Source organism: Sparus aurata, chromosome 23 (assembly GCF_900880675.1).
Source record: "Sparus aurata chromosome 23, fSpaAur1.1, whole genome shotgun sequence".
Classification (NCBI taxonomy): Eukaryota; Metazoa; Chordata; class Actinopteri; order Spariformes; family Sparidae; genus Sparus; species Sparus aurata.
In genome coordinates this window covers 954,427-1,098,262 of record NC_044209.1, presented here as the reverse complement: position 1 = coordinate 1,098,262, position 143,836 = coordinate 954,427, and the positions used below count along the sequence as shown (strand labels likewise).

Below are 143,836 nucleotides of genomic sequence, written 5' to 3'. Positions count from 1 at the left end.
AATGTGTTTTTTAGCCGGCAGTCTGAACCAGGCTTAAGACTATGTTCTGAAGTTTAGCCAGTGGACATAGTGGACCACGGGTCAGGTGTCTTTCAGGTAATTTAACAGTTTTTTGTAGTTATACCACACCTGCTATGACAAACAACAGTGAGTTGAGTTCAACCACGAATGCCTGGGTTTGAACCAAGAACCCTAACTACTAGACCACATGGGAGCTCAGTGCCCAGACACAGAATGAAGCATTTCCAGGTAAACGGTAAATCTGCGCAGGTGACATCTGAGACCCAGTGTGGAGCAGCCTGTGTGGCCCTTCATGAATCCTTCAACAGACCTCCCTGTGATGAGAACACCAGACAGTGACGTTTGTTTGTTTGTCAAAATTATTTAGATATTTCAGCCTTATTCTCCTCCAGATTGTATGGAAGTTAAATCAAGTCATTAATCAAGAGCATAGATTTTCAGTTTGAGAGCATGATTTCATTTAGCCAATAGCAAGCTACCCAGGCAGCGGGATATGTTATATAGTATAAATACTGAGGGGCTAGTGTGTTTGAAACGATAGTACAGCGGATAAGAATATTCGTTTATGATGCTTTTTGCATCATGGGACGCTGGTTCGCATCCCGGCCCGGCGTACAGAGTTGGGTGTAAATGTACCGTATATTACCAAATAATAGCAACGTGTCAATTAAACGCAGATGCAGGTGTATATTTTGATAAATAACCGCTGGTTCCAAATAAATGCTGGGTCTAATTCATTTATTCTTTTTTAATCAAGGAAGAAGACGTGACCACTGACACTGCACGTTTTTCTTCTTCGCCTTTTTCACGCGTTGTGCTGCTTTCTGTCAGTCAGTATCACACTAATGATCGCCATGGCTCCGGTGCAGCAACAAAATAAAAAGTATGACTTGAAATTCAAACTTTCTGTCGTAAAATATGCAGAGGAAAACTCGGGAAAACCGTGAGTGACAGACAGCAGAGATGAGGAGTTTGCAGCGAGTGCTAGTTGGATGAATTGTTTCCTCCGCCGCAACTTGCAGGAGGATGCCAGAGAATTCACCGAGAAGCTGGCTAAGTTTGTGACATTTTCATTCCGGATTTTGAGAGGAAGGAATTAAACGCCTGTCCCAAATAAATGCCTGATCTGTTAAGTGATTGAAACAAATAAATGCCGCGGCTATTATTTGGTATTTTACGGTATGATAGCTCGCTCGGCCGGGGAGAGAGACATGGATCACAGTGCTCAGCTGCAGACACAGCAGACAGGTGACGAGACGCGACTCATCATGACTGACAGGCATCAAGGCCACTCAGCGTTACCTTACTGACCCGCCCCCAGATATTTAATTCACAAAAACAGGGCCTGTGGCAATTCTGGACAGCTGTTTTTTTTTTTCTTCTTTTTTTCTTCTTCTTCCTTCATGGGCCCCCTGACAAACGCTTAACAAGAGATGGTGTGTAAACATACGTGATTAAAAAGGTGTAATGAAAAATACGCTATGATGATAGAGTATTTTTCATTCATTACACGAGCGAGGGTGCCGGCCGGGCCGGGATGCGAACCAGCGTCCCATGATGCAAAAAATCGTATGAACAGGAGTTCTTAACCGCTGTACTATCGTTACAATAATGCTCATTTCCCCCTATTCATACTATATAACATATCCCGCTGCCTTGGTAGCTTGCTAATATGGCGAAAGTAGAGCCGCTATTGTTCTACTTTATGTTGATGTATGTAGCTATTGTAATGAAAAGCACGGGCGCTCGTGTATTGATTAACTGATATTTCATTCCAAAAGTCGTCATAAAATAAAGGGAACCACCACATTTAACAGCCTGGAGGCCCGAAGTAGATAACCCGGTAGAAACAGTGCCCGTCCATATGCGACGCTCCTTGAAGTACAGCGAACGCATCCGCAAAGTAGTGGGTATAATCTGATTGGTCAACAGTAGCCGGCCTTCTATTGGTTGACAGTGTTGATACACAAGAAAAATCCGTGAGCAGAGGAGAGATGCGAGAGCAGAACTTGACCTGTGAGCAGGTGTTCTGAGCGCGTGCACTTAGATCTGAGCGCGCAGAGAGCACATTTGAATGCGAGCGACATTTTTGTTTGCAAGAAGGAGAAATGTGAACACAGGCATGTGATTTTTTACTTTAAGCAGACATTTTGAAAGAAAGCAGAAGAAATTTAAATGCAAGCACAAAATGTGAGCATGAGGAGAAAAAATCTGAGCATGCGAAGGAGCTGTGTCACTGAAAAGGAATGAAATCATGCTCTCAAACTGAAAATCTATGCTCTTGATTAATGACTTGATTTAACTTCCATAGATTGCACATAAAAATGATGTGCAGATGGCCTCATGATCAGGTAAACACAAGGAGTGATGCTCACTTCATCTGAGATTCAAATGGTGGAGAGCGAAATGGATCGTGGTTGACAGTGATTTGTCTGGATGTTTACTGATAAGAACACACTCTGTACAAAGTCTCCTCGGCACTCTGCATGCAGACTCTGCCGACTCTGCATGCGCAGCGATCCACCAATCACATAAGTTCTTATTCAGTGTGCCGAAGCAGACCATGCCCCTGCACATGGAGTGAGTCGCTGGTAACAACACTGAAAAATGAGCAACGAACAAGAGAAAATCGCGAGAACAAAGACTTGGTGCCAAAAAGAAAAGCAACGTCAGTTACCTGGAATTATTTCGGCTACAAGAAGGATGCTATTGACCAAACACGTGTTCTGTGTCGACAGTGTGTTGCATCTGTTGCCACAACGAGGTAACACCATTAATTTGTTTGACTATTTACGTTGGTACCACACAGCAGAGTCCTGCAGAGGTCTTATTTTGAAAACCCGCCCGTACACGCCATACTTAAAACTGCATCCGACCCGTTTTCCTACAGTAGCACAAATTGCATTTCGCACCCGAGCCCACCCGCTATGAATTGTTACTGACACCCGACCCGCATTCGAAGGAAAATTAGACAGGCGTAATTTTTATAAATGAAAGTAAGCCAGCTGGGGAATGGTAGTTCTGGGAGGGCGCACGCATGCATGAATGTTCCTGTATTTTTTCATATCGCAATAAATATATATCGCATGTCAGTTTTTTCCAATATCGTGCAGCCCTAATGCAGAACACTCACATTACCTAATGAAAAGGCTGAGGCCCTCTTCAGACCTGATATTGATATCTGTTCTGAGTGATCTGATTACAGGTGGACAGCTCCATCAGTTCACATGTTCGCAACATGCAAACCGAAGATGACAACACGACCTGGTGTCATGTTTTGTTTAGTACCTACAGTGAAAAAAAGCCTTGTTTGTGGTCTTGAAAAAGCCAGCCTTGTTCCAGATGTTTGTCCACGGTACCTGTTTGCTTCTGTATTGCGTTTGATTCGGTTGCATTGCGGCTGGTCTCAGAATCTCCCTGCAATAGCTGTGAAAGACAGGTCAACTACAATAAATGCTCCAGATACAGTGAGAACAATGGGACAGAGTATAATTAAGACGCTATTCAAAGTTTTGTAGACAAATAAAAATAGCCCGTCACAAAACATCACTGAAGTCATTGTCTCCTGTGTTCCATGTTAACATTACTGGTTTACACAATACAGGACTTTCTTGTGTTTTATTCATTGGGCCACATTTTATGATGTTGATGTAGGAATGTATATCTTTGGAAGTGTGAAAGTGATCTGTAGCCAAGATCTGGACCACCCACCAAGTTCAGATCTTGTAGGAACAAGATCTTTTTTCCAAAGGGAAAGAAGCTTTGATCAGTATTTGCTCTAAACACAATCTGTGCCCCACAATGTGGAAGATCCAATTAACTATATCTGGAAAGTCAAACTTGTTTAGCTTCATTAGCCACCGAGCAGCTTTTAAAAGACCCATTTATAAGAAAAGTTGATTTGAGTCTCGTCCATCACTGCCGCTTTGGGATTGTAGGACGGGCTGGTCGCCATGAATGAATGTGGCTCTGCCTCTAATGTTGTATCCAGATTTACTGACAGCAATCATGTGCTAGGTCAGCAGTCAGTTAGCCTAGCTTATCAGAAACACTGAAAATCAGCTTTTTCCCCTCTTTTCAAAGTCTTTGTTTTAGGTCTAGTTGTCAGGCCTGGACTAAAATGAGGACTCAGATGCAGGGCAGAATCAAAATTCAACAGACTTTTATTCCGAAATAGTTGGGCGTTCAAGACAGAGAGACAAACGAATAGGCTATAAAAACCTAATCTGACTACACTGACGGCAAGAGACAACAAAATAAACAAGGAAATCAAAATCACTCCGGGAGGAGGACAACGAGAAATCAAAAAGCTCCACGAGGGAGGAAAAAAACTGATAAATTAAAATCGCTCCACACAGGGAGGAAAACTAAGACTAAGTAAAAAATCTGATCTAAGAAACTAGAAAAACAAGAACACTCCAAAAGGGAGGACAACAGAGGATAACTATCTACTCTGTTCTGTACAAGAAAACAAAGTCGCTCCAAAATGGAGGGAAAACAAAAAGGCTATTTCTGAAAACGAGAACAAAAAGGCACTATCAAAATTTACAGACAAAAAAAAAATCACTCTTCTCGAGGCACAAGGAAAACAGAACAAAAATCAACATGAACTTTGAATACTTATCAGGACAAGACTGTGACGAAGGGCTGGGGTGCATGCAGGAACGAGACACACTGGCACAAGACAAACGAAGACACAGACTATTTAACACATGAGGGAGAGGGGAACAGGTGGAAACAATCAGGAATAAGGGATGACGTCAGACCGGGGACACAAGAGAAAGGGCAAGTGACCTGAAACGATAGGGAGGTTAGATTTTCAAAATAAAACAGGAAGTTCACAAGACAAAAAACCAAGACAAGACAAGACCTCACCGCTGTGTGACACTAGTTAACCAGCTGTTGTGAGTTGCTTCGTCGGCCCACACATGCCAATGGTACACAACCTGAAAGCTGAAATTGTTTTTTTTTCTTTAAAAACGTGCGTGCAAATTACTTAAATGTGCGCAAATGACTAGCATCGGGTTTTATATGTTTGTCACATCCTTAACCGTTACAATACATGACATGATTGTGTCCATGTTTGTTTGCCTGCAGTCTTCTTCTTCCTTGCCTTTGTTGGTGCATGAGTAGCAATGCACTTTGTGTGTTACTGCCACCAGCTGTTCATCTGTATAGTACAATGTTTTTTACAGCATGGAGGTTATCATGCCAACACTACTGGCGATCAACAACTACATTTTCTCATCATCTCATATTTATTTCCTTTTTTCGTTTCTAAAGAAGGTCCATTTGATATCTTCCATCCTAAAGATTCCAGTCACAGAAACACTCCAGGCTGCACTTGTCTCTGTCCCACTGACATGGTAACACCAGCACCATGTCATAGTCGTTTGTAAACATCTGCCCCGGTTGATTTTCTTTAACCTTTTAAATCAATTCAAAATCAAACATATTTTTTTAGAGGATAACTTTGAAAATTGGTTAAATCCTGGGGCACTGAACCTGGGGCAACAGAGCCTTCTCAATAGCTGCCCCCTCCCTCTGAAACTAGAACTATACTTTCAAAACACTCACCAAAACTCACCTTTTTAAAATTGCTTTTAATGTATAACTTGTCTCTTTCTTTATATTTTTAGTGTGTTGTTTTTATATTTCTGTCTTTGTGTACCTAAAAAGTGCTATATAAAATAAATGTATTATTATTATTACTATTTTTATTATTATTATTATTATTATTATTATTATTACTATCCTTGAAATCAGCAACAGGATACAAGGTGCCAGAATCCCGAGTATGACCTCATGCTGGGGTGTCACATGTCCCTGCTCAGTTTCCAATCAGCCCTGCTGTTGTTCAATAATAAAGTAGACCAACCTTGCTGCCCAGTTGTCACATCAGTGATCCCCCACAGACTGAGGCACAGGCTGTTGTCAATTTTAGATTTAGATTGCTTGAATCAGTAACTACATTTATTACCCCTGCAACTGTTTTTGCCATTTAATGCATTATCTTAGATACAAATATAGTTCTGGGCTTTCCTCCTCAAAGGTGTCGGCATGTAGTTTGATGATAAAAGAATTCTGCGGAGGCAAGGCTGGGTTGAATGATAGAGCAATCTTTATTAAAACAGAACCTAGAGCCTTGAGTCCGGATCAGAAGCAGCCGCTTTCTGATATTATCAAATCTGTGGACAAAGCAATGCCAAAATGATTTGCCCTCTGCTCTATCAGAACTCCTATCAGCCTTTGATAAAAGGAGATCTACCAAGTGCCACCTCCTGTTCTTCCTGTGAGGGCCTTTTATAGAGTCCCTTCTCAAGGACACCCACTTCTTCTGATTGGTTCCCTTGCCATTGATAATTATCCAATGGACTAAAAAAGGAGTTTGACCTGTGTTAGGCATCTCTCACTATCTGGCATGCAGGTCAAACTTAGCTAAGCACTTTATCATCTGTTACCTTTGGCCCCTCACAGTTGGAAGCCAACTCCTGGACCTTCATTCACACAATGAAAATCAATTGGTCATGATTGAATTCAAACTAAGTAGATCAGTCATGATCGAATCTAACCTAAGTAGGTCAGAATGTGTTGTCCTCCAGATACCTCACAAACATTGCTTTATTGGAATATTGTACAGTCTTACAGGAGATCATCATGTGAGGATTTATGCCTCATGTCCACAGTCTGTGTTATGTTCTGGTTGCTATATTTGTATTCGTATTTTTATTTTTCAAATGACACAATCAGATAATAATGATGTGATCAGCACCGCAGCACAGCAGCCTGCGAATTGCCAGCTGGTTAACATCGTAAGTTCTTATTTAGTCTGACAACAGGAACCAAAAAATGTGGAAAAGAGACAAACAAAAGTGTGAATTCTATACATGTAGTCTTGGGAAAATTACCTGAGTAAGTGTACTTTATCACTTACTCATTTCCTTCCGAACCTTCTTACTAATTGTTTAGTACATCATGTTGTTTACCTGCTGCTGGTCTCTGGCTGTCCTGCGATCCAGAGCACTCTGACGCCGCCTGGCCTCCCAATGCATAGCTGACATCCTGATGTACAGCAGCTAGAAGAGGCATTAACAAATCAATATTAACTGTGAAAATCTGATCTGAGGTTCTTATTGTATGGTGTTGAGTAACAAAGACATCTCTGGCTTGCTCACACATTAGATCACATAAAAGATAATAAGGGAGGAGTAATAAAACCTCCAATGTCCTCCTATGTTTTGGCCACCAACACCTGTAAACAATATCCGTTTGACAAAGGCAATACAATCTGCTTGCTGCATCCTGAGAAGTTATTTTGTTTCTTTTAAAGGATATGTACAGCTCATCTGGTTGTAATCCAAAGTTCCTTTGTAAAGACGTTTAGGAGAATGTTGCAATGCTGTTTTGCTGTGACGCTCCAGAAATGTTTTGTGGAATATGAAACCTCCATAGGTATGGGGGTGAGTAGATGATGAGTACATTTTCATTAATGGGTACATTTTTCCTTTAATCTGGACAAAAACCAACGTGTACTTCTGGAAAGAGCCAGGCAAGCTGTTTTCCCTCTGTTTCTAGTCTTTATGCCCAGTTAAGTGGCTGCTGACTTTGGACTTGCATTTAATGGACAGATATAAGTGTGGTATTAATCTTCTCAGTATGAGAGTTAGGTGAGAAGAGCATTATGTTGCCCAACTATAGCGTTTAAGTGTTGGCAGAGACAGTGCAGAGGCTTGTGTAAAACATGTTTGATGAAACACTTGACGTTTAGTTTATTTGCCCCACAAGCCAGGGATTCAAGTCAGCATATGAGGCATGCACTGTTGTGTGTGTTGTATTGAAATTGAGTGGAAACTACTCACATCTGGCTCAACCTGAAACTGTAATGGTTTGGTTAAGGAGCAGGTAGAGCACACCAGTGACCACACCTCACTGAAACTTTGAGCCAGGGCAGTGAAACACTCAGCCTGATGTTACATTACACTTTGATATTCAGAACTCAAACGTTGGCAGATACCTTAGTAAAGAGCAGCACATGGTATCAACATTATTATGAGGTGTTTTGTTCTGGCACCATGAGCATGTTTAGACAAACACCTGCTTCCTCCCTGTGAAACTGTATTACATGTATTTGAGCTGACAGTAGAGTCACCTGATACACTTAAAATCCAACCACTGCCCTCAGCTCCTCTGATTACTGATCTCTTATCTTTGTTACATGCTCTCCGTGCACTGCTCTCAGCTGGCACAAACTGGATACCTATCACGGACAATCGCAACTTGGATACATTTTATTTTAATATTATAATTATTAAATGTTATCATTGTGTTATGCATATAAATATGCCAAGCCTAGATGGGATTACATTGAATATAGGACAGATACACAGTGCAATATAAATATACATGTTCTGCAGATACTACACAAAGTAAAAGAAAAAATATAATGAATACAACTTCACCTAATTGTGTCAGATTTTCATACCTTTGTGTCTCTGTGTAAATGTTTACAAAATGTGTCATATTACAGTGGTGGAATTACAGGCAATTAGGCCAAGCCAGAGACCGCTGTTCAGAACTGCATTCAGCATTTGGAAGTGTGAAGCCACTGGATATTTTTAAGGAGATATATTTCAGCCGTGTTTGTTGCAACAAAAAAAAGATATTTTACACCAAAACATGATCTTTTCCTAACCCTAACCAAGTGTTTATTGTGCCTAAAGCTAACAAGAGCACAAGTGAAGCATTTATCATAACAAAACAGAAAATTTAACTATAAAGAAATGTATTTAGGTAAGACATATTACCATAGGACACATCTATTGTTTTGCAAAATGCATGACTATTTTGGTCATGGTTTTTTATACACGTCATACACATGTCGTAATACAACTGGAAGCTGAAAACCATTGCTGTAATATATTTATGGACATATTTGTCTGTATTTTACAGCAGACCATTCAGCTGAGTACAGTGAGTGACGTCTAAGAAATAATAAGCACACAAATAAGAGTGTTTCCTCACCTCACACGGTCCTTGTAGAGAAAGCAGCTCTGGCAGCTTCAGTGGAGAACTGGTGGAGGCTGAAGTGTCAGTCTCTCTTTACTGCTCTCCTACCTCTGACCTTGTTAAGTGGAGTTTCCAGGCAACATAATGCTCTCCTGGACAGCTTTTGTAAAGGTATGGGTGGATAATTCATTGTTCACCACCTCCTGTGGCTCACCAGCAATGCTCCTCTGCACAATTCTTTTTAGATCACTTCTTAAAACCCACTTTTTATACTTGTTTTTATGTCAAGTCATCCTTTTTTAATGGAATTTCCATCTTTCATTCCATGTACTTCTTAGACTTTTTGTCTGTTTATACTTCCTCCACGTGCTGTCTCTTTTCTCACTGTCCTCTGCTGGTTTTATTTGTTGTCCTAAATTCCTTTCACTGCTCATCATCTTATCTGTTATTAATTCTTCTGATGTGATGTCATCCTCTAATTGTCCTTTCTCATTTTTATCCTTTAAATTATTTCAGTTTTTGCATTTTGTTTTAGAATTATTTATTTATTTTGATTAATTTGTATTTTCTCCTCTCTTCCTTTTCATGATTGTGTCCATTTAATCACTTTTATTCCTTTTGCTTGTAATGACTCATATTGACTCTTTTAAGTTACCCTAGACTAGACTTCCTTGTGTTTGGCCTGACTGTTCAGGCTTTATTCTTGTAATACTGTTATATATTCCTGCTTTTGCTTGATTGTCAAAGCACTTGTAAAATCATCATCATCATCATCATCATCTTTTTTTGTTGATGAAGGTTGTCAGTAATCCAGGTCATGTTAATTGACCTGGATTACTGACAAGTGCTGTATCATAGTTAACTTGACTTGTTTCAGTTTCCAGCAGACGTTTTAACTCTCATCCATGAGGCTTTTTCAGTTCTAACTTACTGCAGGGGAGTTGGAGGCGTTTAAACTCTGTGTGGGAATGTCCTTACAGAGTTGTTAAGGACACGTGTGAGCTTGAATTATATTTGTGTAAACAGTGTGTATTCATCTCAAGATTGTAAATAGTCACTTGTGTTGTGTTTTCGAAAATAACACTCACTAAATCAATCACTTTTACATTGGCTGCCACTTTTTTTTTTTTTTAAAAAAGGATCTTCATTTTGTCAGTTTTAACATTAACATTGACATTAACAACAAGGGGCATACATTCACATAAAGAGACTGTATCCACAATGCAGATTGATGTAGACAAAAAGGCCACAGATGTTAGGAATATGCCAACATGGTAATGGCTGTATTTTCATACACAAAGCAGAGGAGGCAGCATGAGTACACATTAGACTGTGGTGACATCACACAGCATTGTCTCAGATCAGAGCATTTTATAAACTGATTGGCCTCCTTACAGACCCATCATCAACACTACCCTACTGTACTTTTTCACGTTTGAAAAAGGGAATGATGTTCTACAAACCACTTTAGCAAGACACCGCTCAGCTGTCGGCTACATCTCCTCTGACACTGCAGAGTGCTGTGTGCATGCATTTCCGCTATTGTGAACCAGCTTTCATATCATCTCATTCAGCAACTTTTGGAAGAGACCAAAACTGTTGTGAAAGAGGTGTGTAACTTTTTGCGTTATGATCTATTACCAGGCCTCGGGAGTAATTAAATATCTGGAACTATGTGTGGAATACACAAAAATTGTTAAAGAAAAAAAAGGTATTGTGTTAAAGTTAGAATAATACAAAAAAAAGGGATCATTAACAGGATTGCAAATTTTCAACTGGGCTGTCATTCATTGACTGTGAGACTCATCCAGGCATTACTGTTGGTGCTGCTGTGTGTGACAGTGTGAGCAATATGGCTTCCACTAGCAGCCTTGCTAACATGCAAAGCAAAAAACAACTTTAAGACTTAGAATTTTCCCTGGAAACCCTGAACCCTGCGCTTTTTGCGCTACGACATAGCAAAGGGGAACGCCTGGGTGTAATAAGAAGCTGGCAAGATTCAATACTTTCTGAAAAGAAGTTATCTTTTACCAGTTTAATAATCAAGATTGTACTTGGATCACAATTTGATGTAACTGACTGACTTGCTGCAGTGTCACTCTGCCTGCTGTGCCAAGATTATGAATCACAGTAAATACGTACATATTGAAAGAGCAGTGTTACCAAGTAAAAATTTAAACAGCATAAAGAGGGATTTACATTATAATTTTTTTTAAACAATTTTTCAGATGCATTTTTAGCTAGAAACAAACAGGCCAACTGACAGAAGAGGAGGCTGACCTCTTATGCTGCATTTGATGTAGCTGTTCAAGGACTTCCTATCTGAAAGTTTATTGTTTAAGAAGGCAGTATTTTTTGTTCCATCTGCTTTACTTCATATAACACTGATAATGAGTGTGTGAGAGAAGATTACAACTTGAACACAGGAAGACTGATGTCTTCAGTCTGGATGACCACACTGCTGTTCCCAAAGGTCAACAACTAGTCATTCATGCAGCAATTTGTTTTTGAGGGATTTTATGTTCTTTTTTTATTGTTTTCAGTCTGGATTGTTTCCTGCTCTATGGTTTTAATTGATCATAAAGTACATCTAAAACAACTTCGATTACATGCTCGGATGTAACTGAACTCAGCATCATAGGTGGAATGTAGCTGAGTACATTTACCTAAGTACTTTATACAATTTGAGGTACTTTGCACTTTGTACAATACTTGAGAACTTGAGTCTACTAGCTATCCACAAATATATATGAATATATATATATATATATATATACATACACACACACATATATATATATACACACATATACATATTATTATATATACATATACATACATATATATATACATATATATATATACACACACATATATACATATATACATACACATACATATATATATATATATATATATATATATATATATATATATATATATTTTTTTTTTTTTTTTTTTTTTTTTTTTTTTTTAAACCTCTAATGTATGAGCTTACAGTGATGGAATGTAACTAAGTGCATTTTTTCATTCTACTGAGGTAGATAGATAGATAGATAGATAGATATACAGATAGATAGATAGATAGATAGATAGATAGATAGATAGATAGATAGATAGATAGAATTACTTTAATGATCCCAGACTGGGAAATTATTTTTTTACAGCAGTAGTGGGTCCGCAAATAAAACACTTCGTACATAACATAAATAGAATCCAATATATACATAGTGTACACAGTGTACAGTGTGCTATAAACAATAAACAATAACAATATATACAACAAAACAAAATATGCAAAATATACTATAACAATAATAATATATACAACTAGGCCTGGGCAATAAACCGAAAATTTACCAATACCGAAATTTACAACGATAACCGACGTCATTTTGGCCATGTCGGTATATTCGGTGTCATAGGCATAACATCCACTAGGGACAGGGGACATGTTAGGTCCACTTGATTAATCTACCCCAGCGTATACCGATGTGCTTATTTTACATTACTTTGATGGCAAACTCCGCCCGCTGATGCGACACCAGCTATGCCAGGTTAGTAATCAAGTGAACCCACTCTCGCTGTGAGTGGCGGACAGTTTGTGTAATGATGCTGCGTTCAAAGGCTGCAACAGGCCGCTGTCTTCGGCTGGGCCGGTCCACTGATCAAACATTTGTGTTTTGTTTTTTATTCACTCAAAATAATGACTGTATTTACAGTTAGAAAGCGCGCATCTCTCTCCTCCCTCCATTGTTGTTTGCATTTGTGTCTCTGCGTGGTCTGACACGTGAGTGTCCTCATGCTGGAAAACGTGACTTCTCGCGTACGTGACGTCACTCCCCGAGACGCAAGAAGAAAGCAAAAATATATATTTTTTACTAAGGAAAATGACAAAACTAGTAACGCGTTACCGGCATCACTGATTGTGTAGCTTAAGTGCCACATGGAGCATGAAGATGTAAAGAAAAAAATAAAAACTGTAGAATTAACTTTGAGCAAGTTTGGAGGAAAGTCGGAGGTGTGACTGTGGACCCATTTTAAACAAGTCGTGGGCCGTGATAATAACATTTGTCGGCTTTGTCGAGTGCATTAAGTGCGGCACTTGTTGCATTATTCATTAAGATTTCTGTAGTTCAAACAACTCGCAATTGTAGTCGAGAACGTCAGTTATAACAGCCCACGTATTAAACAGTTGTCGTTTTAAATCGGTCTCGGCCTCATAATTACATTCAGTGTGTCGGGCCGGGCTCGGACACAACATGCACGGGCTCGGGTCGGGCTTGATTCTAAGCTCTACTCGGGTCCAGCCGCGACTTTACTGAGGTTCACCCAGTGTGAGCAGCAGGAGGACAGTTAGCTCACCTCCCAGAACATGGCACTGAATCGCTGGAAACTGATTTAGGGACTGTCATCAAATTACTTAGCATAAATATATTAATACAAAATAATTGCAGTTCTTTCAATATCTTCCATGTCATGGGGCCCAGTGACTCCAGCAGCAGATTGTATTAGTAAACTGGACGAATGAGACACAGCTATGTTTATTGTACTTTAGTGCTTCCTCTATTTTATATGAATATTAATATGTAGAAATCTTGATTTTTTTTTCTCAATAGCTTACTTCTGAAACAGATTCTGTGTCTCTCAAAGATATATAATGATAAAGAAAATAATGGTAAAAAAAAGTTCTCTAATGCTCAAGAGGTTAACATATTATTAAGCAGCAATGTCAACTTCTCTACTATTTTGTCTCATGTCTTAGATTCTGATTCTGAAGTCCTCAAAATGTTTATTTATTTACATCCAACCTCTTCCACCACCTGCAGTACAACCACGTGATTCAATTCGAAGAAATAAAAAAAAGGGAGAAGCGAGAAGCTTAGAATTTGTTTATAAGGGACTGTATATTTTATACTTTTAAACTTGTTCAGTTGATGTCATTTCAAGTAATCTGTGCTTTTCAATTGTTCAATCGTGTGCTTATCAGTTGTTCTTAACTACTAAATAAATAATATAAATCTTAACTACAATGTAGTTTTACAGTTCTTTTAAAGTGGCATTTTTGTAAATACACAGGATTTTTTTTCCTTTTATTTAGGTTGGGGGGGGGGGGGTTACTTATCGTTCATTTATCGTTATCGAGGTGAGTTGCTCAATATATCGTGATATTGATTTGAGGCCATATCGCCCAGCCCTATATACAACAAAACAGTAGAGAGACCAGAGTTCTCTGTCAGGCAGAGGTGAGAGAGTTATTATATAAAGTGATGGATTGTGGCAGGAAAGATTTCCTGTATCTGTTGCTACGACAGCGAAGCTGAAGCAGCCTTCCGGAGAAGGTGCTCCGCTGTCTGACCAGTGTGAGTTGGAGAGGGTGGAGAGGATTATCCATGATGGATAACAGTTTTTCCAGTGTCCTCCTCTCCACCACAGCCTCCAGAGTGTCCTGTTTGCAGCCAATCACAGAGCCAGCCTTCCTGATCAGTTTGTTGAGTCTGTTGGTGTCGCTGGCTCCGATGCTGCTTCCCCAACAAACTACAGCAAAGAAAAGTACACTGGCCACCACAGACTGATAAAAGATCTCCAACATCTTGCTGCACACGTTGAAGGATCTCAGCTTCCTCAGGAAGTAAAGTCTGCTCATCCCCTTCTTGTAAACAGCTTCAGTGTTAGATCTCCAGTCCAGTCTGTGGTTGATGGTAACACCCAGGTACTTATAATCCTCCACCGCCTCCACATCCCTTCCCAGAATGCACAGAGGTTGGAAAGCCATCTTCCTCTTCTTCCTGAAATCTATCACCATCTCTCTGGTCTTGCTGATGTTCAGCCGCAGGTGATTCTGTCCAGTCCACTCCACAAAGTTGTCTACCAGTGCCCTGTACTCCTCCTCCTGTCCCTCACTTATACACCCAACAACAGCCGAGTCGTCAGAAAACTTTTGCAGGTGACACGACCCGGTGTTGTACTGAAAGTCAGTGGTGTATAAGGTGAACAGGAAAGGAGACAGTACAGTCCCCTGTGGAGCTCCTGTATCACTAACCACCGCATCAGACAGAACACTGCCCATACGGACAAACTGTGGCCTGCCTGTCAGGTAGTCAGTAATCCAGGAGATCATTGTGTCGTCTACAGCCATCACCCGCAGCTTCTCCCCCAGTAGCAGTGGCTGAATGGTGTTAAAAGCACTAGAGAAATCAAAGAATGTGATTCTCACAGTGCCTCCTCCACCATCCAGGTGCGAATGGGCTCGTTGCAGCAGGTAGATGACAGCGTCATCAACTCCCAAGTGGGGCTGGTAAGCAAATTGCAGAGGGTCTAGCAGGGCTCTCACCTGCGGTCTCAGGTTGGCCAAAAACCAGTCTCTCCAGCACCTTCATGACGACTTCTTTGGAACAGGAACCAGGCAGGAAGTCTTCCAAAGCACCGGTATTCTTTCCTGACCCAGGCTCAGGTTGTAGAGGTGTTGTAGGACAGGAGACAGCTGGCTGGCATATGTCTTCAGGATCCTGGGGCTGATACCGTCAGGGCCTGCAGCCTTCTGCTGGTGGAGTCTCTCCAGCTGTCTCCTAACCTGGCCTGCAGTCACAGTCATGCGGGGGAGGCTGCCGGTGTCTTCAGTGGAGGACGAGGAGGTGGAGGAGGAGGTGAAGGTGGAGGAGGAGGAGGTAGAGGAGGAGGAGGTGGAGGAGGAAGAGGTGGAGGAGGAGGAGGAGGAGAAGAAGGAGAGGTGCTGCACAGGAGAGCTCGCATTTGGGGCAGTGAGGGTGTGTGGGGGTCTGGAGGTGTCATGGAGACGACAGAAGGCTGTGAGCTGAACCTATTGAAGAATCTGTTCAGCTCGTTTGCCCTCTCCAGGCTGCCCGATGACTGTCTGCCGCTCACCTTACACCCAGTGATATGCTTCATACCAGTCCACACATCCCTCACATTATTCTGCTGGAGTTTGGCCTCCAGCTTCCTCCTGTAGGCGTATTTACAGGCCCTCAGCATATCCCTGAGTTCATGCTGCACTCTCCAGACCTGAACGCCCTCTTCTTCTTGTTAAGAAGGGCTTTCAGGTCATTGGTGATCCACAGCTTATTATTAGGGAAGCAGCGTACAGTCCGGGTTGGCATGGTGGTGTGTTCACAGAACCTGATGTATTCTGTGATGCAGTCGGTCATGATGTCAAGATCCTCTCCATGTGGCTCAACAAGTGCATCCCAGTCTGTCGACTCAAAGCAGTCCTGTAGTGCGTCAGCAGCCTCCTGAGTCCACCTCCTCACGCTCCTAGTGTGGACAGGCTGCCGCTGAACAAGAGGCATATACTTAGGGGTCAGCAGAACCAGGTTGTGGTCAGATCTTCCAATAGGGGGGAGGGCTGTGGGACTGTATGCATCCTTAGCATTTGCATACAACAGATCCAGTGTGTTACAGTCTCTGGTGGGGCAGTCAACATACTGGTGAAATGTTAGAAGGGTTTTGTCCAGTGAGACGTGATTAAAATCCCCAGTGATGACAATAAATGCGTTAGGATGCTGCGTCTGTATCTGGGCAACAGCGGAGTGGATGACGTCACAGGCCACCGCTGCATCAGCTGAAGAAGGAACGTACACACCGATAATGATGGCGGACGTGAACTCCCGGGGCAAATAATAAGGCCTCATCCTCACAGTCAACAGTTCAATGTCCGGGGTACAGAGACGTTTCTTCACGTGAACATGTCCGGGATTACACCACCTCTCACTCACGTACAGTGCAATCCCTCCTCCTTTCTTGTTTCCGCTGCTTATCACGTCCCTGTCCGCCCGAACAGTGCTGAAGCCGGGAATCGCCACGCTGTGGTCCGGGATGTGCGAGTGAAGCCATGTCTCCATGAACAACCCAGTCTCACGGGAAGTCGTGATACTGTCACGTTAATTAATCTATTGTTTCGTGCGTGCCAGCACGATTTCCTCATTTTTTTCGTGCTACTCAGGACGAGTTTCGAACTATAATGCATTTCAATTGGAAGTTAATTTCGTGCGTACAAGCACGACAGCCAAATGCCACGGCGCACTGAAGGGGTTTCATTTTATTTAATTTCTGAACCTTTCCCCCCGTTTTTTTAATGTTATGTCAAGTCTGTACATTTAATAATCCAGTGATATTCGGCATCATATCGTCTCATATTTAGGATCTGATGCTTTTACTCTTCTTTTTGTTGCAGGATTCAGCCATTTTATGATTAGAAAACTATTTTATGGTTATTTGTAATATCTGCTTCCTGCTTTTTTCCCTTTACAATATAGCTAGAATGTCCGCATTTATTTTTCATATCTATCGAGGTAACTTTTTTTTTAATCGTCTCTAACTCGGTCTTTTTTTCCCGTTTTTTTTAATGTTATGTCAAGCCTGTACATTTAAGAATCCAGTGATATTCAGCATCATATCGTCCCATATTCATGATCTGATGCGTTTATTCCTCTTATTTGCTGCAGGATTCAGCCATTGTATGATTAGAAAAGTATTTTGGTTATTTTATTTTGTAGGACAAAGCAGGAAACATATATCTTTTTCCCGCTGTCGGAAGCAGATTCTGCCCTTCTCCCGCTAACCCTTCTCCAGGTAAGATGTGTGTCTGCTGGGTGTTCACATTAACAATGATTTCTTTATTAAACGCAAGACTATGAAAACGATCTTCTAACTTGTGAGGGAAAAAATAGCCATATCTTTTAAGTTTGTCCAGCTAGCTTACCGGTGAGTCAACTATGTTTAAGCTAATAGTTACTGTATTCGAGCGTGGAGCATCACCAAAGAGTACGTTATTATGTGATATGCAATAACATGAGAAATAATGTCTCATTAGGCACCCTTAAAACCTGTGTTTTGATTTTTTTTTTAAAACGTGACCTTTTTGTATTCATTCAGAAGATGGGGAAATCATGGTTCAACCAGTTGCATATACTTTTTAAACCTTTCTGCAAATAAACACAGCTAGACTGATAGCTAGCCTACAGTACTAAATATTTGTCTCTGTTCTCCTTGTAGTTTCTGTCACCCCATCCCCAAACACCGACCCAGCATCTCCACATATAGACCCAAAGGCACTTTTAAGAGCCAATCTATCTATCTATCTATCTATCTATCTATCTGTCTGTCTGTCTCTCTGTTTCTCTATCTATCTCTCAGCTATCTGTGTATCTGTTTGTTAGTCTGCCTGTTTGTCTGTATTGGTTTGTTTCTTTATTTGTTTGTCTGTATCTGTCTGTATTGCAATGGACAACAGATATACCGTTGACCCCAAGAATCCCAAATACAAAGAGGGGAGGCGCATGGCTGTTGAACTGAAGCATAATCAGATTCTCGCTGAAGCCAGGGTTAGTGTTTACATCATACTTTACTTGACCATACATGTGGGTGACAAATTATATCCCTTACTGAATGTGTGTAGAAATATGAGTGCAGATCAAGGCAAGGCAAGCCCAGGGGGAGGCATGGTGGGCGACGCAGAGCCTCAGCTACAGGTTGTTTGTGTAAATTGTTGATGTATCAAAAAATAGATAACAATTTTTCCAGTGGCATTGCGGTTAATTACATAACCAAGTATTTCATGTGAATATAGTTTGTCTGATTATATCAATTGTTAATTAGTATGTAGGTAGAAAAAACATGATTGCAGTCCTAATCCTACCCTAATCCATTCTTATTCTTCTATGTGCTTATTTACAGGTGCACAGCCTCCAACTGAGTGCTCCCTGTCATCCAGTGTGGGAGATCTGCCTACTTTACCCTCAGCAAGTCCTCTGGCAAAAAAATACAGGATGAATGGTAAAACATCTTCACCCATGAATGAATGAATTGAAACAACTTAAACTGAAACATTCAATAGATAAAGAACTAATATGCAGTCCATGTAGAAAAGATAGACGGTTATTGAATGGTTGTATCAAATCATTACTCAATATTGTTAAGAAAAAAGTAGGACAGGCTATTTGGCCGTGCAATGACCTCAAGAGCTAGAGCACCGGTTCCCTGCAGAAAAGCTGAGCGCTGGAGAGAGTCAAACATACACCGCCAGTGCCCATAGAGCAAAGCGTTGGTACCTTGGTTGCCTCTGCAATGGTCATCGGTGTATTCTTATACTAAACTATTCATGAGGGCTTTTTAAATAGGGTCAGTGGTTTCTTGTGTGGAAAATTGACCAAGCATCCAAATGGGAAAATTATTTAGATATTTTAAATCATTTGCCGTTCCCTTTTAGTGCAGAGATTCCGAGGAGTGGTTCTGTGGCGACTGTGATGTCTACTATAAGCAGCCACTCCACAACAGGGAATCCATTTATATGATGTTTTTTTTAAAGCTATTTCATCCGAATACCAAGATCATGAAACAGGGGGATGGATATTGCACACATGAGCAAGGTATGTTTCAATCTAAGCATAATCTTTTCCATATGTATTTCTAGCTTGTTACAAATAATGTAATGCAGTGGTTTCTTGTTTTTTTAGCGTGCATTTTGCCAGCTGTGAAGGCACCATGCTGTTCTTGTGAGGGCACAAACATCATGATATCACCAGGGAAACCAGTGATTTTAATTAACATCAATGGTAAGAACAATTCACTTCACTACACAGATCATGTGTATTAAGTATGTGGTTGGTATGTATTCATGAAGTTGTTTATTTGCATTATGTTCCAAGGGCGTTATGACTTGCATCAGCCACTTTATTTGTGTGGAACATGCCAGAGGCAGTGGACTTCTGAATTAAAGGACCTCATTAGGAGCGGATATTGGCCGGCCTCTCTTAATGTGTCTACTTTGTATACATTGGACCTTTTGAGCTCCTTCCAGGAACTGAAGGTCATTTCTCCTGGTTTTGCCAGACAGGCCTTCGCAAAGTTGCTGGAGCACTGCAGAAAGTGTAGAGGAAGAGTACGTTTATTTGTTCTCAACCATATTAAAAAACTGTATTTACATAAGCAGACAACATCACAAAAATGTATAATTCTCTGTGTCTTCTAGTCTGGACATATCAATGGAGATGCACTGCAGCGCAGTTTCTTAGAGTTTTCATACTCATCATTTGAGGAAAACCAACCTTGCTGTAGTGCTGAATTCACCTGCCCAGCCTGCACACCTGAAATGTTGGCTCATTCTGCAGATGGAAACAGGAAGTTGTATCGCTTTGGCCAAAGTGGAGGGTGCTCTTATTTCTATTGCTTTTATTGATTAATTTATATTCCTGTGTGATTAATGCATCTGTCTATTTGTCTTTCTTCTTCAGCAGTGATGAGCCAGCCTTTTTTGAGGGGCTCTTTGTGGCAAAAGACAGTGAAGTGTCCACATTTACTGAGGCCATCCAAAAAGCAGTGAAAAATGCAAGTTTTATTTATAATGTGACAAAATAGCTTTATTGCTGAAATATTACTGAAATTGAATTTAGATAAACAATGACCTATATAGCAGACCTAATTGCATTTATTTTATTTATGTTTGTTTTGTATGTCAGAGACATGGAAAAGGAAAATGTGGGGACTCCCAGTGGACAGCAGCAAGGGAGAGTTCAAGGAGGGCTTCCAAATTGGATGAAGAGGGGATGGAGGTTGCTGTATGTCGCCATGGCTTCCTTTTGAAAGCTCTTAATATGTACAGGGGGGAGATATTTGCTTACCCCCTCTACCTTCAAAAAGAGATGATGCCGGCCAAGCCTCAATTTTTTGCCATGGATGTGGCTTGCAAATATTGGCCCTACTTGGAAAAAGCTGCCAGTGTCCTTCCTGCCCTCCAGGAGCTGACAAAAATGAAGCCGTTCCTCAGTGTTATGCATGCAAGAGCTCATGCAACGAAGTGTGAGGTAGTTTTAACATTTTTGTGTCATATGTGCATTTGTAACGTTTACAAGCACAGTAATAACATACAAGTTTATGAACAACTATGGTATGTAGCTTTTGGATTAACATTATATCCCTCTTTACTTACTTATAGATCAAATGGAGTGGTAGGAACCAGGAAGGAGCAGGGACAACTGCTGGTGAGGAGGTGGAGCAAGTTAACAGCTACCTATCTCGTTGTGCCCTGACTACAAAATATATGTCGAAAGCAGGTGATTAATCTGTTTACCATATTCTTGTACCCTTTTTTAGATTGCATTTCATAAACTAGTTATTTGTTTTCAACAGCACGTGTGGACATGCTTACACTGAATGCATTGGGGTAGAACCACAAAAAGAGGGCCTCTCTACACCAAGCACTGTCCACTAGATATGTAAAGGTAAGTCTGTATTTGTGGTTTTGTTGTGTCATGTATTGACACATGTGTTGTTCACTTGGCTTGTTAATCCTTAAGGGTTTTAACCTGATTATTGTATAACACTATTTATCAGACACGTCAAAGACTCCTGGACGAGACTGCAAGGCTAGCTGAGCTAAAAACAGAGCTACATTGCTCAGATGATGAAATGACATCACAGTGGATCTCTGAGGTGATTGAATGGGCAGCTGGAGGTAAGCAAGACCAGATAACAGAAATCAGTTCAGAGAGTGCACATCGCATGTTTTACACCCAAGTTGTATTAAAATGGATTTTATGTATAGAACAAAAATAGTCCTGTGTTCTGTTATATTGAATTTACTGTAACTTTTATTTATATAGAGACACCAAATGCACCTCATACCACTGAGGGCACCACACAGAGTGAACTTCAGCAGTCCAGTGTGGGGCTCTACCTTAGTGTCAGGCAACGGAAACAAAGCCTCTACCGTCAGAATGGTAAAACAATAAAACAAGTTCATAAAATCAATCTACTGTATTTAATAATGTTAACATGCCAACAAATGCATGTACTTGCAATTCATAAATTCTAACTGTCCATTACTTAAACTGCCAATTAGATTATGATAATCTAGATAGTGTTCTTGCTCTTAATGTCTGTTTAGACAGCAGCAAGTTTCGCCACCGCCTTCGAAGAAAACTGGGAGAAGACAAAAAACTGCTTCTTCAGGAGATGCAGAGGTACAATGGACTAGTACCAGACTCTGCAGCAGTTGATGTGGCTGCTGTGGAGAACACATTTACTGGAGAGAGCACTGTGTCCCCTCAGTGGCCATGGGAGGTTCATGGCAGTGGTAAATCAGTTTTGTAAAGCTTCATAAGAATTAATTTTGAGTTCTTGTACTTAGAGTATACTGAACTAAATCATGCTAATAACATATTAAGCGCTTTAACATCCATTAGGTTTGTGGCTGTATTTTAATTTTACTGTTGTGTTCAGAAAACATCACAATCAAGAAGAGATTGTACGACCAAGTGATGTTAACAATGCGACTGGAAGAGGAAAAGAGCATTTTGCTTTTGGAGATGGTGCAACATTGCACATGGTTGCAGAAGCAGACAGAGGAGCTGAAGAACAAGGTGGCTGAGAATGGTAAGATGAAACAAAAATGTATTCATTGAAGGAATTGCTTTCAAGATTAAAAGAAGTAAGCCGAAGTCAGTGTCAGTCACAGAAGACAGACATCTTACTGTGGAATGCGTCTATAATGTGTCTTGTGTCCTTTGAAATGTAGACCAGGGCAACGAAGGACTTTGCTCTATCTTCAAAAAACAACTGTCCGAGCTGTTGGAGCAGTTGCAAGTGGTCCTCCAACAGTACAAGACTGCTTTAGGTCCTGAGGCCTCTGTCCATCTGCACATTGAGGAGGAGGAAGATCAAAGTGCCCTCAGCAGTCCAGACAGCAGTGAAGATGAAGAGGATATCACAATTTAGGTAATTTACTCAAGTATGTACTGTATACTAGTGTTTGTTTTGCAAACCTATACCTGTAAATGATTTATACAGCTTCATTCTAGACTTTACCTTCTGTTACTGTGTTATTTTTTTTCACAGATTGATGCTGCATGACGGACTAGACTCCGCACTGCCAGACCCATCAATCACATATCCATGGACACATAAAAACACGATAGAAAGCACACAATAAGAATTACAAAAAACACAATAAGATCATAAAAGTTGTAGTGATAGTTTAAACTCCAATGCAGAACACCAACTGACAGAGGCATGAAGGAGTTCTTGTGTTGGGTGGTAGCTGGAACTGAGGCACTCAGAGTAGGAGAGTGATTTAAAAAGCCTTTTTTGCAGCATGGCCATACAATTTAAAAACAAGCCAACATGTTGCAGCCACAGGCCTTCATCAGGGCTGATATAAAATGGCCACCCTTATGTAACCTCCTATATATAGGGAAAGGTCACATGTCTTGGCGGGCCTTATAGTAGAAACACAGATTGTGGTGTTACCAGTAAAATACAATTACATCCACATTAAAACGGACATGAAAGAAGAACAAATTAAAAAAAATACAAGCAAACAACAAAAGAGAACAATTCAAGCACTTTAAATCATCAGGTTAGTTAATAAGGGTTTCTCATTCAGGAAGCTGAAGGAAGACACATATTGGCCAAGCTGAATCCCGCCTAGATCAAAGGAAAGGGGAGAAGTCGAGTTCACCATTTAGGGCTGGGTATTGTGCTAGCTTTCAGAGTATATATCCAAAAGGATTTTCTCTGTAAGAGCCTCTCCTTGCTGAACTAGCTATATGCTCTATGCCCGAGATCTTCAAGGTTTTACAGCTGCTGTGATTGGTCTCGTGATGTAAAGCCATAGGATATTGGGGGTTGCCTGTCCTAATGGCCTGTTTATGTTCAGCTAATCGTACCTTCAATTTACGTTTCGTTCTCCCAATATAAAATCAGCCACACAGGCATTCCAGTCTGTACGCAACAAACGTAGTGTTGCAATTTATAAATGATTTAATATCATATCTGTAACCTGAAGTAACGTCTGTGAAGTGGTTGGCATTGATCATATAATCACAATGATTGCAATTGCCACATTTGTGATTCCCTGTTCTCATATTGAGCCATGTTTTTTGGGGAGCTGAAGTAAGATGACTCATCACCAGTTTATCATTAAGTTACCAGTTTATTAATTCTACTATAAGGCCTGCCCAGACATGTGACCTTTCCCTATATGTAGGAGGTTACATATGGACAGCCATTTTATATCAGCCCTGATGAAGGCCTGTGGCTGTAACGCGTTGACTTGTTTTAATTTGTATGGCCATGCTGCAATAAAGACTTTTTAAATCACTCTCCTACTTGGAGTGCCTCAGTTCCCGCTATTACCTAGTATTTGGATCCTTACACTGAAGAGGACCAGAAGTAGAGACAAAGAGACTAACTTACAAACAACTGATACCCATGCAGCACTCAAGGCATGTTTTTGATTGAGTTCTTGTATTGGTTTAATCTGGACCTCTGAGCTCAGTATCTCCTGCCTGATGGTAACAGCTCAGACTGTGAGTGTAGAATATGGGATGAGTCCTCCTGGATTCTCTTCACCTGTTCCAACACACACCTTTCAGAGACTGCAGATTGTAATGATCTTCAAGGCCAATCATTTTCATGGCTGTTTGAACCAGGTGCATTAGCTTTGATTTAGCAGGGAGGTTCTCAAACCAAACAGTCATACCGTATCTGATTACGCTCTCACACACAGCCTGATAAAATAAAACATAATTCTCTGCTCAACTCTGTACAGTTGCAGTCTCCTTAGAAAGTACAATCTTACGTTTAACTGGGTGTTAGAGAAAGGGGAAATGCCAGGATCATGGAGAGAAGCCATAATTTCAGTGATTCCGAAGGAGGGAAAAGATAAACAGGACTGCTCTAGTTATAGACCGATCAGTGTCCTCAACCAGGACTACAGACTATTTACAGCCGTTCTAGCCAGGCGCCTGGAAAGAATACTGCCTGGCATTATTCATATGGACCAGACTGGTTTTATAAAAGGGAGACAGATGCATGACAATATTAGGCGCACCTTACATGTGATGCAATATGTAACCCAAAATAAGGTAGAGGCAGCGATCGTGGGTCTAGACGCAGAAAAGGCGTTTGACTCGGTTGGGTGGGCTTTCTTATATAAGGTGTTGGGAAAATTTTGTTTCAGTGAAACATTTATTAAAGTTATACAAGCCCTGTATGATAAACCAACGGCTAGGGTTAAAATCAATGGGAGCCTCTCGAGATCTTTTACTTTGGGACGCGGATGTCGTCAGGGCTGTTCAGCGAGTCCTCTTCTTTTCGCAATATTTCTGGAACCATTAAGTTGTTGGATAAAACAAAATGATGCCATAACGGGTATAGATGTGGGGGGAGGGGTACAAAAGTTAGCCTTATTTGCAGATGATTTATTAGTTTATTTGTCGAGCCCAAATACATCCCTGCCTGCACTTATGGCTACTCTTGGAGAATATGGACGTATGTCGGGTTATAAAATAAATGTACAAAAGACTCAGGTGATTACTTTTTTCTATGACCCAAGCCGAGCTATAAGGGACGACTATAACATTAACTGGGAGGCTACGTCGATACAATATTTGGGAGTTACTTTGCCTCGGGAATTGGATCAATTAAAATCCAGTAATTATGAAAAGTTGATTAATAGGATTAAATCAGATATTAGTAGGTGGAATTTGATACCCTATACGAGTATTGTACAGAGAGTGGAGGTCATTAAGATGAATGTACTGCCAAGGCTTCTGTACCTGTTCCACAGTCTACCTGTGGAGGTGCCAGATACAGATTTCAAGGAATGGGATAAACTGATTTCTAGGTACATCTGGCAAGGACGGAGACCTAGGATCAGGTTCAAGACACTGCAGTTGCCTAAGAACAGGGGAGGATTAGCACTCCCGTGCATGAAAAGTTACTATCAGGCTGCCCAGATAAAAACTTTGCTACATATATTTGACCCTTCCTACTCAGCAAGGTGGAAGGACATTGAGGCCGGCACGACGATTAGGGTTCCGATACAGGCGATGATAGGGGACAAAAATTTAGGTAAACATATCAAGGACGGGGCAAACCCTTGGTTCAAAGTTTCGGGAAAATATTTGGTTTGAAGTAATTGAGAAGTTCGGATTGAAGAATCAATGTAAACTACTGCGGTGGATTGGTCATGATTCCGAATTTCAACCCAATAGAATGGATGGGACCTTTGGGAATTGGGCAAGGGGACCTAAAATTTTTGGCGAGCTCCTTCAAAAAGGGAAGATTAAAAGTTTTCAAGTGTTGAAGGGTGAATTTACGCTAATGGATCGGGATTTGTTCAGGTATCTGCAGTTGCGGCATTACCTTGAGCATATACTCAGGGTAGAGGTGGGAGGGGGGGAATCAGCACTCATCAAGATGTTTCTTAAATCGTATGAATCGGGACTGGGGAGAAGGCTGATTTCGAACCTGTATAAAGGGTTGGAGGATTTAAAGGGTAATAACACAAGGTACATAAAGGAGAAATGGGAGAGGGAGGCAAATATGATTTTATCTGTGGATGACTGGGAAGAGATTGTTGGGCAGCAGTGGCGATCAACTTGCTCTCTGTCTTGGAGAGAACACGGATGGAAAAACGTTATCAGGTTCTTTAGAACGCCAGCACAGGTGGCATATCGCGACACAAAATGTTGGCGACTATGTGGGGCTGATAAGGCAGACCATTTTCATGTGTTTTGGAGCTGTCCCTCCATCAGCGGGTACTGGCGGGAGGTTAAGAAGGGTATGGATAAGGTATTGAATGTAAATGTTCCACTTAATTTTAAGGCGTTGTACCTGGGGAAATTGGACATAGATTTACAAAGATTTGGGGACAAGCAAATGTACAGATTAATGATGGTTGCAAGTAAGAAAGCACTCACCAGAAAGTGGTTAAAGACTGAGGTACCGACGGTTGATGACTGGATTAATGTTATGCTCACTGTGTATGGGATGGAAAAATTATCTTTCTCCCTTCGACTGGAAGCAGACAAGTTTGAAAGGATATGGCAAAACTGGCTGGAATATGTTAGACCGTTGAGGTCAGATTTTATCTAATGAGTTCAGCAGGGATTAGAGCTGGAAGGAAGAATGACACCCTTGGTTCATAGCTACAGGACTTAAATTGTGTGTGGGGTTTATTTTGTTGTGTGGTGATTTATTTATTTTTTATTTTTTATTTTATTTTACTTTACTCTTGTGAACTTTCTGATGCCTGTGATTAACATAATCTGCACTCTGACTAGGTTTATACTGTGTGCGAGAGAGTGATGTATGGTCACATTGTGGTGATGTGTTGAATATATGCTGCTTTGTTTCAATAAAAAGAAAATTTAAAAAAAAAAAAAAAAGAAAAAGAAAATGCAGGTGAAAGTTCCCGTGTGATAGGGAGTAGTTGCTCAGCTTAAAAAGTCCTTGACCCCTGAATGTACTGCACATACTGTATCAGCTGTACTCTCATATCCCTGGAGAGAGATGGAATAAAAAAACATTTCAATTTAGAAAGTACAATCTTTGGAGGAGTCTAGAACACACGCAGTCTACATGGGTGGTCCATGTTAAAGTTCTGTGTATGTGGAAACTAAGGTACTTGTAGGACTGGATTTGTGCAACTAGTTGGTTGTGGATGACAATTTTGCTTTGATCACAGACTCCTTTGGGATAGAAAATTATCTCCTCTGTCTTTTTAACATTTATTGTGAGATGATTGGTATCTCACCACTCAACAAACCTTTCCACTCCAGAATGATAAATGTTAGTGCTGTCATGCACCTGAAGTAAGCTCAGCGCTGCAGGGTCATCAGAGTATTTGAAATTATAATTCTGTGCGTGATTTGCTAAGCACTCATTTGTGAACCGTGTGAACAGAACTGGTGAGCTGACGCACCCCTGTGAAGCTCCCGTGCTTATGGTTTTTACCTGAGAAACACTATTACTGACCTTAAGTAGCTGAGTTGTGTTTGTTAAAAAGGAGTGATACCATCTTATAACTGAGGGGCTGACAGCCAGTTGTTTCAGTTTCTGAATCAAAAGATGTGGCTGAAGCGTGTTAAAAGCAGAGCTAAAATCAATAAAAAGCAGTCACCCCACTATCCTCACGATGTTGGCCTATATCTGCGTTTTACTATATTGCTAAGTTATACATACCATGTCCAAGGCAGTGTCTATAGTGTCCAGAAATAAAAATCACTGTGTGCACATGAATGGAGGTCATGCATTGTTTCTGTGTGTGTTACTTTGACACTTATTTAATATCATAAGTTTGTCTTAAAATGTATTATGGAACATTTAAGACATATAACTACAACTATCACTGAAACCCTTTCTGTCATCCTCCACTATGGACAAAGGGCAACCTTCAAACCGCCCCCTTGGGAGGGGTGAGACTGGCGATTGCACCAGACGTGACAGCAGCCGACAGATTTATTATGTTAGGTTATGGTTTAATAATCATTATGAATGAGGGTGAGTATATGGTGCTTAGTGTTTACAAAATCAACTTTAATATGTCTTTACAAATTAAAGTTGGTGATGTGTCTGATTGGAGCACAGCTGCTGACAGATGTACAGCTGTCAGTAAGTACATTTACATGCACAGTTTAGTCAGATTACAGCCATAGGTGACTATGCTACTCAATCAGACATTTTTTGGCCGAAGCGTGTCATACCCCGGTACGATAGGTGGCGCTGTACCCATTTCAACTAGTGGTAACAGAGTTACCTCCGGCTGACCTCTTTACGTCACCAGCTGCCTCAGCATTCAAGAAAAGATGACGTACGAAAAGCGAGACGAAGCTACAACTTTGTACATTTCATATATGGTGTACATGATAATTACACAAACTAGGGGCACAATGGCGCTCTTTCTTGCGGTGATTTCGGAGGAAAGACGCCGCCGCCGCCGTCCGTCTACTTCCGGCTCACGGCCCCGGGGAAAAAATCTCGCGCCTGCGCAGAACGCAAAATCCGATCCGATCTGATGGATCTGAGTGACAGTTTCCTCATCACTGAACGTGGGCCACAATCTGATCTTCAATCACTCACGTCGTGAGGACGGGACAAAGTCTCTAGGAAATATAAGGCGTAGGCCTGTCGCCTGTGTATATTGTGTGATTTTGTTTTCTCTCTTCATCCGTCTCGTTTTAGTTTTTGGCGGTGCGCACCCGGTGTTTCTCTCGAGCGAGACCTAGCTGTTTTGAAAACATGACAAAATCCTACCGCTAGGTTTTAAGGATAGGGAACACATATAATAGGTGAAATTTCATGCATCTTATTGACAACATGGTAAGATCATGTTTTTTTTTTAGATTTGGGCCTTCATCAGTGGCGCCCCCTATTGACACTGATTCGGTTATAGTAGTTTAGATCAAGAGCTTTCCAAAACTGTTGATCCCATATCTGTAGCACTTTTTGTTGCTGCTTTATAAGCCTTCAAAAACGTCCCAATTTCAAGGTTCAAAGGTCATTCCTGAGGAGAAGGAAACACCCACATGTCCCATTCTGAAATATGTTACTCCCTAGGTCAAGACCTTTCAAATGATGTCTTCATTGTTCACTTACGATAAAATTTCATTTTAATCTTGCTCCCAGCTAAACCTCTTTCAGGTGTACTTTCTCAGATGCCTTAGGGTCACAGTTAGATAAGATAAGCCCAACATTTTTTAAGGCCTAATTTAATGGCCAAATATGTTCAAGATATTGATGTTTGCCTTCCACACAGTCAGATTTTTCAATTTGGATCAGATAAGACCCAATCTTCCCCTACAAATAGCCTACATATTCTTGCAAATAAGCATATTTCCCCATTCCCTTAATATGGCTATAAACATAGCCTAGGCTATAGCTACTGCACCCTTTCCCACGCTGACAGGATAGATCAGTGGTTTCCAAACTTTCTCTACTGCGGGCCCCCCTTTGGCTCATTAGAATTTTCTTTTTGCAATGTCCAGCTTTGATGTGTATTTTGTATTGATTGCCACTGTGGTGAGCATTCAGGAACATTCTCGTCATTGATTAAAACCATTTATTGCAACAAAGTTATACAGTTAGACTTGGCACTGAAGGCTCCACTCTAGAATGAATGTGATTGGGTAGAGACTAATCAGCTGGCTGTCAGATGACAACAGCTGGGGGCCACTTATGACTTCAATGTCCTGCATGAATTTGCGCAAAGCTTCATTTATAGGAGATGATCATTTGTGGATCTGCAGGGGCGCATTGGTCCCGCGCCAAGGGATGACTGTTTGCAGAGTTAAGTTGCAGACCTAAGTGTATTCACGCTATAACTGACTATGTCATGTGTTACTGTCTGACTTCTTTGGGTGGAGGCTGGAACAGTGTGACACAAGTCAGGCCCGCGGGAACAATCAAAGCAGGGCCACTTGGACCAACAGGTCCAGTCAAGAATGTAGATGCCAGCAAGGGCTGGATATCAGCTGTGGACGGAACTGAACTGGGACACGGATGGAGTGCATGTGTGTGTGTTGTGAGAGAGGAGCAACGTTGAAACCCGCCTGTCACAGAGGAGAGAAGAAAAATGCAATGAAACTAACTATAGCAACTTCTGGCATTGGCATCTCCATAGCAACAGTGCCTCAGGTACTGCAGTATTTGCCTTACCAAAAATGACAAAACTGTGAGAAATATAATAGAAATGCTTTACCATGACATCAGCAAGGGTCAAACAAATAATAGCCTCACATCATCCTTTTCCCATTTGTTAATGATCTTCATTTCTTTATGTATAGCCATGACGTTTTGTCAGCAACAAAGTTAACAACTTGTGTTTTTCCATATTGTGAAAGTAACCAACTTTAAAAAGCAATCAAAAATCAAGTCGTACATGTCAGACCTCATTACACCATATATTCCAACTTGGGCATTACGCTCCCAAAATTCAGGTCTCCTGATGGTTCCCAGGATTAAGAAGAAGTCAGCTGGCTGCAGGGCTTTTTCCTATCGGGCTCCTTTCCTCTGGAATAACCTCCCAGCTGACATCAGACAATCTGGCTCTGTTGACACCTTCTAAATCTAAACTCAAAAGTCACTTCTTCGATTTAGCCTTTAATTAGCCCTTGATATCAATTGTAAGCTTCTTCAGTGGGTCGGTGTCAGTCTCAATGAGTTCCTATAGTATTAGATTACACTGTGCTGCCGAGGAGAAACAATCTGTTTATTCTGATCAATATCGCATTTCTCAAACCTGTTTTTGTTTTCTGTTCCCACAAGCTGCAAGCTGTGTCACTCTCTATAGCTTTCTCCTCCTCCTCTTTTTTTTTTTTTTTTTTTTGAATTATTTTTATTCCGAATATGCAAAATGGAACACAGCTTCCTGATTGCTATTAAACAAATTATTTATACAACATAATATGGAAATGAAGATTTTGAGGAAGCAAAATAATAATGATAAAAAGTAATATAAATGACATATTCGAAAAGGAGTGAGAAGAAGTATAGCTTGTTAGCTCTCACCCCTTTGTCTAAATGAAATTAATATATATATATCTACATACATATATACACACCCACATATACATGCTTATATATATATATATATATATACATACACACAAAAATACACATACATACATACACACATACATACACACACACACATTCACATTCTCTGCCTCTCATCACCATGCCAATTAATAAGTGATAATCACCAATAATCATTAATGACCATTATCCATTGTACCCACTAAATAACATGTGTTTGTACATTTTCTTAAACTGGCTGATATTTGGACTTTGCTTGAGTCCCTCACTTAGGTTGTTCCATAGCTTGACACCAGAAATAGATATACAGAAACTTTTCAAGATTGTTCGTCTGTTTAATCTTTTGAAGTTATGTTCCCCTCTTAATTGATAACCTCCCTCCCGATTTCTAATTAAATTTTGTATATTTTTCTGGTAATTGTCTGTTTTTTGCCTTGCACATGATAATTGCTGTTTGGTAAGATACAATGTCAGTGAATTTCAGTAGTTTTGATTGTATATAGGTGGATTTGTATGTTCCAAGTAGCTGACCTTGTGAATAGTCCTTATTGCTCTTTTCTGCAGGATAGTAAGTGACCATAATGAAGTTTTGTAAGTGTTTCCCCAAATCTCAGCGCAGTAATGTATATTTGGCAAGACCAGTGAACAGTACAGTATGCAAAGAGAATTATGATCCAGTAATTGTTTTGCTTTGTGTATGACTGCAATGCTTCTTGAAACTTTGGACTGAACATGTTCTCTCTCCTACTTCTCTTTCTCCTCCTCCCCTCTTTCTTTCAGGCTCCCTTCTGATGGACCACGGCCCCCTGGGACCATCTACCGTTCCGGGCTCCAGCTGCCTTGAAATACTGACTGATCTGGATCGTCACACCTCGGGCTCTGCTGGATCATTGCTCTCCTCTGCTTCACTATCTCCTCATATCTATATTTCTGTTAACCTTGATCCCTCTCTCTGTCTATTACTAATGATCTTGTGTGTCCTGCCCTCTTCCAGGTCATCATGGTGGACAGGAGGTCGTGTGGCTCAGGCACCACTTGGTGATGCCTCGTCCTGCTCGGTCGTCTCCTGGATCCACTCACTTTACATATAACTTGTATCAGACTTTCTGTTAATGTACATTGTAAACTGTGATTTGTTGCTCTTTTCTGTACACGTGACATCTATTGCATGTCTGTCCGTCCTGGAAGAGGGATCCCTCCTCTGTGGCTCTTCCTGAGGTTTCTTCCATTGTTTTTTTTTCCATCAACATGTGAAGTTTTTCCTAACTCAAATCGAGGGTCTAAGGACAGAGGATGTTGTTCACTGTACAGATTGTAAAGCCCATTGAGGCAATGTGATTGTGATTTTGGGCTATATAAATAACATTGATTTGATTTGATTTGATTCAAGAACATGAAATCAAGTAATACGTCAGCTGTGATATAATAAAAGTGAGGTGTATGTGGAGTTTTCCATCTTATCTCAATTTGAAATAAACATTACCTTAAATACAAGATAGAAACCTAATGACATATATGCTCCAACCAAAATATTCACATTGACACAAAAAAACATTCACATTACACATTTTTATTTTTAAACAACTTGAAGAGAATCCTTTGGCTGCCAGGAAGGGGCCCACTCCTTGCCACTGAAAACAGGTAAGAAATGTTCTTTTTGTTACTGGTGCTTGCTGAGTATTTCTAATAAGCTTCACCTTCTAACATGTGTCAAGCACAGAACCTACAGAATATTCTAGGGATGACCTCAAACAGTCAATGATTCGATTCGGAGAGGTCTGATTTGACTATCAACCTTGTCGTCCAATTGTCGAAAAATGTGGTTTTGAAAAAAAGATTGTACCATTCTGAATAAATAGGGGTGTTCCCTGTTGCTGAACATCTGATTTTACATTACATTAGCTCTTAGCTCTGGAGCGGAAAAAGAAGCAAATGAGATCATGAATCAATGACGGAAAAACAATATGATTCGACTATAAGTCATCTATAGAGCAAATCTGATGAATCAGATGAAACTATGAAAATCCTTAGTCGAGGACACCCCTAGAATATTCCACATATAACTATTTCATTTCCACCTATGAAATACCACTGCTGTTTTGAACAACGAAATCATTCTAAGCAACTGAGTACATAATAAAGCAGTAATAAACTACAAGTAAAAGGGATATTCCGGCGTAAATTTAACCCATGGTCCAACGCACCGTGACTCCGACTTAGACCCCCCCCCTCAAAAGATGAAGTCTGCTAACCGCTAGCTTCTCTAGTTGTATCAACTTTAGCAAAGACAGCACCATAACAAACAGTGCAGTCCATTTCTTCATGCATAAACCTTGATCAAAAAGCCACTCATAGCCACAAATAATGCTCAGAACAGCACCAAACGTCATCAGCAGTACAAACAGGGTCCCAGCACATAGGAGGCATCACACATCTGTTAGCTTTGCCTGGTTTCTATTGAAAAGAGACCGAAACAACTCAACCACTCTCCTCCAGTTATACATGCAGCAACTTTCCGCGTCCAGCATAGCGTCTAGTCAAGTGGTCATGTGTGGTCACTGCCTGCCAGTGGCCGCTGAAACTGAATGTCTGTGCTGCCAGGAGGACTCGGACGTGTTTTGTCAGTGCTTGGACGCTATGCTGGACGCGGAAAGTTGCTGCATGTATAACTGGAGGAGAGTGGGTGAGTTGTTTCGGTCTCTTTTCAATAGAAACCAGGCAAAGCTAACAGATGTGTGATGCCTCCTATGTGCTGGGACCCTGTTTTTACTATTGATGAAGTTTGGTGCTGTTCTGAGCATTATTCGTGGCTATGAGTGGCTTTTGGATCGAGGTTTGCGCGTGGAGAAATAGACTGCACTGTTTGTTATGGTGCGGTCTCTGCTAAAGTCGCTACAACTAGAGAACCTAGTGGTTAGCAGACTTCATCTCTCGAGGGGGGGGTCTAACTCGGAGTCACGGTGCGTTGGACCATGGGTTAAATTTACGCCGGAATATCCCTTTAAGTACTGCAGAGGCCTATAGAGGCAGAGATTAAGCAAAATTGCAGAATTACATACCAAACTGGACAGGGCTCCCACTCCACCAACATCTCTGCTTTGCCCTGTAAAGACAGTAAAGAACAACAAAAAAGAAAGACATCGATCATTATTCTAAAAGGCATCAAACCCAATCTTACGAATCAGCTATTATCTGTGGTTGCAGTCACTGAGTTTTGTTGGTGCACTGGGACTTTCCTGAAATTTACATTGTTTCATAATGATATGTTCAGTATAAACTGTGTTTTAATCTGTGATTCAAAAAGACCCTACAAATGATATACACAAGGATGTTTCTAGAACTGACAGTGAATTTCAACAAAAAAGTATTGTTTGTTTTTGCAGGGACAGTACATGATTACAATTAATTGCAACAGAGTTAGCTAATTTTACATGGGTGTCTGTCTACCCTGTCTAACCTTTCTCACTCTCTCTCTCTTTACTCTCCTGATGGGAAAAGTCTCAAGACGAGCATGGTAAGAGCAATCTGTGAACATAAAAACATAGCTGTTGTACATTTTCTTTAGATTAGGAGCAACAAAAAAAATACAACCATGAAGTCTTGAGTGGTATGCAAGCCAGAATGGTTATATAATGCTTAGCATGTTATACCATAACTACAAAAGTTCTCTCGCCAAAAAGCAACCGAGGCTTTATTTGGGAATGAATATGAGTCAAACCTTTGTGTAAAAGCATAATTACGACGACCTGACAGGCCTCTTGAGGAGCGGTCCACCATTACTCTCCTGCCTGTCAGGTCGCACTCAGGGATCAACAGTTTTTGCCTGCCATGACGGCGACGCACAGGAGCTGCAGCAGCTAACGTGAGTAGTTCAAAAACCTTCTTTTTCATAAACTCTGTGTACACAGACAATGTTCTCTATACTCGTGTTCATGAGTAGAGACCCTGGTGATGCTACGAGCAAAGTTTCATGTTGTGTCGAGCCTTCTTAGTGTTCTAAAAATAGCGATTTTGATGCTAGCGTATCATGCCCCTAGCTCTCCCGTTCAAAATTATCGTGCCCAAAACCGAAACTACGGTAAATCTTATAAGTGCCTCTTTCGTCGTAATTATGCCTTTACACGAAGGTTTGACTCGTATTCAATCCCAAATAAAGCCTCGGTTGCTTTTTGGCGAGAGTTTCGCTTTAAGCCTGATGGATTTCCTGTGTTTTCTGTTAAAAATCATCTCTCATAAAAACATACAACTATTTGGCAAATAATGTGAGGAAAATGATCAAAGCATCAACCCCTGTAATTACATGTACTTCAGCCAGGACCACTTCAGTCCAAGAAACTTAATTACAATTGCAAAATGTAATTTTGGTGGCATGGCTTTTTCTGGGACCTCCCTGCCCTTCCACGCGCCTATGTGGAAGACATGAGGCAGGGAGAGCAGAGTCAGCAAGACCCCCAGAACAGAGCAAGCACCAATGACCCAATTATGACATTGGTAAGTCAGATCCAAATGAGAAGGAAGAGCTGGGGAGGAGGTGGGTTGTAAAGCAGCAAGCTGAGGAAGCAGCAGAAGCAGATGGCCGACCGATGCAGTTTAAATAGAGCGCCCAGTTGAATGAGAAGGAGGAGATATGGTCCGCTGACAAGGAGCTTGCCTATCACAGCCAGCTAGCTGATATGAGCCTGTCCAACATGGCCTGCCCACATCAGCTGATGAGGTGAGCAGCACAGCTTGACTATGTGGCCTGCCTGAACTAAAGCTACACTCAATGTTTGCAACTATATGTGCAGTGGCACACAGTGTATGTTTTCTGAGTAAGTCAACCAGTAAATCATTATCCAAGTTCCTGCCAAAGAGATTTCTTGTGAATATGCAAAATTATTAAATGATTGGTTTGTGCTGTAAGGATAACAAACAGGAAATTAATTTAAACTTACTTTTTTGTAGCTTCTTCCTCTCTGGCATATGCCTTGTTGCCACTGCAATATTAGATTATAGTTCACTCATATATCCTTTAAAAGATGACACTATTCCTTCTTAATTGTATGTAATGTATTAATAAACAATGATAATGAGATTCAGTAATCAACAGATATGAGATTAGCAATGTAAATTATTGAAAATACCCTATAAACATTAGTACATACCTGACTTTTTACCCATGTCGGTCTGCTCTGCCTGTCCCTCCATGTCGGTCTGCTCTGCCTGTCCCTCCATGTCGGTCTGCTCTGCTTGTCCCTCCATGTCGGTCTGCTCTGCCTGTCCCTCCATGTCGGTCTGCTCTGCCTGTCCCTCCATGTCGCTCTGCTCTGCCTGTCCCTCCATGTCGGTCTGCTCTGCTTGTCCCTCCATGTCGCTCTGCTCTGCCTGTCCCTCCATGTCGGTCTGCTCTGCTTGTACCTCCATGTCGGTCTGCTCTGCCTGTCCCTCCATGTCGGTCTGCTCTGCTTGTACCTCCATGTCGTCTGCTCTGCCTGTCCCTCCATGTTCGTGTTGCTTGGCCCTTCCAGTGGGTCACAAGGTGTGAGGTGCAGTGTGATTAGCTCCTCATTCACATGTGGATCCTGGTTCCAACCTGTGCAGTTAAACAAGTTGTCAAATCTCAACAAGATTTGTGTTCACTTTAGATTACAGGAAATTTGTGAGTCTCCTGGATCTATTCAATTTCAGCAAATCTATACTGTATTTAATTCCTTGTGACTGTATTTATAACTCAGAATATTATCATATGGTTCAGTTAATTAAAATATTATTTTATTTCTCTGTAACAGACCATTGCTATCACTGCTGTTCTTTTTTTTTTAATTAAATCTTTATTTGGGAAGGACATGTAAAACATCAGCATACCACTGTGGTGAAAATATAAACAGATGACCTTCCGGTTTTGTTCTTTTGAGTCCAGAAAAGGCACAAGTCCAGTCATCCAGACGCACGAGTCCCAAGGAGCATATTCATGGGACGTGAATCAAACTGTACTTGTCCTTGGTAAAGCTTCCTCACCTCAAGAAGCTTAAATTTCACAGCCTTTATGACAAAATAACATCAGTGGAACTGCATTGTCTTCTTAGAAACAATATTGACAGTTTGCCTGGTATAGACAGAACCAGATAAAATTCACATGCAACTCTTGAAAGAGCTCTAAAACAGCTTAATTGAAATCAGAACATTTTACTGAACTATGTACACGGGCCAGGGGGTCGCCTGCCGCTGCTGACGTTGGAAGAATCAACAATAACCAGTCCAAAATTAAACAGTTAAATTATAAAACAATCTTGCCAATGGGATCAGATAAAATCTGCTCTCATAGGGGCTATGAATAGGATCCAGTTGTGCCAGATTTGATAAAATTTCTCCTTTTGGATCCTAAGCTGATAGGTCAGTTTTTCCATCCTAAATATCTCTCAAGTGATTTCAATCCAATCATCCAGGGTAGGTTGGATCAAGCTTAACCATCTCCTTGTAATTGCTTTCTTACTTGCCACCAAGAGTAATTGTAGCAGCTTTATTTCACTCCTACGTTCCAAAAAAGGGACGAGGCCCAGGTACAAAACATCAAAATTCAGAGGTATTTGAGTATTGAAAACCTTGTTTAAGGAAGCCTGAAGACCCCTCCATAAGTCTCCAATCTAGGACATTCCCAGAAAATATGAAAATGGTTAGCAACAGTCGAGCCACATTGTCTCCAGCATGGCATATGTACACCCTTATACCTCTCCTGATATGGTGTCCTGAAGTATCTAATGATATTCTTCCAGCAGTGCTCTCTCCAGCTCATGGAGCTGGATGTTGACCATTGGAAGGACCATATACTGCCCCACGCCTCATCTGAAATCTTAATCCCTGATTCCCTTTCCAATTTACTTTTAATGTATAAAGTATTGTTATCATTAGCATGGGAAAGAACTGTCTACAGCTTTGAAATGGAACCAGAGGGGGCCACGGCCGCAGCATTTTTCAGAATGTGGAAGAATTCTGATTCAACTTCTGTAAGATCAGTCAGTTTACATTCATGGACAATATATGATCGTAATTGTAGGTATCTATGAAATTCGTTTCGTGCCAGGCCATGTTGGTCCCGCAAAGCCTCAAAGCTGCGCACATTGTTTCTTTGAGAGAGCGAAAGGAGTGTTGTGAGTCCGTGCCCCGTCCATGACCTGAAGCTGGGATCAAGTCTGTTAGGAGCAAAATCTGAGTCATTAGCAAACCATCTGAAAATTCTTAACATTCTATATATCCCACACATGTTAATGACCTTCCGCCAGACTTGGAGGGTGTGGGTCAACCAGGGGTTCCCCAGCTTTTCCACATAGCACATTAGACTCTTGTCCGCTATTATAGCTTGGATGGGGAACCGACTACACAAACTGGCTTCCATCTCCTTCCATCTAGCAGTATATGCTTCATTGCACCAGTATAAAAGCGGAGTTATTTGTGTGGTATAATAATAGTTCTTAAGACAAGGGAGACCCAGCCCTCCCTTCCCTTTGGAAAGTTGGAGGGTGGCATATTTGATCCTTGGTTTCCGACCCTGCCAGATAAATCTGGAGATCCATTTGTCCCACTCCTTGAATTGATTTTCATTCACCTCTATTGGTAAGCTTCTGAAGAGGTAGAGAAGTCGGGGGAGGACGTTCATCTTAACTGCACTTATCCTAGAACTAAGGCTCAAAAAGGGGATCAGATTCCATCTGTGCAAGTCAGCTTTTATACTCGAGGATATTGGCTCATAGTTGGCCCGGAAGAGCGCCGAGAGGTCACGAGTCAGATGTATCCCCAAATATTTAATATTCTCCTTATCCCACTTTACATTAAATTTATTACGAAGAGTTGCAGGTGCTACAAAATTGAGTGTCATCACCTGAGTTTTTGAAATGTTGACTTTGTAGCCAGATAACTTCCCAAAGTCAGTTAAAGTTGACATCAATTCCCCGAATGACCCCTCCGGCTCCCCCAGGCAAACCAGCACATCATCAGCGAACATTGCTACCTTATGTTCGATTCCTGAAACCACAATACCCTTGATATTCTGATTTTGTCTTATTAGTTGACCCAACGTTTCTATAAATAAGTCAAAGAGGAGTGGCGAAATTGCGCAACCCTGTCTGCACCCACGTCTCAAATTAAAGGCCTCAGATAAATCCCCATTGACTTTGATGCGGGCTAAGGGCCTATCATATAGTGCCTGGATTACTCTAATAAATTTGTCCTGAAAACCAAATTTCCCCAGCACCTTGTACAAGAATGCCCATCTAACAGAGTCGAAAGCTTTCTCGGCGTCCAGACTCCCTATAATTGATTGAGTTTTGTTCTGTTGTATTTGACTTAAGATGTGTAATATTCTCCTGATATTATCTGTTGTTTGTCTGTGATGAATAAATCCAGTCTGGTCCAAATTGATGAGGTCAGGCAACAGCTTCTCCAGTCTACGGGCAAAAATAGAGGTGAACAATTTGTAATCTAAATTAAGGACACTGATCGGCCGATAGTTCCCACATTCTCGTCTATCCTTCCCGTCTTTCGGGATAACTGAGATCGTTGCTTCCCTCCACGAAGGCGGGATTTTTCCCTCCTGTAGGATATAGTTAAACGTCATTAATAGTAGTGGAACAAGTTCTGATCTCAGGCAACGATACCACTGAGCACCATAGCCATCCGGCCCAACTGCCTTTCCTGGTTTTAATCTGGTGATAGCTGCGTTAATTTCCTCCACGGAGATTGGTCTTATCAAGTTCTCATTTTGAAAATCTAAGAGTGATGGTAGATCCAAAGAGCCAAGAAAGGCATCAATGCAGTCCTCCTCAGAAGCAGTAGGTTGTGAATATAGATCCCTAAAGAAGACCTCAAAACATTTCTGAATCCTTTCTAATTTAGTTTCCAATATATTAGTTTGGGGGTTCTTAATTTGGTATATTGTACTTTCTTCCTGTTGTTTACGTAATTTGTAGGCCAGGTATTTAGCCGATTTCCCTCCCACCTCATAGTATTTCTGCCTCAAGAAAGTTAAACTCTTCTGGGCCTCCAGTGAATAGATTTGATTTCACCCTGTATTTTCCTGATTTCCTGCTTTACATTGGAGTTTGGGCTATTTATATCTTCTTGTTGTTTCAGCTTTAAACTTATCTGAAGGTCTGTTAATCTTTGCTCTTTAGTTCTCTTTAAGTGGAGGTAATAGAGATTAATTTACCTCTCATTACCGCTTTAAGCGTATCCCATAGGATAGTTGGCGATACATCCCCTGTGTCATTAATCTCTAGAAACTCTTTTATGTCTTCCTTAATTTTAGATACAATAGCAGGGTCATTGAGTATATGTGAGTTAAGTTTCCACAGAGTGTTTCGTTTTTTCTTAGCCACCTGGAGAGACAAAATGATGGGACTATGATCCGACAAATCCCTCGTTAATATGTCACATTCTCTAATCTTACATCTGTCCACATTAAACATAAAAAAGTAATCCAGCCTGGCATAAACTCTGTAAGAGCCTGAATAGTGCGTGTAGTCTCAGGTAGATGGGTATAGCTCTCTCCATACATCTATTATCCCCATTTCTACCATATAAGAATTAACTTTCCTTATGAGTGGGTTACTTTGATTAGATGGATTAGATGAGTCCAGACCAGGATTGAGCCTAAAATTAAAGTCCCCCCCACAGATAACCGTGCCCTGAGAGTCCACCATTAAGTCAAAAATATTTCTGTAGAACAACCAATCACTCCCAGGTGGGGCATATACATTTAATATTGTGATTTGAGACCCCTCTATCCTTCCCGTTACCTTGACGAATCTGCCTTCATCATAACCGAATTCTGAGATATGTTCGTAGTTAAGTGCACCAGAAATAAGTATAGCCACTCCCCTCTTATGTTTAGAATTCACAGATGAGAAGAATACATATTTGAAACCCTTTCTTTTCAACCTTAGATGGTCCGTTTGGCTCATGTGTGTCTCCTGGAGCAGGGCGATCTGGGCCTTTTCTTTCTTTAGTTTAGACATTATCTTACTCATCTTAATCACATTCAAGATCCCGTTTACATTGAAAGAAATAATTTTCACTGGCTCATCTTGCATGTAGTAGTAATAACTGGCAGCACGACATATCCCTGACAGCAGCAGGCAAACCCCCTTAGAAAAACAACAAATGAGAAAAGAAAAAATAAAAAGTAAAAAACAGAAACAGAAAATTCTGTGCGTAATTGGAACATAAATGCACCTGACCACACTTCCAGCAGTGAAACACCTCCACTGCTTCCCTTAGTCCTAGAAGGAAAACCCCTTTTCCCTCCCTGAGTCAGGGGGCCTTCCACTATGATGGCGCCCTCAGCAGAGAGACACCCCATTACTTTTAACTCGACAAAAATTATATTTTACCAAGTCGTCCATATCATACTTATATAACCATGTACTAGTTCTCTTCTCGTCTGTATACTTGCAGCCTCTCCTTGAAACCTGCAGCTCCTCGGGTCTGCCGCGTCCGCCGACCCCCAGCCTCCCGCCACGACGACCATCTCTGTAGTTTCTCTCTTAGTGTTGCTGGTGGTTTAATCACTTTCACCGGGAGCCCCGGCTCGCCAGATCCGCTGTCGCCTCCTCCACCGTATTATAAGTCTTCGCTCCTTCTTCGTAAAATACCTTCAGGCGGGCTGGGTACAGGGTCCGGAACCGCAGACTCTTTTCTTTCAGGATCCTCCGCGCCTCTGCATACTCCTTCCTCATGGCCATAATCTCCGGCGGGTAGTCGTGGTCGAGGTTAATCTTGCTGTTGTTCCATGTAAAACCTTTCTTCTGCCACGCCAGCTTAAGCACTTCTTCTTTAACGGTGAAGCATAGGAATTTTACCAGGACCGACCTGGGCTGTGACCTGTCTGGTGGAGGGGAAGATGGCGCCCTGTGTGCCCTCTGTATCTGTAGCGCTGTTGAGGAGGGGATGTTGAGATTCTCTCGGAGTAACTTCTCCACAAAATGGGTCATGGATTGTGAACCTGATTCCGCTCCCTCCGGGACCCCGTACAGTCTGAGCGTCTCCCTCCTCGAGTATGCCTCCAACGCTGTCAGTTTTAGTTGAAGTTTTTCCTGTGTTGTTATCATCTCGGATAGTATGTCCTCCGTATTTTGGAGCTTATCTTCATGCCCAGCGACCCTGGCCTCCATTTCGTTGAGCCTCGCGTTGGTTTTATCCAGCTCCCCTCTGATGACCTGAAGTTGTGTTTTCGTGTCTTTCCGAAATTCTTTCACCTCTTTCCCCACGCCTCTTAGTTCTTCCAGAATCAGCATCAAGCTTACAGGTTCGTTCTCATTCTCTGTCCCACCGCCATCGTAGCTAGGAGCGGGGGAGGCGGCCTGGCTTGCCCCGGGAGGGCTAGCGCTAGCGCTAGCTTCTTCTGTTAGCTGCATCTCGCCGTCTTCAACTTGTTCGGTGTTTAGCTTTTTAACTCTCCTATTTTTTTTGGACGTCATTAGCTGGTTCAAGCATTCGCCTTGGGGCAGTTTTAAACACTTCTCGTCGAGAGCTCCCTTACTAAGCCGCCATCCCCTCTAAACCGGAACCGGAAGCCATCACTGCTGTTCTTAGTGTATAAAGGACCATATCCAGCCACTTTGTGTCAGGGTCTTGCATCACCCTGTCAGGGTTTTTTCCACAACAATGACTTTACATACTTTATGGTCAGCGTCCTGTTCTGAAAGCTGATGCTAACAGACTCAATAAACTCATCAGGAAAGCTGCTCCTGTCCTAGGAGTGGAACTCCAGTTCGCTGTGAGAGAGGAGGATGCTGAGCATCATGAACAATTTCTCTCACCCCCTGTATGCCACACATGCACATGACTCTAACTATTATTGGCATTTACTCCATTCACACTATAATAAACTAATCATCTGGCATGAAAATGTCCTTTGGGATTGAAAAAAGTTCGATCTCATCTTATTTTATCTGTAATATTGTTTATACAGGACAATGACAGAGTACTCATAAGATTGACTCAAAAATGGCATCAAGCGAAACTAAACTATTTAGTTCACACTAAGATGTGTCCGGTGAAGGAGCACTGCAATTTTGTCACTTTATACTTTGACATGGACAAAGGAGACAGCGACGCCAGACAGCCAAACATTTTACAGGAGGAAACTGATGTTTTGGTCCGGGAAGTCCAAGCTCACAGTAACTGAATATATGGTAATGCAGACAGACCTCCACGGACTGATGAAGCAGAAGTAGTCTGGGAGGAGGTTATGGTTAATCCGATTTGCCCCGATACACTAAGAACTGTTGCCCAGTGTGGAAAAAAATAAACAAACAGAAAAACGCACCCTTTTCCACTAATAAAGACGCTCACATTTACTGTTTACGGTTTTACTTAGCAACGGTCTGTTATACAGAAATACAAGACTGTAAGATGTAGAATCAAGAGTGTAAATCATAAGAGTGTGATCAAAATGCAGCATTCAAAAGAGCCATGTCATAAAGAAAAGTTAATCCACTCGTTTTGTGAGAATTGCTGTCACAGCCCACAAGGTAACAGATAGATGGCCTGTTGTAAGTCAGTACTCAAGATAGTGCTGCGACCGCTGTGTGACGTCACATGATCTATGAATATTTTAACCCGTGTAACAAATATGAGTAGTGTGCACAGATCACAACATAAACAAATACCATGCGTAACGGGGATGAAATTAGAAGCACCTGTGCGTAATGGACGCATCGCCAAGCTCTGTGGCCTGTCCCTTGTCGGCGAGCGTCTCTTTTTCTCTTTTCTTTTGAATTTTCTGAGATGAGAGATGCCAAATATATACTCACTATCTGATGCCGAAGCTGTTTGTGGTTAGCTGAGAGACATGTGAACTTGTTAGTTTGCATCAAGTTTTAATCTGTGTTAATTCAGTCAGGTCGAGTTTCCATTACGTGTGCCAACCGCCTTTGATCCCTCATCAGATGTGATGGGACAATCGATATAGACATACATTTACGTGTTGATTCCATTAGTTGCATTAAAAAGTGGTTGTTGTGATTACTGTTTGCATTTAAATGTGCCTGACATTATGGAAACTCGTTTGTGCAGCCAAACTACCATTGCACCGGCTGCGCATCCCCTTGCGCCGAGAGTAGACCAAGTTCGCGCTGGCGGGCTTTCAGGCCACTTTCGGTGCAGCTTTTTGGCACGAAATTGTCACTGCACCCAGCTGAATCTGCTTCCCACTTCCCCCTGCTGCGCCACCACACCCATCTCAGGGCACCCCTGTCTACCAAATTGCCAAACTGACCGTGTGCTGTGTTGCGCTGCATGAAACTTGCACTGCGCCACCCTGTGCCATGCCATGAAAATAGAGCCCCATAATTCCTTTCCAATACAATAATTTAATTTATACATGAATAATACCAATTGTTAAGCATGCATTGCATGCATCTCACCTTCACAAAGGTACTCATAAAATGAGCCAATTTTTTGGAGGTAGTCTTTGGCAAAATCAGTCAGTCTGCAACGAGGGGTGAGGATCTCACACTTTGTTTGCTCCTTCTTTGTCGTCTTTCCTAGAAGAAGCACTGGTTTGTAGCCAATAGCATGGAGTTTCTCAAGCTGCAATGACAAAAGTTTGTATTATCAGTTGAAAAAAATGGAATAGCAACTACAAAACTAACTAAACACATTGATTAATGACAAAAATATGACATTACTGAGGACAGCATCCATACTAATGCCATTTAGGATGCTCTAACTTCGTGGTGAGTTTCACTTTTGTATAAAAATGCATGTGCAAACAGGAACAGTTCATGAAGTGTAAGCTAAAAACTAAACTTTTAGACAAATAGCAACAGTAAGGGTACAATATGCATCACATTCGTAACACTTGTTTTTCGTTAAGATAACTAGAAACTGAAGCATCAACAATGACAATTTCTAAATGTACTCAAAATAGAGAGAAACCTTTGTGATTCTATGACTGAATAGGTGAATGCTGTAAATGCATTTATAGTTGGAAGTGTATACATTTTACAAGCTGTAGTGGTATAAATGCAGTCAGTGTCTTCTATGACCTTTTTTGTTATGAACACAGAAATTACTGAGGACAGAACTGCAGTTAAATGCAATTTTAAAATCTGCACAAACCATGATGGTGGCTTCATCCTTGATGGATGCCACGTTGTGGTTCTTCTTACGGCCAACCACCCATTCTTCTCTCTTATCATCAAACCTCTGAAGTTTCTTTTTAAGGCGCTGCTTCAGAGGCTGCTCTGTCTTGCAGTGAGGGCACACCTTCCGGGCGCAAAACAAAACTCCCTTGCAAAAGGGACAAGTCTTTTTTGTCGACCCTCCTGGCATGACAGGAACACAGACAAGACAGTCAGACAGACAGTCAGACAGACAGACTAGAAGACAGATACAGACAAGCAAATAAACAAACAAACCAATACAAACAAACAGGCAGACTAACAAACAGTTACACAGATAGATAGATAGATAGATAGATAGATAGATAGATAGATAGATAGATAGATAGATAGATTGGCTCTTAAAAGTGCCTTTGGGTCTATATGTGGAGATGCTGGGTCGGTGTTTGGGGATGGGGTGACAGAAACTACAAGGAGAACAGAGACAAATATTTAGTACTGTAGGCTAGCTATCAGTCTAGCTGTGTTTATTTGCAGAAAGGTTTAAAAAGTATATGCAACTGGTTGAACCATGATTTCCCCATCTTCTGAATGAATACAAAAAGGTCACGTTTTTTAAAAAAAATCAAAACACAGGTTTTAAGGGTGCCTAATGAGACATTATTTCTCATGTTATTGCATATCACATAATAACGTACTCTGGTGATGCTCCACGCTCGAATACAGTAACTATTAGCTTAAACATAGTTGACTCACCGGTAAGCTAGCTGGACAAACTTACAAGATATGGCTATTTTTTCCCTCACAAGTTAGAAGATCGTTTTCATAGTCTTGCATTTAATAAAGAAATCATTGTTAATGTGAACACCCAGCAGACACACATCTTACCTGGAGAAGGGTTAGCGGGAGAAGGGCAGAATATGCTTCCGACAGCGGGAAAAAGATATATGTTTCCTGCTTTGTCCTACAAAATAAAATAACCAAAATACTTTTCTAATCATAAAATGGCTGAATCATGCAACAAAAAAGAAGAGTCAAAGCATCAGATCCTAAATATGAGACGATATGATGCCGAATATCACTGGATTATTAAATGTACAGGCTTGACATAACATTAAAAAAACGGGGGGAAAGGTTCAGAAATTAAATAAAATGAAACCCCTTCAGTGCGCCGTGGCATTTGGCTGTCGTGCTTGTACGCACGAAATTAACTTCCAATTGAAATGCATTAGTTTGAAACTCGTCCTGAGTAGCACGAAAAAAATGAGGAAATCGTGCTGGCACGCACGAAACAATAGATTAATTAACGTGACAGTATCACGACTTCCCGTGAGACTGGGTTGCCGTGAAACACAACACACTGCACTCACGATATTCCCTCTGAGACTTTATCAGCGCGGCGAGCTCGTCCGTCTTGTTCCCCAGAGACCTCACGTTCCCAATGACGATCGCCGGTACAGCCGGTCTGTGTCTCCTCTTCTTCGCCCTCCATTTCACTCCGGCTGTGCAGCCACGGCGTCTCCTCCGCAGCTCCTTCAGGACCTCAGGTCTGGCTCCGGGTAGCAGTGCAGTAGGTTCACACAGCGCAATCAGCTGGTCGCGTGTGTAAACAATGCGCTCAAAGATGCGCTCCTGACCCTCCGTTGCTAGGGCTAGCAAAAACATCACAAAAGTCCAAAAAATTAAAAAAAAGAAAGGTGTTCGTCCTCTCACAGTCTCCGGAGAAGAGCCGCCAAAGTTCAGCGAGAATCAGAACAGAGATACAACAAAAACTACGAAAAAACTTGAAAAAACTCTAAAACCCACGGGAGCTGCTGTTACAGGCTGCCACCTTGTACGGCGCCATAGGTACAATTTTGAGGTACTTTACTCAAGTATTTCCTTTCTCTGCTACTTCATACTCCCACTCCAGAACAACTATGAGCCAAATTTTGTACTATTTACTCTACTGAATTAGAACCAGAGGAGTGCATTTTTCATTTATTGTATTAAGTCAGAAATCAAGTTTAAAAACACTAAGTCTAAAAATCAGATAATCTTAAACTTAAGTATTTGATACTTTAAGACTTTCACTTAATTATGGCCTCTTGGGTTAGACTTCCATTTTTACCAATGTAATATTTAAGGTAACCCAATATCTTATAATCAGTTGTAAACCAAAATTATGATATACATTGTTGTAAAATGGGCTTTTACATCTGGTAGTATAAATATATTTTAATTGTAATACAAGTTTAGGTAACAATACCTAAACTATATGTTTCACTACCTTGGCTGAGAAATTCCTTCCTTCCCCTAAATAAAATACAAATAAATTATAATGTTATCACTGAACAAACAGTATGTGTGGACTCTGACCAAGCAATTGATACCTACATTAAATAACAGATACTTAGTCATTTCAGTTTCAGTGCTGGTACAGAAGTACTGAGTGTGCAAAACATTCATTCATTTCAGCTGTGTACACACACACACACACACACACACACACACACACACTCTACAAATTGTCTGAGAACACTGCAGCATCATTTTATTCACATCAGGACATTTCTAGCTGCTGAATTTCCACAACAAGTTAAAATAATAATTATAATTTTGTCTGTCATGATTAGTTTTTGTTGCGTCCTCTATCATTGTTACATGTCATCCCTCCTCCTGTACATGTAGTCAGTCAGCCTGGCTCCAGTCAGTCAATAGGTCATCACTGCTTTGGCACCCACACATTTGCACACACCCACGTTGTTATCATAATGAGTGTCGGATAACAAGGAAAGCACGCATTCAAATTAATACAGCAGACCCATTATGTCATAGCTGGCTCACACTGACCCATGATGACCTGCTGGCTCTCTGTGGAAAACATGTCACTTCTACAGTTGGCCATTGTAGTCCTTTTCAAATCCAAGTTGCTCTGAGGTCATGATGCAATGTTGCTTTTGCGTAACATAATCATCTATTCAGTGTCCGCGAACTGATGTTAACTGTAGATGCCATTAGCTTGTTAGGTTAGTTAGCCATGCAGCTGGCGCTGCTTTTAGCTTACTCTGCATGTACTAGGAGCTCAGAGCTCCAGGGGAGTGTTGGTGCTGTTGGATACTGGACTTTCATCTCTGGAGTACAAAGTGGCCAAGGACTAGCTGGTTAGCATGCTAACTGTTTTGTTTAATAATTTACATTTTTCAACGATTCTTTAAAATGAAATTCTTACATATTGCACCTTCAATGGCTGTTGATTCCAAAAGTGAAAAATCCTATGTGATTCAAGTTCTGTCATTTATCTGTGATCATTTTAGTAACACTTAAAAATCAATAATCTCTTTTGTTTCACAGCGCTCATTATGAATTTAAACATGTAAATGATCTAGGTCTGGAAATACATTCCTGTGTGAACACCTATTCTGTCTGCTGACCTGTGATGTTTGTCAGTACAAATAGATCTAGTCCTGTGCTGTAGTAGACTGTTCTAGGACTCCAATCACTAGCCGTCCTAGAGCCCTAGGACGGCTAGTGATTGGGATTTCAAATATTGAAATCCCAATCACTAGCCTAGTGTTCAAATTTCAAATTGGGATTTCAAATATTTGAAATAAATGTAACATAACCCCCCAAATTGAAATACCCCACTCTTTGTTGGGAAAGTGCAGAAACGTCAGCTTTGGTTTTGGATTCAATGTCCATTCCTGAAACTGGAGTAAAGGGGGCGCTATTGCACCAAGCAGGATTACTCAGTAGCCAACACCTAAAACAACATGCAACAACGTTTAACATTTGTTAGCAAAACAGCAATAATAAATGACTGACACCTAATATATTTAGATTCAAAACATAAACAATAGCCAAGTATTTTTCACAGTTGAGCTAACAATCCTGCTTCCTGGAAGCAGGTCGGTGTCATGTTTGAGCATGGCCATGTCAAACAGTGTTCAGGGACTTTTTTTTCCTCTGAGAACAGCTGGTTTATTCACTGATGGAAAGAAAAATATATTTGAGTTTGTATTATGACCTCATTAATATTGTACCTTTTGAATTCTCAGTTTGAATTTCTCTTAAAAAACTACATAGTGCCCCTTTAATAATTGAGTGGGCTAATAAAAAGAATAATAATCAAAAATGTGTTGTGCACAAAGCTGACTTAAGTGATATATGCCATTTTTACTTTCCCATATAGGCTAATAAAGTATTTTCATGCCATTTCTAGTTTTACTCAACCAAATTCAATATCATGTTTTTTTGAAAGTGTCCTTCACAAAAACGCAAACTGCCATGATGACACGACATGTGGAGATAGAGCAGCAGTGATCCCGCATCATGACACAGTCGCGCCACATCCATGGATTGTTTCTCCTCCGGTCTCACCCCGTGTCTCCACCCCCCGCTGCTGATGTCACAGCAGTGGGGGGTTGGCAGCGTGTTTACCGGCCCTGCCTCTCCCTCCTGCTGGCTGCTGCCATTCTTCGTCGGACACTCTGGACGTCAGCATCGCACCGCACCGCACCGCACCGTACGCTGCTGTAAAAAGGAAAACATCTGTTGGGATTATTTGGCCGTTAAATAAAAGCGCTAGGACCATGTCGAGCATTCTGAGGAGCTCAGAGGCGCTGCCAGGTGAGACATTTGAACTATTTTAAGGTCTGAGTAACCCGTGTGCCGCCTAGCACTACACGAAGACTCCGGACTTCTCACTCAGTTTTAACTCAGGAACTTAAGGGCTGTTTTTTGTACAGTCCCCTCTTCTTCTTCTTCTTCTTCTTCACATTGTTATCTTGCCGTTTAACCGAGTCCAACTCGGTCTGGGGAACTAGCTTTACCGTTTAACAATGAACAGCCGAGGGAGCCCCAGCTGGCTGTTGAGTCATTCCATGAAAATGGTGCATTTTGAGTCCCGGTCTCCTCTTTAGGTGTATTTTATCTACTGGGTCACAAAAATCTATATTTTAATAACTTTACATACATTGAAATGTCTCCTTTTAATACAGTGTAAGAAAACATTGATAAAATGTTATCTTTTTATGAGAAATTGTATTGTTTTTTTGTTGACACCACCTATTTTCTCATGTCCCTCATGGCCTTCAATGAAAGCATACTTAGAATATACCAAATAAAAGTATAAAAAAAAAGTCCATACATTTTGATATAAACCTAAACATCTATCTGTGCTTATTTGTTGGTGATATTTTTTTTTCAAAATTAAATGATAAATATTCATTAAAATCACATTATTTAGTTCTGTACCTGAGTAACCCCTCAACCCTGTTACACAAATGATTCTCCCCCCATAAAAACAATGGTATGATCCATATGAGCATGTACACCAGGAAGTGACATCACTCAAGTCTTTTGGACAACAGGACACCAAAAACAGGCTAGTGGCTCCCTTCTTTTACTTTATTTTGGTCATTTATCTTGTGATATTGTGGTCGTCAAACTCAATGACTCAACACCGTCACATGAAAAAAAGAGAGAAAACTATTACTTATGATTTTTGCTAATTCTGAATCTCATGCAGGCATGTGCTCTTTCTCTGGTACTTACTATGTACAGCAGCGGGCATTTTGTGCAAAAATCACAACCCCGTCACACTTAACCCCGGTAACGGGGTTGTGAGATTGGGACGGGGTTGTGATTTTAAGACTTGGGTTGGTAAGTTATCCAATTATTTAAATGAATTATTATTATATTTGATAAACATTCTTTTACCACATGCATGCTGAATGTAATATATGGTCTGGTGGCATAATAGATACCCAACATGTTGACAACTTGCACTCGCGGTTGCAGATACTTGATGGCGACCTCGTGTCCTGGTTAATTAGCAGGTTGAAGATGGAGTGACAGCGGGGACAGCCAATCACGTACGTTAGCGGGAAAACGGGGGAGCGATATTTAGGTAAAAAAAAAAAAAACTTCTAGCAGAGACCAACTGTTAACCCTTTGTGTGCCACAATCATTGACTAAACAGACACAGATACAAAGATACAGACAGTGGTTTGCGACACGAAGCGTCGGGGGTTCGGTTCATCCTGTCGGGACTTATTTTCCCGATAGTGACCGCCATTCTATACATTATCCCGCTTATTACAAGGTTACTTGCCAACACGAAAGAAAACTTGACATAGTGTGTCTTTTTACAATTTATTTGTTACCGTAGTGTTTTTCAGCAGAGAAATATAGTTCGCCAAACCGACACCGTTTCGCTTCTCCCTCTTCGCTGCTTTCCTCTCTTTTTCTTTTCTTGACCCGTGACGACAACTCAGCCTTTTGTCAAGAGTTGAAATCACCGTATTTTCCAAGAATATTAAAGTTAATGTGACACTCATCCATACTAGTGGCCTAGGAGTACATTTTTCCGATATGAAGTAGACTACAGATCAGCTGACGTCGCTTAGTGACCGAAGACGCTGGGGTGAAAAGTGACCGGACTACTTGCGGAGCAAAGATTTTAGAGCGCGGAGTGCTACGAAATACGTCAATCAGCAAAAAGGCCACTTTCCTTGACAACCGTCAAATATGCTTAGCAGTGGTCAATTATACGAAAATAATTGACCGCCGAACGTTGGGAAGGCCCATTCAAATGAATGGGGCATTCTACAGCATTAAGAAGAGCCATGTAATAACAATTGATAGGGACTACACAGTAGTGGCTGGATATTGTTGCTGGACCCAATTCTACGCCCCTGATTCTTGTGGTTACACAATGAAATACAATGTTCATAGAAAATCCTATAGGGAGACTGGGGTAAGATTAGCCATTTTTCATATTTAGGATCACTACATCAAGGCAATCATAGTTTTGTCACTAACTAATATATCTGCATATATTTCAGGTTGTTGTGCATCCCTTTAAACAAACAGAATGAATGTAAACATAACTGTTTCGATAATATAGCATGTCCAAAAAAAGTGGTCTTGTGGCGCAACTTACCCGTGTATGGGGTACGTTGAGCATAGGAGTGGGGTAAGTTAAGCCGTATCCCTACTCCCTAACTCTCATCCTCTCATCATCATTCCTTCCTTCCTTTATCTATCCTCTCGTCTCCATCTTCGTTAAACTCCTCCCTCCATCTTCCTCTCGTTCCATCTATCCCCATCTCTCCCTCGATCAATCCATCTCCCACCTCTGCTGGGTGGCTCAACTTACCCCTGGCCAAATGGCTCAACTTACCCCAGAGCTACCAATCTGACTTTATTAGTCCCCACAGCTAAAATGGTGCACTTTTATGCTAGGTTCACTAGCAAGGACCACACTATCAACGAGATGCGTTTAAGGATTTATTAGTGACAAAGGAAAACGAAGTGTCGAAGATCTTGGTTCTTTTGAGTTCTTCGAGTGCGTTGTGGGGATTCTTGTAGAGAATCCGCCGCCGCTCCCGGGCAGCGACGGACCCCCTCATGGACCTAGGAAGGAGAGGAGAGAAAGAAGAAACAGGCAGAGAGAAATGGGGTGGGGGGGAGGGGTGCAGAATACGAGAGCGAAGCAGAGGAGAGGGTCAGGTGGTTATTTATAGAAATGCGGAAGTTGGCGCTGTTGAGGTGTGGTCCTGCTCCTGAAACTTCGCCAATTAAGCTTCAATTCACTAGCAAGGACCACACCATCAACGAGATGCGTTTAAGGATTTATTAGTGACAAAGGAAAACGAAGTGTCGAAGATCTTGGTTCTTTTGAGTTCTTCGAGTGCGTTGTGGGGATTCTTGTAGAGAATCCGCCGCCGCTCCCGGGCAGCGACGGACCACCAAAAACCTCCAATTACTTGAGAAGAGATTGAGCGGATGTGAGATCTTTGAGATCTGAACGGATGTAACGGTGGTACGTTTGGGAGGACCAGCGGCCTATGAGACATATGAAGTGTTCTGGGAAGCCATTACGGGAGGCTGAAGTGGCAGCTCCGATTCTGAAGGAGTGCCCAGAGTAGTTGTCGGGCAAAATACCAGACAATGACAGCACGTGGCGAAAGTGATGGTGGAACCCGAATCAAGTAGCCACTTGGCCGGATTCGGAGATGAAGAGAGGATCTGTCATTGTTGTGAGATTTACGGAATTGCAAGAAATTTGCGAGGGTTTGAAGGGATTCAGTGGTGATTGAACCTTGAAGAAGAAGACGGGTGTAGGCGGACCAAATTGATTGGTTTTGGTTTGCTTTAAGTGGAACACCATGGTGTCGTCTGAAAGCGAGACAAGTCAGAAATGCAAGCGTGAAGGCTTGAGTCGAAGTGAATGGTTGAGGAGGTGAATTCGGAGCATCTGAGGAAACCAAAAGGCAAGCAAGAACATGGCTTCCAAGGTTTGGGCGACTTGAGGAGTGCCGTACCCGGAATGGATTGTGTGGAGGCAGATTAACAGCAAGTCGGCATTAAGAGGAAGACGGCGAGGGCGTAACGAACTGTTAACGAACAGCCGGTTATTGTCTTGGAAAGAAGCTGATACCGCTAAGGTAAGCTTGGTGATGCATGATTTGTCATGAGGAATGGGCGTAAGTACTGAAAGAAGTCGTGGTGATGAGATTGAATGATGGAAAGGTTGTGTTGTATTGGTCGTGAAAGTAATGGAAGCTTTCCAAGCTGTCCAGTAGGAAGAGAGGGTCGATGGTGATAGGCTGTTGATGGTGGAGCTCTGGGAGTCGCTCAGGGGTATAAGCGCAGGATTTACAAGTTGAATGTCGACGCCCGACTGGCGTAGGGAAGGTATCTGCGTGAGGTGCCAGCTTCTGAACTTCTAGCATTCATTAGCGTGCTTCGGGGGCGATTCTGCCGCAAGCCATCTTCCATTGTAGAAACCCCCCAAAACCGGCCTAAGGAGCAGCATCGATGTACAGATGGATGTCATGCGGGTGAGTCGGTTGGTCATCGTAAAAGAAAGTGATTCCGTTCCAATTGGTGAGAGGGTTGACATGAACGGATTTCAGCAAGGCTCGAGCTATCCAGGGAGATGGAGGTCAAGAGTGATGGGACGGAAGGAACAGAAGTTGACGTTTGGTGCGGCGCGGGGCGCAGAAGAAGGTTCAGTTGAGCTTTTCGACCGGGAATGAAGTCTAAAACTTGTTAGTGTCGAGAATGATTCCGAGAAACTCGAGGGATGTGGAGGTGCCCTCTGTTTTCTCTGCGACGATGGGACCCCGAGGTTGGAGAAGACTGAAGTCAGGGTAACCAGGCCGGAAGCGGGTGGCGATGAGGTGGGGGGAAATTGTTAGGCTGGATCCAGCTGAGGAATTCAGGTGGGGTGTCGAAGAGTTTAGGCTGCTTTGCGACCAAAGGTGAGCCTAACGGCGAAGTAATATATATACCACGCCAGTGGATGCTGAAGAAACGGCAGAAGTCGGTGTGAATAGGGAGGACTTTAAGAGCACTGGTCTGTTCCTGGACCTTCCTTAACTTCCTTAGCGAGCGTGCGGTCAACTGAATCTGGCTCGGTTATGGTCGACTGAAGATTTTTGATTTCAAAAGAGATAGATGATTGTGTGGAAGTCCGGGCGAAGACCTTCTTCAAGTCCTTTATGAGAAACTAGCTTTGGCGAGGTAGGTTGTATGGGCATTCGGGGTGGGCGTGGCCCCCGCCGCAGAAGGAGTTAACGTGGAGGAAGCGGCACTGGGACACGGTGCATCCGGTACTGTTGAAGCCGTTGCAATTCGAACGACCTCCTTAGTGCATGACGGGCCTGCCTTTCTTATATACGCCGTTGATTACGGGAAGATGACAGAAGGGGTAGATGACATCTGTTCTGGAGGTATGGGTGCTGGTGAAGCTGCCGACAACAGGCGAGAGAAGGCTGAAGCTCTCGTTTGGTGTGGGTAGCTGTGTATAAAGTGAAATTAGTGGTTGCCTGCTGAGGGGGAAGAACGGGTGCCGGCATCCCAGTGCTGACGACCCCAGCCGACATGAGCTGCTGGGACTGATGGAGCTGGGAGATGGAAGCTCCCTGCATCCCGGCATAGGGTGCTGGCACCCGGTGCCAGGAGCCCCGGTTGAAGCGAGGTGCTGTTGTTGATGGAATTAGGCGGCAGAGGGCACTGGCATCTTGGTGCCAGGAGACTTGGTTGAAGCGAGGTGCTGTTGTTGATGGAAACAGGAAGCAGAGGGCGCTGGCATCCCGGTGCCAGGAGCCCTGGTTGAAGCAGTCTGCTGTGGTTGCTGGAAATAGGCGTCAGGGGGCGCTGGCATCTCGGTGCCAGGAACCCCGGTTGAAGCGAGCTGCTGTGGTTGCTGGAAACGGGAAGCAGGGGGCGCTGGCATCTCGGTGCCAGGAGCTCCGGTTGAAGCGAGTTGCTGTGATTGCTGGAAACAGAAAGCAGAGGTCTCTGGCATCGGAGCTCCGGTTGAAGCGAGCTGCTGTGGTTCCTGGAAACAGGAAGCAGAGGGCGCTGGCATCTCGGTGCCAGGAGCCCTGGTTGAAGCAAGCTGCTTGTGGTTGCTCGAAACAGGAAGCAGAGGGCGCTGGCATCTCGGTGCCAGGATCAGAATCAGAATGAGAATCCTTTAATGTCCCACGGACGGGGAAATTTGTTTGTCGCAGCAGAATATTACGAGAACAGCGCAATAGCAAAATAGACAATAGAATAGACACTATAATTAGAAAGGGGAAGAAAATAGAATCGAATCGACGTATATACATATTTACATGATGTAGTGCAAGAATTTTTATATACAGACCGGAGCCCCGGTTGAAGCGAGCTGCTGTGGTTGCTGGAAACAGGAAGCAGAGGGCGCTGGCGTCTCAGTGCCAGGAGCCCCGGTTGAAGCGAGCTGCTGTGGTTGCTTGACACAGGAAGCAGAGGGCGCTGGCATCTCGGTGCCAGGAGCCCCGGTTGAAGCGAGCTGTTGTGGTTGCTGGAAACAGGAAGCAGGGGGCTCTGGCATCTCGTGCCAGGAGCCCCGGTTGAAGCGAGCTGTTGTGGTTGCTGGAAACAGGAAACAGGGGGCTCTGGCATCTTGGTGCTGGGAGCCCCGGTTGAAGCGAGCTGCTGTGGTTGCTGGAAACAGGAAGCAGGGGGCTCTGGCATCTCGTGCCAGGAGCCCCGGTTGAAGCGAGCTGCTGTGGTTGTTGGAAAAAGCAGTGGGGGGCGCTGGCATCCCGGTGCCAGGAGCCCCCGCAAAGGTTAGCTGTGGTGATGGCTGGAACTGGATGGCGGTGGGCACTGTGGCGTTTGCCCTTGAGGTTGTAGGTTGCTGTAGCTGATGACGATAATCCTGATAGAAGTTGGAGGGTCCTGGAATGCATCTGGGCGCTCCATCTGGAGTGTAGTGATGCGAGAAGTGGTGGCAGAAACTCTGGAGTTGTTTGATCTGGCAGAGGATCTCTGTCTCTGCTTTTGCTGCTGCTCTGTTTTCTTTGGGCTGTGTTATTTGATTGTACTGTCCCTTTAACAAGAGCGTAGACGTCACTGCCTGTAGGGCTGTGCGTGATGACGTCACCTGGAAGCGATCTGGTGTTAACGGAACGAGCAGCCATGAGTTTGGTTTTTTTTTTTTTTCCCAAAAGATTGGCTGTTGTGGTGGCTAGAACTGGATGGCAGTGGGCACCATGTTGTAAGTTGCTGGTGTCGATGATGAAAATCCTGATGGGGATTGGAAGGTCCTGAAATCCATCTGGGCACTCCCTTTGGAGTGGAGTGATGACGAGAGGTGGTAGCAGAAACTCTAGAGTCATTTGATCTGGCTGAGGATCTCTGTCTCCACTTTTGCAGCTGCACTTTCTGTTGTCTATGAGCTTTCAGCTGTCTTTGGGCTGTAGTATTTAATTGTACTGTCCCTTTTAACAGGAGGGTCGACGTCACGGTGAGTTGCGTGCGCGTGATGACGTCACCTGGAAGAGAGCTGGTGTTGACGGAAGAAGCTCACATGCGTGTGAAGAAAGTTTGGCTTTATAGTCCATTCAGTGAAACAGAATTCATTTGTCGTTTAAAATTTTCTGGGGAGTGGCTACTGTTCAATCGGTGACTGTAGAAGATGAAAGCCGGTCGGGGAACTCACCGGAGCGTGGAGAGGTTGCGACCGGCGAGTTGTTCGGCCGGTGTTGGTGGAACGATGGTGGGAGGCTTTGCTTCTTGGAGGTGAAGGAGTCGGCGAACTGTGGTGAACTGCAGCGACGGTGACTTTCTGTTCCGGAATTTCCTCGTACTCTCTTTGCTGCGGAAGGAGGTGGGCTGGGAGACACTGGAGAGTCGTCGGACGAACTATGATAATCTTGGATGTTGAGGAGAGATGAACCAGGCGGGATGCGAACCATGGATGAGACGAAGTTGGTGCTCTTCGGACCCGCTCGCGTCCTAGGCGGCTGTTGGGCGACTGGAATCGGGGTCTCGGGTACAGAGGTGACGGGAAAGTAGTCGGCTTCAGATGAATGGTGATCCTCATCTCGTCTGAAAGATTGTCCGACGGGGATAGTGATACGAAGTCCATGATGAGTTGAGTAGAGCCTGATGTCGCTCGTACAAAGTTTGGATGTGCTCGGACGAGGCGATGTCGCGTGATCACTTTCAAGAGTGAAAAATGTTTTTTTGGAAATAAATGTCTAACCACTTTACCCATGTGGTTCTTACCTTCACAGACTCAATGAAATGATGCCTTCCTCCTAAATATTTGGTCACATGATCAATTTTTTTTACTGTTTCCCAGCAACAAGGGGTGGCTCAACTTACCCCAGTCTCCCCTACAGTGAATTTTAGAGTTAAAAAAAAACAATGTTAAGCTGTATTTGTCCCTTTAACCCTGTTACCATCTTCAACCCTGTTACCCTAGTCTCAACCCCGTCACACCTACATTTTCATATATTATTTTAAAAAATGCATTAAAAAGTAATTTAATGTTTGTTGACATCTGTCTAAAATGTTGAGAGCTATCATAAGCTTATTGATTTTGGTGAAGATTCTTCAGTTTAACTACAATTTTGATGAAAAATGACAAGAGCCCTTTCACGAAAAGGGACATTTCAGGCTTTAGTATAGCAAAAAAGTGAGATTTTGTATCATTTTTCTATTTACAATTAGTAAATTAGTGTGGGGGACATCTAAGAGAGCTTCCATTTTGTACATAACGGGGTTGAAGAATAACATTGCCCAGATCTTGAAATAATGACCAATAAAGATAGAGAGCTAATGCCTGAGTTGGGAAAATATGTTTTTCTGATAGTTAAAAATATCCTTAATGCTGTGGGGTATACAAACAAATGATACATTTTGGAAAAAAATATGAAAATGTCAAAGACCAATTTGAACTCTTTCTCGTGGAATGACTCTGTTAAGCGCTGCTGGGGGCTCTTGTTCTGCTCTCTGAGTCCATGTCTTTATTCTCGTCGTGGGTCAGGATACAGCTAGAAACAAAATCACTACAGCGGCTGACAAAGACTTGTGCCGTGCAAGAGCCACGGCTCACATTTACCGCAGGATAAAAGCTAAATGGTAGGTTATAACAAACGCTGTTTAACCTACACAACGTTACCACTGTGAGCATTAAGACCCGCCTATACAGTCACATCAAGTGTCAATCACTTTTTAAAGATGGGTTAAACCTGCAGCCTGTATTCTATCTCAGTGTCTTTCTAGGTGAAAAGTCCCCACATGTCGCATAGCTTTGGTCCTTTTGATGGTGAGACTGTTTTGGAGCAGCACTAATAAATCTCAGCTAGTCTCATTAGGGCAGCCCAGTGCCCTTGTTAAAACAGCTGACTCATGCTTTCCTCCCCCTCTTCATACCTCCCTCAGGTCCTCGGTGACTGTAGCCACTGGTCTGCCCCCCACACATTTTCCTGCTTTAAACTTTGAAGTAAGGCCAGGAGTGTGAACCGCTCTCCAGCCGAACCCACCCCTCCCGGTACCGCCTGCCACCTTCAGAGCCCTCTCCAGACTCACACTTTGTAGCTGCCAATGACACAGACGGCAACTGAAATAAGAACACCCCAGGAAGTTTAAAGGAAGTTCAGCCAAAGGACATCATTTAAGAGGGATTATACCTAAACATGGGGAACCAGCTAACAGAAATTGCCCCAAACACCCCATTCCTCCCCAGCTTCCAGTCTTTGCACGTTGTGGTGATCGGTTTGGACTCTGCAGGGAAAACCGCCCTCCTCTACAGACTCAAGCTGCGGGAGTTTGTTGAGACAATCCCCACTAAAGGCTTCAACATGGAGTGGATTAAAGTGCCTATGGGTAACTCCAAAACTAACACCACCACGTTCCAGGTGTGGGATGTTGGCGGTCAAGAGAAGCTGAGGCCCCTCTGGAAGTCGTACACCAGAAGGACGGATGGCCTGGTGTTTGTGGTGGACGCTGCCGAGACAGAGCGCATGGAGGAAGCCAAGGTGGAACTCAATCGGATCACCCGGTCAGCAGAAAACCAAGGGGTGCCCGTGCTGGTTCTGGCAAACAAACAGGACCTGGATGGAGCCATGTCATCTTCAGAGGTAATTATTGTAACATGAATGATGGCTTGGTGCTGAGCTGAAATGATTTCTCAGGTAAACAGTGAATCAGCTAACAAGTTTGAAAAATTTTGATAATCGATTTTAATTATACAGTAAAACTGCCAACGTTTTCTGGTTCTGGCTCCTTTAATCTGACAGTTAATGTTTGGGGAGAAAGATGCTTGAGGTAGATTATGGAAAACCAAGTGAAATGTCATGTTTCGTCATTTTGGACAGTACGTTACTGTTAAACTGAAAAATAGTGATTGTAATGATCCTTCAAATGTTATCAAACACATTTGTGTTAATGTTTTTATTTTTTGTATAAAAATATTGGCCAATATATTCATATCACACTTAAATCCCTAATAAAAAAAAGGTATCTGCATTGTCCCTCTAGTTTAGACTAAAGTTTCAATGATTAATGGATTAATTGCCAACCATTTTGATAATTTATTCATTGGCTTGAGTTTTTTTTTCTTTTTAGGAAGGAAAAAAAAGATGATTCCAGCTTCTTAAATTTGAATATGTTCCACTGTAGTTCTTCCTATGACAGTAAACTTACTTTAAGGTTGCTGTCAAAAAGACAAGACGTTTGAGGATGTCATCCTGGGCCAAAGGAAACATAACATTTTACCATCTTCTGCCATTTTATAGAATAAACAAACTAATGAATCCAGAAACTAAAAGGACAGATTAACTGAAAATGAAAATAATTGTTAGTAGCAGCCCTGTCTAAAATAGACCTGCATAAATTGATGGATTATGCCTTAACCAGATGTTTTTCCTCAAAAGTAGAAAGTGTATTAAAAGTTATTAAATTTAACGGTAGCCTTCAGCAGCTTTGTATCAATATATCATCTGTCTTCAGAAACCTAGTTTTTCAAACCATAAGGAGCTTGAAATTTTACTGGTAAAATATCCACCCTGCTGTGAACTTGTACAGTCTTCTCCCCTGAGAACATTTCTGTCATCATGATATTGAGAGCAACTCTTATAAAAAGTTCACAACCAGTCAGCATTATTGAAAGATCTGTTCTGCAGTGATTTGTGGCTCAAAATTTTCAGGTGGTGACTGTTTTGTGCTCTGTGTTTCAGGTGGAGAAGGTGCTGGCTCTGCATGAGATGAGCTTGTCCACGCCGCACCACACACAGGGCTGCTCAGCGCTGGATGGTCAGGGCCTGCAGCCCGGCCTGGAGAAGCTCTACGAGATGATCCTGAAGAGGAAGAAGATGCTCCGACACAGCAAAAAGAAGAGATGAGGCAGAGGATAGTAGTGCTACTGAAGATGGGAGACTTTTTGAACCACTACTTACAGAGGGCCCTCTCAGCAGACTTGTCTGTGACACTTTAAGAACGTCAGTGGGTGAAACCAGAGGAAAGCCTGACAGACAGGTTGGAGTGTCTTCAACCAAGTTCAAACTGTTGCAGTGAAGTCTGTGCCAAATGTTACCACCTTCCTTTTCAGACATGATGGCACACCTGCTTCCTTGGGAACCGTTTCTGCCCTTCAGCACTCACTCTTCTCATCTCCCGCCCGTAAAGGAGCAGAGACATGCATCATACATCTCCAGAGGGAATGACGGAGGGAAACCTGTGCAATACACGATAAACGCTCACAGATGTAATCTCTCCAATGTTGAAGGATATTTTGTACCACTACTTGTATAAACTGTAGTGCCAACAGAAACCTGCAGGCCTGGCCAAAGCATTGTTCCTGTTCCTTTAACTAAGTTACAATGTCACATTTTACTCTAAATTGTTACGTTGCATGATGTTAACCCAAATACCTGCTTGAGAATATGAAGACAACACTTTTGTTGATCAAAAGAAGATTATTATGAATGTTCTAGTTTAGTAACTGCCCAGTGTGAAGATGTGCCACTGATAGGAGATTTACAGACTGACACACTGAGGCTGCTGAGTCCAGTCATGCAAGTTTAGATTGTTTTTCCACTCTCACCAAAGTTGTTTGCTTGTCTCAGTTTGGCGTATTTCAGGGTTGGTTAAAAGGTTGGTTGGTAGTTAAATTCAAACAAGTTGTTTTTACACTGTGTAAAATATCAACATATGAATAAATTATTGAGAAACTTTAGCATCATTTCTTGAACCACTCCATGGTTTTTCTTATTGTCGGCGATTCCTGTGAAAAGACCAAAACCAAACATCTCCCAATACACGTCTCACTCTGAGGCTCTCATCTCCAAGCCCATATCTTACTAGTTTGCCCCATCTGTGAAAAATAAGTTACAAAAGGTATATTAAACAATACAATCTAAAAATGTTTATTTTTTGTAAGTAGTAGAAAACACTGACCTGTGGCTTCAAAAGTAGTAGATGGTCTGCACCCTACACATCCATTAGAAAGTTTAGAGTCTGAATTTTGAGTGGTCTTTTATGCTTTAAGGCAGTAGAAAGTCCCCTTTACAAATAGATATGGGATTAAATAGTTTTAAGGCTTTGCAAAAAGGCAGTGCTTTGGAACATAGTGAAAAAGGCTATGGCGGTTCAGCCAAACTGACAAGTGAAAGAGCAGAGAAAGACAAAAATACCTCTGACCAACATTTAAAGAATATAAGAAATCATCAGTCTTTGGCCAAATAAATGAATAGCAAAGCATCCCTTTTCAGGGTCAACTTTACCCTAACAAGCTGGAATTAACAGACATGTTGCTACAAGCTAAATACATTTTATCAGCTACATACTATAGACTGACAAATGTAATTTTAAACCTATTCAGCCTACCAAATGGCAGAGAGCCCAAAATTTAACTGGTTCCAAAATATTTGGAGCACGATAGCCCCACTGTGGCTCAGTGATGATCTTGTAGCCTACTTGTGCTTTTCTGGATGGGAAAACAAATTCAAAATGGAAGGAATATACAACAATATTCTTCCCTGTCATGCAACACTGTGGGGCATCTGCTAATTGGAACCCTTTTTTATCAATGCTACAATACTGAAGGAAAGAGCAAAACAATAAACTACCAAAATGATTGGACTGCAGGGCTTCACAATAATGGTTGCATGGGGCCTGTAATGCTACATTGGACTGGTAAATATAGCAATTCACCATTACAGATAAGACTGGGAAAAAAAACACACTAAACTCAATGTTTTTTCCAGAGCTCATGCTAGAAGTAGCAAACCAGTGAGTCATCATGCTTCCTTGGCATCTCTGTTGGGAGATAAGTAACCATCAGGCATTTGGTAAAAGGGTTTCATAACTGAGGTGCATTCAAACTTATGCAAGTTTCGAGTATTTGTTGCTTTGCTACAACACAATACGCACTTAATATGATTCATTAACTGATATTGAAGTGCTTTTTTTATATTAAAGTCTGTATTAATTTGTTTAATGAGACAGAAAGGTCTTTGTTCTGTAGCGGTATTTTTTGCTGCATCAAACAGGTTTCATGTCAGTGTCCTCAGGCTAGAGTTTCATCAGTAGGTCATTCTATTATTTCTTCCACACACACACCTCTCTATTATTTCCCTTCTTTATTTCTTTCTGTGCCATGTCACACTCAACACTCCCTCTGCCATAGAATGGTATCAGGTGCTCATACAGAACCCCTGACCTGTTTGAGGCTATCCACTCATGAGAAATCCTTCTGTTTGCTTATATTTCACTTTTTTATGGCATCAGTAGCAACTGAAATTTAAATTGTCATCCGAGAAGGGATTAGGACAACATTTAGGTTTGGAATGTGAAGGGTTCATGGTATCTACAAATAATTTTTCTTTGTAGAAACCGATCATATTCCTATTGAACATTGTTGAATTTCTCTGCTTTGATAATATGATCATACGGCTTTAAGATTATGAGTATACACAAGGCTACAGCTGGGTTGTTCATTTCATTAACTATACTCAATTTATACGCTATTCTGTAGTTTATAGACAGAGACACAGCATAAGATACCAGCAATAAAAATCTCAGTATGGCTCAAATGAACTAGTGTTTACTATCTGCTGCAATGCATCAACGGTGAACAGGTTTATAGCCTTGCCCCTCTCTAGCCCGCCACGATAGAGAGGGGCAGGATACAGTTACCTGTGAACATAAGGATTACAACACACACTTTCAAATAATATCTAATTTATGGTACTGTACTCCTCTTTGCACTCAAAAGGTCCAAAAGTTACTCCAACTCGCTAGATTCTAGTTGTCAGTGTTATATAGATCCAGAATGGCACACATTTACAGTCAGTAATCCTAAAGTTTGAGCCCTATTGTGTCCATTGATGATGAATGTTGTGCCTGAGAAAATCAAAACCCTGCACTTCTCTTTGCTGTTATGAAGTTACACCGTTCTAGTGAGTGGATTTATGGTTAATATTTGTTATTTGTGCACAGAATCCCAAGCATCAAAGATGAGAGGTTTGGCCTTTCATGAATATTTGAAGGAGGAATCAAAGCAAGGCTGAGGGCAAGGACACACACAAATACCAAAATATCTCTTTGAAAAGTCCTGTGACCCTTCAGACCATCAGTCAACCCCATGTTAGGTCAGGACACCAAGGCAAATTAACTCCTGCCAAAAATGAACATGGAGGATTAGAGATGTACTGACCATTTTGGTAGTTCTGCAAATACAGACCAGTGTTTTCTAGGTTAAACAATGGCAAAACCGTGCTCTTTTCCCAACATGTGAATTTTAGTTCAAGGTGCCAGGCTAAAACTCGGTCCCCCTCCCCCAGCCAATGGAGCTCCTGTATGATAACTATCAGTTGCTCATTCTTGCTATCACTGCTGTAATGTTATAATGGTTACCCTGTGGAATTCAGCCAGTCAGGATTAGTCACACAAGAATGTCAAAGCCCTCCTCCAGCAGCCCAGCCCCCACCCGCATGACTAGTCTGGGCTGTTCCGATACTCTCTTCACTGGTGCCCAACCCCCCCTTTGTTTATTCTCCATCACTTGGCTGTGATACTCAGACCAAAAGATGTTTACTCATACATGTGACCCTGCCTGACTGTGGTCAATGCACATCGATGTTACAACTCTTATGACATCAGTCGGGCATGAATGCTTCAACCAGGCAAGTGGAGCTTCAGTAGTGGTTAAAACAGAATAGTTCTTGAATATGGTTGAGTAAAGGACTACATTGCTAAAATATGTCAAAGTGCAAGTCATGAGACATCTTTTCTCTCTAAAGTTATACAAGTCATGTCGTTTAACACATCCTGGATAAGCAGGAGGATGTGAACTGACCAATTACTTTCTGCCTCTCCTTCTGGCTTTTGTCTCCTTAATGTGAACGGGTACAATTATTATTCACTCCTGCATCAAATGAATCTGCAGTTAAGTTGCTCCAGCTCCGATGTGATAGATAAAACTCCCAGGCGGCCATGCTAATTTTTGTCCCTTGTCAGGCACGATGCTATGATGTGTGTCAAAGTTAAGGACATTTGCTTGTTAATAGTTCCATCTTTTCAAGTTGGGACGCAGGTGCGGACCCTGGGATGTCTTAAAGTTATCCCAGAGGGATAACCACAAAATCGCAGTAGCGATAGATTGGAAAGGGGGGTGAAAAAACAAAACAGAAAAAACAACGAAACTATAGAGCCACTACAGGCTTCCCTAATGATATAAGGCACTACAATGGTTAACTAAACCACAGCTGCCAAGCAGCTGACTCAAAACCAAAATTGTCCGGGGGACCCAGAAAACCCGAAACGAAAGGCATAGGCTGCCTGGGAGACCTTCGATAACCCAATAGGCTGGAGTCAAGACAAACTCTCCAGCACCCCAGCTTATACACTGGGAAACAGGCAACTGAGAACAAATGCACACAAAGTTCTGCGTTGGTTTTGGTAAATACACCAACAACTGGGAAGTCACAGGGAGAAGCTCTCACTACCTCTGAAGGTGAGATAATTAGTCAGCACAGAGCACTGGAGACTCAGGGTATATAAAGGCTCTCCACACCTGGGCTTAATCAAAGCCAATCAGTGCCACGCACACCTGATTGCAGTGAGTGGATTCTCCCACCACTCTCACAGAGCCGAAAGCTTGAGTGCCCTCACAGGACCCCCCCTCTAAGGAACGGCACCTGATGTGCTATCAGGGCCACCCGGCCGGAGGCTGCGAAAATCCCGGATAAGCCTCAGAGCGTTGAAGAGACGCACGAACACGCCTCCAGGTAGCACGACTGGATGAATTGAGCAGCAGAAGGCACCCCCACGTCTCTCTCCTGTTCCGGGAACAACGGTGGCTGATATCCATACTGACACTCAAAGGGAGAGAAACCCGTGGATGCATTCTGTAAGGTGTTAAAGGCATACTCAGCCCACACCAGTTGTTCGCTCCACGTGGTACGGTTGGAGGAAACCAGGCAACAAAGTGTTCGCTCGAGTGTCTGATTGGTGCGCTCAGTCTGACCGTTGGTCTCGGGGTGAAACCCTGATGAAAGGCTAGCTGACACACCCACAAGGGAACAAAATGCCCTCCAGAAATGGGAAGCAAACTCGGACCTCGGTCAGACGCGATGTCTTGGGGGAGGCCATGGTAGCAAAAGACATGCTTGACAACGAGTCGGTGGTCTCAGTCTCGGCGGCGGAAGGGAGCTTTGGGAGAGGGATGAAATGGGCTGCCTTAGAGAACCGATCTACAACAACCATAATGACAGTGAATCCTTTAGATGAGGGTAGTCCTGTAATAAAATCCAGAGCAACATGAGACCAAGGGCGATTTGGGATAGGTAAAGGCCGTAGCAGACCAGCAGGAGAATGTTGTGACGTCTTGTTTCGGGTGCAAATATTGCAAGCCGCCATAGACTCGCTCACATCTCTCCCCATCTGGGGCCACCAGACTCTCCATTTGAGAAAACCAAGAGTGCGGCGAGCACCAGAGTGGTTTGTGAGGCGTGAGGAGTGAGCCCACTGAAGTACTTGTGATCGCACTCCTGCCGGGACATAACAACAGCCTGGGGGTCCCCCTCCTGGGTCTGGCTCCTGATGTGGAGCCCCCTTAACCACAGTGTCAATCTCCCAGGTGAGTGGGGCCAGGATGCGAGTAAGAGACATGTAGCGCCGCATTATGTAATAACGCCGCATTATGTAATAATGTAATACATTTTCACTTCATTATGTAATAACGCCGCATTTCGTAATAATCTGCAACATTTTGTAATAAAATTCTTGAACGCAATATGTAATAAACTTTGCCGCATTATGTAATAAGTTATTACATATTGGGTCAGTTATTACAAAATGCAGGTGTTGCATTTTTTTTTACCAAGAAAATGTAATAAGTTGGTGCATTATGTAATAAAACACCAAATTGGATGTCTTAATTACAAAAAAACATCATACCATCAGAAGGACATTGACTTTAAGCATACCAACATGAATATGAATTAATTTTTATTTTAATCTAAAACTAGTAGGATGTTTCATTTGTCAAATCTAAATCAAATATAACTGAATTCACAGAGAATGTGTTTGAGACAAAGAGACAAAAACCGCACTAAATGAGTGTTACTGGCAAGAACATATCGGTTCACTGAAATGACATACACACATGCAATCTGGATTATGATATGCAAATATTATATGTGATGGAAAGCAGACAAAACACGAAAACAAATATCGAACAGAAAAAACTTTATTCCAGCTCCATTGCAATTACTCCATGCAACATTGATGTCTGGAGAGAGAGAGAGAGAGAGAGAGAGAGAGAGAGAGAGAGAGAGAGAGAGAGAGAGAGAGAGAGAGAGAGCTTGTGAGCTTTGGTCCAGAGACATAAATAGTGAGCAAGCTGTGGGAGATTATTATGAAATGCGGCGTTATTACATAATGAAGTGAAAATGTTGATGCGAAAGATTATTTACACTGTATTTAGTTGGTTTAGTTTTGATGGTCATTTATTTTTATCCACTATAAGAAAGGACATCAATCAGTTTTTGTCTCTATGAGCTTTCAAACACATTCTCTGTAGTGTTGTGTCGGTCACGAACGTGTCGTTCGAACGAACAAATCTTTTGAGTGAACGAAGTGAACGGAATCACTTCATGAACTGATTCGTTCCTTTCTCAGTTCAGTTGAGCTCAGCCGCGAGCATGCCAGCCGGGAGTGGGACTGCCGCGACTCACACAGAGAACTCTGAGGACGTGATTCACGTTCACGCTGTGATTCGCGAACCTACTGCACACAGAGAACTGTCGCTGAGGACGTAACTCTCGTTCACGTACTGTGCTGAAAGTGGCACTGTGTCACTCACTCACTCACTCAGGGCAGAGGAGTTGATTCACGTTCAGTAACCATACTGCTAAAATTAGTGCTGTATTGCCAACATCCGTGTAGCATCATGTTAAGTGACTTTACTGCACAGTAAAAGTCACTCACATTCGCAAACATGATTCTCAGCAGGTCGTTCATTGCATGCTGATTCAGTGACAGTGCAAACATGATTCACGTCAGATCGTTCGATTCTCAACAGATCGTTCGCGAACGACCTGCTGAGGACGTGAATAATGTTTGCGCCGTCACTTACGTTCGAACGTGATTCACGTTCACGCTGATTCAGTGACAGCACGAACGTGATTCACGTCCTCAGCAGGTCGTTCGGGAACAAGGGACGCCAGGACGTGAATCACGTTCGCGCTGTCACTCACTCATGATTCGCGTCGCTGAGGACGTGATTCTTGTTCACGTACTGTGCTGAACGTGGCGCAGTGTCACTCACTCACTCACTCACTCAGGGCAGAGGAGTTGATTCACGTTCAGTAACCGTACTGCTAAAATTAGTGCTGTGTTGCTAACATCCGTGTAGAATCATGTTTTGTGATGTTACTGTGCACAGAGGACACTTTCACCGTGTAATAAATTTAGTGCATGTATACCACTCAAAGCAGCGCTGCGTCTCCAGCGAATGATTGTGTACTATAGTCCGTGAACGCACCGTCCCTCAGTAAGTGAACGTGAACCTCAGGGCTGAATCATGAACAGACGGATCGTTTTGCTGTTTATCAGTTCAGGGAGTTGGAAAGCACTTAACGATTCGGTTCTTTTGAACGAATCATTTTAATGAACGGATTCTAGAGATTCAGTACAGTACAAAAGAACTGCCGTTCCCATCACTAATTCTCTGTGAATTCATGGTCTGCATTTTTATAGCGCTTTTCCAGTCTAATGACAGCTCAAAGCAATGTACAATACATGCCACACACACACACACACACACACACACACACACATTTGTTGTAGCGTTGAAACATCTGGACACTCTCCCTGTAGCTAACACACAAAGAGTACAGTCTAACCTTTACTGAAAATGGTATAATGGTTAACAAGCACAAACACACATGGTTTTACTTAAGCTTTGCCCTTTGATTTTGTGTCATTCTTATATCAGTATTTAATGGCAGCTGCTTTTACCCCAAGAGGGCTAAATTAACCCCACGCCATGCTGATTCCCCACCTTTGGGAAAGTTGTGCAATACGACTATACCTTTTTAGGTCATTACTCTGAAACGGGGCGGTTGTAGCTCAGCTACAGGTTGGCTGGTGATTGAAAGGTCACTGGTTCAAATCCCGGCACCGGGCTGAGCTGATCTGCATGTTGAATATACCTCAACATATATATAGTGTACCTCGTGCCAAACCCTAACCAATCACTGTGTCCTTGAACCCCAAATTGCTCCTGATGTGCACCTCGCGGGCCCTGCGTCTAGGGTGTATCCTGCCCTCACCCAGAGACAGCAAAAACCCCCGCGACAGACGATGGATCCTCTGAAAAAACATATACAGTAGGTGGTGTATACAGTAAGTATTACTTGTGTGTCGATAATTGAAGCATTTTGCTTTTATTCTTCCCCCAAATATGTTAACAATATATGTGACTGATAACTGGTCTTCTCCTTCAAAATTAACACGTCAAGGTGTCAGTCACTTTAGTGAGTATATTTACAGCCGAGGAAACCGATTGGACCAAAATTATTTAATAATTCACAATTCTCCTTTAAATACCCTTACCTTTGCCACCATCAATAGTGGCATTTGACCACTGCAGCGGATAACATGGTTGTGTGGAATTTTTATTTGTACTATGTTGGATCACAGAGGCCTGTTCCAAAGACACTGTTCCCATCCCCCTATAAGTCTTTAAATTACTTCTGTAACCCTCCCATGCCCACTTACTGCTCAGTCAATCCAATTACCCTGATTGGAGGCTCCCTCCTGCTGCGACTCAGCTGTTGGAGCAATAAGTAAGTAACAGGATTAGTGAGTCAGCAGAAAGAACAGGAAAACCCTCCACACGATAAAAGTCTTTCACCAGCAAGAGCCAACTTCAATTTACTCAGGCTTGATAGCTTGAGTCACTGTCTTTCACTTCTCATGTGTCTGTTGGTCATTTTTCTTTCTTCTTGCTTTGGTTGCCTTCGTTTGGGACCTTTCTTGTCTCTTTCTTCCACATTGCTGCTGACATTTTCTTTCACACTGATGAGTTTCATCCTATCATCTGTCACATCTGTCACTTTCCCTCAAGACAAGGAAGAAAAATATTTAGCTTAAAATAATGGTAAAATTGCATGAGGGTCCAATTTTAAACTTCAGAGACCTGAAAACCTGACATCACATTTTCAGCACGAGTCCATTTTAGAGTGGAAACTCAAATTTAATTGAAAATTGAGTTTGGATGGGACATTTTACCAATGAAGTTAATGGAATACTGCTGACTTCTGTGCCAATGTGGCTGTTCAGACCTGGTATTACGTTCATCCTGAGCGATAAGATCACAAGTGGACTGCTCCAAGTACTGGTGTGAAGAAACATTGTGGTCACATGTAGCCAAGACCACCTCTGAATGTGGTCTGAGTGATCAGATCTCAAATACATCCTCATTCTCTTAGCACCATGTACACTGTGTCCTGGGCCACACTGAATGACCACTTACTCAACTGACTTCCAAGAAAAAGAATAGGAAGAAAACGTAGAAGACACCTCAACAACACACAGAATGGACAGCATGCTATCTGTATCCAGTGTGCTTCACTGTAATATAAATGACAAGTTTGCAAGTTTTAATGTTTAATGTTAGCAGTGGATGCTTGTGAAAACACTTTTTGTTTCCACCAATCCAAACATTCAACTAGTTTTGAGAGTTGTTGCACAAAACTTAATAGACTTTGCAACATCTCTATGGCAAATTTGAAATCATTTGTGCCATCTTGTTTTGAGATAGTTTTGAGATTTGTTGCACAAAACTTAATAGACTTTGCAACACCTCTATGGCAAATTTGAAATCATTTGTGCCATCTTGTAAATTCAGCATTAAATCAGGACATGAAATTTTTTGTCTGCTTGTAGAAAGTGTCAGTTTGTTGCAGCATGTCTGTACCAGCCTGTCTGCTTCTGTGTCTGAAGTGCTAAAGTCTTACCTGCCAACATTTAGCAGCTGTTTGAACACACTGTTTACACTGATTTCACCATTTACACTCTAAACATGTCACATTTTACAAATACACTAAACAGTAACCAATATAGGCTACTTCTTTATTGCCATTAGGCTTAATCTAACCTTTAATCAAAGTTGCATGGGCCTGAAAGGCTGCAGCGTGGTGGTCTGAACCCATATGAGCATCAAGCACATCTTTTCTGTACATTGCAGAAGGGATCTCAATGAAAACCCTCTGGGATGGTCCTCTTTTAACGGGCTGCTTATGCTGATGGCATAAGCGACAAAACATCCCTACACATAATTGAGATTCTATCAGTTATAAATATTTTTTTTTAACAAACACATAGGCCTACGTTTTTTATTCATTTTATTATAACAGAGTTACATACTTTTGACAATGCCTGGGAAAACTAGCCTATTGTCTGTGTTATTTTCATTATTATTGCTTACAAAAAAAAACAAAAAAAACAAAAACAAAGAGAGAAAGAGAAGCTCCTCAATCAGAACAAAAATATAAGCTAAACAACAAATTTGTAAACTCACCATGGGGAGTGTGGTACAACCAAGGGCTGTAGTTATGGTTATTAAGCCATTCGGGATCCCAGCCAGATGTTCTGTGTTTAGCTGTATTTTTTTTTTTCGCTGGGTCAACGTTACCAGTCGGTCCAGGCCCGCGGTCACCCTTCGGACGGGGGTCGGCAGTCGGACCGGCGTCACCCGTCGGACAAGGGTCGGCAGTCGGTCCGGGCCCGCGGTCATCCGCCGGACAGGGGTCGGCAGTCGGACCGGTGTCAGGGGCAGTAACGGTCCTCGAGCAGCCCCCCTCTCCACTGCAATCTGTCCCCTTTCTTCCGTCTCACCTGCACCTGTCATTTTTTTTTTTTTTTTTTTGCCTCTGTTACTCTCCCTTCATCTATTTTCCTTGGCTCCGGAGTCTGGTAGAATAATTTCTTTAGGCTATATTAAGTTGTCTGTCACCCGCGATATTTTTTCTTTTCTTCGGCGGCGCCATAGTTGGTTAGCTAACAAACCTTAAACATCCCAGAATATATGCCCGCGCTCTCAGCAGCGGTACTCGCATCGTTACTAGGCAACGAAGCAGGTTGACTCGCGTTGCGCTGCACAGAGGCGCTCCTAATGTAAATGATTATTGATTTATAAATGAATTGATAGCTGGCTTCTTTTTGGCATATTGATTTTTTTTTTTTTTTTTGGCCTGGCGGCAGGTCAACTTGTGTGAGTTGTTGAGTTAGGAGAAACTTTATAAACTTTGTGAAATGCTGTCTGTGACAAATTCTTAAGTATTTAGGCCTCGGCAAAGGTTCTACTGAAACTTATTTCTTTCTTTGTGTAAAAATCATGCTGTCTGTTTGTTCCAATGATGGTTATTTCATATAGAGCAGGGAAGTGAGATCTGATGACTAGTGGTCACTCCAAGACGCATGTTACTACAGGTCCGAACAGCATGAATAGCAGTTGCCAGTTTTGTAGTGTAACAAATTACACCACAAAATAATGATAATGCATTTAATAGCAATTTACTTACTTACATTAATACAATATCATTTACTAGCAGAAGTTTCTTCATGTGAAATAGCTCCACTAGCTATTCAATATTGCATCCCCAACATTGGTGAACAGCATTTTTCAGAAGAGCTGGACATAGTTTCAGTCCAACACACAAGTCAGGGCACATTCAGCAGCAGCAAGCTGTCTCCCATTAGCTGTAGTTGAGGCTACATCTCCCTCTTGAGTTACCCCGGTAAAGATGTCAGCAGGCCTCACCACAGGATCAGGATTAGGACCAAACCCCAACCAGATGTCCACCTCTGTCTCCACTAACTTTTGATCATACACTCTCCATCTGCCTGTGATTTACTTTTCCTTTCTGCCTCTGCTAGAGTTCCTTGTGCAAGTTTACATGCAAAGAATCATACATTTCGATACATACTTATGTAAAATTGTCAACAGAGAGTTAAGAAACAAGTATCATGATATGTGAACGATGTTGTTTGTTTGTGGTGCAAGAATGTTAGCATGCTAATTAGCTAGCCCCAGGCCATCCTGTCTCCTAATACCACTTTGAAGCTAAAGAGGTGATAGTGTGATGACCCCGTGGTTTCAGTTGTGAGATTTATGCGAGTGCCAGATCTCTTTCTAATGAGTAAACAAAATGTCAAGAAAGGAAATGCTTTTCAGTAGCTCAGAGCAGGTCGGCTAGTGATTGGAAGGTTGCTGGTTCAAATCCCGACTCCGGGCTGAGCTGAGCTGCATGTTGAAGTGTCCTTTAGCAAGACACTGAACCCCAAATTGCTCCTGATGTGCGGTTGGCCATAACCTTGCATGGTGGCCTCTGGCATCAGTGAGGGCCCTGCGATGAGCTGGCGACTTGTCCAGGGTGTACCCTGCCCTCTCCCAGAGACAGCTGGGAGCAAAAACCCCCGTGACCCCATAAAATAATAATAAAAATAAAAGGGATAAAGCGGTTACAGACAACAGATGGATGGATGAAAATGCTGATGAAGGTTCACAGTCATCCAGGTCATCCTAAATCTAAGTGCTGTATCATCAGCAGCTGGTAATATTTTCTTATTTGAAAAATAAAAACTATAGCCAAAGAGAACTACAGCATAACGTATAGAGAGCAGCAGATAGCGCTTGTAGCTGTAGCTGTCACAGACGCACCCCAGTCCGATAAAGGTTACCCAATGCAGCAGTTTCTCTGGGCGTATGCTTTATGCTAACGCAACCACTAACTGCTGCTTCATACAAATTACACGTTTGAGACAAGGATCTTGAGTCAGGGACACAGCAGTCTCTCTCGTACACATACAGAGATGAGTTGACTTGCTGCTTCCTGTTTCCCTCCTCAGAGCTGCAGAGTAATTTTAGAAAGTGCTGTGGTTTGCCTTTCTGTCTGTCAGTCCAGCCGGGCCTGGCTAGTTAAAAGGAGGCTCCAGCTTCAAGCAGCGAAAGTCTACATTCTCCATGAAGAATAACCTTCTGACTAGCTTTTAACTTTTTTTAAACCAACAAACTTAGTATTAGTTTGTTGAAGACTTGCTTACAGCAATGGTTTTAAATGTAAAATACCACCTCTCGCTTCATCATCCAACATCATAGTGGGGCTGTTAAGCTCCTAAAATATGGACAATCTTGCTTTTTGTGAAAGAAGCATGAAACTTTCAGGGTTTGTTCTTGATGACCTAAGCTTTAATTTGAGATGTGGAGGCATTCTCAGTTTGACCCCTGAGGTCAGCTGGAGTTCATTGACCTCTGTAAAATGTCATTTTCATGCACAACATTGTAAATGTGCATATCTTAGGATGTAAATGTGATAGAAATGTAAACCAACTATGTATTTCCAAGCTTCAGGGCATGAGGAACTCATTTATGCTATTGATAGCACTCTAAGAGGTCAACATCATTGAGTGCAGTGAAGGTTACTAGGAATGTGAGTGACTTAAGGCGAGACACTATAGGCGAATAGGGTAAAAAAATTAAATAATAGATATCACAATGAAACTTTCTCAGCTGATTACTCATGTTAAGCTAAGAAATAAATGTATTGCAAGTTTTTTGTGTTTTAATGTTTAAATATGCAAATAAGGCCTTATCTCATTAAAAATGCGCTAATTTGCATATATTTTAAAAAACGAAATCTGATCATGTGATAAAGCTTGGCAAAAAAAAAAAAAAATGTCATTTTGTTGTCATATTAGATGGGAAAATAACTAAAGAGGGGTTTATGGACATCTACTTCTGTTTTTCATAAATACTGTCAATAGCCATAGTTTTTTGAAATAATAATTTTCCGTGATAAAATCAGGGTTTTCGTATAAATGAGAGGCCAAACCACGTAGAAATATCTGCGTTTTCCCTTCGTGTAAACAGGATCTTATTTTCCCACAGTGTGTATGTTAGGTGTGTGTTAAGTGTTGTAGCCTGTAAATGTGTAAACAGCAGCCTCAGTAGTATAATTGTGCCATTGAGTCTTTTCTTGAAGCCCATTTAAAATACATTTGCTAACCTCTACTAAAAATCATCTGCTAACCTTTCTTTCTTGGAGTGTTAGCTATGTGTGCGCAGTGTGTCATCTGTGTTATGTGCAGTGTTGGTCAAGTTACTTGGAAATAGTAATTAGTTACTGATTACTGATTACTTCTCCAAGAAAGTAATCCAGTTACTTTACTGATTACTTATTTTCAAAAGTAATTAGTTACTTTACTAGTTACTGTACTAAGTTAATTTTCAAAAACATGATGCACAACTTGAATATGCTATAAAGCAATAGACCTTTCGCGGCAGCAGGAAATTAATGGACAACAGTCAGACATGAGATAAACAAACCCCGTGTGAGCCAATATTACAGTAGCACCAGCTCCCAAAGGGCTTTGCATCACTTCCCACCTCTTCTAGTAGGGCTGGGTATTGTTAAGAACCTCACGATTCGATTTTGATTCTTCAGGTCACAATTTGATTCAATATCGATTTGATTCAATATTGATTTAAATGCTTTGATATCGATTCAGTAATAAGCAGTAATAAACAAATAATTCATTAGAGTACCTGTTGATAATTTTCAAATTCAAAAAAGTAATCTTAAATTATAAATCTTTCCTCTAGGAAGCTCTAGTTGAAATGTAAACAAAGGCACACGATGTGTTAAGTTATAAAATAGTGCAAACATAGTTAAGCTGAGAAAGTGCCATTGTTTCTGGGATTGCATGGTACACTTTTGTCTGACATCAACAGACATAAACGCGGTCCCCCCGCCCTCCGGCTAGACGCAAGGGGGTAAAACGTTGACACTGAACCCCCTCTCTCCCTGGAGGAGAGTGCTACTCGCGGGCGCACGGTGCAGCGGCCAGGATGAGACCGTCTGCGCTGGGAGTTTACAGTCTCCGAAAGAGCGGTGCGTCAGACATCTGCTACCCGCCTCCGCAGCTCCGACGGTGTTTCCGCGGCGCATCACCCTCCGACCCTCAAGCGAGATCCCGGGCGAGGCGCTTCCAGCTGCTAGAGGCACGAACCGAGAGGCGTCCGGCGAGGGACAGCGGGTGGTCGGGGGCCGCTGCTTGCCTGAATCGATTCAAAGGATTTTCTGAATCGTTACTGGTTTTCCATACTGCTCGTTGCCAGTATGGAAAATCTAGATTCGACAGTGACTGCTTTCTGGATCAATCTGTTTGGCCAAGGCCCGCCCCCACCGCCTCTGTTAGATCCAGAGAACTGTCTGGGCAAACCCGGCGCCGGAATGCAATCAGCCCTGCATACATCATTGTCACTCACGAGACAGTCTCACAAAAAATCACGGTTAAGTAACACAGTAACGCAGCCTGCTTGCGGGAAAGTAACAGTAATCTAATTACTGTTTTTGCAATTGTAATCCCTTACTTTACTCGTTACTTGAAAAAAGTCATCAGATCAGACCTCCATCAAAGATTTTTTTGGAAATCTGCTTCGTAGCCATGACCCTGAGCATCAGGATCAGTCCTTATAGGTGCTCATAGGCATTTGAGACAGAGAGAGGCCGGCTTGACGATAGGGTATACAGTGCTGATGTCATCTGATTTGAACAACAGCTGTGTTGTGATGTGAATGCAGTGGAAGGGGGAGATGAAGGGCAACATTCATTGGCTGAATTTTAACATCTTTAATTTTAAATGTGAATGATTAGTTAAATGCTCACACAAGTTGTTTAGCAGAGATAACAATCTGGTGTTACCTTTAGACAAATCCAGACTGACTGTTTCCCCCAGTTTCCAGTTTGTGCGCTAAGCTAGGCTATCTGGCTGCTGGCTGTAGCCTTATAATAATTCAATGGTGGTAAAACTCTTTGCTTGTTTTACTTTCCCTAGAAGGCTGAAGTATTCCCTTATTTGATACGAGGTAAAGGTTGAATGGTTTGACATTACTTTGTGATTACTGACACTGTGGTGTCTTTATGTTCATGGAAGACTTCCAAAAAGAGCAATCAACGTTCAGAAATTATGTTACCTACTTTCACAAAATATGAAACATGGGTAAACACTGTCTCCTTAAATTTCAGCAAACCTGTATCACAACACGTGTACCTGAGGCAGGAAATCAAGCTCGTTCAAGATACTCAGGTAACACGGTGCTGGTATGACAGCTCTCCCCCTCCTTCCTGTCTTTTCTTGTATCTATTGTTCACTCTCCAGTCACAAGAAGAAGAAGAGAAGAGCCAGCAGCTGGACTGACGTCAAACGGTTTGCTCTATGCCTGCAGCTCCACACCACCTGAGCCAATGAAGGTGTGTAAAACAGGCCTGTCTGGATATACAGCACCATCTCTACAGCACCACAGACACTGCAGATGAGTGCCTGGCTGGTATGCATGTTGGGCAGGTTGAAGGAGCTCACACTAGGTTAGCCCACATTTAAATCAGTTTAATTACCAACAACCAAGTGCCGTCTTTAATATCCCTTAGCAAAAAGTAGTATACTTGAAGTTCATTTTATTAAGTATGCTTGAGTATAAGTATAAGTATAGCTAGTATACTATGGACCATGTACTTGTAGCATACTAGAAAGTATACTAATCTAATACTTCTTCGGACTAAATTGGAACATTTTAAGTTTATAAAAGTATACTTTAAGTATACTTTATAAGGTCATTTTAAGTTTACAGAAGTACACTTTCAAGTATACATCAAGTACACTCATCTATATACTACTAGTGTACTAAGTATATACTTCTAGTCCACATTTTAGTTTATTAACATGTAAGTTGAGGGGTAATACCTCAAAGCAAATGTGTGTAGTGAAAAACATTTTTATTCTGCCAAATTAAATGTAAGCACAACTCAATGACTCAACCTGTATCTGTACTTACATCAAGATATTGTAAGTACCAGCACTTGTAATGTATCTCTCTAGCAAGAGATTCACTATTTATTATCATACATGCCCACTGCTTAACGGACGGGAAGTCTCTCCCGGAAAACACCCCTTCACTCACGGTGCCAACATTTTTATCATCTTTGTTAATTCGACACAATTTAACCACAGAACAAGGATGTGAATTAACCCGCAACCGTCTTACACATCATCTTATTCACAAACACATTCAGGAACCATAATTACACTAACAACAACAGAATACCCAAGAGTCTTTGCGCCACAGTCCACAGTATACTAAAGTACAAGCAGAGGCGGTCCTGGCTAGATTTACGCCCTGGGCAAACCATCACTTGCCCCCCCCCCCCCAATTTTGTGCGATGAAATTGCGGTAACTCCCAAAATTTGTGGTTTGATAATAAAAAGAGAGAAAAAAAAAGTGATTCCCCCAACACCCTGTTCTCACTAGGCTACTACCATAATGTAAAGAGTCATTTCTTATTACTTCCTATGATAAGCAGCATACTACATCACAGAAAGTGCTGGGAATATTTAAGTTCTTGTTTTATTTCAGACCTTAATAAAAACATGGCTCAAACTTACAAAACATTGATGAGTCAAACAAGTTCTGTAGCTTTACAAAAGGAATATGCTACAACTTCTGTAAAAATGAATAAAGAAAATAAAAAATAAATAAATAAATGTGTGCTTCCTGTTTTACAGAGGTAGCTATACAAAACAGACATCTTCTGTTAAAATAAGTGCTTCCAATGGACAAAGTGCATCTCTTACTGTACCATACATTTACATACTACTAATATACTTACAACTGGAAGGTTTTTGAAACTAGTATGATTTTTTTTGTTGGCAAATGAGAATGAGTTGCGGGCTTCATCATGGCTTCATCGCTTTTTGATGATGTTCACGTCGCGTAATTACGTCACTTCATAACGTTCCCATGGCAACAGGGGAAAATGGCTGCTCTTGTGTGAAGCAAACGCAACATTTTTCAACTTTCTGCTGAGATATATGTGACTTTTTTGCAACGAAAATGCGGGGATTATGAAATTATGCAAGCCCCGCATATTTTGCGCGGAAATCGGCAATTTATGCAGCGAAAGTGCGGCGTATTTGAAAAAATGCAGCCCCCGCATAAATATGCGGACTGATTATGATTTGAATTATGCGATCGCATAATCGCGTTTTTCTGGAGGGACTGTCTGACACACACAACCTGTATGACTCTGAGCAGCAAGTTGAGGTGACAATGAGGGCACCCCAGCGCCCACTCCACTACGGGAAATAAGCGGCGGTAGTCTAGAAAACTGGCGATTATTATTTATTTTTTTTTTCGTGAGTGCGTGCGCCCTCACATTGATTGCGCCCTGGGCGGTCGCCCACATTGCCCATAGCAAAAACCGGCCCTGAGTACAAGTATAAGCTTTAGTATTAAAGTATAAGTCTAAGTATTAATGTACTTAGTCTTAGACTATTCTTTATACTTTTCAGTATAAGCCAAGTATACTTCACTATACTTTTCTTAAGTATATAAAATGTAGTATATAAAAAGTACACTTCAAGTATACTGCCTCAGTTTTAGTATAAAATAAGTATACTCGTAGTACACTTGAATAAACTACTTTTTGCTAAGGGATATCCCATAAATCCCAGCATAAGATCATTAACAAATTGCATAACTCTTGTTGTACGCAAATACAACACTTCATGTTCTGCAGTGTGCCAAATAGGCCAGAATAAACCCATTCATCACAACATACTGACCTTCTTTACAAATGTTAAAATTAATTAATAAAAAAGAAAAAAACTGTCATGATCCGGGTCTTGGCAGTGTCTTCTCTCCCTGTGTTATCTTTCTCTCTGTGTCTGTCTGATCCTCCTGTCTCCCTCTGTGTTGTCTGTGCATGGGCGTGGCTACTCTCTCCTGCAGGAAGCGCCAGGTGGGACGCATCCAGCAATCAACTCCTCAATAAAGCCTCTGGACCTTCACTCACTCATCGCCAGATCTTACTATCAGTCATAGCGGTATTCTGAGTTCTCGATCCTGGCTCCTCGTGTTGAGTTCTGCTCATTCGAGTCATTAGCTTGTGTAGCTTTGTTTGCTGACCTGCATCTCCTTGTGTCACAGTGTTTCTACTGCTCCTACCTGCTCGCTTGCCTACCTGCCTGCCAGTCTACAGCCCCTGCCTACGTTTTGGTCGAGCCATCTACATCTACGTGCCCGTCCGGGCTCCGGTGCTTCCCAACCCCGCCGTGAAGGCTCCACAGTTCACCAGACCACCAGCGGGACGCGAACCGCGTGGCTACGCGGCGCCGCCATTTCCTCAAGGGACGCCCAAGCAGGAGTCATCATTTCTACCACCAACTACGATTCTTCGTATTACAATAAATATTGACTTTGCATTTAGCTGCCTGAGTCTCGAGTCGTGCATTTTGGGTTCGGCCTCTGTTGAAATCATAACAAAAACATTTTCACCACACTGTGAATGTCCTGCATATTTCATATGCTATGATATCATAATATCTAAAGGCTCAAAAGTGTCTGACGCATACGTTTCTAATTATACCTGTTGTTTCAAAAGGCCGACCATACACCAACTGGGATAATAGGTAGCCTACATTAAACTGCCTACACCCCTGAGTAAAATGAGAAAGACAAAATGTGTTCCTTTATTCATTATATTTCATTTTGCTACACAGATTTTATTTCGATTTTTTTCTTGATTCTGGCAGTGAATGTGGATGGAAGTAAAACAAAGTCAACTTATTTTTAGTGCCGTAACACCAGGCTACAGAACAGCTTCTTTGCTCAGGCTTTCCCAGCTGAAAAATAAATGTGCCAAGTGTACTAAAATTTAGCATACTTTTGAGTACTTGAAGCCACACTAATCATCATTATACTTCAAGTGTGTTCATGATTAGTTAACTTGAAGCATGCTATTTTGGAACAACTAATTTTGTACTAAATATATTTAAATTGTTATTTAATTGTAGAAAAGCTTAACTTGAAGTGTATTTAGTGTACTTTTATGTGCTAAAGTGGAACAACTTAAAGTATATTTTGTATACTTTAAGCATATGGCTGTATATGTACTAATATATGCTTAATTAGTCAAATTAAAGTGTACTTTGTTTGTATTGTAAGTACATTAAAAAATATTTGTTAGTGTCTTAAAAATATATAAGCTTTATACTTATAATGTATTGTTACTGTGCTAATAATATGCTTAATTATACTTTTGGCTTATTAGGCTCAATTACTAAAAAAGCATACTTTGCAGTTAATAGTAAATATACTTTATCATTACTTTGCTATATTACTTTCTAGCATGTGCTTGCAAATGTATTACCAGTATACTAAAGGCTGAAAGAATAGTGGGACTACTTCCAGGTGAAACAATATACTTTAATGTATTTGTACCATATCTTATTCAGAATAGTACATTTTAAATAGAAAAAACTTGTACTATCTCTTAACATTTATACAACAAATGTATGAACATTTACATTATGTCTTTTGAACATTTCCAAATATTGGTACTTTAGTACACCTTGTAGAAATAGGTCCATTTGAGGCCGCAGACCTAAACATTACACATAAACTTTACAGAACACTGAGAAATAGTGAACAATGAAAAACAACATTCCTTATTATTGCACGCCTAACCCCTCCCACCATACAGAAACACACACCACACATTAAGTTCCTTTTTTTTGGCTGAACTGCTCATTGTTACACTTTCGTGTGATGGCCGCGCGCACATCAGAGACACTCGTCTGTGGAAACTCCAGAAGAACAGCGACTGTTGACCGAATAGACAAGAGACAATGAGTCACGCAGCATATTCATAGTATTTTGAACAGTACATCAAAGGGGTATTCCAGAAAGGAGGTTCAGCAAACTCGAACCCTACCCTGAACTCTGAGTTGACTTAATCTGGGAAGTGAAATTCTGAATATAGGCTATAAAAACAGTGATTGCTCCTCACTCTGGTTTTATTCACATTCTGCATATTAAATAAGGTAAAAGTTTATTCAGTGGATATTTCAGCTTCTAGCAGCTTTTACCAATGTTAGAAGACAGGATGTGTGTTAATCAGTAGATTAACACACATCCTGTCTTCTAACATCCTGCTGAGTAAATGAATGTGGAAGAAGGCAGAGGTGGTGCTCACCTCCACCACCACCACATCTAACAGAGGCAGAGGAGCTGGTCCTGAGTCAGGTCGCTGGGTGACCAGAGGCTGAGGGCGTCACTCACCCCAGGACCCAAGAGGCAGTCACACACTTTCATCTACAGATAGTACTATAAGTTATTTAATATTATCCTAAATGCGGCAGCAAATTAGAAACATGTACTTTGAAATTGCGTTGTTGGAGGCAATGCAAGCTGATGGTTAGCCTACTTTTGTAGCTATATGTGGGAAATAAAGAAAGCCAAATGAAATGTGAATGATTCCTCTTTTTCTGACTGCTGGAAAGTGATTGATTAACCTGCAAAGTGATAAAAATGAAGAGGTCCAGATCTGAGAGCACGTCAGCAGTGACGTGTAGCCTGATATTCGATGTGCAGCCGGACTGAGAATATTGTTCAGATAAATGACGGACTGATGAGAAGTGGTACCGTTCGGCTCAGGGAATGAAATCTCATATAAACGAATCTAAATAATCCCCCTGTTGTAAAACTAGTTGAATAATTTCTGCGTCAACATTATACTGTTGAGAAGGAAAGGACAGGGCTGTCAGATAGCTCCGTCAGACTCAGGGTTTTTTCAAGTAAAGCTGCCAGACGAGCAGGTTAGGTTCCCAGAGTCAGTTGACATGGTGACTGACACAGAGTTTAAGATACCTCTCATTCAGGGAAAAAAAACAAACTGGAGTTTCTTAGTGAGTACTTAGTTTTCACATAACCGGCTTTCTGGAATACCCCTCTAAAAACTCTGAATAATTTTATCAGTATAGTATACCAATACTGCTACCAGTAAACAGTCCAACATGTATTTAGTAATTAGTGGTGGTCAGTTTTCTTTTGATCTAGCTGCTATAGAAATCACCAAAGCTTGTATATAGGCTACATGTAACTCAAAACAATTACATACCTGTAATAGCCTGCACTTTGTCAACATCAAGCTGTGTTTTTGGCGGCCCCCCCCCCCCTCCCAGACTTTCCAGTTAGGGTGGACTGTGCAAGGCCCTCCTTTGTGAATACCAGGACAGCCAGCTCCTGGGCAAAAATGGTCATGCGAGATCTATTCAGCCACAGGAAGGCCCTCTTTGAAAGTGTCACTGTGCTGCCTGCCAAGGGGTGCTACATGGGAGAGAAAGAGAGGATAAATTGGACAGATTATCTCTCCCTACTTATGAGAAATAAATAGACATTATCCAAACATTAAAAAATGTTAAATCAATCTTTACTTGGAAACACTGCTAGTATATATAGCCCACTAGGGAGTGCTATGACCAGTGGTGTTGAAGTTCCCACTGACAGCAAGATAATTCATATGACTGATTTGTGAAACATATAACCTATTAAATCCCATCACTTTATTGCTGACCCAATTACCAACAAGATGATGCTGCCAAAGACAAAAGGTCCATAGTGCAAATATAGAATTCTTTATGAATGACCTGTCAAGTAATGAATACAAACGTTCATCCCTCAATTATAACATACCATTTCAATTTCACTGTCCACAGAAGATGATGATGCTGCAGATGAGGGGGTCCCCCTAAACGAGGACATCAATGTCCGGACACACTCCACACACTCCCTCATTAATTTAACCATTTCTGGCAGGTCTAGATGAATGTATTAATAAGTGGGAAAACATTTGTTAAGTTAGTTAGTAAAAGTAATAGTACTAAAGCTCAGTACAGGACAATAAATAATATGGGAACACCCTGAATCATTGTTTAATAAACATACCAGGGTTCGTACACATTTTTAGAGGTCAAATTCAAGCACTTTTCAAGCACTTTTAAGGGTCATTTTCACATTTTTCCAGCACCTTATCGCTGGGGTAAAATACATATCTACAGGAACATATATACACTCATACTTATTTTTTTATCACTTTTTATCAATTATGTACATTGTATTATGCTGAAAACATCTAAAATTATGTTTCATAACAGCAAAAAGTTTATAAATTAAAGGTGAACACAAAGTTTTATCCAAAAAAGAGGGAAGCCACTTGGCGTTCTTCAGGCACACTTGCACCGAGACAAAGAAAGACCTGAGAGCACCCAGTAATTTCCTTTTTTAACATACATTTTTATGTTCAAAATGCAGTGTTGGGAGTAACACGTTACAAAAGTAATGCAATTACTGAAGTGCATAACTTTTTGCTGTAACGCAGTAATGTAAGGCATTACAAAAAGAAAAAAAAGGTAATATTTTCCTCGGTACAAATCTCAGTAACGCACGTTATACAGTGCATTTTAAACCCTAAATTAAGTGGTGTGTTGTTTTTATACAAATTTGCCAACACCGCGAGATTAGCAGGGGAGGAAAAATCTGTGCAAATGTTTACACAGTAATATTATAATGTAATAAAGTTACTGAAATGACAGTAACAAGTAATAAATAAATAATGTGATACATGTTTGGAGTAACTTGCCCAACACTGTCAAAATGTGTCACCTATTTGTAAGAAGTCTTGGCTTCCATCTAATTTTACTTTAATAGAAGTAAGTAATGAAAAGTGGAGAAAAGTGAACATTCCCTTTTCACACTTCCACTCCTTCTCCTCAGCCATACTTCTCTATTGCTACCAGGCTGCATGTGTGACGACACACAGGCCACAGACTGCATACAGATAATCAAGCACTAACCTAACGAGGTCACGTAACGTGATTAATGGTGCGTTAATTATTCTTTAGCATATAATGGTTTCCATATTAATATATTAATCACATGCGTTAACGCGTACATTTTTTCTATGGTTTAGTAGTTTATGTCCATAATTAACATGTTAACTTTGACAACCCTACATTTTATATAATTTAGTCTGTTAAAATGCTAATTTAGCAAACGTTAGCGGTTAACATAAACAAAGTGTTAACGTGCAGCGTTGGCCTTAGTTACTCAAGTCTTAAGTTAACTTACATTTCATGTGACTGGAGCGCAGACACTCCCATTGCACAAATCATCAAATCGTTTTTGCAGACTTTGCATGAGGCCACTCTTTGATTCGGTCCTTATCTTAACCATAGTTTGTAGTTATCATTTTCAAGCCAACGCTCGTTAACACATGAGCCTCCCGGCATTTTGTCATCTCCTGCCGTCTCTCTTCGAAGGGGGCGGGGTCACACACAGACCAGCAGGTCGCAGAGAGGCTCAGCGGAGCCCAGGAGGAAACATCTCCACATACGGATCTCTTACTGATTTTATTTCTCCTTGTTATAAGCAAACTATCAAATCTGATCTCAATTTTGTGAAAGAAACAGAGTTTTAAGCACTTTCAAGCACCTAAACTAAAATCCAAGCACTTTTCAGACCTTGAAAACACAACATTGAAATTCAAGCACTTTCACGGATTTCAAGCACCCGTACGAACCCTGACATACTGTGTTCTGACATGTCAACCCCTCTAATTCCAATCTGAACACCCACCGTGAAGGGACGACATGATTTCATTCATTCCAGGTGCCATGCCATGACCAGTATTATCATCCGTCAGCTTCTTCAAGAGAGAATGAGAGATCAGAATCACAGTAAACTTCATTAAGGTACAATAGACATTTACAGAACCTAATGTGATGAATCGTTAGAGGAAACAGCGGCAGATATAATGTTGTGTTCATTTTGTATGTTAGAGATTGTGATTATTTTATGCTTGTTTTTTCTGGATCCCAATAAACACAATAGACAAACACTACAGTTTGTCCAGCTGTCATGCTGACTGACTGATCTGTGAATGACAATCTGACAGCTGTGATCCAATCCTGTGCACACTTTGTAGGTCAATTAAGATTTATGATTGTAATTATAATAAATGCTGTTCTAAGGGTACTATATAAATTAGTTTTTTATTACTATCAGCCCTTATTTGTATTAGTGACAATATTTTTAGACACACACATGTGCATGCACATGCTTTTGACTTCTATACTTTATTTCTCAAAGGAAATAAAGTATGTTTAAAGGACTCTCTTCTAATCCACAATACCGTGTGGGACAAAACATTAATGAAAGGTGTTTGAAAATGATTATATTGTTGAATATATTAAATAAAAGTAAATAAAATACATTATGCCTAGTTGGCATGCACATGACAGCCAAAAGGAGTTTATATGTGAAAATAAGATATGTAACAATTGTGAGATTAAGTTTTCCATGCAGTTTTATTCAATATAATAATAATAATTTTACCATAATAATATATTCAATATAAATGTACTTGCCATTCTCTGGGCTGAGGAGAAACCCAACTCTTCATCTGAGGCATGGTCTTGAAACTTTAAAAAGTGAAAAGAGAAAATAGCTGTTAAAAGCAATACAACAGAGAAAGAGTTTTAGTCTGAGAGTACACAACAGCTGGGAAAGAAGTATGACTTACAATTTCATGCCGTTGTGGACTTCCTATGTATGTGCCGTCATCAGAACTTGGACTGGATGCCAAGGGTAAAAGCACACGTCTTACTGCCTTGTCAATCTTTGTTCGCTTTCCCTAAATAAAAACGTTTATATGGTAAAGTAGGAAAATGATTAGTTATATCCCGAAATTTGAGTTGTACTAGAAACTACATTATTTAATTAGAAAACAAGATATAACACAGCAGTTCATGTTGGCATTAACTAAAATTGTAGTTGAGTTTTTAAAAACTAAAATGGACAAACTACCTTAATTATCAACACAAAGAAACATGCAAAATAGCTGATTCACAGGACTAAAAGATTCTGTCCAATATTCCTCAAATCAAGACCTTTAGTGAAGTGTCTGAGGGGCACCACAGTTTTTGCTGTTGTAAACTTTGTAGCCCCCCAGCTCAAGAAAGAAGTATGCCTTACCCCATGAACACGTTGTGGAGATTCATTCTCAGAACTGTGGAGGTGATCTTGTGTGTCCAGGGCCCTCTTCTGAGACAGGGAAGTCTTCAGGTTTTGTAGCACCTGGTCCCTGGCTGCCTCTTTAATCCTGGTTTGCTTTGCCTGTTAAAAATGTTTTTGAAGTAAACATGTTGGTGTCCTACAGAAAGCTTTGTGTTATCAAGTTCACATTTTGAATGTCTTCTTATTTAAAGTTCCCTTAATTATCTCACCGTCCCTCAGATATAGCAGATTTGGTGTCTCTGTACATAAAAATGCAGGTAGTAGTTGAATCTATCTGTACACCTACCTCTGGCAGCTACAACAACAAAATACTGCTACATCAAGATGTTTCAGTGTTATTCATCTAATGTCATATATAACAATAAATCAGTCAGAGGGAGCAAATCAGTACATTTACTTTGATAGTTTAGCTACATTTTACTTCACATAAATATGCACTTTAACTTGAGTGGGAATTTCCATGCATGATTCGTAATGGAGAATTTTAGCATTGCTTAACTATTTTTTGTTTTGTTTTTTTACTTAGGTAAATGATTTGAATTTTGTCAAGACCTGTAGGCTACCAGAAAGCACCTGGATGTGTCGCTAGCCAAAGTATTGGAGACAGCATGTCAGCTAGTGCATCTTGAAGGAATGTGGTTGCACTCACCTGTGTGGCCGTTTTAGGCTTCACTACGTCGGTCGCACACATTTTCTTTTTCATGCGCACACCCCTGCTTTCGTCCTCGGCCCAGATATCCTTACCGAGAAGGAATAAATTCTTCTTCGACACAAGTTCTTTGTAGGAATCTGACATAACAAAAAGAGTACAACAAATAAGTTTAGCCTAGACATTTTTCATAACAACGACCAAATTAAACAGTCAGCTGCTAGCTAGCTGACCGAGTTGGAAAAATAATAAGTATTCAGTATACCTATTACCCATCACCGTATTCTCCATACTTGCCTCCAAATAACAGCACCTTAGCAGGCACCGTCCTGTTTGGTTCTTTTCTCGTGGGCCATTTTATTTCAATCCAGTTCGCGTCGTCATCAAGGTCCGGCTTGGATGCCACTTGGGTGAACTGGTCGCTACCAAGAATGAGCGACGTACTTTCCACTTTAAGTGTTTTAACAAATAAGTAGTAGACGGCGAATTTAAACATTGTATCCTCCTAACCTGCAAACCTGCCTTCACGCGACTGACCTGACCCCGCTCAGATGCAACGGATGTCGGATGACAACGTCCGCGGCTCTGATTGGCTGAAAGTGAGAAACGAAACTGATGCACTTGATTGGTCAGGCACTGTCTTGCAGTTACTATATAAAATCATCATGGCAGCAAAAAGAAATTTGAAGAGACATTTGAATTCTGACGAGACTCAACCAGAGACACCAAGAACAACAAAATACAGAAGAGAAATAATTCAGTTGTACAGTTAAATGATGGAACATTCTGCTAAGTTATGACCCTGGTGGCTTTTACATCTGATGATGGGGCCTCGTCTACATCCACCAACTTCTGTATTTTAGTAAAAGAGCTTGCCAAGAGTGGAAGAAAGGTGTGTAGAGATGCTCAGTTAAATATATCTTCCACATTTATAAATGAGGTGTCTTACACCAATAATGTATTTGCAGTGCATCCCCAATCACTCAAGAGTAAATGTGTAATGGTTAAGTCCAAGAACAAAATGTATGTCATTCCACTTCCCAACAATGTTGAAAGAGACAAAAATTCTCTGGGAGCTACTTCTTTATGGACATCAATGCCAAACCGACCTCTACATATCAGTCCTATACGCATGAATACTGTCAGCGACTTTTTGATCTGTACACTCTCCAATTGGTCTTGTTTGCAGTAGCCCTGCTTTTTCTCCATTAAACAATACCAATGAAATGTTCTTTTTTGAACACTTGTGACAATGTTAACACAGTGTGAGTGAACTTCATTTTTTTGCTTATAATTTAGCCAGTATTAACTTGTCTGTTGCAGTATGGGTGATGCTATCTGTTAAATCGTAGCACTGCACCAACTTTAAACCCCTTGCTTTTCAGCAGAACACACTTTTTTTGTGCACCTGTACTTTTGAAGTGTGCATTTAATGTTTTGTTTAATGTCATTTTGTGTGTAAGATGTATCATATTTCTTTTGCCAAACTGATTAAACATTACAGAACAGCTGCAATAATTGCTATCTGTGTACTTTACACACAGCACAAGATTTCATAAATGGGTTTAAGTGCATTTTCATACAACACTTTCTAAAAGAATGTCCTAAAGTACTAGCGTGAATAACTTCACTTCATAATTAGACTCAAATGTAACTTAAAATACACTCAAACTTAATATTACAGTGTTGATATTAAAATGTGTACTTTTAAAATATGCTTTCAGTGTATGTTACAATGACAATTTTAAGCATACAATTTAAAATATATCAAAAATATGTGTAAAAACAAATTCAAATAAGTACACTTTAGAAAGTACACATAACTTTTACTTAAAGTATATTTTGGTATAATATATTTCTATAAAGTGTAATATAGTATAATTATTTCAAAGTGTGTTAAAGGGTTAGCGTGAAAGTGTGATGCTAGTATGCTTTTTATATATTTCCAAAAAGTACAATTTGTGTGAGTACATTTTCAACATACTATCAGAAATATAAATATACTTGAAATACAATAAAGTACATTCTTTTTTTACTTGGGTTGAGCACTCCTCCATAAAGAATAGTTTTCCACTTATCCAACCAAGACAGATTGGAATCTGACGTGTGGCAGGCATTAAGAGTTACGATAGTAATTATAAGAGATAGAGAATCTTGCAGGTCAGATGGAGGTATCAATATTAAACTGAGATTCATTACCCACTAAACTTCCTTATAGTGTGTTTTACCAGGAAGTCTTTTGAGGTATATTTAATTTAAACTCAACAAAGCTTTATTGTAATTAATGTTAAAGTTACATTATTGATATGTTAATGAATGATTACATTTTACAGAAGAAAACTGAATAGATGATCTCTGCATCATTATTTCTTTCACAAGAGAGACCTGGTGAACATATGCTGTAGGTATCATACAGTTACAGAAGTACACACAGCATTAATTGACATCACATAGAGTGCTGCAGAACAGGAGCTGAGAAACACAAGTGAATGTAAACATGAATATTTAAAACAATGACATTCATTATGAAATGTGTTTGACTGTCTGATATAAAGGTAACATATTCAGATTAAAACTGCAAGCAGTGATGAACGGGCCCTCGCAGTCCGCGCGCGCGTCGGGGCGTGCCGCCGTCCAAACGCGCCGCGGCTTAAGCCCCGTTGCTCGGTGTTCACGGAGGCGGCAACCGCCTGCGTTTGGGACGGTGCACGCCGGGGGTGAATATCAGCATCTTCTCCCAACGTGTGTTTGTAACGCGGTGGGCTGCCCCTGCCAGTATTAAGCGCTTTCAGGGGAAGTCAGAAATCCAAATGGACGACAGGTGAATGATTTCTAAAACACTTAATAATCGGGTACGTTTTGACAATCAATTCTGCACCGTTACGTTGTGTGAAGTGTTACGGCCTTCTCTTTGCCTTTGTCTGGAATTCAGGCACGGACACCTGTGTTTTTGCAGGGAACAGATTGGAAGTGGGACAGAGGGGGGGGGGTTGTGGCTTGCAGTAAACTTCCTCCGCCCTAAATTCGAACTTGGGTCCACTGCATATGTGGCATGCACGCCAACCACTCGACTGCCCAAATTGCCTGCCTGACACTGCCTTCTGTTGTCACCGTGAAGGCAGGAAGGCAGCGCATCATAGGGGAGGATGGAAGTGGAATGCCACAGATTAAGATAGGTAGTGGAGTGCAGCCAGAGGTGATTCTTCCTTTTGAAAAGGGACAGCGGTCAAGTGACCAGGTTTGACGGGCGTCCTGCAGTAGCGGTGTTTAACCGAAGAACCCACTCAGTTGTTTCATATCGATGTGGAATCCACTTCGTTCATCGCGGAAGAGTTGGGCAGAATCACAGCTACACACATCTTGTTGTGTGCCACCTTGACAGGGCAGACACAACACGCAAATGGCATTCTTAGCAAATTGGCTTATTTGAAAATTGTGTGCTGTGGCTTACTACCACTGACTTATCCATTATGTGGCTCAACCCATTACCCTTCAACTATGCCCTGTTGTAACGTGCAATTCAGACAAAACTACCTGCAAATGCCATGTACATCTGACTATGTTTGTCATCACTGCACATAAATATGTGTAGAATAATGCTTCATTTGCCTTCTTTCAAAAAATGTATTTATGGCTGTCTATCAGTGTCAAGCTTTTGATCTAAGTTCTTCTTTGTTTACTAGTTTTTATCCCAAGAAGTGCATGCTGCCACCTTTTAAAGTTTCAATAAAATCTGATGAATATGATACATGTGCCTTGAAAGACAACAGTGCCATCTAGTGGCGACTTGCATCACCTACACCATCAATTCATGTGCTTCTAAGCACAATTGACCACTTCCTGTTTGACTGAGAGTGTGGGTGTAAATGAGTCATTTGTGCGTCTTGTCATGACACACATGCGTGTCACATTTCATTCATGTACATGCATGTAGGATGCCCAAATTGCCTGAAATAAAACTTGCTTCATGTTTCCAGTGGGTGGCGCTATTGATATGACACAGTATTGATGCACAGATCTATTCAGGGCCACTCCCTCTAGATTCCCTCTAGATTTGGCCGAGCTAGGAAATAGTATGAAGGAGATATCAGCACTTGATGCTTCATGACGAAGGATTGTTATGGCAGGCTCCACAAATGCCAGCAGGTATGACTTAGGATAAAGATTTTAATAACTTTTCATTTTCAAGGTCAGAGGATGCTACTGAGTGACTTTGAAGTCAGTGGTGTTACATCTGTAGGAGGAGATAATTTAAGTACGAAGATTGGCGTAATTCAACATGGCGGCCAAACGCAAAATGGCAGACTAAGTATTGATGCTGAGATTTGTTCGGGGAGACAGCATCTACAGTTACAAGCAGTTTGGTGTGGATAGGAAATTGCATGTTGAAGTTATAACTGACACTAGGAGTCCAAATGGGTTTTTTGTGCGTCCGGTCATGAGGAATATGCGTACCATTTTTTCGTCCTTCTATGTTACATGTAGGAGGCGGGGCATCACAATAGGGGGCGCTACAGAGCCCACGCATCACGGCCACGCCCCATGACTACACAGATCTCATCAGGGCGACTCCCTCTGCATTCCTGAGGGATCTGGCCGAGATACGACATTGTATGAAGAAGTTATGAGGACACGATGCTTTACGGCGAAGGATTCGAATTGCCCGCTCCACTGTGGCCAGCAGGTATGACGTAGGATAAAGATTTCTATAACTTTTCATCTTCAAGGTCAGAGGATGCTACTGAGTGACTTTGAAGTCGGTGGCGTTACATCTGTAGGAGGAGATAATTTAAGTACGAAGATTGGCGATATTTCAACATGGCGGCCAAAAGTAAAATATCAGACTAAGTATTGATGCTGAGATGTGTTCGGGGAGACAGCCTCTACACTTATGAGAAGTTTGGTGTGGATAGGAAATTGTATGTTGAAGTTATAAAGGCTCGATGCTTGACCGCGAGGGGAAAAAATGGTTTCCATCGCCCCGCCCACTAAAGTATGTCACAGCAGAATGATTTTAATAACTTTTGTTCTCCAAGGCATGAAGAAAATTACTGTGTTAATGTGAAGACTGTTGTGTTTAAGCTCTAGGACAAGATAGTTTTCAAAGTAGGCATGAATTGGACAAAAACGCCGCCACACATCTAAATAGCTGACTTCCTGTTGGAGTGACACTAGGGGTCCCACTGGGTTTTTTGTGCGTCTGGTCATGAGGAATCTCCAAATTGAATTGCGTTCTTCTACGCACTTGTGGGAGGCGGGGATGAACATTAGGGGGCGCTACAGAGCCCGCAGGTCACGACCACGCCCATTGACAATGCAGGATCGCTATTTTTCCTTAACCGGACGCAAATTCCAAATTTGGAGAGTTTTCGATTATGTTCAGGCATCCAAAACTGCAGTCGATGTCGGATCGGAATAATAATAACGAAGAATAATTCTTCCAATTACAATAGGGACCTCACAGGTCGATGACCTGCTCGGGCCCTAATTGACTTTATCTTGTAAATAGTTCCTAGCCCAGGCTATAGGAGGGACAAAGAAAGAAGAACTGGTGTGACCCCACTGACAGTATCTCTCCTGAATACTACTTCAACCACAGTCTTAATCCCTGAGCTGGGTTTGTCCTTGTCATGCAGCCAGCCTGGCAGACCTGCAGGTGATTTAATTCACAGTTTTCTACACGTGCTAAACACACAACAGTGGATTACTGCCTGTCCTTTCACTCTGTGACATGTAGCAGTCAAGTCATTTCAGACCATTGTTTCCAACAGTTTGAAACCTGTGTTTTGCTCCCATTAGGACAGTTCTCTCTCCCATGAACCTACACCAGAGATGGGGACTCGAGTCACTGTGACTTGGACTCGGGTCGACTCGAGTCGCTGTTTTTATGACTTGTGACTTGACTTGGAAAAAAATAAAAGACTTGAGACTCGACTCGGACTTGGAAGTTAACAGTGTTGTAACGAATAACGTAACGAATTACATGTAACGACGTTACGTAATTTAATTACAAAATTTACGTAATTGTAATCCGTTAAATTACTGGGAGAAAATATGTAATTAAATTACAGTTGCTTTTGGAAATTTCAATGATTACAACTTAAGTTACATTTGAAAAATCGCCGCAAAAGCTCGGATTTATCAAATAGTTTTTCGCCCCCCTGGATTCATGTTTGTTTTTAGTTTTTTTCATATCAACATCCTCCTTCAAAAAACTGACGCTTGTGATTGGCTCTCTGGTCATGTGCCATTCGACTCAACCGACAAACCGTACGGCGGCAGTCAGACTCAGCAGCAACAGTGTCGGCGGCGCACAAGATGTTCCTGTGCTGGAAAATACAAAAAACACTTAATACAGACAGAAGCCAGGCTTCCCTGTATTACAAAGGTGGCTCTCTTTTAACCCGACTAGATCACCATGGTAACTTATGCTTAGCTCATAACCTGGTCCCGACCAGGTTCTGTTCATTGTTTAATCATAAAATCAACTGTTTCACTATTTAACTCATTTACAGCTGGCGTGACCTTTACTTTGAAAGTCCAGTGGAGCTGGATCAGAACAGAGCATTTGTACGGAGGGAGAGATCGCGCTGATCCGCTGCTGTTTGCTTTCTCTCTGAGCGTCTCCGCCTACAGATGTTCATCTGAGGGGATACGCTGCTCAGCTGTTGATCCGACTCGCGTCAGGAGGTCATTTATTAGGCTATAGCCTATTTACTTTTATATACAGTCACTCACCACTGAAAGAAGTTGTGCGCTCGCAGCAGGACAGATAATTTAACTTAATGTGGCCATGAATAAATTAATTGTTTCGCCTGTTATGTGTTGTCCAAACGCACATTTTGAGTAGGTCTACTCTGTTTTCTCACTTTTAAAAAGGTCATTGTACAGAGACAACATTAGATTTGCTTGTACCTACAGCACCTAAAAAACCCACTGTAACCTATTTTCATACGCACACCAGCCTCGCTTTCAATAAAACACACACTGGCATTTTATAATTGCGATCAGTGAAATATATGAAAACAATATAAAACACAGTTTAAAACAACAGTTGTTGTTGCTCTAAAGCTTCATATTTAAAAGCAGCTCAATGTAGAGATGTCAGAAATTAAAATCAGCCTCCTCTTGTCATATTTGCAGCAACACTGTTGCTTCAGGCTGTGATCAGGCTTTTTTGTATCGCTCATACTCTCTCCATTAAAACAACCTGCTCCTCTTGGCTGAAATCAGCCCGTTGTCGCTCCATTTAGTGAGGAAGTGAGCCTCCTTTGCAGCACAGGCCTAAGGTTAGACTCATAATATATGGTTAAACCTTTGAACTGAAAGGTTTATCACACTATAGGTCTTAAAATGTGAAAATGGTTAACAATTGAGAGATTTCATTCAAAATTAAGAAAAGTAATCATAATGTAATCAAATGTAATTAGTTACATTACTTTGAGAAAGTAATTGAAATAGTTACACTACTATTACATTTTCAACAGGGTAACTTGTAATTGTAACCAACTACATTTCCAAAGTAATCTTCCCAACACTGATAACAGCATACATTTGATTATATACTGTCCGTGGGTTTAGATTAACAGGGGGAACACCTGGGAAACACCGACGTTATCAACATGAGGTGTACCGTCACACCTCTTTAGGAGCCGCAGCCCCGGCTCTCTGTGTGAATTACACGGCGGAACGGCGGAGATGCTTCGCTCTGTGTGAATCACCATCGGCGGAGAATTGGCGAACAACCGCTCCGGAGATAATGTGGAGACGCTGTGTAAAAAGGGCTAGTACTTCATTGTAGGTGGGTAATAAGTAATGTCATAGGCCACATCTTCTGTTCAAAGAAGGTCATTCTAGTTTGACATAGTAGACAAAGGAGGTGACCTACGACATTATTTATCACCCACCTACAATGCAGTACTGAGTTCCCTCCCCAGACAGCTAAACAACCACTCAGAGTTTAAAAGCCTACAGCTTCCCTCCAGTTAGTTGGAACTGAAGATGCCTCTTGGATGAGAGGTGAAACATCTTCAACAAACCGAAACAAGTCCAGTCGACTACAATACAGCACTAAGAATTACCATGAACTGGATGACTGAGAACCTTCATCAACAAGGACTCATCCATTTCCCTGCCAGCTGCATTCACACATACACAGGATAAATCCACTTTTTTGTCTAAAAATGTAAAAATCCAATATCGCTAAAGCTTCTACAGAGCGGCTCAGATCTCCTCAGTCTGCCTGGCCTTCCCCACACAACACTCAACTCAAAGATCACGGATGAAGCTTCCAGTGACGCACATTGGGACTTCTGTGAGATCGAAAGCTGTTTACTGTGTCTCTCTACTTCTCCATCTATCTTTGCTGTATATTCTTCTACGATTTCTTGGTCTTCATAGTCACACTAGTTTTGTACCGTAGCTAACACTTAACTTTATAACCTGTAGGTATTTTGTTGAATTGAGCTTCTTTTACTGGGTAGTCTGTTGCTACCCAGTTAGCTTCCTCAAGCTAGCTTAGCTCACTGCTTCTTTGCCTTTCACTGCAGTCAACACGGCCTCGATGAACAAGTGTTACGATGGCCTGTGCTGAATGCTCTACAGTCACTGATAGGGTGTCCCTATTAGAGAGACATGTCCGTGAGCTAGAGCAGATTCTTTCAGCTAGAAACATGGGCACTGCAGATAGTGTTAACCCCGGGCCTGATAGCAGGCCTGCTAGCCTTAGCACTAGCTCAGTCTCGTCGGCAGCTGCTGTGGAGTTTGTTCCTGCTCGGTCGCGGCGTGGGAGAGGGCACAGGAGCAGGTCACCGGTTGTGTGGGCTGGTCAGCAGTCACCCCTCCCGACTGCTAACCAGTTTTCTGTCCTTGCTAGCCCAGTTGTTAGCCCGGCTCGCATGCCTCTCCAGCCCCAGCTGACGGGGCTAAACTCCACACGCTAGTGATAGGGGACTCCATTACCTGCAACGTTAAGTTAGCGTAGTCAGCCACTGTTTACTGTTTACCTGGGGCCAGAGCTTCGACATAGAGGCTAATCTTGGGGTGCTGGCATCACACAGGGCTAAACAGGGAACTCAGGCACACAAGCTACAGCAACATTGTAATTCATGTTGGCACAACAATATTTGTCAGAAGCAGTCTGAGATTACAAAAGATAGCCTAGCCAGGACTTTTCAGGTTGCAAGAAAGATGTGTTGGCATTGAGTAATTGTCTCTGGTCCCTTACCCCTATGAACCGCTGGCTGGTGCGTCACTATAGGGAGCAGGGATACAGGTTTGTGGATAACTGGCCCTCTTTCTGGGGTCGCCCCCACCTGCTGAGAGCAGACGTCCTTCATCCTACTGGAGTCGGCACTGCTGTTTTGTCTAGCAATATAGACAGGTGTTTGAAGCAGGTTTGACACTAGGGATGTAGCACTCAGCAGGTCGCAGAGAGAGCCTGCTAGTGTTATTGTTAGTACTGGTATGGAGTCCATTAGCCTGGTAAACATGGTTGGTCAGGGACATAGAGTACCAGACTGATTAGTTCATAACATTGAGACTGTCACCTTCCCTCGCCACTTTTTCATTGAATCATTCTCTAAAAGTGTAAACTATAATAATCTAATGGTTCTCCACCAATGTCTCAGCAAGCACCTTACAAAGTCTTACATGATAAAATATGAAGCTAATCACTACGGCATCCCGGCATCCCTACCTGCATAGGCAGCCAAAACCTACTACTACTACTACTACTACTACTACTACTACTACTACTAAAAGGTACCTTGTTCCAATTCCTAATGTCACAACCCGCAGGTCGTGACTCGTACCTCCGGTCCAGTTTGTTTGTGTGAATGTAGTTTTGGTTCTTTTGTTCATTTTGGTGTGCTTGGTGGGTTTTTAGTGCCCGAGCAGGTCATCGACCTGTGAGGTCCCTATTGTAATTGGAAAAATTATTCTTCTTATTAGTGCCCGAGCAGGTCATCAACCTGTGAGGTCCCTATTGTAATTGGAAGAATTATTCTTCTTATTAGGGCCCGAGCAGGTCATAGACCTGTGAGGTCCCTATTGTAATTGGAAGAATTAGGGCCGGAGCAGGTCATCGACCTGTGAGGTCCCTATTGTAATTGGAAGGATTATTAGGGCCCGAGCAGGTCATCGACCTGTGAGGTCCCTATTGTAATTGGAAGGATTATTAGGGCCCGAGCAGGTCATCGACCTGTGAGGTCCCTATTGTAATTGGAAGAATTATTAGGGCCCGAGCAGGTCATCGACCTGTGAGGTCCCTATTGTAATTGGAAGAATTATTAGGGCCCGAGCAGGTCATCGACCTGTGAGGTCCCTATTGTTATTGGAAGGACAGAAATTATTATTCTTCTGCGCTTTGACTGCAGTTTTGGACGCCTGAACATATTCAAAAACTCACCAAATTTTGAATATACATCACATCTGGCGAAAAATTTGATAATTTAATGTCGTTGGGCGAGGTCGTGACCTGCGGGCTCTGTAGCGCCCCCTAATGTTCATCCCCGCCTCCCACAAGTGCGTAGAAGAACGAAATTCAATACGCAGATTCCTCATGACCAGACGCACAAAAAAGTCTGGTGGGACCATACTGTCACTCCAACAGGAAGTCTGCTATTTAGATGTGTGGTGGCGTTTTTGTCCAATTCATGCCTACTTTGAAAACTATCTTGTCCTAGAGCTTAAACACCACAGTCTTCACATTAACTCAGTAATTTTCTTCATGCCCTGGAGAACAAAAGTTATTAAAATCTTTCAGCTGCGACATACTTTAGTGGGCGGGGCGGTGGAAACCATTTTTTTCCCTCGCGGTCAAGCATCGAGGCTTTATAACTTCAACATACAATTTCCTATCCACACCAAACTGCTCGTAAGTGTAGAGGGTGTCTCCCCGAACACATCTCAGCATCAATACTTAGTCTGCCATTTTGATTTTGGCCGTCATGTTGAAATATTGACAATCTTCGTACTTAAATTATCTCCTCCTACAGACGTAACGCCACCGACTTCAAAGTCACTCAGTAGCATCCTCTGACCTTGAAGATGAAAAGTTATTAAAATCTTTATCCTACGTCATACCTGCTGGCCACAGTGGAGCGGGCAATTCGAATCCTTCGCCGTAAAGCATCGTGTCCTCATAACTTCTTCATACAATTTCCTATCTCGGCCAAATCTCTCAGGAATGCAGAGGGAGTCGCCCTGATGAGATCTGTGTGGTCATGGGGCGTGGCGGTGACGCGTGGGCTCTGTAGCGCCCCCTATTGTGATGCCCCGCCTCCTACTTGTACATAGAAGGACGCAAATTGGTACGCACCTTCATCATGACCAGACGCACAAAAAACCCATTTGGATGCTTACTCTCACTACAACAGGAAGTCAGTTATTTAGATGTGTGGCGGAATTTTTGACAAATTCATGCCTACTTAGAAAATTATCTTGTCCTAGAGCTTAAACACCACAGTCTTCACATTAACTCAGTAATTTTCTTCATGCCTTGGAGAACAAAAGTTATTAAAATCTTTCAGCTGCGACATGCTTTAGTGGGCGGGGCGGTGGAAACCATTTTTTCCCCTCGCGGTCAAACATCGAGGCTTTATAACTTTAACATACAATTACCTATCCACACCAAACTTCTATTTAGTGTAGAGGCTGTCTCCCCAAATAAATCTCAGCATCAATACTAAGTCGGCCATTTTGATTTTGGACGCCATTTTGAAATATTGCCAATCTTCGTACTTAAATTATCTCCTCCTACAGATGTAACACCACCGACTTCAAAGTCACTCAGTAGCATCCTCTGACCTTGAAGATGAAAAGTTATTAAAATCTTTATCCTACGTCATTCCTGCTGGCAGTTGCAGAGCCCGCCATAACAATCCTTCGCCATGAAGCATCAAGTCCTGATATCTCCTTCATACTATTTCCTGGCTCGGCCAAATCTAGAGGGAATCTAGAGGGAGTCGCCCTGAATAGATCTGTGCATCAATACTGTGTCATATCCATAGCGCCACCCGCTGGAAACCCACTGGAAACATGAAGTAAGTTTTATCGCAGTCAATTTTGGCGCCCTACATGCATGTACATGAATGAAATTTGGCATGCATGTGTGTTATGACAAGACGCACAAATGACTCATTTACACCCACACTCTCAGTCCAACAGGAAGTGGTCTATTTAGCTTAGAAGCACATGAATGTATGGTGTACGTGATACAAGTCGCCACTAGATGGCACTGTTGTCTTTCAAGGCACATGTATCCTATCTAGATAACCTCTGACTGATTCCATTCAATTCCAGTAAGTCAGCCGCATATTCATCAGATTTTATTGAAACTTCAAAAGGTGGCAGCATGCACTTCTTGGAATAAAAACTGGTAAACAAAGCAGAACTTAGATCAAAAGCTTGACACTGATAGACAGCCATAAATACATTTTTGAAAGAGGGCAAGTGAAGCATTATTCTGCACATATTTATGTGCAGTGATGACAAACATAGTCAGATGTACATGGCATTTGCAGGTAGTTTTGTCTGAATTGCACGTTACAACAGGGCATATTTGAATGGTAATGGGTTGAGCCACATAATGGATAAGTGAGTGGTAGTGAGCCACAGCACACAATTTTCAAATAAGCCAATTTGCTAAGAATGCCATTTGCGTGTTGTGTCTGCCCTGTCAATGTGGCACACAACAAGATGTGTGTAGTTGTGATTCTGCCCAACTCTTCCGCGATGAACGAAGTGAATTCCACTTCGATATGAAACAACTGAGTGAGTTCTTTGGTTAAACACCGCTACTGCAGGACGCTCGTCAAACCTGGTCACTTGACCGCTGTCCCTTTCCAAAAGGAAGAATCACATCTGGCTGCACTCCACTACCTATCTAAATCTGTGGCATTCCACTTCCATCCTCCCCTATGATGCGCTGCCTTCCTGCCTTCACGGTGACAACAGAAGGCAGTGTCTTATCTGCGCCGGTGGTCGAGTGGTTGGAGTGCATGCCACATACGCAGTGGACCCAGGTTTGAATTTAGGGCGGAGGAAGTTTACTGCAAGCCACAACCCCCCCTTCTCTGTCCCACTTCCAATCTAGAGAAGGCCGTAACACTTCACACAACGTAACGGTGCAGAATCGATTGTCAAAACGTACCCGATTATTAAATGTTTTAGAAATCATTCACCTGCAGCCCATTAGGATTTCTGTGGATTGCACGAAGTTGTTCTGACTTCACCTGAAAGCGCTTGATACTGGCAGGGTAACCCACCGCGTTACAAACACACGTTGGGAGAAGAGGCTGATATTCACCCGCGGCGTGCACCGTCCCAAACGCAGGCGGTTGCCGCCTCCGTGAACAACGATCGAGGAACGGGGCTTAAGCCGCGGCGCGTTTGGACGGCGGCACGCCCCGACGCGCGCGCGGACTGTGAGGGCCCGTTCATCACTGCTTGCAGTTTTAATTCTTGGTTATTATTTTTCCGTTGTGCTTTAACTGCAGTTTTGGAAGCCTGTACATACCCAAAAACTCAACAAATTTGGAACATTCGTCACGTTAAGCGAAAAATTTGATAATTTAATGTCGTTGGGCGTGGTCGTGACCTGCGGGCTCTGTAGCGCCCCCTAATGTTTATCCCCGCCTCCCACAAGTGCGTAGAAGAACGAAATTCAATTTGCAGATTCCTCATGACCAGACGCACAAAAAACCCAGTGGGACCCCTAGTGTCACTCCAACAGGAAGTCAGCTATTTAGATGTGTGGCGGCGTTTTTGTCCAATTCATGCCTACTTTGAAAACTATCTTGTCCTAGAGCTTAAACACAACAGTCTTCACATCAACTCAGTAATTTTCTTCATGCCTTGGAGAACAAAAGTTATTAAAATCTTTCAGCTGTGACATACTTTAGTGGGCGGGGCGATGGAAACCATTTTTTCCCCTCGCAGTCAAGCATCGAGGCTTTGTAACTTCAACATACAATTTCCTATCCACACCAAACTTCTCATAAGTGTAGAGGCTGTCTCCCCGAACACATCTCAGCATCAATACTTAGTCTGCCATTCTACTTTTGGCCGCCATGTTGAAATATTGCCAATCTTCGTACTTAAATTATCTCCTCCTACAGATGTAACACCACCGACTTCAAAGTCACTCAGTAGCATCCTCTGACCTTGAAGATGAAAAGTTATGGAAATCTTTATCCTACGTCATACCTGCTGGCCACAGTGGAGCGGGTAATTCGAATCCTTCGCCGTAAAGCATCGTGTCCTCATAACTTCTTCATACAATGTCCTATCTCGGCCAAATCTCTCAGGAATGCAGAGGGAGTCGCCCTGATGAGATCTGTGCAGGCATGGGGCGTGGCCATGATGTGTGGGCTCTGTAGCGCCCCCTATTGTGATGCCCCGCCTCCTACTTGTAACATAGAAGGACAAAAATTGGTACGCATATTCCTCATGACCGGACGCACAAAAAACCCATTTGGACTCCTAGTGTCAGTCCAACAGGAAAGCAGTCATTTAGATGTGTGGCGGCATTTTTGTCCAAATCATGCCTACTTTGAAAATTATCTTGTCCTGGAGCTTAAACACCACAGTTTTCAAATTAACTCAGTCATTTTCTTCATGCCTCGAAGAACAAAAGTTATTAAAATCATTCAGCTGTGCCAAGGTTAAGTTGGCGGTGCGGTGGAAACCATTTTGTCCTCACGCCGTCAAGCATCGAGACTTTATAACTTCAACATACAATGTCCTATCCACACCAAACTGCTCGTAACTGTAGAGGCTGTCTCCCAAAACAAATCTTAGCGTCAATAATTAGTCTGCCATTTTGCTTTTGGCCGCCATGTTGAATAATGCCAATCTTCGTACTTAAATTATCTCCTCCTACAGATGTAACACCACCGACTTCAAAGTCACTCAGTAGCATCCTCTGACCTTGAAGATGAAAAGTTATTGAAATCTTTATCCTACGTCATTCCTGCTGACAGTTGCGGAGCCCGCCATAACAATCCTTCGTCATGAAGCATCAAGTCCTGATAACTCCTTCATACTATTTCCTATCTAGGCCAAATCTAGAGGGAATCGAGAGGGAGTCCCCATGAATAGATCTGTGCATCAATACTCTGTCATATCCATAGCCCTACCCACTGGAAACATAAATTAGTTTTAATCTCATTCCATTAGGGCTCCTACAAGCTGTGAGTGACACAAGTCGCCACTAGATGGCAGTGTTGTCTTTCAAGTCACAGGTGTCCTTTGTACTTAGCTACCTCTGGATAACCTCTAGATAATTTCATTCCATGGAAGGAAGTCAGCCTCAAATTTATCAGATTTTATTGAAACTTCAAAATGTGGCTGCATGCACTTTATGGAATAAAAACTAGCAAACAAAGGAGAACTTAGATCAAAAGCATGACATTCATAGACTGCCATAAATACATTTTTGAAAGGAGGCAAGTGAAGAATCATTTGACACTCATTTATCTGCATTGATCACAAACATAGTCAGATGTACATGGCATTTGCAGATAGTTTTGTCTAAATTGCACATTACAACATGGAATAATTGAAGGGTAATGTTTAGAGCCACATAATGGATAAGTCAGTGGTAGTAAGCCACAGCACACAATTTTTCAATCAAGCCAATTTGCTAAGAATGCCATTTGTGTGTTGTGTCTGCCCTGTCAGTGTGGCACAAAACAAGATGTTTGTAGTAGTGATTCCGACCAACTTTTCCACGATGAACACAGTGGCTGCCCCTGCCATTTTAAACAACTGAGTCATTTCTTTGGTTAAAAGTCCCATATTATACTGTTTTTCATCAATGTCACACAGCTGTCAGAGGTCCAACAACTCTGTATTTGTTATTACCCCAAACACATCCGTGGTCCTGCATTCCTATGAAGGTAGATTTGTGTCTTTATTATTCAATCAAAAAAAAGTTTGCTTCAATCAAAATATATATTTTCAATGGAAAAAACCTTCACTTCAATCAAAAAAAAAACCTTTTCAAACAAAGAAAAAAAGTGTTTGAATGCAAAAATATAGTTGAGACTCAAAAAAATGCATTTGAACACTGTTTTTCTTTGACTGAAAATGTTTTTCATGTTTGAAGCAACTTTTTTGATTGAAGTAATACTGTTTTGTGTTGTTATGGGTAGGACATTTGTGTCTTAATTATTCAATCCCCAAAAAGTTGCTTCAATCAAAAAAAATATTTTCAATCAAAGAAAAAACTGTTCAAATGCAAAAATAAAATTTAATCCCCCCCCCCCCCCCCCCAAAATAAATAAATAAAATAATTTGAAGTGTTGTTGTTTTTTATTGAAAATATTTTTTTCGATTTGAAGTGATTTTTTCTTTGAATGAAGTGAAAAAAGTTTTGAGGTCGTGTTTTTTAAATTGAATTATTTTGACACAAACATCCCGCAGTGGGCGGGTGCTTCCCCATTGGTCAGACATGTTTGAGTGACAAGTGGCTACACCAATGACGTCTTTCTGACAAGGGAGTCATGGCCGCCAGCAAGCCAGGGAGCAGTGGTGCTGGAGTTGTTAACTACAGCATTAAAATGATTGGTGTCATGTTATTTGCCTACTCTGTTTGATATTTCAATTAAACATGAAGCTTGCTAACTTAGTTCACGTTGACTAATTTGTGTGATGGTGTTAGATATCTAACGCCGTCATATTGTTAGGCAGGCTAGCTAATAACGTTAGCCGATGGCCCTGCACACTGAATGACCTAAGTACAGAGGCTTGCTATGTGCTAGTGCAATGCTATGTTATAATAAGTAACGTCATTAGTGGTCAAACAACAGTCCACAGGCCAACTGTTGCCCGCAGCGCTGCCTGTTTAGCAGCAACAGATCATGCAGAGCCTGAGTCTATCTTCTCACACAGCCCAGTGCAGTGACTGCGGTCAAGCCAGCCGTGAACAACGACCGAGCAACGGGGCTTAAGCCGCGGCGTGTTTGGACGGCGGCACGCCCCGACGTGCGCGCGGACTGCGAGGGCCCGTTCATCACTGCTCGCAGTTTTAATTAGGGCCCGAGCAGGTCATCGACCTGTGAGGTCCCTATTGAAATTGGAAAAATTCTTCTTCTTATTATTATTCTTCTGCGCTTTAACTGCAGTTTTGGGAGCCTCAGCATACCCAAAAACTCACCAAATTTGGAATATGCGTCACGTTAAGCGAAACATTTGATAATTTAATGTTGTTGGGCAAGGTCGTGACATGCGGGCTCTGTAGCGCCCCCTAATGTTTATCTCCGCCTCCCACAAGTGCGTAGAAGAACGAAATTCAATACGCAGATTCCTCATTACCAGACGCACAAAAAACCCATTTGGACCCCTAGTGTCAGTCCAACAGGAAGTCAGCAATTTAGATGTGTGGCGGCGTTTTTGTCCAATTCATGCCTACTTTGAAAAATATCTTGTCCTAGAGCTTAAACACCACAGTCTTCAAATTAACTCAGTAATTTTCTTCATGCCTTGGAGAGCAAAAGTTATGGAATTCATTCAGCTGCGCCAAACTTTAGTGGGCGGGGCCGTGGAAACAATTTTTTCCTCACGCCATCAAGCATCGAGACTTTATAACTTCAACATACAATTTCCTATCCACACCAAACTGCTTTTAACTGTAGAGGCTGTCTCCCCGAACAAATCTCAGCATCAATACTTAGTCTGCCATTTTGCTTTTGGCCGCCATGTTGAAATATCGCCAATCTTCGTACTTAAATTATCTCCTCCTACAGATGTAACACCACTGACTTCAAAGTCACTCAGTAGCATCCTCTGACCTTGAAGATGAAAGTTATGGAAATCTTTATCCTACGTCATACCTGCTGGCCACAGTGGACCGGTCAATTCAAATCCTTCGCCGTAAAGCATCGTGTCCTCATAACTTCTTCATACAATGTCTTATCTCGGCCAAATCTCTCAGGAATGCAGAGGGAGTCGCCCTGATGAGATCTGTGTAGTCATGGGGCGTGGCCGTGACGCTTGGGCTCTGTAGCGCCCCCTATTGTGATGCCCCGCCTCCTACTTGTAACATAGAAGGACGAAAATTGGTACGCATATTCCCCATGACCGGACGCACAAAAAACCCATTTGGACTCCTAGTGTCAGTCCAACAGGAAGGCAGTCATTTAGATGTGTGGCGGCGTTTTTGTCCAAATCATGCCTACTTTGAAAATTATCTTGTCCTAGAGCTTAAACACCACAGACTTTAAATTAACTCAGGAATTTTCTTCATGCCTCGAAGAACAAAAGTTATGGAAATCATTCTGCTGCGCCAAGGTTAAGTTGGCGGTGCGGTGGAAACCATTTTGTCCTCACGCCGTCAAGCATCGAGGCTTTATAACTTCAACATAAAATGTCCTATCCACACCAAACTGCTCGTAACTGTAGAGGCTGTCTCCCCGAACAAATCTCAGCATCAATAATTAGTCTGCCATTTTGCTTTTGGTCGCCATGTTGAATTATGCCAATCTTCGTACTTAAATGATCTCCTCCTACAGATGTAACACCACAGACTTCAAAGTCACTCAGTAGCATCCTCTGACCTTGAAGATGAAAAGTTATGGAAATCTTTATCCTACGTCATACCTGCTGGCAGTTGCGGAGCCCGCCATAACAATCCTTCGCCATGAAGCATCAAGTCCTGATAACTCCTTCATACTATTTTCTAGCTCGGCCAAATCTAGAGGGAATCTAGAGGGAGTCGCCCCGGAATAGATCTGTGCATCAATACTGTGTCATATCCATAGCCCTACCCACTGGAAACATAAATTAGTTTTAATCTCATTCCATTAGGGCTCCTACAAGCTGTGAGTGACACAAGTCGCCACTAGATGGCAGTGTTGTCTTTCAAGTCACAGGTGTCCTTTGTGGTTAGCAACCTCTGGATAACCTCTAGATAATTTCATTCCATGGCAGGAAGTCAGCCTCAAATTTATCAGATTTTATTGAAACTTCAAAATGTGGCTGCATGCACTTTATGGAATAAAAACTAGCAAACAAAGGAGAACTTAGATCAAAAGCATGACATTCATAGACAGCCATAAATACATTTTTGAAAGAAGGCAAGTGAAGCATCATTTGACACTCATTTATCTGCATTGATCACAAACATAGTCAGATGTACATGGCATTTGCAGGTAGTTTTGTCTAAATTGCACATTACAACATGGAATAATTGAAGGGTAATGTTTAGAGCCACATAATAGATAAGTCAGTGGTAGTAAGCCACAGCACACAATGTTTAAATAAGCCAGTTTGATAAGAATGCCATTTGTGTGTTGGGTCTGCCCTGTCAATGTGGCACACAACAAGATGTCTGTAGTTGTGATTCTGCCCAACTTTTCCGCGATGAACGCAGTGGCTTCCCCTGAGATTTGAAACGACTGAGTGATTTCTTTGGTCAAATAACACAGAACACATCTGTAGTTAACAGTCAGTATGTCAAGCCATCGTGCTGTTTCGCATACTTTGCCTCTGCTAATGTTATGTTGGACATTGTTCTGCTTATTCCAATGATAATAAAATACTGCATTCAGCTTTCTAGCCCTTTCAGACATTCTTTATTACCGACAGGAGGAACAGCCCACCAAATCGTAGGAAAAACTGAAATGGAAGGTGTTGTGGGGGTAGCCCCACGGCGGCGTCCGTCGACAGCAGCACGCCCCGACGTGCGCATGGACTGCGAGGGCCCGTTCATCACTGCTTGCAGTTTTAATTGTTCTTTGTTATTATTTTTCCGTTGCGTTTTAACTGCAATTTTGGAGGCCTGAACATACCCAAAAACTCGCCAAATTTGGAATATACGTCACATCTGGCGAAAAATTTGATAATTTGATGTTGTTGGGCGTGGTCGTGACCTGCGGGCTCTGTTGCGCCCCCTAATGTTCAGCCCCGCCTCCCACAAGTGCGTAGAAGAACGAAATTCAATACGCAGATTCTTCATGACCAGACGCACAAACAACCCATTTGGACCCCTAGTGTCAGTCCAACAGGAAGTCAGCCATTTTGATGTGTGGCGGCGTTTTTGTCCAATTCATGCCTACTTTGAAAATTATCTTGTCCTAGAGCTTAAACACCTCAGTCTTCAAATTAACTCAATTATTTTCTTCATGCCTTCAAGAACAAAAGTTATGGAAATCATTCAGCTGCGCCAAACTTTAGTGGGCGGGGCGGTGGAAACCATTTTTTCCTCACGCCGTCAAGCATCGAGGCTTTATAACTTCAACATACAATTTCCTATCCACACCAAACTGCTCGTAACTGTAGAGGCTGTCTCCCCGAACAAATCTCAGCATCAATACTAAGTCTGCCATTTTGCTTTTGGCCGCCATTTTGAAATATTGCCAATCTTCGTACTTAAATTATCTCCTCCTACAGATGTAACACCACCAACTTCAGAGTCACTCAGTAGCATCCTCTGACCTTGAAGATGAAAAGTTATGGAAATCTTTATCCTACGTCATACCTGCTGGCCGCAGTGGAGCGGTCAATTCAAATCCTTCGCCGTAAAGCATCATGTCCTCATAACTTCTTCATACAATGTCCTATCTCGGCCAAATCTCTCAGGAATGCAGAGGGAGTCGCCCTGATGAGATCTGTGTTGTCATGGGGCGTGGCCGTAACCTGCGGGCTCTGTAGTGACCCCTATTGTGATGCCCTGCCTCATACTTGTACATAGAAGGACGAAAATTGGTACGCATATTCATCATGACCAGACGCACAAAAAACCCATTGGATGCTTACTCTTAGTCCAACAGGAAGTCAGTTATTTTGATGTGTGGCGGCATTTTGGACAAATTCATGCCTACTTTGAAAATTATCTTGTCCTAGAGCTTAAACACCACAGTCTTCACATTAACTCAGTTATCTTCTTCATGCCTTGAAGAACAAAAGTTATGGAAATCATTCAGCTGTGTCAAACCTGGTGGGCGTGACGGCGGATGGCATTTTTCCCCTTTGCGGTCAAGCATCAAATCCTTATACCTCCCGCATGCAATGACCCATCTCCACAAAATTCCTCATAAATGTAGACAGTCATGCCCTGAATACATCTAGACATTCATTCAAAGTCGGCCATTTTGAATTTGGCGGCCTTTATGAAATATTGCCATGCATCATACTTTCACGTCTTCCTCCTGCAGACTGGACACCACAGACTTCACAGTCAGTAAGTACACTCCTCAGACCATGCCAAAGACACGCTAGGAAAATCTTTATCCTACGTCATACCTGCTGGCCGTGGCGGTGCCCGCCATAAAAATCCTTCGTCATGAAGCATCGAGTCCAAATAACTTCTTCATACAATTTCCTATCTCGGCCAAATCTCTCAGGAATCTAGAGGGAGTCGCCATGAATAGATCTGTGCATCAATACTGTGTCATATCCATAGCGCCACCCACTGGACACAGGACGTCAGACAAACATCATCCGATTGACATGACGTTCACTGCTTGTTTTCTCCCCGTCATGACATGCTTGTAACAGGTGAGCGCACAATCCGACAACGCCGCAGCCCGACACGCGCGGACTGCGAGGGCCCGTTCATCACTGCTTGCAGTTTTAATTGTTTTTGTGTTTGTCTCCTGTGTTCTGCTCTTCTCCTCCCTCTCCTCTGGAAGCCACTGATGGGCGTGGTCACGGAGGACACTGCCGACGCACCTGCAGCTCATCGCCTGCAAACAGCTCACCTATTTAGACTCGGACCAGCCTTCCAGACCCCACCGGATTGTTGTATCAGCTCTGTGAGAAACGACAGCCAACCTCGTAACCCTCGAGTTATTTAGCGTATTGCTAATTCTGTTTTGCCCTGTCTTGCCTCAGACTACCAGCCCTGAGCCCGTATCCAGTCTGCCTGCCAGCATCGCCGACCTCGAGCCTGGAGCCAGAACACTACCATCACTCACTGATGCCACAGAAACGCCAGCCTCACCAACCTCCATCAGATCTGTGCATATTCTCAATAAATCTCCTTGTATTCTACCTAAACCTGTGTCTGCATCTGAGTCCCTGGTCCCCAGACCTGACACCTAAATTATCTACCATAAGCTCCACTAAACAGCCGGTCATTGGAAACTGCTCCAATGAGCTTAAAACCCTCAAATTTGGCTTTATTAATATTAGATCACTGTCAACCAAAGCCTTACTGATGAATGATTTGATCACTGAGCATAAGCTGGACATGATTGGCTTATGTAAAACTGGCTGAAACCTAGTCCTTTTCTGCCATTAAATAAGGCCTCTCCTCCTGACTATAATTATGCCCATGTTGTTCTGGCCTCTAAACAAGGGGGAGGTGTTGCCCTAATCTGCAAATCTATTTTTAGTTTAAGCTCCAACCAGGATATTAAATTTACTTCATTTGAGGCTCTGGTTTTAAAACCATCCTCATCAAATAGTAACAGCCTTGTCCAGGGAACAGGCTTTCCCCTGGTTGTACTGTACAGACCTCCAGGACCTTACTCCCAAGTCCTAGAAGAATTCAGTGAATTTATTGCAGATCTTGTGATTCGCTCAGATAAAATCCTAATTATTGGGGATTTCAGTATCCACTTAAACAAGCCCTTTGACCCTCTAGGGAAAGCTTTTTTGAGACTTCTTGATATTTCCAACTTTATTCACCTTGTCCATGAACCCACTCATTCCAGTGGCAACACTCTGGATTTGATAATTTCCCATGGACTAGATGTGTCAGCCCTGGACGTCACTTCTGTCTCCTCTGCTGTGTCGGACGACTCTCTCATTACATTTGAAGCATCATTAGCCTGTCCCTATGTCAGTGACACAAATGTTTTTACTTCTCGTCATATCAGCTCGGCAATCACAGCGACGCTCAGTGATAAAGTGCCCGGGGTCCTGGCTCCTTTTGCGACTGTGACAAAACCTGTGGAAAGTCTCACAAACCGGTCTCTACCAAGACAAGATGACCACAGAAATCTACTCCGTGGTTTACTGATGAAACCCGAGATCTCAAGCAGGCCTGCTGGAAAATGGCACAGCGTAAATCTAAATTGGACGTTTTTTATCTTGCTTGGCGTGATAGTGTACTAAATTATAAGCATGCTCTAAATACTGCTAGAACAGCATATTTCTCCAGCCTAATAAACAATAATAAACACAATCCAAGATTTCTCTTCAACACGGTGGCTAATATCCAGAGGTGTCAAAAGTACTCACATTTGGTACTTAAGTAGTTACTTGTGTAAGAAATTACTCTAGTAAAAGTAGAAGTACTGATTCAGCTCCTTTACTCAAGTAAAAGTAAAAAAAGTACAGGCTCCGAAATGTACTTAAGTGCAAAAGAAAAAAGTCTTTTTTGCCGTCAATGAAACACAATACCTCTTTTGATAACTCAACAAAATGAAAAGTTCTTGGCACACAAAATAGGATAGTTTTTTTTCCTTTATTAACAACCTGCACAGTTCTGGTACAGAGAACAATAAATAAATCACTGGTCTGTTTGCTGCAAGTTAAATTTCAGACAGAATAACCAAGACTGAATTGACCAGAGGTCCTCCATGAGCACCTAGATAATTCAGCTTTATAACAGCTTTGGTACTCTCAATACTATACTTAACATATTACTTTTAACAGAATTTGTATCTTTTAACACTTTATATAGAAAAACTTTTGTTTTGACAGGCTTAATTTACGTCAATGTGCAAATCAGTTTTCCATTTCAGCAACAGAACTTAAAACAATATGATCAACATGGAAACTATTTTAATCAAGTTGATATTCACTCATCTCTACAGGAATCCCACAATTGTTTGTTTGGCCGATCTGGTTCTCAAAGTTCTTTGAATCCAGGCATGTACTTTTGGGTCTGAAAATCAGTCCTGCAGTGCTGAAAAGCCTCTCACAGACAGCTGAGGCAGGTAGAGGTGTGTTGAGCTTCAGTGACAAGTTGCAGACTGCTGGGAAAGATTTCAGGACATCCATGGTATCATCCGGGCAGGCCAGGTAGGACTCTAGCTTGGTTTCCTACAGTTTATGCTACTTGGATAGGCCTTCATCTGAGGTCGACTTCCTCCTCAAGGAAGGTGCAGTGAGGTTTTTGTGTCTCTCCAATAGGGCTGCAACTAACGATTATTTTGGTTGTCGACTAATCTATCGATTATTTTTTCGATTAGTCTATTAGTCACGATTATTTTGGCAGCATCTGTTTCGACTTTGGTTTTACCTCATATTCTCAGAGCAAATTAAAAAATATTGAAACACAACTGCATTTTTAAATTGTAATTTCATTACAATACATTACACATGTAATACACAGTAATACATTAAAGTGCAAGTTGTAAAATAAAAAACATAATGTACAAATAACAACTGAAAATAGCAGCAGTTAACAGTAATAAAAAACATTTTAAAAGTCCATTCTTTTTGAAATAGTGCTGCTAAGTCCAACATTTCAAATAAAGCTTGTAAATGTAAAACAAAAAAGAATTTCCAGCACAAATTACTGTGTAATTCACAGATTCTTCCAATTGCAGTTCAGGAATGCAACAACTGAAAATAGCAGCAGTTAACAGTAATAAAAAACATTTATAAAGTCCATTCTTTTTGAAATATTGCTGCCAAGTCCAACATTTCAAATAAAGCTTGTAAATGTAAAACAAAAAAGAATTTCCCGCACAAATTACTGTGTAATTCACAGATTCTCCAAATTGCAGTTCAGGAATGCAACAACTGAAAATAGCAGCAGTTAACAGTAATAAAAAACATTTATAAAGTCCATTCTTTTTGAAATAGTGCTGCTAAGTCCAACATTTCAAATAAAGCTTGTAAATGTAAAACAAAAAAGAATTTCCAGCACAAATTACTGTGTAATTCACAGATTCTTCAAATTGCAGTTCAGGAATGCAACAACTGAAAATAGCAGCAGTTAACAGTAATAAAACACATTTATAAAGTCCATTCTTTTTTAAATATTGCTGCCAAGTCCAACATTTCAAATTAATTAATTCAAGTAAATTTAAGTAATTCAATTCTTCAAATTGCAGTGCAGGAATGTGAGCATATCAACATGCTCTGGTATGAGGCTGGCTCTCTTCTTGGAGGTAATGTTCCCAGCAGCTGAGAACAGTCGCTCAGAAGGAGTAGAAGTAGCAGGAATGCACAAGAATGACCGGGCTAATGATGCAAGACTTGGATACTTTGCTTCATTTGACTTCCACCAAGACAGGGGATTCTCTGTCTTTGACAGAGGGTGCTCTCCAAAGTACATTAGTACCTGCAATAGGACAACAGATGAAAATTAGGCTTGTGAAATGGCATGGCATATTACAGTTGATGTTAAATGGTAATAAGAACTGTTCTTATTTGAAACATAAATCTTGCCTCGTTGGTGATAGCTTGGTTCTGAGCATACTGTTCAGCAGTCTCACTGTCACTGTCTGTTGAGGAATCACATCCAAACAGTGAATCAAGAGACCCATTTGAAGTTCTCTTAAAACATGTAATGGATTCCTCGTTCTCAGTGGCACACTGCTTCTTTGCAGTTTCTTCTTGCATGGACTGTGAGGCGAGAGATTGGACTTTACTTTGAACACTGAACCTCTCCTCTGGTGTCAGAAATTTCAGTTTCCGAAAACGAGGGTCTAGTGCAGCTGCAATGATCTGAGTGTCTGGGCTGTCATCTTTGACAGTGACTTCTCTGGACCAGCATGCAGTGGTCTCCTGTGAAGCAGCTGCCTGGAATGCCTGCACAGGAGCTGTTTCATAGGTGGTCTGAGTGGACTTCTGAAGCCCTCTGACCAGAGGAGGCAGGGCAGAGACGGTAACATAGGTTTCACCACTCAGGTAGACAGTGGCACTTTCAAAGGCCTGAAGAGCTTTTGCCAGTTCCTCTAGCAAGGCCCACTGGTCTGGTTTCAGGTCGAGATGCTGTTTCCCTCTCGGTGTTACTGTTGGGTCAGACAATGTTGCGGTCAGTGGCCATCTCTGTTCTAGCAGACGAGTCACCATGTGAAAGGTGCTATTCCACCTAGTAGAGACGTCTTGGATAAGTTTCTTCTCTGGGATCCCCATTTGTTTCTGTTTGGTCTTCAGCTTGCTTGAGGCTAGTTCACTTCTTTTGAAGTGCTCTACAAGACACCTTGCTGCTCCTAGTGCTTTAGTGATCTGAGGATGTTTCAGAGCATGACTGATCACCAATTGCAAAGTGTGGCCTGCACAGCAGACTGAATTCCACCCACGCTTTTCTTTCAAAATGTTTGCAGCCAGCACAACATTGGAGCCATTGTCATGGACAACAGCCACAATGTTGCTAGCAGGGACCTGAAACCTTGCAATGGCATGCTCAATCCATGCAGCAATGTTAACTCCAGTGTGTCGTTCTTCCAGCGGCATGGTGGTGAGGCAGAAGCTAGTGAGTTCCCAGTCATCACTTATAAAGTGACAAGTGATGCCAAGATATGCCTCTGTGGCAACACTGGTCCAGGCATCAGCTGTCAGGGCAATCTTGCTCTTAGTTAATTTAAGGACATCTATAATCTTGGCAGCAGCAGCTTCATACTTTTCCTCCATGAGCTTTGTAAAATGAGTTCTCGATGGCAAGGTGTAGCCTGGATGGAAGGTGTTAATCATCTGCTTGAAACCCTCATCCTCGACCATGGATATTGGCCTCATGTCATTGACTATCATGTTGAGGATGCTTTCTGTCAAGACTTGAGCCATTTGAGGGGTGCATGTGCCTCTTCTCATGACAAACTCATCCACACGCCTTTGCTTGGCACTGGCAGGGGAACTACTAAAAGAGAGAACAGAAAGAACAAAACAGAATTTTGTATCATTTAAGAAGCTGAAATCTATGCAACATGTTTTATCACATTGTAATGCCTAATACAGTTTTTAATTGATTACATATCTTACAAATGAATTATCATGATGTTATAAATCATTGCATTAAGTGAAGGTTTACTATTCAGTGTTTTATCCAATTTATATTATTACTGTTTTGTACTGATTTAAATATCCTACACATGAATTATTACTGATATCGTTAATGTCAGACAGAAACCTCTTATTTGTACACATTATTAACCAATGAATCCATTCAAAGAGCTCGTCTCCAGCTGGCCTCTTGTCTGATGACACATGGGGGAGGCATGGGTTCACAACAACCGCACTTGTTGTTATCGTCATTCGAGATCTGTTGCATTTTTAATGACTATGAATTTTAATAAATCACTTTTTGGTTGCACACTAAGGGATGAATATGTTTAAATACAGATGACCTGTCCTCATGCTGAAAACGTGACTTTTCGCACACATGACATCACTCTCTGCGGTGCAGGAAGAAAGCTAAAATATGTATTTTCACTAAGGAAAATGACAAAAATAATAGTAAAACACAGCTACTTGAATAAGTAACTTTAATCTGGTTACTGGTCTGGAAATATTAACACGTTAGATTACTCATTGCTGTAAAAAGTGGTCAGCTCATAATTACAGTTAATGTGTCTGGCCAGGCCGGGCTAGGACTCAACGTGCGCGGGCTCGGGTTGGGTCGGGCTTGATTTTTTGGGCCAGATCTACGCTACAGAGTCACACGTACATTTAACACCATATATTGAAGACAGAAGTTTTTCGCCTGACAGCGACGATATGCTCCAAATTCCTACAAAACAGGTAGGCTATGGCTATAACTCATTGATAAATAAGACAAATAACTTATCAGTTCAACTCGTGAACTTACCCGTCTGGCACACATGCCACCACAGCTCCTGGGTGTTTCCGTTTAAGGTGCTCATGCATGGCTGTAGTGCTGCCATGAAACGACAGCTGTGTTTCACACAGTTTGCACTTCACATGTTTCGCAGTTTTGTCAAAATGTTCCCACACCTTGGACGTTTTTGGTCTCGCTTTCCTCTCCGCAACACGTTCCGCCATCATTCATCTTCTTCGTCTTCTAATACTTCTTCTTCTACTGCTGCCACTTCTTCTTCCTCTGCAGAACCGTCTTTCTTCTTCTACGCCACACTGTGGTGCGCAAACTGCGCATTCTAGTAGCGGTGCTGAAGCGATTTGCTTCGGCTCAAATCTTTTTTTAAAAAATGATAATAATAATAATAAATACGATGCGTCGACAAATTTTTATTGTCGATGATATCGATTACGTCGACTAATCGTTGCAGCCCTACTCTCCAAGTGACTCACGTGCTTTCTGTAGGAGTGACAATACACACAAATAAGACACAGACGTACACAAAGATAAGAGAAAAGTGCTTCACCTGACAGAATTGTTATATAAATGTTTAACGTTGTCTTTCTGCGGAGTTGACGTAGATGATTAACAACTACTGGCACACAGGGAACGTTAGCCTTCAGACCTTTCGGCTTAAAAGCCTTTTCTGACAGAACATGTATTTATTTTAACCTAAATCACCATTCAACCCCTAAACCTCCCCAAGAGGGGCTTTCTTGCAGAGAGCCCTGAAGAGTAACGTCTCACAATAGTGGCAAAACGGCAATTAATTGAGGATTATTGGGTTGTTGTTTTTTTGAACTGAGCGCTAGCTAGTGTTAGCGCTATAGTATCAAAACAATGTGTTCCCATAGCATTGCTAACGTTGTAAACTGGCCTACAAGAAATGCTAAATGAGCTAATGATAACAACTGAAAATACACCTTACCTGGATGTGTTTATTCAGATTTGATGGAGAGTTCTTGAACGACAGAAGCTCGTAGTTTTTAGGTTGGCACAGGACACAACACATTCGCCATGAATCATTCTTGAAGCTGACAACCTCAAACAGTTCTCTTAAATAAGGTCATGAATGGGGAATGTCTTGCTTCTGATATGATGCGTCGTCGTTCCCTGGTTGGTTCACTTTCTTCCTCCATGTCGCTGCTGCAAGTTTTCTCTCTAACATAACCTGTAACTCACGGCGCTTCTCTCCACAGTTGACTTTCCCTCTCCAGGTAGTTACGTCTTACGTCGTGTCGTCAACCGCGGAGGGAAAAAAAAAAGAAAAAGTAACAAGCCTGTTTTGACAATGTAAGGAGTAGAAAGTACAAAAAAAATGTTTTTAAATGTAGGGAGTAAAAGGAAAAAGTTGTCAGAAAAATAAATACTCAAGTAAAGTACAGATACCTGGAAAATCTACTTAAGTACAGTAACAAAGTATTTTTACTTTGTTACTTGCCACCTCTGCTAATATCTCCCTTGAGATATTGTCTAAAATTGTCTCATCCTCAAAACCAACTATTTCCGTCCTGGACCACTTTCCTGCAAAACTGTTTAAAGAACTATGGCCAGCACTGGGACCTACAATGTTAAATATTGTTAACTCATCACCCATGACCGGTGTTGTCCCTTCTAGTTTTAAGTCTGCTGTACCTCAACCCAGGATCTCTAAATAACTATCTACCAGTATCCAACCTTCCCTTCTTCTCAAGAGTCTTAGAAAGAGTCGTGTCCCAACAACTTTCAGGCTACTTACTTAATAATCTCCTGGAACCTTTTCAGTCAGCTTTCAGATCCTGTCACTCCACCGAAACCGCCCTTACTAAAGTGGTAAATGACATTTTACTTACTTTAGACTCTAACTCTACCTCAGTGCTTATGTAACTGGATCTCAGCGCTGCATTTGATACTATAGATCATGGCATATTGTCAGACCGACTTGAAAGTCAATCTGGCATCTCTGGCCTGGCTCTAGTTGGCTAAAATCGTACCTGTCCGAAAGAAGATAAATGTGTTCCGTACAATGGTACTTCATCAACTTTTACTGCTGTGAAGTATGGAGTTCCACAGGGCTCTGTTCTAGGCCCTTTGCTCTTCTCTTTATATATTTCACCTCTCGGCCTAATTAATCTGAGTTATGGAATACACTTCCACTGCTATGTGGACGACACTCAGCGGTACGTGCCCATAAAAGCTGATGATAAATCTCAAATCATGAAATTAGAGACCTGCTTATACGCAGTGAAGAAATGGATGTCAGAAAACTTCCTGCTCCTAAATTTGGATAAAACGCAGAGACAGAGACACCATCGATAAGGTGACCATAACTCTCGACAACTGTGTTATTTCTCAAAGTTCAAACGTCAAGAATCTAGGTATTAATTTTGATTCTACACTGTCTTTTGATCAGCACATCAAAGAAATTACCAAGATTGCTTTCTACCACCTGCGCAATATAGCTGAAATTAGGTCCTTCCTGTCCACCACGGATGCAGAGATCCTGATTCATACTTTTGTTTCGTCTAGGCTGGATTATTGCAATGCATTATTTTTGGGTCTTCTTGCGTGAGAGCACTATAAGTCTTCAGATGGTTCACAATGCTGCAGCTAGAGTCTTAACATGTACAAGAAAATGTTATCATATTATACCAATCCTAGCGCCGCTGCACTACCTCCCAGTACATATAAAATCAGACTATAAGGTGCTGCTGATGACATACAACTGTATACGGCCCTGCCCCATCGTACATGTCAGATCTTATTAAACCATATATTCCAACTCGGGCATTACACTCTCAAAATTCAGGGCTCTTGATGGTTCTCAGGATCAAGAAGTCAGCTGGCTGCAGGGCTTTTTCCTCTGGAATAACCTCCCAGCTGACATCAGACAATCTGGCTCTGTTGACGCCTTTAAATCTAAACTCAAAACTCCTTCGATTTAGCCTTCAATTAGCACTTGATATCAATTGTAAGCTTACTCAGTGGGTAGGTGTCAGTCTCAATGAGTTCCTATAGTACTAGATTTTACAATGTGCGGCCGACAAGAAACAATCTGTTTTTTCCGATCAATATTGCATTTCCCTAACCTTTGTTTTTGTTTTCTGTTCCCACAAGCTGCAAGCTGTGTCTCACTCTACACTCTCTATAGCTTCCTCCTCTTCTCTCTCCTCCTCCTCTTTCTCCTCCTCCACTCTTTCATTCAGGCTCCCTTCTGATGAACCACGGCCCCCGGCTCCTGCTGCCTTAAAATACTGACTGATCTAGGTCGTCACACCCTGGGCTGGACCATTGCTCTCCTCTGCTTCACTATCTCCTCATATCTATATTTCTGTACATCTTGATGCCTCTCTCTATTACTAGTTATCTTGTGTGGCCTGCCCTCTTCCAGGTCACCATGGTGGACAGGGGGTCGTGTGGCTTGGGCACCACTTGGTGATGCCTCGTCCAGCTCAGTCGTCTCCTGGATCCACTCACTTTACATATAATTTGTATCAGACTTTATGTTAATGTAACTTGTAAACTAAAATCTGTTGCTCTTTTCTGTACACGCGTCATCTATTGCATGTCTGTCCATCCTGGAAGAGGGATCCCTCCTCTGTGGCTCTTCCTGAGGTTTCTTCCATTTTTTTTTATTTTTTTTTATCCTGTTAAAAGGGTCTTTTTTTCCGTCAACATGTGGAGTTTTTCCTCACTCGAATCGAGGGTCTAAGGACAGAGGATGTCGTTTACTGTACAGATTGTAAAGCCTATTGAGGCAATGTGATTGCGATTTTGGGCTATATGAATAAAATTGATTTGATTCGACTCAACAGACATCTTTTGTTTTGGAAGAGAAACCTCTAGTTGTAGAAGGTACATATATTAATTTTGGGTGGAAGTTGTTAAAAGCTCATTATGGGATTATGGTAAACCCCATGTTATGGGTTGTTTATTGGAAATAGGCTAAATATGTGCTTTTCATACAGGAAACAGCTACTGATACATGATGGTTACATGTCTTTAACCTGTCAATATGGCTGGTCATGTGACTGTGGCAACCACAGAAACTACAGAGATGTTAATAACATAGGAACTGATTTTACTATGTGATCTATGTTTACTAAATCATGAAGTCACCCAACACAGGAATTTCATAAAGATGTCTTCTTTTTAGACCTTATGATTTACCATCACTGGAATTTCCACGTTATTAAAATCAGAGCCAGCGTCTGCACACTGAGCAGAAAAAGCTTTTATTCCTGTGAGCAAAGGCACTCCTATGAACGCTGCACTTACGCGAAACGAAACCTCCCCATCTCGGTTTACCAGCTGTCTGGAAAAAGATGGTCAGGACTACACACACACACACACACACAGACACACACACACTGTCTATTTCTTCATGTGGGAAACAGCTGTTGAGGCCTTGAGGTGATGTAATGACTGATTCAAACTAAATCTCAACTTTCTATATGACGTGTGCGTGCGTGTGTGTGTTTGTGTGGACTGGGGTGGTAAGATGTCAGGTCTGTTTGGGGAAAAAATGATTCAGATGGACTGAGCTGAACAAAACAAAGGGCTCCAGCCTCAGAAAACGCACATATATAAAACCACAGTTCATGTGTGCGTGAGTGTATGTCTGCAGTCATGAAAAAAAACAAGTGTCAGCTAAAGTGTTTTGGATGAGCAGGTATAAAATTACGAATACAGAGCTGACTGTGAGTCAGCTGCTTGTGTAGCAGAAGATGATACACAGACTTCAGTTTAGTCTCTTTTTTGATTTTGAGGTATCGGTCTACATTAATCAACGCTACATTAACACTAACATGTTTTCATTTATGAGATATGGTGAGAAACACCTTTTCAGTCCAGATCGGCTCTGATCGACCTCAGTGAAGACTATGTCTGCATGTGGAAGGAGCAGCAACAGAAATGAGTATACCCGTGGGGTAGCATAACGTTGTCTACCTGAGGCCCCGTCCAGACGACAACGCCGTTTTGCGAAAACGCACATGTATCGTTTTGGCCGACCGTCCATACGGATCCTGAAAACGCAGCGCCTGAAAACGCACTTTTTTGAAAACGGGTCTCAGGGTGGAGAAATCCGAAAACGCAGCCCTCCCATTGTCATGTGGACGGCGAATCCGCATACTTTCCAAAACGATGACGCCATCCCCCCACCCCGCGACGTCCCATAACAACAACAACAATGGCGGCCTGCATGCTCGTGTTCGTGCTGCAGAAGATATTGAGCCTTTCTTGCAACTTACATGCCTTGTAGCTGAGTGTGAGCCGTAGCAGCAGTTCGACCTCATTACCGGTCCACACAAACGATTCTGGTTTCCTTGCACTAGCCATTTTCATCTTCTTCTTGCTGTGTTCGGTTTCTCCGTCTACTGTCTGTTTACAGCGCGCAAGCTTGATGCGCATGCTCCGTGTCTTCTTCTCCGTTTTTGGTGAATGTCAAGCGCCACCTATTGGCATGGAATATGAACTACAGCATTTTCGGTCGTTTTCAGTGAAGACGTGTGGACGCAAATATTCTTAAAACGATGACGAGGAAGACGGAGAAAAAAAAAGATCGTTTACACCCGTGTGGACGGCCCCTGAGTGATGAGGGAAGGCTCTGGAAAATCGCAAATGCATTTGGTCTATGGATTCATTTCAATACATTAATGTCCGATGTTTGTGTCACACCGCGGTGAGGGCTGTGTTTTGTCTTGTGAATTTCCGGTTTTATTTTGAAAAGTAACTCTCCTCTCGTTTCAGGTCATTTGCTCTTCCTCCTGTGTCACCGGTCTGGCGTCTTCCCTGATCCCTGACTGTTCCCACCTGTGTCATCCCTCCTCATGTGTACTTAAGGCCCCCACAAACCGCCCAGACGTCAAACTGCCTTATCCTACCACTCTGTTGCCTCTCGTCTGACCCGTTCGGCAGAAAAGTTGCACAGAACACACTGCCTCGACGTGCTGTCAGCTCCACAGTAGCATGTACATTCTGCACTTGCGTGAGATGCAATAAGCCGGTGGCTCTAGTGTTAAAGACGCTGGACTAGAGGTTTATGCACGCAACTCTCTTTACTTTCGATCAAAACGAAACTTTACTATTTCAGACTAAAACAGCTGTATACTAAACATTAGTGTTGTAGTACTCGAGACCGTTCTCGAGACCAATTTTTTGCTTACTCGGTCTCGTCTCGGTCTCCAAAGCAAAAATACTCGGTCTTGACTCGGTCTCGTCCTTCATTGGAAGGAGGGGGACTCGTAATTTTAGACCAAGACCAAAATCTGAAAGGACGCACTAAACTCACTATCCATGCGTCCCGGGGACGCACCTCATTTTTCCCATGAAAAACGATACATTGTGAACATTAAACAACTCGTGTTTAATCACAGTAACTGGCAAAAGAGACCTTGTTGTTAGCAGACCGGACAAGCGCTATTTAATCCTCTGCGCATCTACTCGGCGCAGACGTGATCCCCTGTACAAAGTATCGCGACATGCTAATTTAGCCGCTACCAAAACAACTAGCCTGTCACCGCTGATTTCCTTTCAACCAGGGGCGTCGCACCCGTGGGGGATGTGTGTGTTTTAACACCCACACTTTTCCCGGTGAGAGGGTTCAACATCCACACTTTTTCTGCAGTTTTGCACAAACGCCTTACTGCGGCAGGAGTCACTTTCTCCGGCCGCTCTCTGCACTCGCTGCAGCTGCCTCCTCTCCCCCTCCCTCTCCTGTTGCTGCTTCAAACATGACACCGGCTTTGGGACTGACCAGAGAGATAGAGTTAACAGTAGTTAACAGTAGTTTCTCTCTATGGCGCTGGGACTGACCGGCTGATGATTGGCTGTTCTGCCTTAAGTCCCGCCTCTCTTGCTATGTTAGATTTATTGTTCAGCTCGTGCTGATGAGGCGGGATCTACCATAAAATTCCAAATAATATCCGGGCGTGTATTTGTCTCAATCACTTAACAGAACAGGCGTTTATTTGGGACAGGCGTTTAATTCCCTCCTCACAAAAATCCGGGATGAAAATGCCACAAACATCTCCAGCTTCTCTGGGAATTCTCTGGAAACGTAGAGCAACCAAAAACAATGTCTGTAATGTTCTCCGATGATTATAAACGTTGATTACTCCTGATACGCGATGAGTGATGTAGTCCATGACAGAACATTATAAAATATGATAATGTATAAAATAACATTTAAAAAAAAAAAGGAAAAAAAGTACAGTTGCAGTAGGCTTCTATTATAAATATTATATTATATTTTAATTAAACGAATCAAGACAGATGTCACATTTACATGTCAGGGTGTGGTTATTATAGACACAGATTTAATATTTAAGTGTCATTTGTCATCCCCCCCCCCCCCCCCCCCCCCCCCCCGACCCCCGACCCCCCGACCCCAAATTGTTCATTGTTCTTTTGCTCATTCGTGTCGATTACGTTTTAACGTTTAGGGGACGTGCTGTAATGAAATAAATGAAACATAATCCGGTGGTGGTGATGAAAACTACATTGAATGGCAGCCGCCATTTTGCCCAAACTTCATCTGCGCATACATCGCGCTTCCAACGAGATCCAGTTTTTTCTCGAGTAAGCAGGAAAAGGAGAACGCAAAAATGCCACCAAAGAAAAAGATAAAACCTATTGCAGGTCAGCAGACTATTTGAATTTTAGTAATTTATTTGGTGCTATTTATGTTGCTACAAAAATGCTGTTTGATTTGAATGTCATATGTCATGCCACTGTGACAGTTGTTTTACAATAAACTTTTCAGATTTGGAATTTTATTTGTTTAATTTCAGATACATTTTGAACATACATGAATATATCCGTTTATTATAACCATATCATACCACCATCAAAGGACGATTTTGAAAGATATTGATACAATGTTTACCCAAACGTCACACACGCACACACTGCACACAGCAGTTAACATTATTCTTCTGGAGTGGGTTGAACAGTGAACTAGCAAAGAAAAAAAAATCTGCTCTTTTTGATCGGTCTCGATGCGGTCTCGACTCCTTAAATACTCGGTCTCGACTTGGTCTTGCCACCTAAAAGACTCTGTCTTGACTCGGTCTCGGCTGCATTTAAAAACCTATGGTCTCGGTCTCGACTCGGTCTTGACCCTTTAAAGACTCGGTCTTGACTCGAACTCGACATATGCGGTCTTGTTCCAATCACTACTAAACATGCAGCGAGGCATTGCCAAACAAACACAGATTAATTCATCCTGAACGGACATAATAACAGCTAGTCTCGTGCCAGTACTCCAAAGCATGAAAACAAGAAATGACGGAACGGAGTTCGTTGAAAACCAGTGTGCACACTGGTTTCTGCCCCTCCCACACACCGCGCTGATTCGCTAGCACACCGCCAATCAGAGAATCCAATGGCTCAGACGTCCGACGGCCCACCTCTTCAGACTTTGCATGCTCAGTCGGATCCGACAATGTCCGCGCTGCTCCGAAAGCTTCTGACGCACCTGAACACACCAAACATATTTGTTCCGACCTCGTCCATGTCTCTCCAAACGCTTCAGACGTCCAGCGGTTGGGCCGGTGCGTGGGGGTCTTTAGTCTTGTCTTCCCCTGTCCTCGTTGCCAGAGTATTTCATTCGTCACTGTCTGTGCACCTCCAGTCTTCATTCATAGTCTTGCCAGAGCAACGTCAAGTTACCAAGTTTGTATTTCGAATTTCTGTTCTCCTCTGAGAAAGAGTGATCTTTTGTTTGTAATATTTTTGGTCAGCTTATTTTTAGAGCTAGATTTCTGTTTGTAGCCTTTTGCTTACCTCCCTGGGAGTGCAATTATTTTGTACCTTTTTCAGCCATAGCGCAGAGTAGTTAAGTTTTATAGTCATTTGATTTTCCTCGTTGTGAGAGATATTTTGTTGTTTAAAGTTTCATAAGATGTATCCTGCTAAGATCAGCGTAGACATTAGTTCTAGTTTTTTCCTCATGAGAGTGAATTTCTGTTCTTTCATTTTGGTTTGTGTTTTGCTTGCTCATAGACATAGAGAGTGTTCACAGTCTGCTTATTTTGTCACTCATTTTTACGAGAGGACAGATTGTCCGAAATAAAGCTTGCCTGAACCGTTCGCCTTTCTGCTTCTGAGTCCTCTTTCCAGTACCTGCCTGACAGTTTACAAGCATATGATAGCTTTGGTTAGCTAGATGTTAGTGTGTTAAGCCATTTTGCATGGGCTATTAGCATTAGCTTCACTAGATACTAGATTATTGTCTTTCTGTTAGCATTAGTAGTAACAGCTACATCAAAGGTATTGTAAAATGGCTAAAAGGCTTGTTTGGAGTTCTCTCCATTTTAAAATGAAAAGTGTTCCTGAGATTGCCTGTGTTTTCACCTCAGTTCAATAGAGGGAAATTGAACATATTCTGTGGTGGATATTGTGATCCTTGCACTTTGTTTGCTCCAGAGAATACAAGTGGAATGGTTTTATAGGGATATAAGAAATGGTTCAACATTTTGAAAATTACCTTTATTTGGTTTATTTCCAAAGATGAGCTAAGAAGATTTTATGCTGTGTGACAAGTATGCAGCTTGAGTCCAAACATTGTTAGGCTAGCTGTTTGAGATATTCAAGATGGTTAATGACATTATAATCTATTTACATCTCTGATTGGTTTCTTGAACTGCCAGAATGAGTCAGTTCTCTTTGGATATTTACCAGGAAAATAAAAAGAGCCAGTATGTCTGGAGACCGGATCGATGGAGCAGACGACCCTGCAGGCTCGATGAGCTTCAATGCATGTTGTTGTTGCTAAGCACCGGCAGGTGTACGGCACGAGGTGGATTATAGGACAATTTAGCAGTGCACAGTTTATATCCAATGCTACATTCGAAGCGATTTAGCAGTGTGTCCTTAATGTAGTGAGGTGTAAATCTAAAGTTTGAAGGCTGAGTGGAGGTGCACAGGAAATTTAAACATCAGACATGTTGGACACATTGCTTTTGTAGAGAGCTCTGTCAACAGTGACACTTCTGGACAGCATGAAAACAGCTGAATCTCTTCTTGTTCTCTTCTTTACAGTTAGCAAACACCAAGACTGCACCACAGCCAACATCTGGTAAAGTGTGGGACACACTACATGGCAGACCACATCACACAAGATACAGGGTACAAAGTGTATTTATTTATCAATCTATATCACAGGGTAGTGCCATGTAATGGAAGATTACAAGTCACAAAACAAACAAATATATCAATGGAATAATAAGTAAATCATAATGGTGAATTTTCGAGCATGAGTTCAGGAGTCTCACAGCCTGAGAATGAAGCTGCTCTGTAGTCTGATGGTACAGCAGCAGGTGCTTCTGTATCTTTTGTCAGAGGGCAGCAGGGTGAAGCTGAAGTCTTCTTCACTTTACTGCCACACAGGCCCCCACACTCGCTGCTTACATCTTTTTGCAAAAGCTACATTTACACTGCACACACTGAAAACACTTAGCCAGTGTTATAAGATCCATACACTCTGCTGGCCTTTTTGGAAGAGCTCACTTATGAGGGGATTATAACACTGTTTCAGTCTGGCCAAGTTTTTAAACTATATATGGACGTAGTTGTTTTGCATGTGGGGAGGTCATCCCTGACATTAGAGTGGATAAATCCCTGAGCTTCTGGCTTGTTTACATTTGTATCATCAGTGACCAGCTTATTTTAAGGGTAACCCATCATTGTCAATGTAATACTAACTTGCTGTGAGGTTGTTGCAGTTTCCCAAAGAGACAGGGATTATAACAGGAACACACAGATAGTTAAAGGAAGCTGCCCAATGACAGTGCTCTGCCTGAACTTATGCTATACTCCATTCAGTGGATATAATTATCTTTTGTTCTGTCTGTTATCAGGGTTGGTACAGTACTTCAGTAGCTATTATTCACTTCAGTGCCATTTTGTCCATCAGCGTATATTAATCCAATGTTTGAAGTGAAACTGGTGTTCCCACGAGCCTTGGGTTTATATCCACTAGTGCATTGCCCGTAGGAAGCATGTATTCCTATAGAAAAGTGGGAGGTTAAGTAGCGTTTTCATGGATGGCCAAATGAGGCTGTGTTTAAAGGTGGGACATCAGGGATATAATTGGCCGTCTTTTACTTCTTTTGATTTTAACATTATATTTTACCTTAAAAACTATTTACCTTGCTTTGCTTGGTGTCATTATTTTCAGCACAACCTCACATGTGTGACTGTACGATTATTGTTTCATTTTAATGTGGTTGTTTCGGAACAGCTTCGGTGATGATATGCTGGCTGTATGTATACTGGCCTAATCCTCCGGTCAGAGAAGACGCAACAACTTCTTCCTTTAGATGACTTTATTATCTTCTATCCAACTGATCAGGACACTGTAGTATTTGTATGTGTGTGTGTGTGGTTTGTGATGTCTGCAGAGGACAACAACAATAAACAATATTAATAACAATTAACCTACAATACAGTGGCATTAATAGAATAACATTAATTACAATAGACATGAGTAAGGTGTCATACTGCAAATCACCAATAGGGGTCAGTGTAAGATCATTAAACAACACTACAGCTTGGCGCAACAAGCCGGTCACGTGACCAAGCTAAACTGAGACAGCCCATGCAGCTACCGGTCTGGTCGATTTGACACGCTAGCATCAATATGATAGCAGCCTCAATGAAGGACAGCTACACCGCTAATAAACAGTCACAGAAGAAAATAAATGTATGGTAATTAACTGAGTTACATGTTGGGCCGTCTATGTGTCATGGGGTTCAGTAAGACATGCTAAATGGTAAGCGAACAAGCAAACCGAGTTTAGTAACCTGGTAATATTAATAGCTCTCATCACATATGAAATATAAACAATATCCACTCATCACGTAACTTACATCATCACCGACGCACACTGTTGCACAAAGGAATAAAGAAGAGCGCTGACGATCGGTGGAAGATAAACTCAACTAAACTGCACAGAAAGTTTTATCGAACACACTGCGCATGCGCAAACAGTCCATCAGTCTCTGCATGAAGCAGCTTGCTGTGACGTGAACTCCTCCTCCCAGCAGAGGATTCACAACAGTGGTGTATTAACACAATGGACCTAAAATCACAAAAAAACATAAAATCCGAGTAGGAAAAAGTGTGTTTTTTTTGCTTGCAAACACTTCCTGCTTGCTGACACTTTCATGACAAAAGCCCCTTTTTTACCGTTTCTTCCTGCACCAGACACAAAGCAAACGTGACGGCAATGTTCGTGAAAAGTTTGTTTTCCAGTTTGTTGTCTTGCGTATCTGGATTTCCTCAGATTGCAAACAGATTCGGTCTGGACTCATTCAGTTTCATTAATCCACAACAGTCAGTTTAGATGCACAGAACGGGACCGAACCACCAGCAAAATCCTGGTCCAGCTCGCGCCACTGCAGGTATAAATCCGCTTGTTTCTTAAAGTGTGTCGTGGGGGTGGGCTCTGCAGTGATTGGCTCTGGTGAGCACGTAGCTATGGTGGCTATGGTCAACAATGCTAGCGGAATTCATAAATCATTTATGAAATAATTTATTAACGGTATCAATGTAGTCCAAACAAGTCCGACGTTGCATACCCTTAAACCAAGCAGCAGCCATGTTGAAAATCTCAGGGTAGTGGGGGGTGTGGGTGTGTGGGTGTGTCTGGGTGTGTGTGGGTGTGTGGGTGTGCTGTGACACACTGTGTTAATGTTAAAATGTATGAAAATAAATGAGCTCATACAGCATCACAGAACATGTTGACAGAGGTAGGAGAGGTTGATTTTCATGGTGGATAAAAGGCACAGTGTCAGGCTGCAGCTTACAGCGAACGCAAGTAGGCGTTCGCCTTGTTTTACTTTCTTTCAGAACATCAACAGTCTCTTTCTGCCTTACTTTTGATTTTGCACCTTGTTCTACTCTACTTGTTCTATTTGACCTCCTTTCTCTCCATATCCCAAACTGTTACTAATATAGTTTCATTATTAAAATAGGTTCAGTGATATCATAAAACAGCAGGTCACAGTGACCAACTACAGCTGCTAACAAACATTACTAAACAATGAAGAAATATTACATTTGTTGGGGACTATGCTCAGCTGCAGATGAATCAACATTTGGTGCTCTTGTGAGTACTTGGGGTGGCATGTGGGATTCACTGCCCATCTTCATCAGAAAGATAACCATATAGGTCGACTGTGAAAGTAACTTGTTGCACGGGAGAGGCTAAATGCTCTGCCTCACATTCTACTTTTGGAGACTCTAGGATCTACAAGTAGCCCTGCATTCTGAGAGATTCTACTTTTGGAGACTCTAGGATCTACAAGTAGCCCTGCATTCTGAGAGTGTGGGGCAATAGGGTACTGTTAGGTCTTTGAGATAAGCTGGTGCCTGGCCATTCACGGCTTTGTATATGAGGAGGATTAGTTTCAATTCTAGTGCAGCCAGTGCAGGCTTGTGGGAGAAATCCATCCATCCATCCATTCATTGTCTGTAACCGCTTTATTCTTTTGATGGGGTCGCGGGGTTTTTTGCTGGAGTCGATCCTAGCTGTCTCTGGGTCGCCAGCTCATCGCAGGGCCCTCACTGATGCCAGAGGCTGTCATGCAAAGTCATGGCCAAACGCACATCAGGAGCAATTTGGGGTTCAGTATCTTCCTCAAGGTCACTTCAACATGCAGATCAGCCCCGCCTGGAGCCGGGATTTGAACCAGCAACCTTCTGATCACTAGCTGACCTGCTCTACCCGCTGAGCTACAGCCGCCTATGGGAGAAATAGGTCTTCTAAGAGTTATTGTCAGTACATGTGCAGCAGCATTCTGGATCAGCTGGAGATTTACTAGAGACTCATTGTGGCAGCCCAAGTCTAAAGTCTTTAAACTGGAAATGTGTAAATCACAGTCTCCATTCTCTCGACGTTTTGTGATTTGTCTGAAGTCTGAAATGAACTGGGAGAGAACGCTTTAAGGTTTTTCGGCACCTGCTGCGTGGAACAATGTGTGGACTATCAATATAAGTCTGGTTACCAAATCTAGCATTGATAACTAACTCAAAGTTTTGTGATCAGTTTGATTTGTGTTTTCAGCAAACTAAGTTTACTCAGTAACATTACAATTTACTACAAGTAGTGTAACATTGTTATCCATTTTCATATGCATACAACAGCACATGTGCCATGAGCTGTTTCCATCAGTTGAACACACTTGTAGCATCAAGTGATTGATTTCACAGTTCGTGAAAATCAAATTTGATTTCAGAATATCATGTAATGAGTCTTTCAGTGCCACACTTCACTTAGAGCTCTATTTTTATACTAAGCTCCAAACCAGTACTTAAATGCACTTGGAGCTAAGCATGGAACTTCCAATTGGAAATCAAGACCAACGCCTAACCCTTCACAGCATAGCACACAGTAAAGTCTGTTAGCAAGTGTATCACCCAAAACACAATCAAACATTTCAACCACTCTATTCCAACAACATGACTTGCCACATAGAAAAGGAGAAAGCTGTGGTTCTTCACCCTACTCTAAGACTAAAATTAGTCAAACTGACTCTGTCTCTACAAAACACATGGCGTGCTGGATTGTGTTAATCTGCTGAGCAAGCATTTTAAGCATGGGAGGTCTAAGCTAATCATATTGTCTCTGATCCAGCCAGACAATTATCAGTTGGGGGGGGTCACAGGTTTTTCAGGGGTTTTCATAAATGTGACATTTTTTAGTGTATAATTCCCACTCTAAAACAAATCAGAGTATAATCCAATTATGACATAATGCCATTGCAGTATATCTCATAACCAAGGGGCTTTTTAGCAAAAAGGCACAAATATGGAAACACAAATTAATTAATTTCAACAGTACCACTGGACTGCAGGAGCTACTCTTTGTTCATGTGCTATCAGATCAGAGCTGTATGTCATGTGGCACTTCCCTGATGTCACCACCTGATGTCGTCGCCTGGGGTTGCTTAAAGCTTGGCCCTTGAGTCTAATGTTAGTTGACATGCTACTGTTGACAGAAACTTAAAATCTAACCCCTAATTGAAGTTGAAGAACAGAAGAACAAAAAACACGTGCTGGCAGCGTCTCCCCTCTCATCCCAACTTGATTAACCTGCATGCAATTGTTGCATGCCACTTATCTCCATTTTGTTAATGTCTGCTTGAATGCACTCCACTGGGAATCACGTGTTCGCTGTTTATTCATGTGTATCAATATTGAAAGTGTCACAAATCCAAATTGCACCAAATTTTACACAACACCTCCTGGGTCATTAGCAAGTTCTTGAGAGATGCGAATAACAGACAGACATAGTTAGATAATAACTGCAACAATAGTCTGATTAGCTAAAACGTGCTGGACTCTCCCCTCGGCTGCTCGTGAACTTCTACAGGGCCACCATTGAAAGCATCCTCTGCCTCAGTGTGACAGTGTGGTATGGCAGCTGCACGGCACTGGAGAGAAAACAACTGGCACGGGTGGTAAGAACTGCTCAGGGCATTGTGGGCTGCCCCCTTCCAGACCTGGACTCTATATACGCAAGCCGGATCATGAAGAGGGCCAGATCCATCGCCATGGACCCCAGCCACCCGGGCCACAGACTGTTTGTACCGCTACCATCAGGCAAGCGGTACAGAAACATACGGACTACAACAAACAGGCTAAGGGACAGCTTCTTCCCCAGAGCTGTCAGAGCCATCACCCCCTGCAGCCTCCCTCATACCCCTCACACACCTCACCACCCCTCAGACACTCACACACAGACACCTCCCCCAACAGCAATACACATACACCCATCTCCCCCTGCAGCCACACAAGGGCATACAAACACACACACACCCCAACAGTCACACACACTTTCCCTCCCATGCTGCCACACCCCAGCATCCCCACCATGAACAAGAGACAATCACCTGCACTCGCACTTGCCACCTTCACCCTGTTCTGCTGCTCTGCTGTACTGTACTGTACTTCTACTACATCTCGTATTGTATAGTACCTATAGCATTCCTACAGCACTCCACAGTATTTCATTGCATTCTTGTTGTATCGTATAGTATTTTATTGCATCTTATAGTATTTTATTGCATCTTATTGCACTTTTATCGTAATTTATAATATTTTATTTTATTTTATTTTATTTTATTGTATTCTCTTGCACATGGGAGCTGCAAAGCCAATTTCATTGAACATGTTCAGTGACAATAAAGACAATCTTAATCTTAATCTTAATCTTAATTAATTATCCAGTTGTCTCTGTTGAATACAGATGTTGATGTTAGCTGTCCGACATGGCAAAATTGTTGTGGCGAGGTCTGGCCCACATCAGATATGTTCATCAGGTCCACGTACCATGTGGAATGAAGGTACTTGGGCAGTCCATAGCATGGCCAGATGTCAGCCAAGAGTGATTTGAATAAACCAGATATGGCCAGAGTCTGGGCCAGATCCAGCCCACCATATTAGAATGACCCTTGGCACAAATTTGGGCCAGTTTAGGCCATAGCATTGCCAGGAGCAAACCGTCCAAATGCCATCAGTCCACACAGTATGTGGCCTGGATAAGGGTGTCTGGTAAATATTGCTATATGGGCTGGAACTCTACTATGAATTAATGAAATACTGCTAAAATATATATTATTTCCACTTTCCACTTGATTATTTTTGATGTCTGTGCAAATTTTAAGGCATGGGCGCTGAGCGACTAGCATGCGAGCTAGCTTAGGATGCTGCTGCACGGGACTCAAGTTGGTGCTAATGTTAGCAGAGCTTTTATATCAAGAGAAACATCATTGATCGCCTCTCAGAGAAGTCTCTAGAGATTGGAAAACTGATTGTGGTTCTGAGTTAGACAAAGTACATTTTGTAGTAGATTCATAATCTGAGGAAGTTTGGCATGTCACCTGAGATCCTCAGGAACTTCTACCGCTGCATTGTTGAGAGCATTTTGACCAAATGTATCACCGTCTGGTACGGCAGCCCTTCTGCTTTGGATTGCAAACACCTGCAGATAGTGCTAAAGACTGCAGAGAAGATCACCAGAACTCCACTGCTCTCTCTGCAGAGCATCTACCACCACAGAGTCCACAGGACAGTAGCCTCCATCCTCAAAGACCCTACCCACCCCCAGCACGGACGGTTCACACTTCTACTCTAAGGTCAAAGGTACCGAAGTGTTAACTCAAGGACCACCAGACTAAAGAACTCTTTCTTCCCCATTGCCATCAGACTCCTAAACAACATAATATGAGTTTATTCTTCCTCTTAACTGTCCTGCCTGTTTACATTTTTGCACATGCATAACTGCACAGTTTTCAGATTTGCATGGTTTTATTATTGATATTATTGTTGCAGCTTTTTCTTATTTATCACATGTGCCATGTGTTAAAATTGTATATTTCAGATACGTATATTTCTTTATTACTCAGTTGGCATTCTGTGGACAGCAAAGTAAGAATTTCATTGCGTAATTGAGAACATTTTTCTTAACTGTGTATATGACAATAAACCCTTCGAACATTGACATAGACACATTACTGCTGGTTATATTTGTTTTCTATTATGTGCCATGTTTTGTGCATTTTGTTTCACTGCATGTTTTATCAATCTATTTTAATGTATGCTGTGGAATTTCTTCAGTTATGATTGTTATGGTTATTATTGGAGTGTATTTTCTTCGATTTGAGTAGATTACATGCATGCCTTTGGAATGGTCGATTATGATTTTAGGCATGCATCCTTTGACTGACAGCTGTGTAGCAGCTGATTTTCTGCATTGTGTTATCAGTGTTGGGAAGATTACTTTGGAAATGTAGTTGGTTACAATTACAAGTTACCCTGTTGAAAATGTAATAGTAGTGTAACTATTTCAATTACTTTCTCAAAGTAATGTAACTAATTACATTTGATTACATTATGATTACTTTTCTTAATTTTGAATGAAATCTCTCAATTGTTAACCATTTTCACATTTTAAGACCTATAGTGTGATAAACCTTTCAGTTCAAAGGTTTAACCATATATTATGAGTCTAACCTTAGGCCTGTGCTGCAAAGGAGGCTCACTTCCTCACTAAATGGAGCGACAACGGGCTGATTACAGCCAAGAGGAGCAGGTTGTTTTAATGGAGAGAGTATGAGCGATACAAAAAAGCCTGATCACAGCCTGAAGCAACAGTGTTGCTGCAAATATGACAAGAGGAGGCTGATTTTAATTTCTGACATCTCTACATTGAGCTGCTTTTAAATATGAAGCTTTAGAGCAACAACAACTGTTGTTTTAAACTGTGTTTTATATTGTTTTCATATATTTCACTGATCGCAATTATAAAATGCCAGTGTGTGTTTTATTGAAAGCGAGGCTGGTGTGCGTATGAAAATAGGTTACAGTGGGTTTTTTAGGTGCTGTAGGTACAAGCAAATCTAATGTTGTCTCTGTACAATGACCTTTTTAAAAGTGAGAAAACAGAGTAGACCTACTCAAAATGTGCGTTTGGACAACACATAACAGGCGAAACAATTAATTTATTCATGGCCACATTAAGTTAAATTATCTGTCCTGCTGCGAGCGCACAACTTCTTTCAGTGGTGAGTGACTGTATATAAAAGTAAATAGGCTATAGCCTAATAAATGACCTCCTGACGCGAGTCGGATCAACAGCTGAGCAGCGTATCCCCTCAGATGAACATCTGTAGGCGGAGACGCTCAGAGAGAAAGCAAACAGCAGCGGATCAGCGCGATCTCTCCCTCCGTACAAATGCTCTGTTCTGATCCAGCTCCACTGGACTTTCAAAGTAAAGGTCACGCCAGCTGTAAATGAGTTAAATAGTGAAACAGTTGATTTTATGATTAAACAATGAACAGAACCTGGTCGGGACCAGGTTATGAGCTAAGCATAAGTTACCATGGTGATCTAGTCGGGTTAAAAGAGAGCCACCTTTGTAATACAGGGAAGCCTGGCTTCTGTCTGTATTAAGTGTTTTTTGTATTTCCAGCACAGGAACATCTTGTGCGCCGCCGACACTGTTGCTGCTGAGTCTGACTGCCGCCGTACGGTTTGTCGGTTGAGTCGAATGGCACATGACCAGAGAGCCAATCACAAGCGTCAGTTTTTTGAAGGAGGATGTTGATATGAAAAAAACTAAAAACAAACATGAATCCAGGGGGGCGAAAAACTATTTGATAAATCCGAGCTTTTGCGGCGATTTTTCAAATGTAACTTAAGTTGTAATCATTGAAATTTCCAAAAGCAACTGTAATTTAATTACATATTTTCTCCCAGTAATTTAACGGATTACAATTACGTAAATTTTGTAATTAAATTACGTAACGTCGTTACATGTTATTCGTTACTCCCCAACACTGTGTGTTATGTAGTAAGGAAGTGAGACGCACACTGGGGTTGAGCATCAATGGGAGTTTAATCCTCAGAATGAAGAAAAAAAAACAGGCGTCACACACTCAGAGCCACCCTGCAACTCTCCACCGCTCTACAAAAAAAAATTTTTAAATTCACATAACCACAATAAAATGTCACATTACATATGAAATAATGCAATTATTACACAGCTATAGCATGCAGAGCACAACCTCACGACATCAGCATGAAAAGGAGAGAAACAGAGGAAAAAAACGGTTCAGCTAGCGTAAGGCTAAGTTAACTAACTCTGCATGAATAACTCAGTTTAAGATTCAATTTACAAGTTATTGATCAATGGAGGCTTGACCAAAAGCTTCATTAGCATGTTACATTACAGCATATATCGACATATTGTGATTTTGAACGGAAAAAAATATATAATAAACAAGACAATGGAGAGAGCGCCTCATAAAGTGACTCACCAGCTCCGAGCACACACAGCTCTATGACACTAGGTGGTGCAACGCTAAAACAACACCCCAGGGGAACAAAGGGGATACAATTGAAAATCACTGTAGGAACCTTTCTTTTTTCTTTTTTTACAGGAGGAAAAAATCATTTTGGGGAATTTCACAACACAAGAGAAAGATTTTAGGGAAAATAAATAAACAAAACACAATAAGAAATTTTGACTTGGCTACAGCTGCACTCGCCAATCAGCTGTTACAGCAGGCCCACAGAATGATTGATAAGCAGGCCAGGTAGCCGGATGCAGGCGTGCTTTTTCGAATCAGATTCTGACACACTGAGTGTTGCTGGGAGTGATTCAGCCGAGGTGGAGGTCGGACGAGGGATGGGAGCAGCACAAGCAGCAGTGAGATCTTAAGGCCCCCACACACCGCCCAGACTCAAACCAACAGCCAACTGCCTTTATCTGACCACTCTGTTGCCTCTTGTCTGACCTGTTCGGCAGAAAAGTTGCATTGAACACACCGCTTCTATGTGCTGCCTGCTCCACCGTAGCGTGTACGTTCTGCGCTTGCGCGTAATGCAATAAGAGGGTGGCGCTACTGCCCCTCCCACACACCACGCTGATTCATTGGCACACCACCAATCAGAATGGTCATACAGCTAGCACACAACCAATCAGAGAATCCAATGGGTTAGACGGCCAACAGCCAACCTTCTCAGACTTCGCATGTTGAATCGGAGGAGACAATGTCCGCGCAGCTCCGAAAGCTTCCAGCGCAGCTGAAGACACCGAACAGATTTGTTCCTGAACTCGTCCCTGTCTTCCCAAACGCTTCAGACGTCCAACGGTTGGGCCAGAGTGTTCCTGCCTTTAAGGCTTAACAGAGTGGAAGACGGCTCGCGGTGGCGGAAGAGGCGGCGCTAACACTGCAGGAGGACAAAGACTGGAGCATGGTCGTAAGCTCTCGGACTGTTAAATTTTAACATTGTTCCTAATTCTGCTTTTAAAAGGAAATTCCCCCCATCTAAAGAAAGGACATTGCCCTAACCAGTTGTTTTTCCTATCTGGTTCTTGCTCAATAAATGTTTTCTGTGCAATATTGTGTTTGGGTTATTGAGTACTGCTCACCCTTGAAAAAAAAAGAACTTACATCATGGAATTTGGTGGTTTGTGGTTATCACGTGGACATTGTAAAGAAAGAAAATCACCCTTATTACATATTACATGGACATATTATAATTGTGAACCATCGGTGGAGCAACACTCTGAATTTACACCAGTTTCACTGCCCAGACAGACAGACAGACTTGGACCAATGGGGAATTCCAGCGTGGACTTAAACCTTGCTTATTTATGCTCACAAACACACTGTTGCTGTTAAATGAGACATCCTGTCTCCTGTGGAAGTAATTAGTGTGGTTTCCTCACAGACAACCAGGCCCACTGACAGCACAGCAGAGAAAAGGGTTGCCTGCTGGCTTGGTCCTCTTTGAGATGTCCCTGTGGACTCTGATCATACACATCGGCCTCGTCTTCAAATGTTAAAAAACATCACATTAATCCTTTTGCTGTGACAGATGTGCACACTAGCCTCTTTGCTCTGAACTCTGTAAGTCCCACAGGTCATAAATTAAGGGACCATGATGCCACAGTTTTATTGCCCAACACTGTGAACTAACACCTTCTATTCTCCCCTGCTGCCCTGAGCTCTTTGTCTCAGTCTTCTGTTGTTGCAATTATAGACCCAAGATTGAATGAGCCTACTCATAAACACTCGACCTGCATTGTGTGGCAGAGAGCTGAATTTTATAGGGTATATTTTGTTATCATTTAGTCTGACATGTCCGGAGGGAAGAGAGGGGCAGGAAGGACAACAGAGAAGGGACTAATGGAGGAAGGATGACTGCAAACTTCAGGATGTCTGGAATGAATTCCTAGTTTTATGAAGAACATTTTTATTCACAGCCTTATGCCTCTTTTGTTCGTGCAGGAGGTGCCCGTGTGTGTGTGTGTCATCATTCTACACATGGTATTGAAACTGTAGTGAAACGCTGGTATGATGTGGATATGACTGTCTGCCAGTCGTTTCAGGTCTGTTTTTGCAGAAGACTCCATGCATGTCAAAAATGGCGAGACTGAACTTAGATGTTACGCCGCTGCAGCCGCTCTTGACATATGTATAAGTCGTGCTACTCAAACTGTGAACATAGACGTCAAAGTAAAAAGCAAGAAGTTCCGCCATGCACAAGTACTGCTCAGCAGTACTGCTTAGCAGTCAACATTGCAGGTCGGAATTTCCTTGTCAAGATTCCCACCTCTAATCTTCAAGGTCTGTTGATAATAAATGTTCCAGCCACAAGCCTGATACAAACTGTGATCTAGAATTACAGCCTACCCCTTCACCATTTATCTTGCTGGGCAGCTGGATTGTGAGATCATGTGATTATATCATCTTGCAAATACCATAAGGCAAGGCCTGTGGCCAAACATACAGTGGTTAAACCAATCAACACCCTTTAGGCCCTACTTGCAGCTACAAGAGTGGTTTAGATGTGATGGCCAGCAAAAAACAGTGGCGGCTCCTCAAGAGGTTAGCGTAGCTGTGTACTGAACCCCACATGACATGGTCCAAAAAAAATTCAATTGTGGCCACAATATAGCTATAACGTGCGCATGAAATACTAATTCATGGCCAAAAAATACTAATTTGTGGCCACGAAATAAGTATAATGTGTGCATGAAATACTAATTTGTGGCCACGAAGTAGGTTTAATATAGCTGAGAGTCTGACACACATGATGCTACTTTCAAAGGAGATGGTCGGTGAAAGGCACTGCCTAAATGCGGGATAACAAGATATTGACTAGAACAGAATAAGAAAAGACATTCACCTTAAAGACATCACGTAGGCTATTGCAGTTTCTAGGGAAGGTGCGCTCGATTTGCTTACCCAGCTGTCCAGGAATTATATTATTATTAATAATTAGTATTTTATGCGCACATTATACCTACTTTGTGGCTACAAATAAGTATTTTTTGGGCACGAATTAGCATTTTGTGACCATGAATTAGTATTTCGTGCGCATGTTATAGCTATATTGTGGCAACAATTTAATTTTTTGTTTTTTTTGTTTTTTTTATCGCCTCTCAACTGACTTCATTTAGAGTTTGATTCACTAACTGGCTACTATGTATCATAACCGATGGTGATGGACAGATTGTTCTTCCAATCACCTACCATGTATTTTTGAAAGTGATGGCCCTTTTCCAAATCGTTTCTAGTGGCTATTTCCAGATGGATTTGTGAAACAAACCATCTGACATGTTGGCTTATCTCCCCATCGATGCTTCCATTGTTGTGTGATGTCAGACAGCTGCTCCCCTTAAGAAGTCAGGGTGGATGGATGTGCCACAAATTTACAAGTGGGAATTCTGACTGAAATTCTGAAGTTTCAGATCAGTGGTCCTTTCGAGTTTTCGAGTTCTCTGGAATGCATCTTTAGCCTTGTTCACATTTGCTGCCTACAGAAATGCACGACACAAATCAAACCATTTAGCCGGATCAACAATCAGTTCAAAGTTGAAAAATGAAACTTTAATAATCTTTTGACTTAATTTCATTTTTAACAGAAAGTAAATTGGCACTGCAGTCTGCATGGGCTAGAAGGAGGAACAAAGAGATTTATACAACAGTTATCACTTTACTAACAACTTTCCAAATTAACAAGTAGTTGATCCACAAATCATGGTGTTGCTGACTTCTGGAACACCACCCTCCTTCACTTTTCTCAATTCCAGAGTTTGAATTAGCAGCATGTTGAGACCACAAAAAAACCTGCCTATCCTTTACAAAGGCTCCATTGTGCTTTAAGATTTCAAATGTCATCATATTTCAGCATGTAACTACTGGTTGTCTCTGTACAGAAAGTCTGGAAAATGATAGAGTGCAGCAGAGTGACACATAGGCAGTCCCTCTTTGGTCTGAGGCCAGCACAAACACTGCAGCTGTTCCATGTCAGCCTATCTGCTTTATGTTTTCCTTCAAACATCGTATCCAATGGAAGTTTACATGTTCACAGCTGACCTGTCCAAAAGCTAGAGAAACGAGATTAGGCTGAATTACGTCTAACAATGTGCATGAACCTTTGCACGTTCATTCCCCCACACACCCTGTAACCTGCAACATGACAGCAGTCCACATGAAAGTGACTTTGCAGCACAATGTGTAGTATTGTCTGAGGGCAGAGTCACTGAGAGGCTCCGGTTACACCTGTCAAGACGGCAGCATTTCCACAGAAACACAGGAGAGGGGCTGGTTAATTAAACCCTTTGTGACCTGGAGCTCAACTTTTAAGATACAACAAAGACACAAACAAGTCTGCATCCTAAATCAATATTACATTTTGGGAAATATACAAATTTCTTCACTTGTTTGGAACTGAGGCTGTCCTCAGAAAATGCCCATGGGCCGAAAAATTAAAGCAGCTTTTTACCAGGTATATTCAAGTTTCTTGTTATACAGAGACATTTTTAGTAATTATTTCAGCTGAAAGGAGGAAGTGAGAAGTTGTACTGCAAAGAGTGAAAGTATGTAGGGCCGAGGTAGGGGATGGATGGGCAGGTTATAAAAGCACAGGACTTGAATACAGGAGACCCATATTTGTATATACTGTGTAAACAGTGTGTTTCAACAGCTGCTACAAGTTGGCACACTTCAGACACAGAAGAAGACAGGCTGGTACAGTGATGCTGCTACAAATTGACACTTTTTACAGGGAGAGAAAATGTAATGTATTGCAATTAATACCAAAATACAAGTAATAATGACATTAATTATAAAGTTTCGCCAAACTCAACAACCACTAACATCCTCCAAGTTCTTCAATGTGGCCTTGTGGTCTAAGAAGTTGGATCTCATCCTGTCCTCAATTCATTATTGGTGCATTCACAGTCACACCTGTAGTTACAGATGTCCACCTGTGATGAGATCATCTGAGACACATGGTAATACCAGATTTAAAAAGCATCTGCATCTCAAAGTTTTATTCTCAAACTGGTGTCAGTCTTCGCAATGTGTTGGTTTGTAGGAACCACAGAAAATGGAGGATTTACACTGGATTAGGATCTTTGATGAACTCTACAATTACCACAAATTGCAAGATTTTCCCAGGAAAGACTAAAAGCCTGTAAATACAGCATCAACATTAAATCTACAGCGACTGCTGCAGCTGTTACCTCTGTGAAACCTGGACATCGACTTCTCTCAGATGCTACACTATAATCCCAATGTTGCACGTGTGTCGATCTTGGCCACCTCCTTTGTTTTCTGTCTCTCTTCTTTCACCCCACCCTGCCCCCCTCCTCAAGCAGAAACACATGTACAGGTATTATGAGGTGTTGAACAACCTCACACTATGCATATAATTATCTGTAACAGCTCACAGATGGCCAATTGCTCTGCCACATCAACATGCTGTATAATACAGTTTCAGTGCACACACACACACACACACACACACACACACACACACTCTCTCTCTCACACTCACACACACACCTGCTGTTTCATGGCCTTTAATTTTCCATGTCGCAACGTAAGAGCTGTACAGAGAAACAGCAAACATTTCTTTTAAATCAATTAATTGTTACAGAAAAAACAAACAAACAAAATATTTACACACTTTAGCTAATGTCAGTCAAACCAACAACAAATGCACAACAGATTTCATACCTTGTTCACTCTCTGGAGACACTAAACAGTACGATAAAATCTTTTTTGACGCTTCTCCGTTCATCCGTCTTCTGCTGTTAACTGACGGAGCGCACCGTAAAGCTCGCAAACATGGCACAGTAACGTCCGGATTTTTCTTTCAAAATAAATGTACATTTCAAAATAAAATGTCAAAAATACATACAAATATAAAAAACTGATAAAATCAAAGGCAACACAAAGAATACTAAATTAGAGTCCTTTACACTCCCACCAAATCATGAGTGATTAACAGAACAGCACAATGTTCACTAAATTACGAATGATTTCTACATCTTCAGTGAAACCAACAGGTAAATATAGTTATATTAAACAGTATGCATAAACACATTTTTAAATGTATGAAATAGAACCAGGGACTATTAGTTTGGATTATTGAAGACCAAAAGAAAGGGTGCACTTTAAGAAGCTTCCAGCAGCAAAACCAGTTTTTGAACTGGCCGCTCTATTACAGTAGCCTTGTTACAGCGTTCACCCTTACTACTAAGGTTACGATCACCAATACACAGTGACAGTGACTTCTGTAACTCTACTTAACCTCCACTCATTTCTTGGCAGATCATCACTCCTCTCTAAAACTATGTCATCAATCTTCAAGTTTCTCCTTGGATCATGCCAACGCTGTCTGACAGCTATGTTGGAAAGGTACTCTTTGCGCCAGCGACTCCAAAACTGCTCTGCAAGGAACTGTACCTGACGCCACCTTTATCGAGCATACATGTCCTCCTTTATGAACTTCCCAGGTGGTGGTAGGGTGGTTACAGACTTCATAGTGAGCAGGTGATTTGGGGTAAGTGGCTCAAGGCTCTTTGGGTCGTGTAGGTTATCAACAGTCAGTGGACGGCTGTTTACAATTGCCATAGCTTCATAAAAGAAGGTTCTCAGAGAAGCATCATTTAGCCTGCCTGAGGAGAGTGAAAGGGTAACACTGAGAATACTTCTGACTGTTCGTATCTGCCTTTCCCATACTCCACCAACATGACTGGAATGTGCTGCATTCATAATGAAGTCACACTGCTTATCAGCAAGAAAAGCAGAAAGTCGGTCTGTGTCAAGTTCCTTCAGAGCGTCTCGATGTGAATTGCCCGAGAGCAGAAGCAGGTGAAGAGGAGACCATATCTTTTGTGCTCGTTCCTTCCTTGTTTGGTGAAAAATGGGCCAAAACAGTCCATTCCTGTATATACAAATGGTGGTGAAGGCTCTATGCGCTCTGGTGGAAGATCAGCAATTCTTTGTATCTCTGCAGACCTCCTCAGCTTCCTGCATGTCACACACTGCCAAATATAGGATGATACTACTCGGTTCATCCCTGAGATCCAGTAACCTTTTGACCGTATTTCATTGACTGTAAGTCCCTTGCCTTGGTGCTTGACTTTCTCATGACAGTGTGCAAATTATCAGTCTGGTGATGTGGTGATCATTTGGAATTATTGCAGGATGCTTGAATGAACTAGGAAGAGACGAGTGACTCAGCCTTCCTCCCACCCTCAGCACACCATCCTTGTCTATGAAGGCATCCAGTTTGTATAGCTGTTTGTGGGTTTGCAGTTTGATTCCTTTGCTCAGTGATTTCAAGTCATCTTTATAAGCATCACTTTGTACAGCCTTAATGATGAAACACTCTGCTTTCTCTCGCTCTAGTACTGTGGAGATGCCATTTGACTTGTCATTGTTTATTCGCCGCTGAATGCGTACAATGGCTCGAATTGCACTAGGCCAGGAAGAGAAGTTAGATAGCCGATCTGCAAGGCTTTTTTGCTCTGTGGTTCCTGTGTTCAGTGTTTGAGCCTTTCTAACTTCAGGGTCTCCAACTGAAAGCTCTGGGATCTTGTCTGATGGGGGCAAAATTTCCTTTTCCCACAAGAATTTTGGTCCTGTGAGCCAGTTAGACAAAAGAAGCTCGCTTGCAGTTAAGCCTCTTGATGAGTGATCTGCAGGGTTTTCAGCAGTTGAGATATATCTCCATTGTTTAGGAGTTGTGTGGAGATGGATCTTCTGAACTCTGTTGGCCACAAATGTGTGGAATCGTCGTGCCTGGTTGTTAATGTATCCTAGAACCACCATGGAGTCTGTCCAGAAAAACTCCTCAGCCTGTGCACATTCAAGCTCCTCCTTAAGCATCCCACTTACTGTAACGGAGACAACTGCTGCTGTAAGTTCTAATCTGGGAACGGTTATGACCTTGGTGGGAGAAACACGTGATTTTCCCATAACTAGCACACAGTGAACATCTCCATTCTCATTTTTGAGCCTCACATATGAACATTGGCCATATCCACTTGTGCTGGCATCAGAAAAATGATGCAGCTCTGTTTTGATAATTTTTCCAAATCCAGGTGGTGAATAACAGCGTTTTATGTTTACTTTCTCCAAGTTGACAAGATCATCCTTCCACTGCTCCCACCGTGGTCGAAGTTGATCAGGTAGAGCGTCATCCCAACCTGTGCCATTTCTGCACATTTCTTGAAGAACTCTTTTTCCAGTCAGCAGGAATGGCGCAACAAGTCCCAACGGATCATACAAGGATGCAACTGTAGATAGAACACCACGACGAGTGGCTGGCTGATCTTTGATGTTGATACTGAAACTGAAACTGTCAGTTTCAATATTCCATTGAATTCCTAGTGTTCTCTCTGGTGGGGAGTCATTAAATGTGAGGTTGAGGTCTTTGAGGTTAATTGCGCGCTCTGATGATGGTACA

At 41.9% G+C, this 143,836-nt stretch overlaps 6 protein-coding genes and 2 long non-coding RNA genes across 29 annotated transcripts in view; 4 read left to right on the top strand and 4 right to left on the bottom strand.

Annotated features, from left to right (window-relative positions):
* LOC115575991 (coiled-coil domain-containing protein 200-like) overlaps window positions 1-9,129 on the bottom strand; it is a 9,894-nt gene extending 765 nt beyond the window's left edge. For both annotated transcript variants that reach the window (XM_030408448.1, XM_030408447.1), the window contains exons 1-3: window positions 9,043-9,129; window positions 7,008-7,097; window positions 3,381-3,447 (exon numbers count right to left, since the gene is read on the bottom strand). In XM_030408448.1, coding sequence (XP_030264308.1) covers window positions 3,381-3,447; window positions 7,008-7,082 — 142 coding nt within the window. In that variant the 5' untranslated portion in view covers window positions 7,083-7,097; window positions 9,043-9,129. The remainder of the gene's footprint in view (window positions 1-3,380; window positions 3,448-7,007; window positions 7,098-9,042) is intronic.
* Window positions 9,130-19,365: 10,236 nt separating this feature from the next.
* Window positions 19,366-19,846, top strand: LOC115575727 (uncharacterized). The gene is made up of 3 exons (XR_003982720.1): window positions 19,366-19,412; window positions 19,500-19,598; window positions 19,692-19,846. It is a non-coding gene; the product is annotated as an uncharacterized LOC115575727 (long non-coding RNA).
* Window positions 19,847-20,172: 326 nt separating this feature from the next.
* On the top strand, window positions 20,173-32,414 carry LOC115575724 (uncharacterized). 4 transcript variants are annotated; one of them, XM_030407979.1, is made up of 9 exons: window positions 20,173-20,846; window positions 20,978-21,095; window positions 21,172-21,263; window positions 21,376-21,496; window positions 21,645-21,761; window positions 21,929-22,117; window positions 22,264-22,416; window positions 22,559-22,758; window positions 32,357-32,414. In XM_030407979.1, exons 4-8 carry the CDS (start codon window positions 21,451-21,453, stop codon window positions 22,756-22,758), a joined length of 705 nt encoding a protein of 234 aa, XP_030263839.1. In that variant the 5' UTR covers window positions 20,173-20,846; window positions 20,978-21,095; window positions 21,172-21,263; window positions 21,376-21,450; the 3' UTR covers window positions 32,357-32,414. The 4 variants fall into 4 exon arrangements, with proteins under 4 accessions (XP_030263839.1, XP_030263840.1, XP_030263836.1 ...); XM_030407980.1 differs by lacking the exon at window positions 32,357-32,414 and adding an exon at window positions 32,143-32,201 and having other exon boundaries at window positions 20,978-21,023; XM_030407976.1 differs by lacking the exon at window positions 32,357-32,414 and adding an exon at window positions 32,143-32,201.
* On the bottom strand, window positions 29,925-47,899 carry LOC115575723 (high mobility group nucleosome-binding domain-containing protein 5-like). 7 transcript variants are annotated; one of them, XR_003982718.1, is made up of 8 exons: window positions 46,832-47,883; window positions 45,460-45,665; window positions 44,763-44,928; window positions 36,507-36,934; window positions 36,297-36,338; window positions 34,820-34,887; window positions 34,422-34,465; window positions 30,300-30,377 (listed from the first exon to the last, which is right to left on the bottom strand). XR_003982718.1 is itself a non-coding variant. In XM_030407972.1 (7 exons), the coding sequence occupies exons 1-7, from the start codon at window positions 47,124-47,126 to the stop codon at window positions 30,296-30,298; spliced, it is 1,263 nt and encodes a 420-aa protein (XP_030263832.1). In that variant the 5' UTR covers window positions 47,127-47,886; the 3' UTR covers window positions 29,925-30,295. The 7 variants fall into 7 exon arrangements, 4 of the variants coding, with proteins under 4 accessions (XP_030263832.1, XP_030263833.1, XP_030263834.1 ...); XR_003982717.1 differs by lacking the exon at window positions 30,300-30,377 and adding an exon at window positions 32,917-32,993; XM_030407972.1 differs by lacking the exon at window positions 34,820-34,887 and having other exon boundaries at window positions 29,925-30,377; window positions 46,832-47,886.
* Window positions 47,900-49,870: 1,971 nt separating this feature from the next.
* LOC115575726 (ADP-ribosylation factor-like protein 4D) lies at window positions 49,871-61,956 on the top strand. 2 transcript variants are annotated; one of them, XM_030407982.1, is made up of 4 exons: window positions 49,871-50,069; window positions 58,987-59,040; window positions 59,157-59,854; window positions 60,953-61,956. In XM_030407982.1, exons 3-4 carry the CDS (start codon window positions 59,411-59,413, stop codon window positions 61,115-61,117), a joined length of 609 nt encoding a protein of 202 aa, XP_030263842.1. In that variant the 5' UTR covers window positions 49,871-50,069; window positions 58,987-59,040; window positions 59,157-59,410; the 3' UTR covers window positions 61,118-61,956. The 2 variants fall into 2 exon arrangements, with proteins under 2 accessions (XP_030263842.1, XP_030263841.1); XM_030407981.1 differs by lacking the exon at window positions 58,987-59,040 and having other exon boundaries at window positions 49,873-50,069.
* Window positions 61,957-76,189: 14,233 nt separating this feature from the next.
* Window positions 76,190-80,775, top strand: LOC115575076 (uncharacterized). Of its 2 annotated transcripts, none has more exons than XR_003982627.1 (3): window positions 76,190-77,539; window positions 80,074-80,168; window positions 80,272-80,775. It is a non-coding gene; the product is annotated as an uncharacterized LOC115575076 (long non-coding RNA). The 2 variants fall into 2 exon arrangements; XR_003982626.1 differs by lacking the exon at window positions 76,190-77,539 and adding an exon at window positions 79,344-79,386.
* A 753-nt stretch (window positions 80,776-81,528) lies between these two features.
* Window positions 81,529-141,176, bottom strand: LOC115575590 (uncharacterized). Of its 6 annotated transcripts, none has more exons than XM_030407786.1 (9): window positions 141,097-141,176; window positions 87,848-87,987; window positions 87,157-87,297; window positions 86,705-86,815; window positions 86,550-86,603; window positions 85,759-85,828; window positions 83,818-83,942; window positions 83,243-83,451; window positions 81,529-81,946 (listed from the first exon to the last, which is right to left on the bottom strand). In XM_030407786.1, exons 1-8 carry the CDS (start codon window positions 141,158-141,160, stop codon window positions 83,269-83,271), a joined length of 888 nt encoding a protein of 295 aa, XP_030263646.1. In that variant the 5' UTR covers window positions 141,161-141,176; the 3' UTR covers window positions 81,529-81,946; window positions 83,243-83,268. The 6 variants fall into 6 exon arrangements, 4 of the variants coding, with proteins under 4 accessions (XP_030263646.1, XP_030263644.1, XP_030263645.1 ...); XM_030407784.1 differs by lacking the exon at window positions 141,097-141,176 and adding an exon at window positions 88,145-90,417; XM_030407785.1 differs by lacking the exon at window positions 141,097-141,176 and adding an exon at window positions 88,145-90,417 and having other exon boundaries at window positions 85,759-85,825.
* Window positions 111,245-120,934, bottom strand: LOC115575582 (zinc finger BED domain-containing protein 1-like). 5 transcript variants are annotated; one of them, XM_030407768.1, is made up of 5 exons: window positions 120,800-120,934; window positions 116,497-116,848; window positions 115,560-116,027; window positions 113,201-114,611; window positions 111,245-113,093 (listed from the first exon to the last, which is right to left on the bottom strand). In XM_030407768.1, the coding sequence occupies exons 3-5, from the start codon at window positions 115,754-115,756 to the stop codon at window positions 112,845-112,847; spliced, it is 1,857 nt and encodes a 618-aa protein (XP_030263628.1). In that variant the 5' UTR covers window positions 115,757-116,027; window positions 116,497-116,848; window positions 120,800-120,934; the 3' UTR covers window positions 111,245-112,844. The 5 variants fall into 5 exon arrangements, with proteins under 5 accessions (XP_030263628.1, XP_030263632.1, XP_030263630.1 ...); XM_030407772.1 differs by having other exon boundaries at window positions 113,201-114,608; XM_030407770.1 differs by having other exon boundaries at window positions 116,497-116,795.
* Window positions 141,177-143,836: the final 2,660 nt, after the last annotated feature.

Bases quoted from the DNA above. Each gene is read 5' to 3' on its own strand.
- LOC115575582 (XM_030407771.1), bottom strand. From the start codon at position 115,756: ATGATGGCGGAACGTGTTGCGGAGAGGAAAGCGAGACCAAAAACGTCC. The intron at 114,612-115,559 runs GTAAGTTCACGA...TCTCTCTTTTAG, and splicing joins GTGGCATGTGTGCCAGACGG to TAGTTCCCCTGCCAGTGCCA. The intron at 113,094-113,200 runs GCAAGATTTATG...GTCCTATTGCAG, and splicing joins ACCAAGCTATCACCAACGAG to GTACTAATGTACTTTGGAGA.
- LOC115575724 (XM_030407979.1), top strand. From the start codon at position 21,451: ATGACATCACAGTGGATCTCTGAGGTGATTGAATGGGCAGCTGGAG. The intron at 21,762-21,928 runs GTAAAACAATAA...ATGTCTGTTTAG, and splicing joins AAGCCTCTACCGTCAGAATG to ACAGCAGCAAGTTTCGCCAC. The intron at 22,118-22,263 runs GTAAATCAGTTT...TGTTGTGTTCAG, and splicing joins ATGGGAGGTTCATGGCAGTG to AAAACATCACAATCAAGAAG.
- LOC115575590 (XM_030407784.1), bottom strand. From the start codon at position 88,343: ATGTTTAAATTCGCCGTCTACTACTTATTTGTTAAAACACTTAAAGTG. The intron at 87,298-87,847 runs GTGAGTGCAACC...CATTTTTAACAG, and splicing joins AGCCTAAAACGGCCACACAG to GCAAAGCAAACCAGGATTAA. The intron at 86,604-86,704 runs GTAAGTCATACT...CACTTTTTAAAG, and splicing joins GTCCACAACGGCATGAAATT to TTTCAAGACCATGCCTCAGA.
- LOC115575726 (XM_030407982.1), top strand. From the start codon at position 59,411: ATGGGGAACCAGCTAACAGAAATTGCCCCAAACACCCCATTCCTCCCC. The intron at 59,855-60,952 runs GTAATTATTGTA...TCTGTGTTTCAG, and splicing joins GAGCCATGTCATCTTCAGAG to GTGGAGAAGGTGCTGGCTCT.
- LOC115575723 (XM_030407972.1), bottom strand. From the start codon at position 47,126: ATGTTTTTGCTAGCCCTAGCAACGGAGGGTCAGGAGCGCATCTTTGAG. The intron at 45,666-46,831 runs GTGAGTGCAGTG...CTGTCATGCCAG, and splicing joins AAAGTCTCAGAGGGAATATC to GAGGGTCGACAAAAAAGACT. The intron at 36,935-44,762 runs GTGAGATGCATG...TTAACTGCACAG, and splicing joins TTATGAGTACCTTTGTGAAG to GTTGGAACCAGGATCCACAT.